The sequence below is a fragment of the Anomaloglossus baeobatrachus genome, chromosome 12, assembly GCF_048569485.1.
Source record: "Anomaloglossus baeobatrachus isolate aAnoBae1 chromosome 12, aAnoBae1.hap1, whole genome shotgun sequence".
NCBI lineage: Eukaryota > Metazoa > Chordata > Amphibia > Anura > Aromobatidae > Anomaloglossus > Anomaloglossus baeobatrachus.
Genome location: NC_134364.1, coordinates 53,800,560 through 53,906,050, shown reverse-complemented (window position 1 = coordinate 53,906,050; position 105,491 = coordinate 53,800,560). Strand labels below are relative to the sequence as shown.

Sequence of the window (105,491 nt, the reverse complement as noted above, 5' to 3'; positions counted from 1 at the left end):
CTTTTAACAGATGTTAACAACTATTCTTAATCGCCTTTATGCCTGCTTTACACGAGACGACCGATCGTGCAATTTCACGATCAATCGTACCCGCCCCCGTCGTTTGTGCGTCACGGGCAAATCGCTGCCCGTGTCGCACAAACTCGTTTAACCCCCGTCACACATACTTACCTTCTGGACGACCTGGCTGTGGGCGACGAACGTCCACTTCCTGGAGTGGGAGGGACGTTCTGCGTCACAGCGACGTCACACGGCAGCTGGCTAATAGAAGTGGGGGGGCGGAGATGAGCGGGATGTAAACATCCCGCCCACCTCCTTCCTTCCACATAGCCGGCGGGAGCCGCGAAACGCAGGTAAGCTGCTGTTCATCGTTCCCGTGGTGTCACACGGAGTAACGTGTGATGCCACGGAAACGATGAACAACCGGCGCCATTTTAATTAAACAATTTTATGAAACCTAGCGGCGAGTACACGACTCACGATTTGTGAGTGATACTGCGTCGCTAGGAGGTGTTACACGGGACGACATCGTGTATGATGCCGGATGTGCGTCATAAAAATCGTGACCCCGACGATGCACCGCACGATCAGTTGTCTCATGTAAAGCCCACATTAGTTCGATCTCGAGCTATGGCGACTTGATGGAAGAACACTGTGTAGGAAGATTGATCTTGTGCAGCCTAGATAAATCCACCAGGGTCTTCTCCTCCTAGATAGGTCCACCAGGGTCTTCTCTGCCTAGATAGGTCCACCAGGGTCCTCTTCTCCTTGATAGGTCCACCATGTTCTTCTCCTTTTAGATAGGTCCATCAGGGTTTTCTCCTTCTAGATAGGTCCACCAGGGTCTTCACCATTTTCTTTATATCAAGCCATTGGGTTGCTGGTCTTCATCTTCGCCTTGTCCCTTCTACTCTTTTGACCATGATTTCCTCCTCCTGTGAATGCTTTCATCATATGATGTGTCCAAAGTAGTCAAGTCGTAGCTTGATGATCCTTGCTTCAAGTGACATGTCTGGCTAGATGTTAAAAAATTGATTTCTTTGTTTTTCTTGCCATCCATGGTATTGATAACATCCTTCTCCAGCACCACATTTGATTCTTCTTCTGTCTTCTCCCTTTATCGCCCAGGCTTTGCATCCATGTGTTACTACAGAAAAGACCAGACTATGTACGAGCCGAGCCCAGACTATGTACAAGCCGTGTCTTTGTCACCAGTGAAATGTTCCTCGATTTGAGGACCTTATCCAGTGACTATTGTTGATTTGCCCACAGCTATTCTCATATTGACTTCCAGTGTCGTTGCTGCATCTGGAGTGGTCATTGATCCGAGTAGGTTGAAGTCCTTTACAACTTTCAGTTGGTCGCCATCTATTTCAAATGTGTCCCGGCGTACCTGGCAGTAGTCAATATCTTTGTCTTCTTTGTATTGAGTAGAAGTCCCATATTTGAGCTTTCCATCTCTAGAGATGAGCGAACTGGCCGTGGTTCGGCTCGAGTTCGGTTCGTCGAAAGGAAGTCTCGTTCGAGTTCAGTTCGGCGAACGTTCGACGAACCGAACTCGAACCAATAGGATATAATGGGAGGCAATCACAAACACATAAAAACGCATTATAAATGTACACATACAGTTAATAAACATTGCCATAACACTTACCGGTCCCCGCGATCCCTCCTGCACTCTGTCTCCTGCCGCTATTCCATCCGATGATCGCTGAATCCTCCCGGTGACCAGTACTGCCAGCAGTGATGCAGGACCTATCGTGACGTCAAAATAGCCATGTGACCAGTCACGTGGCTATTATCTCATTGGCCACAGACTGGTCACATGACTATGACGCGTCATGTAGGACCTGTCATTGCACTCTCCGGTACACGGTGCACATTTGTGTATCGCCGTGTACCGGCGACATGCTCTAGCACACGGTTGACTCCCCGTTCCGTTAGGGACCGGCTGACACAGCCGGTCATTAACGGAGATCACCGTTGCCATAGCAACGCAGTTAGCGGTGACGTCACCGCTAACCGCGGCTCCGAGAATCACATGATCGGAGCCCTGTTGCTATGGTAACGCATCTGTCACCACCAGCAGCACTGATCTCTCACGGAGTGAAGGCTGCACGCTGCTTCCCGTGGATTGGATCACCAGCCAAGGTAAAGCAGACAGCTGGGGTCTGATATTCTCAGACTAGGGATGTCCATGGTTATTGGACTCTCCCCAGCCTAAAAATACCAGGCCGCAGCCGCCCTAGAAGTGGCGCATCCATTAGATGCGCCAATCCTGGTGCTTCGCCCCAGCTCATCCCGTGCTCTGGTGCGGTGACAAACGGGGTAATATATGGGGTTAATACCAGATGTGTAATGTCACCTGGCACCAAGCCCTGGGGTTGGTGAGGTCAGGCGTCTATCAGATACCCATCACCAACCCAGTCAGTAATAAAAAAAAATAGACAACAAACACATTTTTATTTGAAAAAACACTCCCCAATACATTCCCTTTTTAACCAATTTATTAGAAAGAAAAACAAATCCAGGTCTGGTGTAATCCAAGGGGTTGCCATGACGATCCACACTGTCCCAGTCAATGAAGAGCAGGATGTTCCCCATTGGCTGGGAGAGCAGTGCAGTGACCTGAGCTAACATCAGTGGGTCAGCCCAGGTCACTGCAGGGGATGACAAGTGCTGCTGTCAGCGAGGTACATTACCTGCGCTGATCTCCTGCACTGCTGACAGCACCTGTCACTGAGTTCAATGACCGCCGCCTTCACAGCCAAGTATCGCGAGAGGCCCGTGACGTCACCGCTAGTCAGTCTCGGGTCGGAAGCGAGAGAAGGTGATGTGACAAGCGGCGGCCATGGAGGACAGTGACAGCGCTGAGGTCGCAGGTAAGCCGAGCGGGACCATGTGTGCAGAGTGCCAGGAGGACGTTAGTGTCGTGGACTGCATGGCTGGGGACGTGTGTGTGTGTGTGTGTGTGTGTGTGTGTGTGTGTGTATGCCGCGTGCAGGAGGGGGCAGAGTGAGCTGAGCGGGGAAGTGTGGGCTTCCTGCACGTAACTAGGATAAACATCGGGTTACTAACCAAAGCGCTTTGCTTGGATACCCGATGTTTATCTTGGTTACCAGCTTCTGGCAGGCTGCCAGCGATGGCTCCTGCACACTGTAGCTGTAAAAAGCCCTGCTTTTTGCTGCTAGAACCGTTCTCGAACGTATCTAGAACTATCGAGCTTTAGCAAAAAGCTCGAGTTCTAGTTCGATCTAGAACAGCCCCCAAAATCACTCGAGCCGCGAACCGGAGAACCTCGAACCGCGAACCGCGCTCAACTCTACTTGACACACCATAATAGGTCCTTCACACCATCTACGCTTGTTGCTATCAATGTTATGTTTTCTGCGTATTTGAGATTGTTGATGATTTGTCCAGCAAATTTAATGCCGCCTTCTTTGTCGGCAAGTCCAGCCTTCTTGAAAATAGCTTCTGCATATAAAATTGAAGAAAAATGGTTGTACACTTTCTCCTCAGCACAGAGAAACTCCATATGTCGTGGAAAACTACTGTTTTGGTGCATGGCAAGGCTCGGAAGGGAAGGAACACCATTTGACTTTTGGAACGCAAAATTGGCTGGAATCAATAGCGGACACTATATCACATTACAAAACCTGTGATTAGCGTAAAAAGTGGAGCTCCCCCACAAATGACCCAATTTTGGAAACTAGACTCCTCGAGGAAATGATCTAGATGTGTAGTGAGCACCTTGAACCCCTAGGTGCTTCAGAGAATTTTGTAACCCTTGAGCCATGAAACTAAAAATCCCATTCTTCCCACAAAAATGTTGTAGCCCAAAATTTGTCCATTTTGTGAAGGGTAACAAGAGAAACTGCACTGTGCAATTTGTTGTGCAATTTCTGTTGAGTTGCCAGTTCCCCATCTGTGGTGGAAAACTACTCTTTGGGTGCATGGCAGGGTTCTGAAGGGAAGGAGCACCATTTGACTTTTGGAACACAAAATTGGCTGGAATCAATAGCGGACGCTATATCACATTTACAAAGCCTGTGATTAGCGGAAACAGTGGAAACCCCCCCACAAATAACCCAATTTTGGAAACTAGACTCCTCAATTAAATTATCTAGATGTGTGTGCTGTTTGGGTGCATGGCAGGGCTCTGAAGGGAAGGAGCACCATTTGACTTTTGGAAAGCAAAAATTGGTGGTAGTCTATAGCAGACCCCATGTCGCATTTGGAGATCCCCTGAAGTGCCTAAACTGTGGAAACCCACCACAAGTATAGAGATACTCCGTATGTGGTGGAAAACTACTGTTTGGGTGCAATGTTGTATTTGCAGAACCTCTGATGACAATTTGTTGTGCACTTCCTCCTGAGTACAGAAATTCTCCATATGTGGTGGAAAACTACTGTTTGGGCACACTGCAGGAGTCGAAAGGGAAGGAGTGCCATTTGACTTTTGGAAAGTAAGTGGTTGGAATCAATAGCGAACACCATGTCACGTTTGTAGATCCCATGATTAGCCTAAAATGTGGAAACCCCCACAAGTGACCCAATTTTGGGAACTTGACCCCTCAAGGAACTTATATTGATGGTGAGCACCCTGAACCCCCAGGTGCTTCACAGAAATTTATAACATTGAGTCACGAAGATAAAAAAAAATCTCATTTTTCCCACAAAATTGTTTGTTTTAGTCCCAAATTTAGCATTTTCACAAGGGTAATGAGAAAATGCACTCTAAAATTTGTTGTGCTCTTTCTCCTCAGTGCAGAGATACTCCATATGTGATGTAAAATTACTGTTTGGGCATATGGCAGGACTTGGAATGAGAAATTACCATTGTTTTCCACTAAAATGTTGCTTTGGCCCCAAGTTTTTAATTTTTAAAGGGGTAATGGGAGAAAAACAATGATACAATTTGTTATGCAATTGCTCCGGAGTACGCATGAAACCTCATATGTGGTTGATAACTACTTAAATCAAGCAGACTCCCCTCACTATAGAAATTCCAAACATATGGATGCTAAATGTGGTTTAGTCACACTGTGGGACTGAGAATGGAGGGGGGCATTTGGATTTGTGAGTGCAGATTTTGCTGGATTTCTTTTGTGGGGGGCAGCTATAATGACTTTCCAGAGCCTTTGTGCTACCAGTAACATGGAAGCCCCCTATATTTCAGTTAACAGATGACTGACCTGAGTGGGGACTTGTGTTTTTGTGGGTTGAGTTGAAAGCTATTTTGTGGCAATTTGGGTACAGAAAATTTTGGATGAGTTCACATTTATCCTGTGCTCTATGCTGAGCACTTACATCAGGGTTTCCATCTACATCTCCAAAAGTACAGTTCAAAAAGTATGAGAAAGCAGGTTGAAATACCGCGCCATACCACAGAAGTCAAAAGGGTTGAAATTAAATCACTTTTTCTTTATTTTCACAGGTCTACGCGTTTCAGGGACATAACCGTCCCCTTCCTCAGGACAATGCACAGAAAATACTATGACAAGAGACAGGTTGTGAGCTCCCATATATACATCCGAAAAAAAGGTCACGCAATCATTCAGTGCGTCATGATGCTATGACTCATAGAAGCACGAGGTGAAGAATAAAGCTGTGAACATTGACACAAAGAAAAAAAGAGGAAGAAAAAAAGGAGAAAAAGGAGGAGAGAAAAAAAGGAGAGAAAAAAAAGGAGAAAAAAAGGGAGAAAAAGGAAAAAACGCTATGAATAAATTTTTAATATTAAATAAATACGAGAAAACATGAGTGATAACTTGGAAAAAAATGTAAATGGAATGTATATATTATACATGTATGCAAATTTTTCATAACTTTCAATAAGTATCACCAAATCCCCCTCCTTTTTATAGAGATTTTTGATAATAAATAGGCCCTTTAATTTTAAAAACCATTTTTCTATGGTCTCGTTCTCCTCCCCTCTTCCTTCTTTATTCTTGCGTCTCAGTTTTTGGTTCTCTTATCGCTCTGGACCTTAGTAATTACATTTAGTTCCATTGAGATTAGGCTCCCCACGCATATCTGCCCCCCTCATTTCCTAATTTAAGCTATATTTTTATATTTTTATATTTTCAATTTTACTCTGCCCATTTTTTGAGGGTTTGCAAAGGACGATCCCATTCATTCATTTCCACACCTAGCCTTTCATTTTTCCAGGGTACATCTTCTCGTTACTCATTGTCCAGCTGCGGTCAATGGTAACTTCCTTACGGCCCGGTTGTAGTATTCATCCTTGCACGCAGTCACATTTAGTTTTTTTCTTTATTCCCAACAATTACCATATCCTCTCTTGCACCACTTAAAAAGTTCTTTTCATTGCACCACTTTTTACTATCACATAGCCGTTGTCGCGGCTATTGTTCGTGCAGCTTGGATATAGTATCTTCCCTGCACTTTCTGCACATTAACATTGTTTCACGATATCAACCTTAGGTTACCCCTCGCGCAGGCGCCTTTTAATGTTCTTTCACCTCAGTTCACCTTCCGCGCAAGCGTGTTCGGTTTTTTTCCCACGCTGTCACCCTGCAATAACCTACTCTAAGGGTTCCTCTTGTTCCTGCTTAGTTTGTGATTATAATCCCAATGCTGGCATGATCATTCCCACAGGTGCACCTAAATGTCCAGACTGTGAATCTATCCACATTTGGTGTCATTTCCTTCCATTTTTAAATAAATATTCTTTTCATCTAAAGACAAAATTAATTATTTCCACAGTTCAGAATGGGACCATTTTTTCATTTTTATATTTATTTATATTTATATTTATTCATTATAGATTTTTTGCAACAGTTACATACATGTATAATATATACATTCCATTTACATTTTTTTCCAAGTTATCACTCATGTTTTCTCGTATTTATTTAATATTAAAAATTTATTCATAGCGTTTTTTCCTTTTTCTCCCTTTTTTTCTCCTTTTTTTTCTCTCCTTTTTTTCTCTCCTCCTTTTTCTCCTTTTTTTCTTCCTCTTTTTTTCTTTGTGTCAATGTTCACAGCTTTATTCTTCACCTCGTGCTTCTATGAGTCATAGCATCATGACGCACTGAATGATTGCGTGACCTTTTTTTCGGATGTATATATGGGAGCTCACAACCTGTCTCTTGTCATAGTATTTTCTGTGCATTGTCCTGAGGAAGGGGACGGTTATGTCCCTGAAACGCGTAGACCTGTGAAAATAAAGAAAAAGTGATTTAATTTCAACCCTTTTGACTTCTGTGGTATGGCGCGGTATTTCAACCTGCTTTCTCATACTTTTTGAACTGTCTCTTCACCGCGGGACCGCTGCCTTCTGCAACACCATATCGTGATCCATATGTTTTGAAAGGGGTTGTGACTGGCACAACCATTCCAGGTGAGTGTACCTGTCATTATTCACCTCCACGTGTTTACCGGGTAAGACCCTATTTGCGCCTTTTTTTTCCACAGTTATCTCATCTACATCTCCAAAATACGTGATTCAGGTGAAACCCCCGACGGATCCATTAATTATAATGAGGCAACAGTGTTACTCCAGACTCCGGCAATGTACGTCTTCACAAAGGTGCACAAAATTGTTGTTGACCGCGCTTTTGTGCACACCTAAAAAATGTGGGCAACTCCAAACTACAGGCCAGAAGGGGGTTCAAAGTGACCCCCTCTGCCTCATTACAGTGAATTTTCCATTGGGAATTTTGTCTGAATCACGTTTTTTAGAAATATACATGTCGCGGGCGGAGGGGCGCCGCTGCGCTCGCTAATGCTCGGGTCCGGCGCTGCTGCGGCTGCTGCTGCTCGGTGGCTCGAGCGGTGGGCCGGATCCGGGGACTCGAGCGGCGCTCCTCGCCCGTGAGTGAAAAGGGTGGTTGGTTTGTTTTGGGGATTTAGTCCGTGACGCCACCCACGGGTCGTGGTGAAGAAGGGCACCACCGCTGCTGGTGACGGGGATCCCGGGAGCGATGGTAGGGAGCAGCTGGGATGTTGTTTTCCCCCTCCGTGGATAGGGGTTGGTGATCCCGGGGCCCGGTGGTATGACGGGGAGGCAAGGTAGGTGAGGTGCAGGGTTGCAGGGACAGCGCGGCGCGGTGCCGGATGGCACGGGTGTACTCACTCAGCAAGAGATGCACAAAGTCCTCGGTAAACCAAACGGCTGGATGGACGGGTCCCGCAGCCGGCTGCAGTGGCTCTCCCCGGACAGGTGATGGCGGCTGTCTTTCCCTGCACCTTTGTGTACTGTCTTGACTACGATGGATCCCCAACGGTAGTCCACTCCCCGGTGTATGGATACCGGAGGAGCCCGTTTGCCCGCAGGCGCTTGGGTCTCTAGCCTTAGGCGGTAGCTGTATACCCTCACGGTGCGGACGGTTGCCTTCTAACGGGTCTTTGGCTGTTAGAAAACCCCTGGGGTTCCTGTCACACTCGGATTTGACTGTTGACGGTGACTCCAAGCCTAGTCGGGGTCCGATGGCCCTGCCTGTGTGTGCTGGCTTCACTTCGCTCCCCGGTCGGTACCGGCGGGCCACTGCCCGACCCCGGTCCTACGGTTCCGCGTCGATTCACCACTCCTGCAGACGCCCACCACCGTCTGCCAACCTTGTTGTCAGTGCCTTGGCCACAAACCCAGACACTCTCCACTTCAACCTCCTCCACTCAACTCCAACTTCTAACTGACACCTTTCCCGCCTCCAGGCCTGTGAACTCCTTGGTGGGTGGGGCCAACCACTTAGCTCCGCCCCACCTGGTGTGGACATCAGACCCTGGAGGGAGGCAACAAGGGTTTTGTGTTTGGCTAATGTTATTGTCTAATGGGGGTGGGGGGGTGTGTGTGTTACCTGTGATGACCTGGCTAGTCTAGGGCACCACATACATATAATCCCCAGTGTAAGCGCTCAGTGTAGAGCGCAGAATAAATGTGAGCAGAGCCCTACTGGGATCTTTAGGACACAGGATAAGCAAATCTACAGCGGTTGAAGAATTGGCTTTATTTAATTTTTATGTCGTTCACCTTGCGGTACAAGTGAGAGGGTGCCTTTATTTTTCAGTTCAGTACAATTACAGCAATGCCAGATTTATATATATATATATATATATATATATATATATATATATATATATATATATATATATATATATATATATATATATATATATAATGTGTGTATGTATGTGTCGCGGGCGGGGAGGAGGGTGTCAGCACTGCGCTCACCCCTCTGCTCGGGTCCGGCGACTGCTGCTCAGTGGTGGCTCGAGCGGTGTGCCGGATCCCGGGGGTTCTCGAGCGGCGCTCCTCGCCCGTGAGTGAAAAGGGGATTGGGTGTTGGGATATTGTCTATTGTCCGTGACGCCACCCACGGTTGTGGTGATTTCACCACCGCTGCTCTATATGGGGGTCCCAGGAGTGATGGTATATAGCAGCGAGTTGTTTTGTTGCCCCTCCGTGGGTAGGGGTTGGTGATCCCGGGGCCCGGTGATGAGATGTGAGATGCAGGGCCTGGTGGGCGCAGGGACGCGGGGGCAGCGCGGTGCCTTGCGGCACTGTGGTACTCACTCAGCCTGAGACGATGACACAGTTTCTCGGTAAACCACACGGCTGGGAAGACGGTTCCCACGGACGGCTGCACTTGCTTCCCCAGTAGGTGACGGTGATGTCCCTTTTCCTGCACCTAATGTCTTTGATGGTTTCGATGGGTCCCCACCGGTAACCCGCTCCCCGGCTTCAAGCTGGACCGGAGGAGCTCTACTCTTTGCCCGCAGGCGCTGGCCCTTAGAAACTGGTGCCTTGGCGGTGGCGGTGTCTCTACTGTAATGGTTGGGCTGTTGCCTTCAATCGGGACTTGGTTGTTGGGGGATCTGCGTCCCCTTCACTGACGGATTCGGCAACTTATGGCGACTCCTAGCCTTGCCGGGGTCCGAGAGGCCCCTGCCCTGGTGCTGACTGTCCTTTGTCCACTGCTCCAAACCGCCGGGTCACCACCCGTCCGCGGTCCTTCCAGGAACTTCCAAACGGTCACCCCTCCGGACAATCACCGCCGTTGCTGACCTTGCTGACCCTGTCCTGCACACAGCTGGACTCACTTCAGGCTTTCTTACTGTCACCGCTCTTACTTTCCTCCTTTACCACTTTGCTTCCTTAACTCATCTTAGCTGTTTACTCCTTCCACACTCAAGCTCTTCTCTGAGCTAACTCCACACTCTATCTGCCTGGTTCTTCCCGCCTCCAGGGCTGTGAACTCCTCGGTGGGTGGAGCCAACCGCCTGGCCCACCCCCTGGTGTGAACACCAGCTCCTGGAGGAAGGCAACAAGGATTTTTGGTTAGCTGTGATGTTCCTAACTGGGGTGTAGGGTGTGGTGGTGTAATGACCTGTGACCCCTGGCTTGCCCAGGGCGTCACATATGTATGTATGTATATGTATATGTATATATATATATATATATATATATATATATAATATATATATTTAGGTTTGTGCTCTATCACACTAAAAAAATGCTTTTTTTTTTTTACAAAATAAAGTTTTTTTGCATCATCAATTTTTTTTTTATTTTTTTCCTGCTGACCTAGTTCTGTGAGGGAGGTAGTGAGGGCAGTCAGAGAGTGGAACAAGCGACCACGGGAGGTAGTGAGGGCAGTCATAGATTGGAACAGGCTACCATGGGAGGTAGTGAGATAAGTCAGAGAGTGGAACAGGCAGCCACAGGAGGTGGTGAGGGCAGTCAGAGAGTGGAACAGGCTACCACGGGAGGTACTGAGGGCAGTCAGAGAGTGGAACAGGCTACCACGGGAGGTAGTGAGGGCAGTCAGACAGTGGAACAGGCGACCACAGGAGGTGGTGAGGGCAGTCAGAGAGTGGAACAGGCAGCCACAGGAGGTGGTGAGGGCAGTCAGAGAGTGGATCAGGCGACCACGGGAGGTAGTGAGGGCAGTCAGAGAGTGGAACAGGCGACCACGGGAGGTAGTGAGGGCAGTCAGGGAGTGGAACAGGCGACCACGGGATGTAGTGAGGGCAGTCAGAGAGTGGAACAGGCGACCACGGGAGGTAGTGAGGGCAGTCAGAGAGTGGAACAGGCGACCACGGGAGGTAGTGAGGGCAGTCATAGATTGGAACAGGCTACCATGGGAGGTAGTGAGATAAGTCAGAGAGTGGAACAGGCAGCCACAGGAGGTGGTGAGGGCAGTCAGAGAGTGGAACAGGCTACCACGGGAGGTACTGAGGGCAGTCAGAGAGTGGAACAGGCTACCACGGGAGGTAGTGAGGGCAGTCAGACAGTGGAACAGGCGACCACAGGAGGTGGTGAGGGCAGTCAGAGAGTGGAACAGGCAGCCACAGGAGGTGGTGAGGGCAGTCAGAGAGTGGATCAGGCGACCACGGGAGGTAGTGAGGGCAGTCAGAGAGTGGAACAGGCGACCACGGGAGGTAGTGAGGGCAGTCAGAGAGTGGAACAGGCGACCACGGGAGGTAGTGAGGGCAGTCAGGGAGTGGAACAGGCGACCACGGGATGTAGTGAGGGCAGTCAGAGAGTGGAACAGGCGACCACGGGAGGTAGTGAGGGCAGTCAGAGAGTGGAACAGGCGACCACGGGAGGTAGTGAGGGCAGTCAGACAGTGGAACAGGCGACTACGGGAGGTAGTGAGGGCAGTCAGGGAGTGGAACAGGCAGCCACAGGAGGTGGTGAGGGCAGTCAGAGAGTGGATCAGGCGACCACAATCCATCTTTAGATATTTGTTGGCCCAGTCTTATGTGTCTTGATCAGTGATGGTTGGGCGTACAAATTTTTTTTTCTTTTATCACAACCAAAGTGATCATTATTATTACTTATCATGCTTCTTGCAGGTCGCAGATAATTTTGATCATAAATCAAACATTTGGAAAGCTACTGGCTGTTTTGCAGTCAGGTTGCAGTGATCCTGAGTGGCCGCATGAGGCGGTGGAGAGCCGCTGTGGTGCAGTAGATACGAGCGCAGCACCTGACGTCATGATCCGGGGAGATGGAGGTGACTGGGCGGGGCCGGGGCGGTGTCGGGAGCCCGCAGGTGACGTGTCCGCGGCTGTGGGGCGGGCGGCTCACTGCTCGGGTGAATGAGGAAGTGTGAGCCCCAACCCACAGCAGCGCTCACCCACTGACACCTGCTGCAGCCGCCGCTGAGGAGGACGAGCCCCGGACATGTTCAGCTGGCTGGGGAAGGAGAGCGGCTCCGGCCGCTCCACTCAGGATGTCCTGCAGACGGTCACCGGCGGCCTGCAGTCCCTGTACACCGGGAAGCTGCTGCCGCTGGAGGAGCATTACCGCTTCCATGAATTCCACTCTCCGGCGCTGGAGGAAGCGGACTTCAAGAACCTGCCCATGGTCCTGCTGGTGGGACAGTACAGCACCGGCAAGACCACCTTCATCAGGTAGGAGGACGGGCAGGACGGCACCTGGGTGATGGTGTGACCCCTCCACGGGCAAGAGGACCGGTGTGACAACTCCACCAGGAGGGGGGACACCAGTGTTTCGTGGTGGTGTGCCACCTTCATAGGGCATGAGGGGACACCTGTGCTGTGTGGTGGTGTGCCACCTTCATAGGGCATGAGGGGGCACCTGTGCTGTGTGGTGGTGTGCCACCTTCATAGGGCATGAGGGGGACACCTGTGCTGTGTGGTGGTGTGCCACCTTCATAGGGCATGAGGGGGCACCTGTGCTGTGTGGTGGTGTGCCACCTTCATAGGGCATGAGGGGGCACCTGTGCTGTGTGGTGGTGTGCCACCTTCATAGGGCATGAGGGAGCACCTGTGCTGTGTGGGGGTGTGCCACCTTCATAGGGCATGAGGGGACACCTGTGCTGTGTGGTGGTGTGCCACCTTCATAGGGCATGAGGGGACACCTGTGCTGTGTGGTGGTGTGCCACCTTCATAGGGCATGAGGGGGCACCTGTGCTGTGTGGTGGTGTGCCACCTTCATAGGGCATGAGGGGGCACCTGTGCTGTGTGGTGGTGTGCCACCTTCATAGGGCATGAGGGAGCACCTGTGCTGTGTGGGGGTGTGCCACCTTCATAGGGCATGAGGGGGCACCTGTGCTGTGTGGCGGTGTGCCACCTTCATAGGGCATGAGGGGGCACCTGTGCTGTGTGGCGGTGTGCCTCCTTCATAGGGCATGAGGGGGAGACCAGTGTTTCGTGGCGGTGTGCCACCTTCATAGGGCATGAGGGGACACCTGTGCTGTGTGGTGGTGTGCCACCTTCATAGGGCATGAGGGGGCACCTGTGCTGTGTGGGGGTGTGCCACCTTCATAGGGCATGAGGGAGCACCTGTGCTGTGTGGTGGTGTGCCTCCTTCATAGGGCATGAGGGGGCACCTGTGCTGTGTGGTGGTGTGCCACCTTCATAGGGCATGAGGGGGCACCTGTGCTGTGTGGTGGTGTGCCACCTTCATAGGGCATGAGGGGGCACCTGTGCTGTGTGGTGGTGTGCCACCTTCATAGTGCATGAGGGGACACCTGTGCTGTGTGGCGGTGTGCCACCTTCATAGGGCATGAGGGGGCACCTGTGCTGTGTGGCGGTGTGCCACCTTCATAGGGCATGAGGGGGCACCTGTGCTGTGTGGCGGTGTGCCACCTTCATAGGGCATGAGGGGGCACCTGTGCTGTGTGGCGGTGTGTCACCTTCATAGGGCATGAGGGGGCACCTGTGCTGTGTGGCGGTGTGCCACCTTCATAGGGCATGAGGGGGCACCTGTGCTGTGTGGCGGTGTGCCACCTTCATAGGGCATGAGGGGACACCTGTGCTGTGTGGCGGTGCGCCTCCTTCATAGGGCATGAGGGGACACCTGTGCTGTGTGGCGGTGCGCCTCCTTCATAGGGCATGAGGGGACACCTGTGCTGTGTGGCGGTGCGCCACCTTCATAGGGCATGAGGGGACACCTGTGCTGTGTGGTGGTGTGCCACCTTCATAGGGCATGAGGAAGCACCTGTGCTGTGTGGCGGTGTGCCACCTTCATAGGGCATGAGGGGACACCTGTGCTGTGTGGTGGTGTGCCACCTTCATAGGGCATGAGGGGACACCTGTGCTGTGTGGTGGTGTGCCACCTTCATAGGGCATGAGGGAGCACCTGTGCTGTGTGGGGGTGTGCCACCTTCATAGGGCATGAGGGGACACCTGTGCTGTGTGGTGGTGCGCCACCTTCATAGGGCATGATGGGACACCTGTGCTGTGTGGCGGTGTGCCACCTTCATAGGGCATGAGGAGACACCTGTGCTGTGTGGTGGTGCGCCACCTTCATAGGGCATGAGGGGACACCTGTGCTGTGTGGGGTGGTGTGCCTCCTTCATAGGGCATGAGGGGACACCTGTGCTGTGTGGGGTGGTGTGCCTCCTTCATAGGGCATGAGGGGACACCTGTGCTGTGTGGGGGTGTGCCACCTTCATAGGGCATGAGGGGACACCTGTGCTGTGTGGGGCGGTGCGCCTCCTTCATAGGGCATGAGGAAACACCTGTGCTGTGTGGCGGTGCGCCTCCTTCATAGGGCATGAGGGGACACCTGTGCTGTGTGGCGGTGCGCCACCTTCATAGGGCATGAGGGGACACCTGTGCTGTGTGGGGTGGTGTGCCTCCTTCATAGGGCATGAGGGGACACCTGTGCTGTGTGGCGGTGCGCCTCCTTCATAGGGCATGAGGGGACACCTGTGCTGTGTGGCGGTGCGCCACCTTCATAGGGCATGAGGGGACACCTGTGCTGTGTGGGGTGGTGTGCCTCCTTCATAGGGCATGAGGGGACACCTGTGCTGTGTGGCGGTGCGCCTCCTTCATAGGGCATGAGGGGACACCTGTGCTGTGTGGCGGTGCGCCTCCTTCATAGGGCATGAGGGGACACCTGTGCTGTGTGGCGGTGCGCCTCCTTCATAGGGCATGAGGGGACACCTGTGCTGTGTGGTGGTGCACTTCTTTTATTGTGTAGGGGGCTGTTGGGTTTTGTGGTGGGTCGCTAATCGCTATTTCATTTTCTAATATTTTTCAAACTTTTTTTCCACATTTTGGAGATTTGAGCTTGTGATTGTGTCCGATCTCAGTTCATCTGTATTGCATTATATAACTAAAATGATAGACTTGTATGAAGCCCACCTGTGATCATGCCATGGGAGGGGGATGCCCCCACTATTGCATGCCACGGTCAGGGACATACTGAAAAGAATGAACAGAATAACTTCTTTGTTAAAAATAATAGAGATGAATATTAGGTTTCTTAGACATCATAGACATGGAATATACAGTATGTAGATAATAGGGAAATGTCCACTATCCCGTATAAACGGGTTCAGGGTCTGGTTGCTGCTGGTACCGGCGGATGCTGGCTGTGTAGTACAGCTGGTGTCTGTGAGCTCCTGAGACTGTTTCATACTCTCACACCTCATATTCATTTTAAATGAATGGTGGCTGTAGGGATGGGGTTAATCAGTTATAGGCTTATTTGGGGACTGCATACAGGCCAGTATAGAGTACAAGGACTGGGCAGGACTGGTTTGTCTACTTCACTATGGGAGATAAGGGACCTGTTATCCCTTGTGATTAGGATAGAAGAAACACGTTAAACAAACCTGAATCCTAAACCTTGGATTCCTCAGTGTGTCCCCTTGACAGATTTCTCCCCCTTGTCCTCTGTAAAGGCCATGTCTCACTAAGCGACATCGCTAGACACATCACTGCTGAGGCACGACTTTTGTGAAGTAGCAGCGATGTTGCTAGCGATGTTGGTGTGTGACATCCAGCAACAACCTGGCCCCTGCTGTGAGGTCGCTGGTTGTTGCTGAATGTCCTGGACTATTTTTGCTTGTTGCTCTCCCGCTGTGAAGCGTACACCGCTGTGTGTGACAGCGACAGAGCAACAACTGAATGTGCAGGGAGCCGGCTTCTGCGGACGCTGGTAACCAAGGTAAATATCGGGTAACCAAGAAGTCCTTTGCTTTGTTACCCGATCTTTACCTTAGTTACTAGCATCCGCCGCTCTCAGGCTGCCAGTGCCGTCTCCCTGCACACATAGCCAGAGTACACATCGGGTAAATAGGCGAAGCAGTTTGTTTATTAACCCGATGTGTACTCTGGCTAGGAGTACAGGGAGCCAGCGCTAAGCGGTGTGCGCTGGTAACCAAGGTAAATATCGGGTTGGTTACCCGATATTTACCTTAGTTACCAAGCGCAGCATCGCTTCCACGTGTGCTGCTGGCTGGGGGCTAGTCGCTGGTGAGATCTGCCTGTTTGACAGCTCACCAGCAACCCGTGTAGCGACACTCCAGCGATCCCTGCCAGGTCAGGTCGCTCGTGGGATCGCTGGAGCGTCGCTTAGTGTGACAGTACCTTAAGCGATATCGCTGCTGAATCACGGTTTTTGTGACGTAACAGCGATCTTGCTAGCGATGTCGCTGTGTGTGACATCCAGCAACGACCTGGCCCATGCTGTGAGGTCGCCGCTGAATGTCCTGTATCATTTTTTGGTCGTTGCTCTCCCGCTGTGAAGCACAGATCGCTGTGTGTGACAGCGAGAGAGCAACGATCTGAATGTGCAGGGAGCCAGCTTCTGCGGACGCTGCTAACCAAGGTACACATCGGGTAACCAAGCAAAGCGCTTTGCTTGGTTACCTGATATTTAGCTTGGTTACCAGCGTCCGCAGCTTCTAGAAGCCGGCTCCCTGCACACGTAGCCATGGTACACATTGGGTAACTATAAGCAAAGCGCTTTGCTTAGTAACCCGATGTGTACCATGGTTACCAAGCACAGCATCGTTACACGGGTTGCTGATGAGATTTCAGCATCGTTACACGGGTCGCTGATGAGATCTGCCTGATTGACAGCTCACTAGCGACCATGTAGCAGCGCTCCAGCGATCCCTGCCAGGTCAGATCGCTGGAGCGTCGATAAGTGTGACGGTACCTTAACGTCCATGAGATGAGCGATTAGTTGGGGTCTCAGGGCCCAAACCACTACTGATAAAGGGGCTTTAAAAAAAAGGGGGTTCCAGTCTATCAAGTCCTCCCCTGCTCTTTTAATTTTCCGCTCTTGTTTGTAATGTCTGTATCACCAGTTGATGTAATGAGGTGGAAACATTAGGGTTTTTTTTTTTTAATTTATTTTAATTTTTTTCCCGTTTCCTCCAAGTAATTAAACTGGGAAAGTCCTTCCTTACTTTTATTATTCTAAGGTTTTCCGATCCTTTTGATCCAAACTTTACCGACAAATCCGCCTGTGTTCTCAGCACTATTATTAACCTTGTCCTTCAGGCCAGGTAATTGTGAGTTTGTAGAATTTTCTGAACTTCCACGTTCCTCCAAACAGGAATAAACATGGTTTGTGTCTGCCATTAATTCAGGGCTTGTTTAGATGAATAGAATTAGTATTTATCGTGCAGCGGAAGGTGGCCGATCTCGTGTGTCGGAGTTCAGACTCGGGACATCTTAGCTCACAGGACTCTAAACTTTTGGAGGAAGCTGAACTGCTAAGATAAGTAGTTTTAGGACTGTGCCCTCATCACTTTTTGGTGGTCAAAGGTTACCATTATTTGACTTGGTGCAGAGATTTAACTTCTTTATTCAGATCTGTCTCACTTTGTTTTTGTGAGTGGATTATTAAGACCACTATTACGCCTCTTTTAGGGGTTCCCACTCAATTTTTCTTTATCCCATATGTGCCTAAACAAAACTAATGGAGTGCAATGAATTTCTCTTCCAAGTTACCTATTCTAAATGCTAACTGGTGTAAGAGTTTTTATAGCTGGGAGTAGTTGTCCTGTTTTTAAAAACCATTAAGTGCAAAACAAATAAAATTATTAAAAAAAAAAATGGTTAAAATCTGCCATTTTAAACAGAATTGGGCAAAGATTTTTCTTCTAAACTCTTCCCTTCATGGAAGATTCTTGGGGAAAGAGTAATGGGGCATGCTGGATTTTACAATGAGTGTTCCCTTCTCCTCATCGAAAAATAAGGCTAGGTTCACACTACTTGGAAAAACAGTATTCTGACAAACTTTTTTCTTTTTTTCTCAGACATGCGTCAAAAAAATGTGGCTCTTTCGGGAGTCTTTGGATTTTTGTTTTTTTTCAGTGATTGCAGCACCGTCTCACTAAACGACGTACCAGCAATTCGACCACGATATGACCTGGTCAGGATCGCTGGTGCATCGCTACATGGTCGCTGGTGAGCTGTCAATCAGGCAGATCTCACCAGTGACCAGCCCACAGCGACTCGTGGAAAAGATGCTGCGCTTGGTAACCAAGGTAACTAAGCAAAATGCTTTGCTTGGTTACCCGATATTTACCCTGGTTACCAGTGCACACCGCTTAGCGCTGGCTCCCTGCACTCGTAGCCAGGGTACACATCGGGTTACTAAGCAAAGCGCTTCGCTTAGTTACCCGATGTGTACTCCAGCTACGTGTGCAGAGAGCCAGCACTAGCAGCCTGAGAGCGGCGTACGCTAGTAACCAAGGTAAATGTTTGGTAACCAAGCAAAGCGCTTTGCTTGGTTACCCGATGTGTACCTTGATTACCAGCGTCCGCAGCTTTCAGACGCCGGCTCCCTGCACATTCAGATCGTTGCTCTCTCGCTGTCAAACACAGCGATGTGTGCTTCACAGCGGGAGAGCAACGAGCAAAAAATGAACCAGCACTGTGTGTAACGATCAGCGATTTCACAGCAGGGGCCAGGTCGCTGCTTAGTGTCACACACAGCGAGATTGCTGATGTGGTCACTGGTACGTCACAAAAACTGTGACTCAGCAGCAATCTCTCTGTGAGAAGTACCCCCTAAAACTGTAAGGCTTGCTGGAAGGCACTGTATGAGTGAGCCTACCCTAAAAAATGCATATTGGGGCTCATTCAGACGTATGAGCATGGACTGGCCACTGGTTTCCCAACCCAAATGTCACACGTCGTATTTCTCTGAGGCTGTGGTGCTCGAGTCAGGAGATTTATGGGCAGTCTGTGCTTTGCAGTCTGTGCTTTGCAGTCTGTGCTTTGCAGTCTGTGCTTTGCAGTCTGTGCTTTGCAGTCTGTGCTTTGCAGTCTGTGCTTTGCCCGACTTGCATGGATGTCCTAATGTGTTCTTACATATAATATATGGCAACATGTTTGAATGTTAGTTTAGATCTGCTTCCCTTTTCCAATACATTGCAAATCTGGAATAAATTCTGCATGTGTAAGGGCCGCCATAAACAATCAGCAGTCTGCCAAACTCTGGTTGATCTCTCCTGACCCTCCCCGACTTCCTTTACACACAGAAAAGCTTGGCTTGTCCTTCCAGAGTTTTCTGCGTGAGCCACTGCCAAACTCTTCTGGCATAGACTTGACTCCAGGAACAACAAACAGATCAACCGATAGAAATCCAACAGGATGAGTCCTCCTATATAACTTGTCAGGAGAGTTTGGTGACCCCCATAAACATTAGACATTTGTCTGACTCTAGTCTGTGTATGGGGGGGTCTTCGCAGACAGAAATGCAAATAGCCCCCATTTATCAAAGCAATTTGTCCAGAATCCTGGTGTAAATTGCTCTGAAAAGATGTAACATCTCTGAGTTGCGTATACGTTTTGCGACTTTTGCTGTTTTTCTCTTGTATTTCTGCACTATTGACCTCAGCTGGGAGGACCGCAGCGTATAAAACTACTTGTAAAGGCCCCTTTACACACTGAGACTTTCAGCGATCCCACCAGCGATCCCAACCTGGCCGGGATCGCTACAAGGTCTCTGGTGAGCTGTCAAACAGGCAAACCTGGCCAACGACGCAACAGCGATCCGGACCTGCAGAGCGACCTAGCTAGTCAAACACTGGAAACGAGTGATGTGTCACAATATCTGTCAATCACTATTTTCTGTCAGTCGGTCTCTCCCTCTCAGTCTCTATTCTCTGTCGGTCCGTCACTGTCTCTGTCCCTCTCACAGTCTGTCGGTCATTTTCCCCTCCTCTCTTACTCACCGATGCGCGGCGCTGCACGGCATTCACACTGCTGCGGCGGCTTTTACTATTTTGAAAAAGCCGGCCGCTCGTTAAACAATTTCGTATTCCCTACTTTCTCCGCCCACAGGCGCCTATGATTGATTGCAGTGAGACACGCCCCCACGCTGAGTGACAGGTGTCTCACTGCACCCAATCACAGCAGCCGGTGGGTGGGTCTATACTGTGCAGTGAAATAAATAATTAAATAATTTAAAAAACCGGCGTGCGGTCCCCCCCAATTTTAATACCAGCCAGATAAAGCCATACGGCTGAAGGCTGGTATTCTCAGGATGGGGAGCTCCACGTTATGGGGAGCCCCCCAGCCTAACAATCTCAGTCAGCAGCCGCCCAGAATTGCCGCATACATTATATGCGACAGTTCTGGGACTGTACCCGGCTCTTCACGATTTGCCCTGGTGCGTTGGCAAATCGGGGTAATAAGGAGTTATTGGCAGCCCATAGCTGACAATAAGTCCTAGATTAATCATGTCAGGCGTCTCCCCGAGATATCTTCCATGAGTAATCTGTAAATTACAGTAAATAAACACACACACTCTAAAAAATCATTTATTAGAAATAAAAAAACACAAACAAATTCCCTCATCACCAATTTAATCAGCCCCAAAAAGCCCTCCTTGTCCGGCGTAATCCACGGAGGTCCAGCGTCGCTTCCAGCTGTGCTGCATGGAGGTGACAGGAGCAGCAGAAGACACCGCCGCTCCTGTCACCTCCACGCAGCTAATGAAGACAGCCGCTCGATCGCCTGAGCTGTCACTGAGGTTACCCGCTGTCACTGGATCCAGCGGTGGATGCAGCGGTGGCCGCGGGTAACCTCAGTGATAGCTCAGCTGATCGCGCTACTCACCGCCGCTCCGGTCAGCTCCACGCAGCAACTGAGGTGAGTAGCGCGCTCAGCTGAGCTGTCACTGAGGTTACCCGCGGCCACCGCTGGATCCAGTGACAGCGGGAAAACCTCAGTGACAGCTCAGCCGATCGCGCGGCTGTCTTCATTAGCTGCGTGGAGGTGACAGGAGCGGCGGTGTCTTCTGCTGCTCCTGTCACCTCCATGCAGCACAGCTGGAAGCGACGCTGGAGGTCCGTGGATTACGCCAGACAAGGAGGGCTTTTTGGGGCTGATTAAATTGGTGATGAGGGAATGGGTTTGTGTTTTTTATTTCTAATATAGATTTTTTCGGGTGTGTGTTTATTTACTGTAATTTACAGATTAATCATGGAAGGTTTCTCGGGGAGACGCCCGACATGATTAATCTAGGACTTATTGGCAGCTATGGGATGCCATTAACTCCTTATTACCCCGATTTGCCAACGCACCAGGGCAAATCGGGAAGAGCCGGGTACAGTCCCAGAACTGTCGCATATAATGGATGTGGCAATTCTGGGCGGCTGCTGACTGATATTGTTAGGCTGGGGGGGCTCCCCATAACGTGGAGCTCCCCATCCTGAGAATACCAGCCTTCAGCCGTATGGCTTTATCTGGCTGGTATTAAAATTAAGGGGGACCGCACGCCGTTTTTTTTAATTATTTATTTCACTGCACAGTATAGACACGCCCACCGGCTGCTGTGATTGGGTGCAGTGAGACACCTGTCACTCAGCGTGGGGGCGTGTCTCACTGCAACCAATCATAGGCGCCTGTGGGCGGGGAAAGTAGGGAATACGAAATTGTTTAATGAGCGGCCGGCTTTTTCAAAATAGTAAAAGCCGCCGCAGCAGTGTGACCGCCGTGCAGCGCCGCGCGGGGGATCGGTGAGTATGAGAGAGGAGGGGAAAATGACCGACAGACTGTGAGAGAGGGACAGAGATAGTGACGGACTGACAGAGAGAGAATAGAGACCGAGAGGGAGAGACCGACTGACAGAGAATAGTGATTGACAGATATTGTGACACATCACTCGTTTCCAGTGTTTTAAGTCCCCGTTACACACTGAGACTTTGCTGCACAGCGGGAAACAAAGGACCAAAGAATGGTCCTGAACGATTTGTAGCGATCACAACTTCACAGCAGGGGCCAGGTCACTGATGTGTTTCACACACTGCAATGTCGCTGGGGAGGTCGCTGTAACGTCACAAAACCGGTGACATTACAGCGATGTCGTTTGCGATGTTGCAGTGTGTAAAGCCACCTTAAGAAAAACGAATGTCTTCCCCGTTACTTTATAACCCGCTATTTGATCCTTCTCCTCTACCTGACCCCTGCGTAACACCATGTATCAGTAGTTCTGTTATCACAGTTCTTGAATTGTTATTATTGCATAATAATAGTTTATTGTTCTCTCCCTGTTTACCAGATACCTGCTAGAACAAGATTTTCCGGGAATGCGAATAGGACCGGAGCCCACCACCGACTCATTCATTGCTGTAATGCATGGCGAGAAAGAAGGGAGTATACCCGGGAATGCATTGGTTGTTGACCCTAAAAAGCCATTCCGAAAATTGAACAGCTTTGGAAATGCCTTCTTGAACAGGTACAGTCCATAAAAGAAGACCTAGCAAATTTGAGTAAAATCCATGTAAAAAAAAACCCACACAGGATAAATTTAGGGTGTATCTGCACTGGATATACCCGCTTCTGAAAAGCTGCTTAATGGTGAATTCTGCAGTGAAAATTCACAACTTAAATTAACGGATTGTAGATCTGACATTCGTATCCCTCGCTTAAAGGGAACCTGTCATCAGGTTTTTCCCTTATGAGCTGTGGCCACCACCAGTGAGCCCCTATATACAGCATTTCAGAATACTGTATATAAGAGCCCAGGCCGCGCTGTATAACATAAAAAACACCTTTTATAAAACTGACCTAGGGAGCAGTCCGGTCTGATTGATGTTGCTACTCTCGGTCCATCGCCTCCTCAATCTTGTGGGTTCGCCATTCTCCTGCCCAGCCCCGTGTGCATGACTTGTCTTTTACAGAGAGGCCACTATTGCGCTCCTACCTATGTGCGATTTGATCTGCCCGGCTCAGGGCAGAGCGAAGTACTGTACTGCACAGGTGCGATAAAAGGTCATAGACTGCTCGCGCATGCGCACTACAGTACTTTGCACTGCCCTCAGCCGGGCACATCAAAGTGTACATACGCCGGAGCGCAATGGAGGGCTCTCTGTGAATGATACAGGATGCATGAGGCGCCGGACCGCGAGCAGCGACACCCATCGGACCGGGACCACCCCTTAGGTGAGTATTATAAAGGTGTTTTTTTTTGTTATACAGCCCGGCCTAGGCTCTTATACACCGTATTCTAGAATGCTGTATATAAGAGCTCACTGGTGGCTACAGCTCATACGGGGGAAAACCTGGTGACAGATTTTCTCCAGACTTTGTGGAAGAGTCTCTGTAAAATCCCATCCTAACTATTTCCTACAGGACTATGCAGCACATTTTCTATCTTTAAAATCCGGATAGAGATTCTGCCGCGTATCTGACCCATCTGCACATACACTTTAACCCCTTAACGACCCATGACGTACTAGATACGTCATGGATCGTGTTCCGGTAAGCCCCGCCCCCTGCCGCCGGCAGGCGGCGGCGAGACGCGCACATATCAGCTGTTATCAACAGCTGATATGTGTGCCTGCTAGCCGCGGGTGGAATCGCTTCCACCCGCGGCCATTAACCCCTTACATTTCGCTGCCAAAGTCTTGGCAGCGATATGTATATGGGCGCCGCCATGACAGTGATTTACCCCGCCCCCGCCGGAAGTCACGTGACATGATCACGTGACTTTCGGCGGTTGCCATGGTAGCACAGGGTCATGTGATGACGCCTGTAGCTAACATGAGTCACTTCCTCTCAATGCCGGTATACAGCCGGCATTGAAAGTGAAGCAGCAAATCTGCAGTTCTCAGCTCTGTAGCTGAGATCTGCAGATTGTGCAAAGCGATCGGACTGCTGATCGCAATAACCCCCTAGGGGGACTAGTAAAATAAAAAAAAAAAGTTTTAAAAAATTAAAAAAAAATAAAAAAACCTAAAAGTTCAAATCACCCCCCTTTCACCCCATTGAAAATTAAAGGGTTAAAAAAATAAAAAATACACACATATTTGGTATCGCCGCGTTCAGAAATGCCCGATCTATCAAAATATAAAATCAATGAATCTGATCAGTAAACGGCGTAGCGGCAAAAAAATTCCAAACGCCAAAATTACGTTTTTTGGTCGCCGCAAATTTTGCGCAAAATGCAATAACAGGCGATCAAAACGTAGCATCTGCGCAAAAATGGTACCGTTAAGAACGCCAGGTCAAGTCGCAAAAAATAAGCCATCACTGAGCCTCAGATCCTGAAAAATGAGAACGCTACGGGTTTTGGAAAATGGCGCAAAACGTGCGCCACTTTTTTCGGACACGCTTGTGAATTTTTTTTAACCCCTTAGATACAAGTAAACCTATACATGTTTGGTGTCTATAAACTCGCACCGACCTGAGGCATCATACCCACACATCAGTTTTACCATATAGTGAACACGGTGAATAAAATATCCCAAAAACTATTGTACAATCCCACTTTTTTTGCAATTTTTCCGCACTTGGAATTTTTTTTCCGTTTTCCAGTACACTATATGGTAAAACTTATAGCTTCATTTAAATGTACAACTCGTCCCGCAAAAAACAAGCCCTCATATGGCAAGATTGATGGAAAAATAAAAAAGTTACGCCTCTCGGAAGAAGGGGAGCAAAAAACAAAAACGCAAAAACGGAAAGTGACCGGGGGCTGAAGGGGTTAAAGGGATTTTTCCTGAAATCAGGGGAAAAAAACAGCCAAAAACTGAATACCCAGTGATGGGCATTACAAAAACATACCCATGCCATTCCCCCCCTTCTGACATAAAGGTTGTATGAAATCTGTAGCTCCATGGTGTCTCTACCATTTACTTGCCTGTGCTGCTTGTGTTGGGCACATCTATAGTTTTAGCCTCCTGCTCAAGCTGCACTTCCAGCATGCTTTGTCATCTGTACAGATTGGGGATCATGCGCCACCCTTTCTCTACAAGTGCTGCTCTTTATCACATGTATTGGGGACATGCTACTGTATACTGGGACCTCATAAGCACTTTATATTCACTGCTTAAAGGGGTTGCCTGGCCTTGGGGTACAAATCTGAAGTCAGTCTATGACTGCAAACTTGTCAATCTTCCCTGCATGCAGTGCACATGTGGCCAGGATTCGCCAGTGCTGGGAGCAGGAAGGCATGTGACCACAAGCATGCGATTTGCGTTCATGCAGTCATGTGCCGACTAGATGTGTGCAGCGTTACGCAATACATGTGAATTGAGTGAGTTCGTATAAGTCTAGTCAGACTGTGTCCGGGACTACTAGTTGATACTTGGGGGTCACATGACTGGCCGCTCTTGGCACTGGAGAATCCTGACAGTGAGCACACTGCGCACTGTGTGAATTCACAAGTCCGGAGTCAGTGACTGAAAACTTGTACGTCTAGGTCAGACAACCCTGTTTAAGCCCTAGCCGCATTGAAATATGGACTATTTGCGACTGCATATTGCAGACAGGGACTGGCTTTGTGTGATTGTCCACATTTCAGGCAGGTGCAGAAGCTGTCCCTTCATTTCATGCATTAATATGGTTTTTAAGGCAAGTGAGCGGAGGGTTGGAATTCATGCTGAAATTAAGCTGCGTCAAAACCTGAACAAACACTGATCTTGGGAGCATACCCCTCAATGGACCAAAATTGTGTTTATTATAATTTTTTTTGTTATGTATTTCTTTTCTTTTTTTTTTTCTCCTTTTATTCCTTTTATCTTCCCCCCCCCCCCCCCCCCCTTCCACATGCAGGCAATTAATTATGGTTGATTATTGATTATCTGCCTTACGCACTGAGGCACTGGCAATAATGTGTCTAAAGGCCCAGTCACACACAACGACTTACCAGCGATCCCGACAACGATACGACCTGATAGGGATCGCTGGTAAGTCGCTGGGAGGTCGCTGGTGAGATGTCACACAGTCACATGTTAACAACGATGCAGTAATGATCAGCGACCTGTGTAACTATGTCTGTGGGCGTTGGGACTGTGTTAGGAGGTCGTTGGTAGTCGTCAAAGACAGTGATGCTTCCTGCCCAGCAGGACATCGCCTTTAAAGAAAATGGTCCGGACCATTCGGTAACGACTAGAGATCTCACAGCAGGGGCCTGATCGCTGGTAGATGTCACACATAACGAGATCGCTGGCGAGATTGTTGCTGCGTCACAGAATCGGTGACTCTGCAACGATCTCATTAGCGATCTCGTTGTGTGTGACGGGGCCTTAAACCCTTTCCTAGATGAAAACATATATAATAGGAAGTTTCCAAAACCAAAGTATTTTTTAAAAAAAATTTGACACACCAAGAAGGTAAACCAATGATATACATGCATAGAAAAAAAAAGTACAGTGGGGGGAAAAAAAACCCACTTTGCTAATCTAGAATATCTGCACCACCAAACACACAATGTGGATACTTGGCCTTCTTGCCGTCTACCTTTTGCTAAAAAGAAAAAGTAATTGCAAACTAGAATTCCTGTGTTTTTTTTTTTTTTTGTGGAAATGTACATAAATATGAGTAAGATTAGCGAATGTTTCATCAGAGGCCGTTGGAAATCACATGAGCATCGGAAGAGAATACTGTAGATCTGCTGATGCAAGACCGAAAAAGTGACAGCGCCTTTTCATTCAGCGAGTATATGGTTTATGGCCGCCCACAGATACTACAGTTTGATAGTGTAATCTATAAAAGAGACTTGCTTGTCAGCAGGTTCTCTCCATAGAAAAGGCTAATTTGTAACTACAGCAATGCTGGCACTGGACCATGGGTTATCAGATGCCAGATGGTGGTATTGTAAGGCCATGTGCACACACTGAGTTTTTTGGCTTTTTTTTCACAAATCTGCATGTCTATCCTTATGTCAGCAAAGTCAGTGAGAATTTTGAAGCATTGGGCACACGTTGCTTCTTTTTTCTTTGCAGATTTGGTTGCAAAAAAAAAAAAAGTAGGGACTTGCGTTACGATGCATATAAGCTGGTGGCAGAAATAAAACTTGTATAAAAAAAATTCAATTTTAAACTAGCTACAATTCCTTTTTTTAAAAAAAAAAAAAAAAAAAGTTACTAATCTGCTAAATTGAACACTGTGCCATCCCCACAATTGGTCATTGTTTGCTTTTGCATTGTGTTGATGTCTGTCAGTGTGACCCCTGCAGTCAGTCACTAGATTCGGTTGTGATTAGCTGCAGAGGTTATGTCTGTTTCTCAGTGATCTTGTGCAGTAAATGGATGTTACATATGTTACATAGCTGGACAGGGTCAAAATATCCCCCCACTTGTGATATTGATGTGCTTTAATAGCTCTAAGGCCGGGGCCGCACGGGGGACTGCTGCGATCCTCGCATGAGACTCGGATCACGCTGGCAGCACGAAAGGAGCAGAGTGTCATGCTAGTGTCACTGCGACTGAGGTTTGATAATGCGATCGGACCACAGCTGAGGAGGGGCGGGCCGGCATTTATCTCCCTCTCTCCTCCGTTGCTGGCTATTGCCATTCTCGCCCTGCACTCGCATTACTCCGATGTACCATGAGTGCAGTGCAATTTCTCTCTCTCTGCATAGACTTGAATGGGTGTGAGAGAAACAAGGATCGCATTGCACCTGCAGCATGCTGCAACTGTTTTCTCAGTCCAATTAGGACTGAGAAAATAATTGCTCATGGGAGCTGACACACAGGCTAATATTGGTCCGAGTGGAATGCAAAGTTTTATCGCACTCCACTAGCTCCGATTTTCATGCTGTGTGTCTTAGGCCTAAGACAAACCATTTACCATCACACTACATATCTAGGTAGATTTACCAAGTGTGGGCTATATACGGGCCTGGTCTGCCTGGCGTGTGGGCTATATGCGGGCCTGGGCCGCCTGACGTGCGGGGCTATATATGGGCCTGGGCCGCCTGGCGTGTGGGCTATATGCGGGCCTGGGCCGCCTGGCGTGCGGGGCTGTATGCGGGCCTGGCGTGCGGGGCTGTATGCGGGCCTGGCGTGCGGGGCTGTATGCGGGCCTGGCGTGCGGGGCTGTATGCGGGCCTGGCGGTGCGGGGCTGTATGCGGGCCTGGCGTGCGGGGCTGTATGCGGGCCTGGCGTGCGGGGCTGTATGCGGGCCTGGCGTGCGGGGCTGTATGCGGGCCTGGCGTGCGGGGCTGTATGCGGGCCTGGCGTGCGGGGCTGTATGCGGGCCTGGCGTGCGGGGCTGTATGCGGGCCTGGCGTGCGGGGCTGTATGCGGGCCTGGCGTGCGGGGCTCTATGCGGGCCTGGCGTGCGGGGCTATATGCGGGCCTGTGGGCTATATGCGGGCCTGGGCCGCCTGGCGTGCGGGGCTATATGCGGGCCTGGCGTGCGGGGCTATATACGGGCCTGTGGGCTATATGCGGGCCTGGGCCGCCTGGCTTGTTTTATATTTGTTACTTTTTTTTAAAAAGTAACTAAATAAATTTCTTTACGTTTCATGCACCAGAATAATTATTTATTTTGGAGTCACCGTTCTGGTGAAGTCATGAAATGACAATGTCCTTCTATTGACAATGACTTCCGCACTCCGGTCAGGTGATTGCTGCTGGCGTCATTACACTGAAACATTACTCCGTACACAGTGACTATTTCCAGCGTCTGCTCACCTTTATGTATCAATTACCGGTGAGCTGTGTCAGCCTTAGTCACTTTATATGTCTGTTTGTTTTTTCAATGCTATTTATTGAAAAATTCCTCAGAATAAAGATTACAAACGTACAAATAACATAGAATGACTGCATGTGTTACAGGTGAGTTGCTATCCATTCAGCACATTGATACTGATGTTATATCAGGTTGTCAATGATTATTATATAGTAGGATGTTGTTTTATAACGTATTATATTCTTTAACAGTATAAAAATGTCCATATTAAAGGTCATACATTTATACTGATGGGAGGACCCAGACTGTCAAAGTCCGTATCCATTGAGGTTCACAAGTACTGGAGTGCCGAGCCTGGGCCTGGAGTTCTTGAGGAACTCCGGGTAACTATGTGGGTTCGGCAATTTGGGTAATAGGGAAGGAAAAATAGGATAAGCAAGCGCACTATACTTACCAAGTCTCCGGCGTGGCTGTACACTGCTTCTGAGTTGCTTGTTTTACTTCCAGGGCCGCTCATTAGTCTTCATGCATATGCACTGCTTTCCCTGCCAACCAGCAGTCCTGGCGCCCCTGATTAGTTGCAGTCAGACAGCGCCCCCTCCTTTGTGTGACAGCGTGTTTGACTGCTTGCAATCACAGATGCTGTCTGCAGGTCACTGTAGATTGAGGTAACAATACAATTGGTATAGAGTTCCCCCCCCCCCCCTCCCCATATTATACCCAGCACAGATAAAGCCATGGCTACAGGCTGCAGCCTCCAGCTGTGCTCTTATCTTGACTCTGTAGAAATTCCTATCCATAAAGCTGGGGTCACACTAAACGACAGCGACGTCGCTGTTACGTCACCATTTTCTGTGACGTAGCAGCGACCTTTGTAAGTCGCTGTTATGATCGCTGCTTAGCTGTCAAACACAGCAGCCGAAGCAACGATCATAACGACACGCGTCGCTGTGCTGCAACATGTGCAGAGAGCCGCGCACACTGAGCGCTGGCTCCTTGCTCTCCTAGCTACAGTACACATTGGGTTAATTAACCCGATGTGTACTGCAGCTACATGTCACAGTGCAGAGAGCAGGGAGCCGCGCACACTGCTTAGCGCTGGCTCCTTGCTCTCCTAGCTACAGTACACATCGGGTTAATTAACCTGATGTGTGCTGCAGCTACATGTGCAGAGAGCAGGGAGCCGCGCACACTGCTTAGCGCTGGCTCCTTGCTCTCCTAGCTACAGTACACATCGGGTTAATTACACGATGTGTACTGCAGCTACATGTGCAGAGAGCAGGAGCCGGCGCTGGCAGTGTGAGAGCGGCGGAGGCTGGTAACGAAGGTAAATATCGGGTAACCACCTTGGTTACCCGATATTTACCTTGGTTACTGCTTACCGCAGCTGCCAGATGCCGGCTCCTGCTCCCTGCTCGCTTCATTTCGTCGCTCTCTCGCTGTCACACACAGCGATCTGTGCGTCCCAGCGGGAGAGCGACGACCAAAAAATGAAGCTGGACATTCAGCAACGAGCGGCGACCTCACAGCAGGGGCCAGCTCGTTGCTGGATGTCACACACAGCGACAGCGACGGGACGTCGCTGCAACGTCACAGAAAATGGTGACGTAGCAGCGACGTCGTTGTCGCTGTGTGTGACACCACCTTAAGTCTGAAACCTGCAATACATCAGGATACATAGTGTGAGATTCAAGAGGTCATAGCGGTGGGTGATTAATGGTGTTTGGGGAGAATCACACCACTTCTCACAAATTCTGTGGCACTTCTGGGGACACTTATATTTTCATATGGAATTATATAATTTACTATTTTCTTCCATTGATTAATAGTAGGTGTCTTACTCATCATCCATCACCTGTAACTTTGTGCAAAAAATATTTTATCACAGGGTGGCCATTTTTCCTTGTCTATGATTCCCAAAATACAAATTTCTGGGGTGCACTCCACCAATGCCCCGATTTATGCACACCAGCGTGGACACATCACTCCAGTATTTCCTTATCTCAGAATTCCACATAAGATCCCAGAAGTCTGCACCTAAGACATCCATCAGATGTTAATCTACCAAATCTATATACTTTTAAGTGGGGTTAAGTAAGGCTGGTGTAAAATTAATATAATTATATATATTTTCTGCTGGCGATACCACCATATGGGCTTCTAGAGTGTCACTCCACTGCTCCCAGTCATTGAGGGTATTAATTATCGCTCTAGTCTAATGCCCGTCCCCGCACACATGACGTCACAAAGACACAGAATTGTGTATTCACTTAATTCTATGCAATTGACTTAATCTTTCTTTCCTTGTCGTATCTGGAGGCAGTTGTAAAGTCCATAGAAAGAATGCTGGCTTCCGGTGAACCCCTTCTTCTCGGTTGGCCAGTGGCGATCTTGGTGGTATCGGTGGGGAGGTTTCAGAAGGAGTTGCACAATGCGGATGGTGATAGACGCTTGCGAGGTGCCACATTCTAACACTATCAGATGGGAAACAAGTATTTGCACATTCCAAGGCCTGTAAAGGGGCTGACTTTCTGCTGACCTCAAAGAACAGTCTTTAGTGACTAGTCCTTGATTTTTGTCCTGCATTCTAGGAAATATTATATAAAAACAGATGCTGGGGCTGAGACTCTTTGGTCAGTCATTTGTTGGGTGTAACTTCCTCATATTTAGGGAAACTTTTTCAATGAGGTTTTGTCAGGAAGCCATGTATATGGTCAATGAGGTGTTGTTCATTTCGGAGAAGTGTATTGCTTCTGTCAAGATGTGGAAAACTTCTCTGCTGTTGCTTCAGTATTTAAAGGGCAACCATCCATTCATGTGAATGCAGCTCACCAATAAAGCAATGTAACAAACTCCCTATTTGTGTGCACAAATATCGCAGCAGATTTTTCTGAAACAAAAGTATTGATATGAAAAAATGCTGCATAAATTGTGCATTTTTTTTCTTTTTACATGCATTGGTTTTTTTTTCTCATTCGTTTGAATTCAGTGAAAATAAATCAAAAACCCCTGAAACAATTTGACACCTTGCGAATTTGGAAAACAAAAATTCTGTGGTTCAGAACCGCTAGCAAACATGTGCATAATGAATCTTATTCAGTTCCTCGGTGTTTAAAGTGCAGCGCACTTTAGCCTGGAAAAAAATGTCAAGTGTGAACAAGAACAAGCCCAAATAGTGCTTCATGCTGCTTGTCATCATGTGGCATAATGCTGCAGAGTTTCAGGATGTGCCACACAAGTATTCATACCTTATTAGACATATGTGCACAAATGTCCCCAGAAGCGTCTGCATTCTCTTCTCTCTGCATATTTTCGTCCATTGCCCGTCAGCCACGTAGAAAAGACCAATAATATATTAATTCATTTATATAGCGCTATTAATTCCACAGTGCTTTACATACAATAGCAACACTGTCCCCATTGGGGCTCATAATCTAGGTGTGTGAGTTGTATTTTTTTTGTAACTGTTGGAAAACAGTGGTGTGTGTGTGTGTGTGTGTGTGTGTATGTGTATGTAATAGATAATATATATATATATATATATATATACATATATATATATCTATAATATATATGTACGGTATAGATAATATATATACATATATTATATATTATATAAAAAAAAATTATAAACATTTCGAATGGTAGGGTTCTATATCATAGCAATGTTTGAGGGGGGAAATTCCACTGAATACGCTTGCAGGGAAGAGATGTATATGATGAAATATACATGCATATATACATACAGTGGCTGAGCTAATCACCAATTCTCTAATTAAATATATTTCTTAGGCTATGTGCGCACGTGTGCGTAATTCATGCAGTTACGCTGCGCTTTGTAGCGCAGCGGAACTGCATGCGTCCTGCGTCCCCTGCACAATCTATGGAGATTGTGCAGGGGCCGTGCGCACGTGGCGTCTTAGAGCGCAGCGCTTCGGCTGCTGCCCGAAGCGCGCATTCTAAGAAGTGACATGTCACTTCTTCCGTGCGCTTTGCCGGCAGCCCCTGCTCTGTCTGTGGCAGGAGCTGCATGCAGAGCGCACGTTCTCTGCCGGCACCATGCGCTTCAGAACGGAGCTTTTCAGCTGCGCTCTGAAGCGCACCTTTTAGGTGCAGTGCAGAGCGCACACGTGCGCACATAGCCTTAATGTGCTGTTGACATTTCTCACGAAATGTCAGTAAAAACCCATCAAATCATAGATGTCCATAAATTGAGTTGTGTAATAATAAAAAATTACACAGGAAAACGAATTGAACACTCTACAGAAAGAGGTGCAAAAAGCTAAGGAAAGTCATGACACCAGCTATCAGTAATTAGAAAGCAATCCCACCACTTAGTGAAAAATATTAGCTGTTTCAACTGATGGCCTATAAAAGGTGTCTCATTACCAAGGTGCAACACAAGAAACATTTCATGAGGAGTAAAATCAGGGAGCTGTCTCAAGATTTAAGTAACCTTATTGTTGCAAAACATACTGATGGCATTGGTTACAGAAGAATTTCTAAAGTATTGAAGGTTCCAGTGAGCACTAATGGGGCCATAATCCAGAAGTGGAAAGAACATAATTTCACCGTAAGCAGCCACGATCAGGTGCTCCCTGCAAGATTTCAGACAGAGGAGTGAAAGAATTATCAGAAGAGTTGTCCAGGAGCCAAGGACCATCTGTGGAGAGCTACAGAAAGACCTGAAATAATCAGGTACAATTGTTTCAAGGAAAACCGTAAGAAATGCACTAAACCTCCATGGCCCGTATGCACGCTCACCACGCGGAACTCCATTGCTGAACAAAAAGCAGGTTCAAGCTCATAGAAGGTTTGCTCAACAACATTTAGGCAAACCTGTGAAATACTGGGAGAATATAGACTGGTCAGATAAGACCAAAATTGAACTCTTTGCTGTATGTAATACACACCATGTTTGGAGACCAAAAGGCAAATTGTCCCAGAACACCAACAGTAAAGTTTGTAGCTGGGGAAATCATGGTGTGGGGTTGTTTTTCAGCATATGGCAACCTCATGTAATTTGAAGGAAGGATGAATGAAAAATGTTCAGAGACTGATAAATATCTGCTGCCATCTACCAGGAGGCTGATGAAACGAGGGTGAACATTTCAGCAAGACATTGATCCCGAACACACAGACACGGAAACTCTCAACGGGTTTCACAGAACATTAAAGCTACTAGAATGACCGAGCCGATCACCGGAGCCAAATCCAATAGAACATTTATGGAAGGAACTAAAGCTCAGAGTACATAGAAGGAGCCCACTGAGTCTTCAGAATGTGAAGAGTGTTTGTGTGGAAGAATGGGCCAAAATCACACGTAAGCAATGCAGGACACTGGTCTCTCCATACAGGAGGTGCTTCATTACCAACAAAGGCTTTTGCACAAAGTATTTAAATTTAATTTCAGCCAGCGTATTCAATAGTTTTTCCTGTAATTTCTCATTTTTTTCATGTTCCTGGTAGTTTGATCCTTTTCTTCTTTGTGATTTTATTCTTTGTCATTTTTTTCTTGTGAAATAAAGGAAAATAATAATAATTATTCCATTGTGTTGCTGTTTTTATTATTTTTTCCTCTCCCCTCTTTCTGACATGGAGGTTATATTTTTATCTGCGCACCGTTTGCTAGGTGACATGGACTGCTAGTAATTCAGGTAGGCGAGCTGAGAGAGTATCCATCCTGTCTGGGTTGTCGTGTCCTTACGCTGCATCCACCCATAACGGCAGCTCATTATTGGGGAAGAATCAATCTATATTACACCATGATACTGTAACAAGATATGGTCATTACGGTCTGAAAATAGAAGTGGCGCAGGAGTCCACGACAAATCTGTCTGCCAAAAGACCTCAAACCTCATTTCAGAAAATCGTCTTTATGATGAAATGTAATAATTATAGCTGAATTAATGAGCACTCCTCAAAATATACAGCATCCAGACCTGCCCTGTTATACCGGCTTGCGGTTCTTAAAATCTTAACCGTCCTGTGCTCATTATTACAATGACTCAATTATGCATTGTTCATAATCATTACTTCAGACTGTGCCATGTGAGGTTAATCACGCCCTTCTAGGATTTCCATTATTTGAATAATATGTTTACATTTTGCATTTTTTCTGTGCTGGTTTAGTGCAGAAAAAGACAATTTTAATTGCAATTTCAAAATACAGTTTTTTGGGTTTTTTTTTTCCCCCCTTTTCCCTCAATCTCATTCACATCTGCATTTATTTTTTTCCTTGTGCATGTGCGATAACAGATTTTAGATTGCTGCTCTCATTTTCTAAATTACCTTTTTAATAAAAAAAAAACAAAAAAAACTGATCCTGTTACTCAGATATGAGAACATTTTGGGTTTTCTGTCTTTAGAGCATTGTCTGATTTAGAACAAAATAATAGATGAGTGTTCTCTCACCTCAGGACCTTTCATTTGTAACACACATCATCTACAAAGGTTCTTTCCATCAGAAGGACCATACATGTTCTTACGTTACAGTAAATTGATCCATTTTGAACTGTGACATTCTTCATGTCCCCTGTGGAGGCACTGCAGTGGAACTGAACATTTGCTGCCATATTCATTTGTAGTGATGAGCGAGCACTAACATGCTCAGGTGCTCAGTACTGGTAACTAGTGATGAGCGGGCACTAACATGCTCAGGTGCTCAGTACTGGTAACTAGTGATGAGCGGGCACTACCGTGCTCAGGTGCTCAGTACTGGTAACTAGTGATGAGCGAGCACTACCATGCTCAGGTGCTCAGTACTGGTAACTAGTGATGAGCAAGCACTACCATGCTCAGGTGCTCAGTACTGGTAACTAGTGGTGAGCGAGCACTACCATGCTCAGGTGCTCAGTACTGGTAACTAGTGATGAGCGGGCACTACCATGCTTAGGTGCTCAGTACTGGTAACTAGTGATGAGCGGGCACTACCATGCTTAGGTGCTCAGTACTGGTAACTAGTGATGAGCGGGCACTACCATGCTCTGGTGCTCAGTACTGGTAACTAGTGATGAGCGGGCACTACCATGCTCTGGTGCTCAGTACTGGTAACTAGTGATGAGCGGGCACTACCATGCTCTGGTGCTCAGTACTGGTAACTAGTGATGAGCGGGCACTAACATGCTCAGGTGCTCAGTACTGGTAACTAGTGATGAGCGGGCACTACCATGCTCAGGTGCTCAGTACTGGTAACTAGTGATGAGCGGGCACTACCGTGCTCAGGTGCTCAGTACTGGTAACTAGTGATGAGCGGGCACTACCATGCTCAGGTGCTCAGTACTGGTAACTAGTGATGAGCGGGCACTACCGTGCTCAGGTGCTCAGTACTGGTAACTAGTGATGAGCGAGCACTACCATGCTCAGGTGCTCAGTACTGGTAACTAGTGATGAGCGGGCACTACCATGCTTAGGTGCTCAGTACTGGTAACTAGTGATGAGCGGGCACTACCATGCTTAGGTGCTCAGTACTGGTAACTAGTGATGAGCGGGCACTACCATGCTCTGGTGCTCAGTACTCGTAACTAGTGATGAGCGGGCACTACCATGCTCAGGTGCTCAGTACTCGTAACTAGTGATGAGCAAGCACTAACATGCTCAGGTGCTCAGTACTGGTAACTAGTGATAAGCGGGCACTACCATGCTTAGGTGCTCAGTACTGGTAACTAGTGATGAGCGGGCACTACCATGCTCTGGTGCTCAGTACTCGTAACTAGTGATGAGCGGGCACTACCATGCTCAGGTGCTCAGTACTCGTAACTAGTGATGAGCGGGCACTAACATGCTCAGGTGCTCAGTACTGGTAACTAGTGATGAGCGGGCACTACCGTGCTCAGGTGCTCAGTACTGGTAACTAGTGATGAGCGGGCACTACCGTGCTCAGTACTGGTAACTAGTGATGAGCGAGCACTACCGTGCTCAGTACTGGTAACTAGTGATGAGCGAGCACTACCGTGCTCAGGTGCTCAGTACTGGTAACTAGTGATGAGCGAGCACTACCATGCTCGGGTGCTCAGTACTCGTAACTAGTGATGAGCGGGCACTACCATGCTCAGGTGCTCTGTAATTGTAACTAGTGATGAGCGGGCACTACCATGCTCAGGTGCTCAGTACCCGTAACTAGTGATGAGCGGGCACTACCATGCTCAGGTGCTCTGTAATTGTAACTAGTGATGAGCGGGCACTACCATGCTCGGGAGCGCTGTACTTGTAACGAGCAGTTTGATACTCAGATGGGCGTGACTAGTGTACCCAGTTTAATGGAAGTCAATGGGGAACTCTAGCATTTTTCCGGGAACCAAAAAGAAATCTAAATTCCACATTTAGTGTGATCGTCTCTTTGCCTTCAAAATAGTATTAAAGGAGTTGTCCACTATTGACAACCCTTTTCCTAATTCATGTTTCCTCTCAGTAAAATAACACTTGTACTTCCCGCCAGTGTCGAATCCATTCCAGAACCACCTCTCCTGGGGATAGTGTGACATTGTCACCTGATCCCTTGAGAAAATCAGTGCTAGCTTCAGTCTTTCTTCCTTTAAACAAATCAAGACACCCAGAGGAAATGAGAGCTTTGGTTGTTCTCTCATTTCATCCGAATGTCTGATTTATGTTAGAAGGGGAGAGGGAAGTCTGTGTTATGTCACGCAATCCCTGCAGCTAATGTCACACTATCCCCAGGAGAGGCAGTGCTAACACAGCCCGAACTGCGCCACCACTGAAGGTGAGTATAGTGTGTTTATAATTTAATTTTTATATATATACATATATATATATTATTTATATATATAATATTATATTATTTATATAATCTATATATTATTTATATATATATATTATTAGTGTTATATTATATTTTTTAATTTTATTTTTCACACAGTACTGAATGTTTGTGTCTACAGCAATAAACCTTTATGGCCATCTTAAAAGTAGTTATTTTTTTGGCTGTTTTTCAGGTTTATGTGCTCACAACTGCCCAATCAGGTCCTGAAGAGCATCAGCATCATAGACTCCCCCGGCATCCTGTCTGGAGAGAAGCAGCGGATCAGTAGAGGTTGGTTACATTCATGGTCTGTACATGGAGGATGGCACAGCTGTCTCACATTCTGACTTGTCACTACTGGGAAGTCGCTGTCATGAATGAATGAACACATTGATATTTACATTCATTTCAGTAACTTCATGTGACAACTCCAGTGTTTGGTATTTTGTGTGAACTACTATATTTAAAAGTGCATTTTTTTTTGCATCATTTTAGGCTTTTTGTAATTGAAACCATTCTATTTAAAAAAAAAAAAAAAAGAAATTTGTATAATATACAAAAGCTTCTCAAATTAAAATATCAAAAAGTTAAATTTTAAGTTAGTCAATACAAAAAGGGAAACACATACAGTATATAGTCATTACACATAGTGATCTATATCAAGTGTTTATTTCTGTTAATGTTGATGGTTATGGCTTACAGCCAATGAAAACCCAAGTCATTATCTCGGAAAAATAGAATAATTACTACAAAACACTTGCAAAGGCTTCCTAAGTGTTTAAAATGATCCCTTAGTCTAACTCAGTAGGCTACACAATCTTGGGGAAGACTGCTGACCTGACAGATGTCCAGGAAGCAGTCATTCACACACTCCACAAGGAGGGTAAGCCACAAAAGGTCATTGCTAAAGAAGCTGCCTGTTCAGAGTGATGTATCCAAGCACATTAATGGAAAGTTGAGTGGAAGGAAAAAGTGTGGTAGAAAAAGGTGCACAAGCAACTGGAATAACCGCAGCCTTGATTGGATTAAGAAAAGACCATTCAAAAATTGAAGGCAGACCCAAAAGGAGTGGCCTGCTGCTGGAGTCAGAGCTTCAAGAGCCACCACACACAGATGTATCCACGACATGGGCTACAAGTGTCACATTCCTTGTGTCAAGCTACTCATGACCAATAGACAATGCCAGAAGCGTCTCACCTGGGCCAAGGAGAAAAACAACTGGACTGTTCTCAGTGTCCAAGGTGTTATTTTCAGGTGAAAGTAAATTTTGCATTTCATTAGGAAATCGCGGTCCCATAGTCTGGAGGAATAGTGGAGGCCACAATCCAAGCTGCCGAGGTCTAGTGTGAAGTCTCCACAATCAGTGATGGTTTGGGGAGCCATTTCATCTGCTGGTGTAGCTCCACTGTGTTTTATCAAGACCAAAGTCAGCGCAGCCGTCTACCAGGAAATTTTAGAACAGTTCATGCTTCCCTCTGCTGACAAAGCTATTTGGAGATGGAAATGTAATTTTCCAGCAAGACTTGGCACCTGTCCACACTGCCAAAAGTACCAATACCTGGTTTACTAATCACAGTATCACTGTGCTTGATTGGCCAGCAAACTCGCCTGACCTAAACCCCATAGAGAATCTGAGACACCAGAGCCAACAATGCAGACCAGCTGAAGGCGGCTATCAAATAATTTGGACTTCGATAACACCTCAGCAGTGCCACAGGGTGATCACCACCTCCATGACACGCTACATTGATGCAGAAATTCATGTAAAAGGAGCCCGGACCAAGTATTGAGGCATTTACTGTACAGACTTTTCAGTAGATGCCAACATTTCTGAGTGTAAAATCATTTTTTCCAGTTTGTCTTATATAATATTCTAATTTTCTGAGAACTTTTGGGTTTTCATTGGCTGTAAGCCATAATCGTCAACATTAACAGAAATAAACACGTGAAATAGATCCCTCCTGTGTGTAATGACTCTATATAATATATAGTAATAGATCCCTCTGTGTGTAATGACTCTATATAATATATAGGAATAGATCCCTCTGTGTGTAATTGTGTCGCCCACCTGCAGCGGTCACCTCAGGGACATCGCTCCACCCTCCGGGACGCCGCAGGGTCTTCACTTTGGTAGATCTGGCAACAGGTATGTCAGGTTATTTGTATCTGAGTCGTGACACCACTCACGGCTTGCGGTCAGGGATATGGGTGACCGCCACTGCAGTTTTAACGAGCGTCTGGGGCTGATGTAATCTGCAGTCAGATGGTTGGGCCTCCCGTGAGTGAGGCTGGCCCCAAGGGCTCGGGTGTGTAGAACAACAGGTTCCAGAATAACTCAGTCTCAGTCCAAAATGTCTTGCAACTGATCTTTACTCACTTTTTGATGTTTGATGAGGTACCCGGGCGATGCTGAGATGAACCAGGTGAAACCAAGAGCTCCTTCAGGCCGATCTGAGGGTAACTTAACTCGCCTTCCTAGCACTTCTTGTTTCTGATAACCCCTGGCTTGGAGTACCGTGGGATTCATCCAGGGAAGTCGCTACTGCCTTTTCTCCCCTTTTTGGTCTGTTTGCCGGCAGCGTGGAACTTGGTGAGATTGCTTCTGGCACTATCTCCTTATGGGTCCCCGCGTTGCTGCTGAGGCTCAGACTCTGTGTGTTTGGTGAGGTACCTCCAGTACCCTCACCGGCAGGTTTAGCAGCTAGTTAAAGTTAAGGCTACTCTAGGGACCTGTTCTCTGTGCGTGCCTGGTCACCAGCAGTCCCTGTACTCTACTACCTCTCTTCAGGTGTCTTTCAGACTGACTCTCAGGTAACAGTTCTCCACCGCCAACAGCTACTACATGTGCAGGGTCTGGCTCTTCAGCGCGTGCGAATCACTGTCTCCTAGCAACTCCTGCGCTTCACCAGCAGACTGGCTCACTACACCTTCACTTCCGTGATTGCCTCTGCAACCTAGCTTCCAGGCCCTCCCCTACACCCCTTGACAAGATGTGGAGGCAAGCCCCCTCTTGGGTCTGCCCAAGAGTCCCCTCTAAAGGTGTGGGAGACCTGGTCGCTATGTGTCTGTGCGTGCACACCCTATTCCAGCCTTTAGGATTACCTGAAAGTACTGACCCAGCATGGGTGCAGTACTCAGTGGTGCCTGACCAGGTCAGGGGCGCCACATAATGACTCTATATAATATATAGGAATAGATCCCTCTGTGTGTAATGACTCTATATAATATATAGGAATAGATCCCTCTGTGTGTAATGACTCTATATAATATATAGGAATAGATCCCTCTGTGTGTAATGACTCTATATAATATATAGGAATAGATCCCTCTGTGTGTAATGACTCTATATAATATATAGGAATAGATCCCTCTGTGTGTAATGACTCTCTATAATATATGCGTTTCACTTTTTGTATTGAATTACTCAAATTAACTTTTTGATATTCTAATTTATTGAGATGCACCTGTATACCGTATATATCATACATACACATGGAAGCCAAAACATTTTGCTGGATCATTCATGAAATCAAAATTAACGCCACAAAATTGAAATCATGTAGGTCCCAACAGTCTTATAGTGGCTTTTTGACAGTAGGCTTTGTAGACCATGCAAAAATAGACTCAAACTTACATGTACCCATAAACAGAAATGTGGATGTTAAGCCATACATTCTTCTTATTTTTCACCTAAGGTATGATTTTATTATTTCTGATTTGATATGGGGAATATTATGACATGAATGCTGTGCGCCCCCTCTTTGACGTTCACTAGTGATGAGTGAACGTGCTCGTTACTCGATCGAGCATCGGGATACTCATGGAGCTTCGCCAGGTATCGTGCGTGCTTGGCACTGCTTGTTACTTGATCGAGCATCGGGGTACTCATGGCGCTTCCCCAGGTATCGCGCGTGCTTGGCACTGCTTGTTACTTGATCGAGCATCGGGGTACTCATGGAGCTTCCCCAGGTATCGTGCGTGCTTGGCACTGCTTGTTACTTGATCGAGCATCGGGGTACTCATGGCGCTTCCCCAGGTATTGCGCGTGCTTGGCACTGCTTGTTACTTGATCGAGCATCGGGGTACTCATGGCGCTTCCCCAGGTATCGCGCGTGCTTGGCACTGCTTGTTACTTGATCGAGCATCGGGGTACTCATGGCGCTTCCCCAGGTATCGCGCGTGCTTGGCACTGCTTGTTACTTGATCGAGCATCGGGGTACTCATGGCGCTTCACCAGGTATCGCGCGTGCTTGGCACTGCTTGTTACTTGATCGAGCATCGGGGTACTCATGGAGCTTCGCCAGATATTGCACGTGCTTGAATATTTCGTCCATGAAACAATGATGACCACAGTGCACAGGCTTTTTTCATTGCATGATGTGTGCAGACACCCCAAGGAGAGCTAGTCAGTCTCTGAATGGCTCTCTGGCTCTCCCGGGGGTTAAAAAAAAAAAAAAAAAAAAGTGTTCTCGAATGTAGTGACCCTAAAAAATAAACACCCACCCTCCCTCGCGCCGGAAATGCTCTTATGGCTGTATGTGGTTGGAGACCCCAGGCCAATCATTGACTTTCCATAGTGCTCGTTCCTCATGTTGATATTGTCCAAGCGTCTGACCAGTTGAGTAACGAGCATTTGAGCACTTTAGTCCTCGCCCATCATTCGTGTGCACCTCTAAGCCCAGTTCTGTAGTTTCTCCACTTTAATATACACTTGCATGAGTTCTCTTGCTGTCTTGTTAAAGGAATTTTCCATGCTTGTAAGAAATGTTTTACCCGTGTGTTAAAATGATATATTCACCTTTTTAAATTCCTTGTTAATTGACGATCACCACTCCTGCAATGTGTCATTCTAATGTGATTCTCCCCTGACGTGTCATCACCTCACTGCAGCAGAAAAGACGGAAGTGAGTAGTCGGGTGATGGGGTGCGAGTGATATTCAGTTTTTATTGTTTTTTTTTTTTTTGTTAAAATCTATGTGTAATAAATGAGGCCCATAGTAGAAACTGATGTTCTAACACAAACACACTAGCTGTAGTACCCTGGATAGTAACTCTGTCTGTGTCTGTCTGTCTGTATCATTCTCTCTGTATCAGCCTCTGTATCAGTCTGTCTGTCTCGTTCCTCGTCTCTCCACCGACATCTTATTACCTCACACATAAGCTTCTTATACTAACAATTTATTTTGTTCCTAGAGTAACCACTCACCGCTCCTATTAATAACCTGTGGCTCGCAGCTCCATTGACTTTAATGGAGGCAGGTTTTTTGGAGTGTAGCTGTAAAGCGTGGGGTTTAATTTTCCCATCAAAACAGTCTGACGTTCCCTGAGTCACATGAGGCGTTTGTGCAAAATTTCGTGATTGTAAATGCAACGGTGCGGACACACACACACACACACACACATTATATATATTTATATATTAATTATATCTAATATATAAAGTTGAGTATGTATATAATAAAATTTGATGCAGGAATGTGGTCATGAGGCATTATGGGTAGAGGGATCTGTTGCTGACACTGTTATGGGGTTAATATCCACAAATTCTGTACCAATGTCTCCAATCCTTTTTTCTTTCAGGTATATACTGTATGATCCGCGTCCAAGTCCATATGCCCCCTGTTTTGCTGCACACCTTCCCTCCTCTCCTCCAGTGAGCAGTGTCCCTTATCTTATGCCAACAACTGATTTTGACATGTAATCGGGGCAGCACATGACGTTGCTACTATGCGATTCCAGTCACACGCCAATGTCAGCTACTGGCTAATCCAAAATAAATATTTACTTTTCCCCATGTTTGAGACCATGGGCATGGGAAGCAGTGGATATTTTCTTTAATAGTGGACACAAGATTTCCCCAGCCTCTGCAGGAAGCTGGTGACTGGGGTGAGCACGTGTGCCCGCTATTAAAGAAAATGAATATTCACTGCTTGCCACACCCATAGTGCTGCCCAACTCTCTCTGAATTGGCTTTACTGCATAAGGGTAGGTGGGATTATGGGCCTGGGGAACAGCAAATATTTATTCTCTACAATAGCGGGCACACATGTTAATCCCAACAGCCTGCCCCAGCCTCCTGTGACCACTGCTTCATCGCTGACATACCCTTCCCCCACTCCCAGCAACCAATTACATCTGGATTATGTCTGCATAACCCCATTTTTTTTTTTTTCCTTTACACCTTCGAGAAAAACGACCATAGTTGGACCAGAATAATTTGTTTTGCTCGTACATGGAAACATCAGTCGTGTGAATGATGAAGATGCCAAAAAAACTGAAATTCCAGGACCGCTTGAAAAAAAGGCACTTTTTTGCCCTTTCTATAAAAAGGATTTTTTTTTTTTTTTTTTTAGCTGAGGAAATGATGCAGATTATTCTGAGTTATTTGACAGTGATTCAGCTAATGTCTTCATATCAGAATTGTAGGCTGTAGACATGTAACCATAATTATTTATGGTTTTCCATTGTGTCCGTAAAAAATATTGTCTGTCCAGGATTTTCTGATAAACTGTCCAGAAAAATTAGTCAAGTTGCAACCCCAGTGAATGAGCTCTAAGAGGAAGTGGTTAGGAAAAATTAGAGACAAAACCCCCTACCCTGTCAGGGGTTAATATGTACCTGAACAGCGTTTCCCATGCCTCACAACATAATGTAGTTAATTCCGTTTTCTTCGTGATTCACCAATGCTCCTTAGAGGAAGTGAGATATCACAGACGTTATATTCTGAAGCAGTAACTCTCTACAATTATATTACAGTGAAGCAACTGGAAATGCCCTGAGTAAGGCTGAGCTGCATGGAAATGTGTGGGGATTTTTATTGAGGGGAAAAAAAAGGGGGTTGTACAAAAAGAATCAGAAAACCCTGGTCCAGTAGCCACTGGACCATAGCACTGTTCCTCCTCCCATCTGCGGCATCCTCCATGGCTGCTAATGGTAGGACATTTGGCTAGTAGTGATGAGCAGGCACTACCGTGCTCGGTACTCATAGGTAGTGATGAGCGGGCACTACCATGCTCGGGTGCTTAGTACTTGTAACTAGTGATGAGCGGGCACTACCATGCTCGGGTGCTTAGTACTTGTAACTAGTGATGAGCGGGCACTACCATGCTCGGGTACTCAGTACTAGTAACTAGTGATGAGCGGGCACTACCATGCTCAGGTACTCAGAGCTAGTGATGAGCGGGCACTACCATGCTTGGATGCTCGGTACTCATAGCTAGTGATGAGCGGGCACTACCATGCTTGGGTGCTCGGTACTCATAGCTAGTGATGAGCGGGCACTACCATACTCATGTGCTCTGTACTCGTAACTAGTGATGAGCGGGCACTACCATGCTCGGGTGCTCGGTACTTGTAACTAGTGATGAGCGGGCACTACCATGCTCGGGTGCTCGGTACTTGTAACTAGTGATGAGCGGGCACTACCATGCTCGGGTGCTCGGTACTTGTAACTAGTGATGAGCGGGCACTACCATGCTCGGGTGCTCGGTACTTGTAACTAGTGATGAGCGGGCACTACTATGCTCGAGTGCTTTATACTCGTATCTAGTGATGAGCGAGCACTACCATGCTCGGTACTTGTAACTAGTGATGAGCGATCACTGAGCACCCAAGCATGTAGGACTAGTCACTAGTGAGGGGTGAGCACTATTGGCGGCCTTCATTGAATAACACTGTACTTCGCAAGGGAAACTAGTGTCTGTGCAGTGTGAGGCTATGTGCGCACGTTGCGTAAATTCATGCAGTTACGCTGCGCTTTGTAGCGCAGTGTAACTGCATGCGTCCTGCGTCCCCTGCACAGTCTATGGAGATTGTGCAGGGGCCGTGCGCACGTGGCGTTTTAGAGCGCAGCGTTTCGGCTACTGCCGAAGCGCTGCGTTCTAAGAAGTGACATGCCACTTCTTCCGTGCGCTTTGCCGGTAGCCCCTGCTCTGTCTATGGCAGGAGCTGCAGGCAGAGCGCATGAAATCGGCTTTTTTTTTTCACTACGGACATTTCTGCAGCGATTTAAAGCGCACGTGTGCTCTTCAGATCGCTGCAGTGACTGTACGCAACGTGCGCACAGCCTAACAATAGAGACCGCTGATGGACCGGTTTTGTCCAAGCCCTACATAGCAGAATCTAAGTATGTGATGACTTCCTAATGCATTATGTAATCTTAGGTGGAGGTGTTTGGCTATTTAAATGCTTAATAATCTATATCACCTTCTTAAACCATCTATATGGTAATGCAGGTCCAAGAAGACTGAATAAAATGATACATTGAGATCTGTCATCCAATGTCTTATTCCAGACAAATGTACATTTTTCCTTAATATGTAAATGAGCTGGTAAGATCTATTGAAAGGACATAGATCTCCCGGAGAATCTCCCTCCAGAGCTCTTTTTATTAGATAGGTGATGTTGCAGTGTGAGACATGTAGATCAGGAGAGCAGGCTGTTAGTTATTACATGTCCCGCACTGTTAACGCCTCCTTTCATTTATAATAAGCTCTCGAGGCAGATTCTTGGGGAGATCTATGCTCGGCCCATAGATTTTACATAAGAAAAAATGTGGATTTCTCTGGAATAAGACATTGGATTGCAGATATCAAGGTATAATTTTATTCATCGTTTTATGACCTACGTGCCCATTATTGAGGCGTAGAAGTGTTGACCCTACTGACAGACTCCCATTAATGAATTAGGCGCCTCCTAATAAGTTTGACGCATCGCCCCCAATTCTTTTTGTTGGTCTGTGTGTGGCTGATATTTTCTTAGCTTGGATGCAGCTTTCCCTCGGCCTTTCGGTGCCGGTGTTACCAGTGTTCTACACTATTCAGCGTTTCCCTGTTTAGTGTTGGATTTCCTGCCTATGACTTGAGTTGGTGGAAAGTAATTTTGAGATTTTGTTTTCAGGAAATAGTTTAATGCAGCTGCGATTAATTTTACTTACAAGCTACTGGCTGGAACAGATTGTTGGCACAATGCAAAGTCTGTTGTTTTTTTCTCTATGGATGAACTTCTGTATAAGCCTTCGCTGTTATTTCTGCAGGGTAAAATGGAGAGTTTGAGGGTTTTTTTTTTTTTCTATCCTGGTGTATTCAGCTTTGTTATGGTAGGATATGATCCACACTATAGCTATTCTATTGTTGCCCTTAATTGGGTGCGATATTAGGTGTGTGGCGAGTTGGAACTCCCAACTCGCCACAGACCCCAATTAAGATTAGTGCGTATGACGGATATTCATCTAATATAAAAAGCAACTTGTGTAGTCTGACACCTGAAAATAGTGTTTTTCCAAAAATAGACACCCCCCCCCCCACCCAAATAAGCCCTAGCATAATTTTTCAGCTTTCTCGGCGCAAGGCTTAAATATAAACCCTACCCCGAAAATAAGTTTTAGTTGCGGTTCAATAATGAAGTGTCCATGCAGCTAAAAGAAAAACCTTAAAAAATACTGAAGTACCACTTCATTGTAGAAAGCAGACACCCCTAAAAAAAAAAAAGACAGAAGACCCTGCAATCATATGCACCAGACGGGAGGAACTGCAACGGAACACACACACACACACACACACCCCACTTCCAGCGATACTGATTGCTTCTGGTCGGCAGAGAATACTGGGACGCAGTGCGGTGGAACGAATCGATGCATTCTACTGCTCAGTCTTCCAGGTGTTTCACTGCGCTGCGTCCCTCCTTACCTTGCTGGCCGGTAACAATGCGTATCGCTGTGTTTGAGTGTGTTAGCCAGAAGACGGGGAGGACCACGTGGAGCATACCTGCTGGAAGCAGATCGCAGAAGGACCTGGGAGCCACACGGACATCTGGAGAGTACCCAGTCATAACGGCCCTATCCGGTTTCTGGTATTAAAACCTTACCATGTGTCAGCCGACCTCAATATAGATAAGGTCAGAGCAGGACTGGGGCCAGACTGTGGAGACACCTGCCCGTTAGACGATAAGAATAGAAGTCTGGCTCAAAAAGGGGGACCATGCCCCTGTTTGTTTGAAGTACAAGAAACGACAGCAGAGCCAAAGAAATGCTAGAGATGTTTAACATCTGAACCCTAACTCATGGGGATGGACAAACCAGGGGACATGTAACACCAGAAATCCACAGGTCCTAGCACGGGCTAGTACTTGCCCTAGACCTGACTCTGATTTATCCCTGCTGGACAGCGAAGGTTGGCACCTAAGAATATGTAATTTCGCCCCTACTCGTCGACACCTTTCCCTGTGAGTCCTTAACTGTACCCTAAGATATATAAAACAAGTGTAACACAAACAATAAACATAAATGAAGTGCATAGAGGGTGAGACACAGGGCTAGGAACGTGCAGTCATACAAGAATGATGGAATACAAGAAACCAAAAAGAATAATAGAATAACTGGAAACCCTCCCAAACCTACCCGAAATAAAATAGGAGATAACTGGAAAGAGTCGTACAAAGAAACTGCAGGGAATAGCAATATGAGTGTCTCTGTAACAAAACCTTAACTGAGGAGCTGGGACTCCAGACAACCATCCATCCAGAAATATATCCAGCACTGAGGCATGTGAGTAGTAATTATTAATAGCCCCTCCAAAAATGTGATTGGGCAAACCAAATGCGAAAGAGCATACATCTGAATAGAAGTGAAACGGGAAGGCAGAGAAGAAAGGGAGATGAGATCTTTCAGCAGTTGGGCCCACACAAAACAAACTGTGTCCCAACCAAGAGGGAGACCGACCAACGACCGGAGATCATCAGTTTGAGCCTCGGAATGGAGTCATGACATGAGCATAACTTTATATACGTGCAGTGAGCATGTTGACACTATGGACATTTTACATACAAAACCCAAGGAAAAAAGCAAAATGAGCATACAGTGGAACCTTGGTTAACGAGAACAATCCGTTCTGGGACTGTGCTTGTTAACCAAGTTACTCGTTGAGCAAAGCAAGATTTCCCATAGGAAATTATTGCAATGCAGACAATTTGTTCCACAACTTGTTAAATGTCCCATTCAGGTCCCCTATTGTGCCATTCCACACATGCACAAACACACACAAACACGTACAAACACACACAAGCACACATGCACATAACCTTACCTTCCGTTCCATCGCCGGTCTCCTGGGACTTGCTGTTCATCAGTACGGGCTGTGTATCGGGTTACCATAACGACGAGGGAGGAACTTCCGCGGCCAGAGCGCTGACGTCAAAGACAGGAGCCGCTTGCCTCTGATTGGTCAGCGCGCTGCCTTTGAGTAGCGTCTGACAGGGGAACTTCCTGCTTCGTCGCTATGGTTGCCGATGCACAGCTTGGAGTGCAGCGGCGAACTACAGGACCCAGTAGGCCGGCGATGGAACTGAAGGTACACATATTAGGCTCACCTCACCTTCTGTTCCATCGCCGGCCTCCTGGGTCTTGTAGTTCGCCGCGAGGACGTCACAATGAGCCGGCTGACTACAAGAACCATGAGACCGGCGATGGAACGGAAGGTAAGGTGAGCATAATACTGTGTGTGCGTGCGTGTGTGTGTGTTTGTTTGTGTTTGTGCATGCTTGTGTGTGTTTGTGTGGAATGCAAGTGCAGGTCAGAGTGCGGTGGATGTACGGAACCGGAAGTGTGTGCGGTGAGAATTTTGCTCGTACAGCAAAGCTTTCTTGTAAACAGAGTTACAAATTTACAGAAAGCTTTACTAGTTAAGCGAAATTCTCGTTAAGTGGGTTACTCGTTAAGCGAGGTTCCACTGTATACACTGTAGTAAGTAAATAGTAATAGCATATGTAAATAACAAAGGGTTAACATTTTGATCACAAAAAGCATAAAAGCCATCCCACCGGGACCCAATGTACCCAAATGGGATGATCCTATCCTGTGTCCAGTATTTAAATCCTTCCCTCAGTATAGATAAAGGGAGAGCCGGACCCGGGGCCCGATTGTTCATATACTTGCCCACTGGAAGCTACAGTGCCTACAAGTAGTATTCAACCCCCTGCAGATTTAGCAGGTTTGATAAGATGCAAATAAGTTAGAGCCTGCAAACTTCAAACAAGAGCAGGATTTATTAACAGATGCATAAATCTTACAAACCAACAAGTTATGTTGCTCAGTTAAATTTTAATAAATTTTCCACATAAAAGTGTGGGTCAATTATTATTCAACCCCTAGGTTTAATATTTTGTGGAATAACCCTTGTTTGCAATTACAGCTAATAATCGTCTTTTATAAGACCTGATCAGGCCGGCACAGGTCTCTGGAGTTATCTTGGCCCACTCCTCCATGCAGATCTTCTCCAAGTTATCTAGGTTCTTTGGGTGTCTCATGTGGACTTTAATCTTGAGCTCCTTCCACAAGTTTTCAATTGGGTTAAGGTCAGGAGACTGACTAGGCCACTGCAACACCTTGATTTTTTCCCTCTTGAACCAGGCCTTGGTTTTCTTGGCTGTGTGCTTTGGGTCGTTGTCTTGTTGGAAGATGAAATGACGACCCATCTTAAGATCCTTGATGGAGGAGCGGAGGTTCTTGGCCAAAATCTCCAGGTAGGCCGTGCTATCCATCTTCCCATGGATGCAGACCAGATGGCCAGGCCCCTTGGCTGAGAAACAGCCCCACAGCATGATGCTGCCACCACCATGCTTGACTGCAGGGATGGTATTCTTGGGGTCGTATGCAGTGCCATCCAGTCTCCAAATGTCACGTGTGTGGTTGGCACCAAAGATCTCGATCTTGGTCTCATCAGACCAGAGAACCTTGAACCAGTCTGTCTCAGAGTCCTCCAAGTGATCATGAGCAAACTGTAGACGAGCCTTGACATGACGCTTTGAAAGTAAAGGTACCTTACGGACTCGTCTGGAACGGAGACCATTGCGGTGGAGTACGTTACTTATGGTATTGACTGAAACCAATGTCCCCACTGCCATGAGATCTTCCCGGAGCTCCTTCCTTGTTGTCCTTGGGTTAGCCTTGACTCTTCGGACAAGCCTGGCCTCGGCACGGGTGGAAACTTTCAAAGGCTGTCCAGGCCGTGGAAGGCTAACAGTAGTTCCATAAGCCTTCCACTTCCGGATGATGCTCCCAACAGTGGAGACAGGTAGGCCCAACTCCTTGGAAAGGGTTTTGTACCCCTTGCCAGCCTTGTGACCCTCCACGATCTTGTCTCTGATGGCCTTGGAATGCTCCTTTGTCTTTCCCATGTTGACCAAGTATGAGTGCAGTTCACAAGTTTGGGGAGGGTCTTAATTAGTCAGAAAAGGCTGGAAAAAGAGATAATTAATCCAAACATGTGAAGCTCATTGTTCTTTGTGCCTGAAATACTTCTTAATACTTTAGGGGAACCAAACAGAGTTCTGGTGGATTGAGGGGTTGAATAATAAATGACCCTCTGAATAAACTTTTCACAATTTAAAAAAAAAAAAAGAAATAACATTCTTTTTTGCTGCATTTCACACTTCCAGGCTGATCTACAGTCCAAATGTCACAATGCCAAGTTAATTCCGAATGTGTAAACCTGCTAAATCTGCAGGGGGTTGAATACTACTTGTAGGCACTGTATATAGATGAAGTGCTTGGCTCAAAAACGAGGCTACTTCGGTATTGCCGAACTAGGCATTTAATTTAGAAAGCTTCCCAGGGGCAGGTGTCTATACAGTGTTCAGAAGCTCTAAATGACTGAGCATATGCACATTAAGTAGTTTTGATATTGCTAATTCACTTTTTAGCTTTTTTTTTTTTTTGGTTACATTTATTTAAATAAAACTGTCCATAGCAGTAAGAAAAGATGCTGAAGTGTTTCACCTTTTTCACGGGCTTTTTCAGGCAAGTTCCTGAGTGGATCCTCCTGAAAAAGCCGAAAAGCACATGTGGTGCGTAAAGTGTCTACCTATTCCCCAATTTTCAAATTCTGTGATATTATAACAAGTAATTATTAATAATAGACGCTAAATCCATTCACTGTCTTATTAATCCAACTCCACCCGGTACCTCTCATGGTATCTTTAACACAGTGTCACTGTCAGAAGACTAAACTGTGACCTAACTTCTTAGAACTAACTCTGCAGACTAATAGGTGCCTTTTTTGCTGGGGTGGGATGTATTAGAAAAAAAAAAGTCCTGTATTTTCCCTGACAAGCATGTTCTGCAGAGATAAGGGAGTTTTTACTTTCTGTAAGGAAAAAGGAAGTTTATGCAGAAGTACAGCGACATTTATTTCTTAAGAATCCTTCTCTGCTTCTTTTCACTTTTTATTTAAACTGAAGTTATAAAAAGCGCCGTGTAAATATTTTTTTTCCCCAAAGATTATCTTATTATCAACAATTGTAAGTGCTGACCCGGTTTTTGTTTTTATGATGGATTTTCCACTCTGAACAATGCTTTACACAGTGGGGATGATTTAGCCATCAGATACTTGGCACTCATGTGGTTGGTGTGCCTCGCACCACATTTATTATGCATTTTAGGCAAATTTTGTAGCTTGACAACTTGGTGTGCCTGAGCAGAAAGAGGGGGCTGCTAAAGATGCCTACATTTTGACACCTAATGGCAATAAAGTAAGCTAAATAAGGCTATGTGCGCCCTTTTTTTCTGACCACAAAGATGCAGCGTTTTTGGCCCCCAAAAAAAGCACCTGCGGCGAAAACACAAAAAAACCCCCGCATGCGTTTTTATGCGGTTTTTTTTTTTTTTTTTTCATTTTGCTGCGGGTTTTTTTGTTGTGTTTTTTCCAGTACATTCAATGGGTGAATAACGCAGAGAAAAACGAAGAAATAATTGACATGCGGCATCTTTGTGGTCAACACAAAAATGCAGCTAAAAAAAAAAGCACTGTACGGACAGCAAAAATGAAAACTCATAGACTTTGCTGGGGAAGTAAAGTCATGCACCACAAAAAAGCGCAAAAATGTTGCAAAAAACGCACACACAGCCTAATGGGTGGCAGTAGCCTAGGGAAGATATCCAGCATGAGCGCATGTTATAAATTTGTTGCATTTTAGACTGTCTAGTCTGTGTATCTAAATGTTTCTGCACTATACCAATACAAGGAACGTAATTGCTATTGAGCCACAGTCACACGTAGTGGTTTTTTTTTTTTTTTTGTACTGGGGGGGGGGGTGGTTAGGTTAGATTTACCAGGTTAAAGTGAAACTTGTCCGCAGGATTTCACTATGTGCATGAAGTGCTTTAAAGAACAAGTTCAGGAATACCTTTTACATGGTCAGTCCGTTCGTCCATTACTGAAAAATTAGGGTTTGATTCGATATTCTAATGAGGCTGTAGACCTGAAGCCTCCGTCACTCCAGCTTTATTCCCCTCCAGCACTGCCTCCACTTGCTTGAGTAACAACAGATCTGAAGCCTCCGTCACTCCAGCTTTATTCCCCCCCAGCACTGCCTCCACTTGCTTGAGTGACAACAGATCTGAATCCTCTGTCACTCCAGCTTTATCCCCCCCAACACTGCCTCCACTTGCTTGACTGACAACAGATCTGAAGCCTCTGTCACTCCAGCTTTATCCCCCCCAACACTGCCTCCACTTGCTTGACTGACAACAGATCTGAAGCCTCTGTCACTCCAGCTTTATCCCCCTCAGCACTGCCTCCATGTGCTTGATTGAGAGCAGATCTGAAGCCTGTCACTCCTGCTTTATTCCTCCTTCCAGCACTGCCTCCACTTGCTTGAGTGACGGCAGATCTTGTCACTCCAGCTTTATCCCCCCCCAGCACTGCCTCCATGTGCTTGATTGAGAGCAGATCTGAAGGCTGTCACTCCAGCTTTATTCCCCCTTCCAGCACTGCCTCCACTTGCTTGACTGACAGCCTCTATGTGACTTTTTCAAGCAAAGACACAATCAGTCAAGCAGGAGGAGGTGGGTAATAGAGTTGGAGTGACGGAGGCTTCAAATGTACTGTATACATTTTAAGATCAATTCAAATGCTGATTTCTCAGTATCTGAGGAACAGACTGGTCATGTAAAGGTATTTTGTCTCTGACAGAGCTACATGCGCATATAAATAGCTTTTTGGTGTGAAATTTTGCTGACCGATTCGCTTAAACCTGTGTATTTCACTTCCGCATCAGGACTGACCTGGCATTTGTTAGCTGCTTCCCAAGAGTCAATGAGTAGTGTGCACGTGTCCAAGTCAAATTATGACTGGCACACAATAGCGGTCAGCCAGGCATGAGACCTGACTTGCAACTATGTCAGTAGTGCCCCTCACCACGTGGTGCCAAGTGAGAGGGGCATTGTGGTGCCTGCAGCGCCCACTAGGAATAATCTAGGAGCTTAGTGCTTACATAGAATTAGAGACTCATTTTTAATGTGACATTAAGGGGGTGATTCGTTAAAGGGAACCTGTCGCCAGTTTTATGGCCCTATAAGCTGCGGCCACTACCAGTGGGCTCTTATATATTGCAGTCTAACATGCTGTATATAAGAGCCCAGGCCGCTGTGAGAACATAAAAACACTTTATAATACTTACCTAAACCGGTCGCTGCGGTGCTGGTTGGCCCGGTGGGTGGCGCTGTTCTATGGGACCAGCGCCTCCTCTCGGCCATCTTGCTCCGCCGTCTTCTGAAGCCTGTGTGCATGACGCGTCCACGTCATACACACTCGCCGGCACTGAGGTCCTGTGCAGGCGCACTTTGATCTGCCCCCCACAAAGTATTGTAGTGCGCCTGTGCAGGACTGGTAAGTGTGTATGACGTGGACGCGTCATGCACACAGGCTTCAGAAGACGGAGGAGCAAGATGGCCGAAAGAGGAGGCGCCGGTCCCGGAGAAAAGCGCCGCCCACCGGGCCAACCAGCACCGCAGCGACCGGTTTAGGTGAGTATTATAAAGTGTGTTTTTATGTTCTCACAGCGGCCTGGGCTCTTATATACAGCATGTTAGAATGCTGTATATTAGAGCCCACTGGTGGTGGCCGCAGCTTATAGGCCATAAAACTGGTGACAGGTTCCCTTTTAAGAATGGCATAGCTCTTGACATCGTGGGAAGTGCTCACTGGAGTACCCTGACGTGATTTAAGCAGCATGCACTACTTAATGAATCGGGCGCATCTGATTCCCAGCGTGCTCTGTCTCCAAAAACGTACACCAGCTAATGGCGTAGCTGGTTGGGACTGACCAGTAAACTCCAAATGTTGCATTATTTTTCTGCAATTGATGAATTGTGCAAAAAAAAAAAAAATTACAACTTGAGGTTTTACGCTAAATTTCTTTAGTTTGTGTCGTGGTAAATCTCCCCCTACGTTTTCACTTTCCTAGCTGCATTTTTTATTATAGTCAGGCTCTTTTGTGTTTTTAGGAAACAAAACCAGAAAAGGCAACTTGCATCTTCTGATTTTGTGAAACCTCCATTTCTCTGTTGCTTGCCATTGAGCTTTCCCTTTTGGGTAGGATTTGAGTTTGAACTTGTTCCTAATCTTTGACTACATTCTAATATTGTATCATTTGTTTACATTTTTCTGTTTCCATTTCGCAGGCTATGATTTCTGCCAGGTCCTGCAGTGGTTTGCTGAACGTGTTGACCGAATCATCCTCCTCTTTGATGCTCACAAACTGGACATCTCCGATGAGTTCTCGGAGGCTATCAGAGCTTTTCGAGGTCAGGATGACAAAATCCGAGTGGTGCTTAATAAGGCTGACCAGGTGGACACCCAGCAGCTGATGAGGGTCTATGGTGCTCTCATGTGGTCTTTAGGAAAGGTGATTAACACCCCCGAGGTGGTGCGAGTCTACATAGGCTCTTTTTGGGCCAAGCCTTTGCAAAACACGGAGAATCGTAAACTGTTTGAAATGGAAGCGCAAGATCTATTCCGAGACATTCAAAGCCTTCCAAGAAACGCTGCACTACGGAAACTGAACGACCTTATAAAAAGAGCTCGCCTGGCAAAGGTAAGGTAAACCTATACGCTGTGCATATATTACACCTATATACCTTTGCAGCTAAATGTTATCAGGCCTGTGCATCAATAACAATTGCTTTTATAGATTGGGACTATTTTTTTTAATTATTATGTAAAATTCAAGCAACACTGGAAAAAAACTTTTTGCAAACAAAAAAAAACAATTTTTCTGTAACAAGTTGCTTTTATTCCATACTAGCTGTAGTACCTGGCATTGCACGGGATAGTAACCAACTCTCTCCCACCCTGCCTCTGTCCCTCCCCGCCCCCCCACTCTGCCTCTGTCTGCCCTGCCCCCCCCACTCTGCCTCTGTCTGCCCTGCCCCCCCCACTCTGCCTCTGTCTGCCCCGCCCCCCCCCACTCTGCCTCTGTCTGCCCCACCCCCCCCCACTCTGCCTCTGTCTGCCCCGCCCCCCCCCACTCTGCCTCTGTCTGCCCCGCCCCCCTCACTCTGCCTCTGTCTGCCCCGCCCACCCCTCACTCTGCCTCTGTCTGCCCCGCCCACCCTGCCTCTGTCCGTCCTCCTTTTCCCCCCACCCTGCCTCTGGGAGGTGGGTGGATGCAATGGGACCTGATGATCACTCAGAAAGCAACCTATTTTAATGCCACTGCCAGAGATTGACAGCAGCATGTAAATGGTTAACAGCAGTGATCGGATGCTTACATCCGCTCGCAGCCTGGTTCCTATTTGCCTGTTCTGTGCAGTGTTGCAAGGTATTGTAGCATTGTTCCATGCGTTTTCTCTATATGAAAAGTGCCGCACAGGCAAGTACGAATAATCAAACTGGAAGCCGTGGACCTTTTAAAAAGGTGCATTATTACAGTGCTGAGCATTGTGTCTCAACCAATGTACTTATAGGCCATGAGCTTTAAAAAGCCGGATAACCACTTTAGTTGTATTATTAACAAAATAAGGAAACTGTCACTGTAAAATACATATTTACACCCTCTTGTGAATAGTGACAAATGTTGATGGCACTTTGTGATGGCAGTACTTGACCTTAGTGGTCTGGGATCAGGATGTATGATATAGATCACTTCCCGGGGCTGTAGTGCTGGCCAGGCCAGTGGTGGGATGGCTGTGTCTTGCGATGTCTTGCTATGCTATTATTAATGCACTTGGCTGGTCACGGTGCGGTCACTGTTGTGTGTCTTGCCTTTTCTAAGTAAGGAAGGCAAACCTTTTCCTGTTGTAGAGCTTGTCCTGACTGGTCTTGTAATCCTGGATAACCTGTCTGGCTTGTGTACTCCATTAATCTTTCCAGACGGAAAAAACGAAGACGCCCTTTAACTTCCACAATCTAGAGCTAGAAATACTCCGGCGTGTGATAGTTACAATTGGGCGCATGGGAAGGGCAAAGGTGTCTCTTCCGGTTGTGATGTGCAGTGCGTGGATACATAGTTACCTACTGAGCGGTGCAAAAATTACCAACATCTGGGATGTTACAATGTAACTGTAGAACCTCAGAGTTTAATCCTATTCACACAATTCCATTATTATTTTTATCTGGTTTTCAACCACTTGTTAATATTTTTTGTTTTCTTTGGCGCTCCATTGGGAGACCCAGACAATTGGGTGTATAGCTATGCCTCCGGAGGCCACACAAAGTATTACACTAAAAGTGTAAAGCCCCTCCCCTTCAGCCTATACACCCCCCGTGCTGCCACGGGCTCCTCAGTTTTTATGCTTTGTGCGAAGGAGGCAGACATCCACGCATAGCTCCACAGCTTAGTCAGCAGCAGCTGCTGACTATGTCGGATGGAAGAAAAGAGGGCCCATAACAGGGCCCCCAGCATGCTCCCTTCTCACCCCACTCTTGTCGGCGGTGTTGTTAAGGTTGAGGTATCCATTGCGGGTACGGAGGCTGGAGCCCACATGCTGTTTTCCTTCCCCATCCCCCTTAGGGCTCTGGGTGAAGTGGGATCCTTTCGGTCTCCAGGCACATGAGACCGTGCTCCATCCACAGCTCCTGAGGACTCTGCTGGATAGGAGCCGAGTATCGTTCAGGGACATGGCCCTGCTACTTTGAGGTACTCTGTGTCCCCGTGGGGACCGCGCACAGCAACACTCCAGCATTGCTGGGTGTGCTAGTGCACCGGGGACCGCGGCGCTGACTGCGTTTGTGCCTTTACACACTGCAGCGTCGCTGAGTGTGTTAGTGTATGGGGACTGCCGCGCTGACCGCCGCTGCCATTGTTATCACTGCGGCGCGGCTGGGACTGTTAGTGCGCCGGGGACTTCCGCGCCGACCGCGCTTATACGGCGGCCGCGCTTATAACTTTAGTCCCCGGCTTTTGCGGCCTAGTCTCATTCTTTTCCCGCCCCCAGGCCTGCCAGTCAGGGGAAGGGCGGGACGCTGTAAAGGACGTCAGCAACTGAGGCTGGAGCATGCTTTGCATACTCCACCCCCCTCACTGTGCACAGTGGGGCACCAGATTCCCGCACTTTCTAGGGCACGCCCACGGCCCCCTCCTCTCCTCAGGACGCCGGCAGCCATTCCTGTCAGCTCTGCTAACGCTGGAGAAGAGAGACAAGCTCAGGGAGACCTAGGCAGGAATTCTGGTGACCACACAACCGCATTGCGCGGGCGGTAAGCAGCACCTAGGTGCTGGCCCCACTGGTGCAGAAGTGTACTTATAGATTATATGATTATAGGCTATACTTTACACTGTATGGTGCACGGTTGTTTTTGGCTATATACCCTCCTGTATTGCTCAGAGGAGACAACAGCATGTCGTCCACAAATAGCAAGGGTGCCAAAGCACAGACTTACTATGCTGCCTGTGCAGCATGTACGGCTATACTGCCGGCAGGTTCCACTGACCCTCATTGTGTGCAATGCTCGGCCCCTGTGGCACTTACTCAGCCGGAGCCTCTGCTAAGGGTGGCCCAGGGAGAACCACCTGTTAACACTGTCCAGGTGACAGGGACAGAGTTTGCAGTTTTTACTGAAAGACTTTCTGAGACTATGGCTAAGATATTAGAAGCCTTGCAGTCCAGGCCGGCATCTCAAGCCATGGGCACTGTGGAATCATTGCCCCCTGGTTCCCCTCAGTTGGAACAACAATGTTCTCCCGGGGTGTCTCATAGATCCCAGGGTGAGGTCTCTGACACGGACCGCAGTCCCAGACCGACTAAGCGAGCTCGCTATGAAATCCCCTCGACATCATCACATTGTTCAGGGTCTCAGCGAGAGGACTCTCTGTATGATGAAGCGGAGCTAGCTGATCAGGATTCTGATCCTGAAGCCGCTCTCAACCTTGATACTCCTGATGGGGACGCCATAGTGAATGATCTTATTGCGTCCATCAATCAAATGTTGGATATTTCTCCCTCAGCTCCTCCAGTGGAGGAGTCAGCTTCTCAGCAGGAGAAATTCCGTTTCAGGTTTCCTAAGCGTACAATGAGTATGTTTCTGGACCACTCTGACTTCAGAGAGGCAGTCCAGAAACACCGAGCTTGTCCAGATAAGCGTTTTTCCAAGCGCCTTAAGGATACACGTTATCCCTTCCCCCCTGACGTGGTCAAGGGCTGGACTCAGTGTCCCAAGGTGGATCCTCCAATCTCCAGACTGGCGGCTAGATCCATAGTTGCAGTGGAAGATGGAGCTTCACTCAAGGATGCCACTGACAGACAGATGGAGCTCTGGTTGAAATCCATCTATGAAGCTATCGGCGCGTCTTTTGCTCCAGCATTCGCAGCCGTATGGGCACTCCAAGCTATCTCAGCTGGTCAGGCGCAAATTGACGCACTCACACGTACGTCTGCGCCGCAGGTGGCGTCCATAACCTCTCAAACGTCGGCATTTGCGTCCTGGACTCTGCGAGCCGTACGGCGGTTGCAGCCGACAATTCGGTGGCAATACGCAGGGCCTTGTGGCTACGGGAATGGAAGGCAGATTCTGCTTCCAAAAAGTGCTTAACTGGTTTGCCATTTTCTGGCGACCGCTTGTTTGGTGAGAGATTGGATGAAATCATCAAACAATCCAAGGGAAAGGAAACATCCTTACCCCAGGCCAAACCAAAAACACCACAACAGAGGAGGGGACAGTCGAGGTTTCGGTCCTTTCGGGGGGCGGGCAGGTCCCAATTCTCCTCGTCCAAAAGGCCTCAGAAGGATCAGAGGAACTCCGACGCATGGCGGTCCAAATCACGCCCTAAAAAGACCGCCGGAGGTGCCGCTACCAAGGCGGCTTCCTCATGACTTACGGCCTCCTCACACCGCATCCTCGGTCGGTGGCAGGCTCTCCCGCTTTTGCGACACCTGGCTGCCACAAGTAAAAGACCGTTGGGTGAGAGACATTTTGTCTCACGGTTACAGGATAGAGTTCAGCTCTCGTCCTCCGACTCGATTCTTCAGAACATCTCCGCCTCCCGAGCGAGCCGAGGCTCTTCTGCAGGCGGTGGGCATTCTGAAGGCAGAAGGAGTGGTGGTCCCGGTTCCTCTTCAGCAACAGGGTCACGGTTTCTACTCCAACCTGTTTGTGGTTCCAAAGAAGGACGGGTCTTTCCGTCCTGTTTTGGATCTAAAACTGCTCAACAAACACGTAATGACCAGGCGGTTCCGGATGGAATCCCTCCGCTCCGTCATCGCCTCAATGTCCCAAGGAGATTTCCTAGCATCGATCGATATCAAAGATGCTTATCTCCACGTACCGATTGCTCCAGAGCATCAGCGCTTCCTGCGCTTCGCCATAGGAGACGAACACCTTCAGTTCGCGGCACTGCCGTTCGGCCTGGTGACAGCCCCAAGGGTTTTCACCAAGGTCATGGCTACAGTAGTTGCGGTCCTCCACTCTCAGGGTCACTCGGTGATACCTTACTTAGACGATCTGCTGGTCAAGGCACCCTCTCAAGAGGCATGCCAACACAGCCTCAACGTTACTCTGGAGACTCTCCAGAGTTTCGGGTGGATCATCAATTTTCCAAAGTCAAATCTGACACCGGTCCAATCGCTGACATATCTTGGCATGGAGTTTCATACTCTTCCAGCGATAGTGAAGCTTCCGCTGGACAAACAGCGTTCACTACAGACAGGGGTGCAATCTCTCCTTCAAGGTCGGTCACACCCCTTGAGGCGCCTCATGCACTTCTTGGGGGAGATGGTGGCAGCAATGGAGGCAGTTCCTTTCGCGCAGTTTCACCTGTGTCCTCTTCAATGGGACATCCTACGCAAATGGGACAGGATGCCGACGTCCCTAGACAGGAACGTCTCCCTCTCTCAGGCAACCAAAGCTTCCCTTCGGTGGTGGCTTCTTCCCACCTCATTATCGAAGGGGAAATCCTTCCTACCCCCATCCTGGGCGGTGGTCACGACGGACGCGAGTCTGTCAGGGTGGGGAGCAGTTTTTCTCCACCACAGGGCTCAGGGTACGTGGACTCAGCAAGAGTCCTCACTTCAGATCAATGTTCTGGAGATCAGGGCAGTGTATCTTGCCCTAAAAGCGTTCCAGCAGTGGCTGGAAGGCAAGCAGATCCGAATTCAGTCGGACAACTCCACAGCGGTGGCTTACATCAACCACCAAGGTGTAACACGTAGTCGGCAAGCCTTCCAAGAAGTCCGGCGGATTTTGATGTGGGTGGAAGCCACGGCCTCCACCATCTCCGCAGTTCACATCCCGGGCGTAGAAAACTGGGAAGCAGACTTTCTCAGTCGCCAGGGCATGGACGCAGGGGAATGGTCCCTTCACCCGGACGTGTTTCAGGAGATCTGTTGCCGCTGGGGGATGCCGGACGTCGACCTAATGGCGTCACGGCACAACAACAAGGTCCCAACATTCATGGCTCGATCTCAAGATCACAGAGCTCTGGCGGCAGACGCCTTAGTTCAGGATTGGTCGCAGTTTCAGCTTCCTTATGTGTTTTCCCCCTCTGGCACTGTTGCCCAGAGTGTTACGCAAGATCAGGGCCGACTGCCGCCGCGCCATCCTCGTCGCTCCAGACTGGCCGAGGAGGTCGTGGTACCCGGATCTGTGGCATCTCACGGTCGGCCAACTGTGGGCACTGCCAGACCGACCAGACTTGCTTTCTCAAGGGCCGTTTTTCCATCTGAATTCTGCGGCCCTCAACCTGACTGTGTGGCCATTGAGTCCTGGATCTTAGCGTCTTCAGGATGATCTCAAGAGGTCATTGCCACCATGAGACAGGCTAGGAAACCAACGTCCGCCAAGATCTACCACAGGACGTGGAAAATATTCCTGTCGTGGTGCTCTGCTCAGGGTTTCTCTCCCTGGCCATTTGCCTTGCCCACTTTTCTGTCCTTTCTTCAATCCGGATTGGAAAAGGGTTTGTCGCTAGGCTCCCTTAAGGGACAAGTCTCTGCGCTCTCTGTGTTTTTTCAGAAGCGCCTGGCCAGACTCCCACAGGTACGCACGTTCCTGCAAGGGGTTTGTCACATTGTCCCTCCTTACAAGCGTCCGTTAGAACCCTGGGATCTGAACAGGGTGCTAATGGTTCTTCAGAAACCACCGTTCGAGCCAATGAGGGATATTTCGCTCGCACGCCTTTCGCAGAAAGTTGTTTTTCTGTTAGCAGTCACTTTACTTCGGAGAGTGTCTGAGCTAGCAGCGTTGTCATGCAAAGCTCCTTTCCTGGTGTTTCACCAGGACAAGGTGGTTCTGCGTCCGGTTCCGGAATTCCTCCCTAAGGTGGTATCCCCCTTTCATCTCAATCAGGATATCTCCTTACCTTCTTTTTGCCCTCATCCAGTTCACCAGTGTGAAAAGGATTTGCACTTGTTAGATCTGGTGAGAGCACTCAGACTCTACATTTCTCGTACGGCGCCCCTGCGCCGCTCGGATGCACTCTTTGTCCTTGTCGCTGGCGAGCGTAAAGGGACACAAGCTTCCAAATCAACCCTGGCTCGGTGGATCAAGGAACCAATTCTCGAAGCTTATCGTTCCTCGGGGCTTCCGGTTCCCTCAGGGCTGAAGGCCCATTCTACCAGGGCCGTGGGAGCGTCCTGGGCCTTGCGACACCAGGCTACGGCTCAGCAGGTGTGTCAGGCAGCTACCTGGTCGAGCCTGCACACTTTCACGAAACACTATCAGGTGCATACCTATGCTTCGGCAGATGCCAGCCTAGGTAGGCAAGTCCTTCAGGCGGCGGTTGCCCACCTGTAGGACGGAGCCGTTACGGCTCTATTATGAGGTATTATTTACCCACCCAGGGACTGCTTTTGGACGTCCCAATTGTCTGGGTCTCCCAATGGAGCGCCAAAGAAGAAGGGAATTTTGTTTACTTACCGTAAATTCCTTTTCTTCTAGCTCCAATTGGGAGACCCAGCACCCGCCCCTGTTTTTGTGTACACATGTTGTTCACGTTGAATGGTTTCAGTTCTCCGATATTCCTTCGGATTGATTTTACTTTAAACCAGTTTATAATTTTTTCCTCCTTCTTGCTTTTGCACCAAAACTGAGGAGCCCGTGGCAGCACGGGGGGTGTATAGGCTGAAGGGGAGGGGCTTTACACTTTTAGTGTAATACTTTGTGTGGCCTCCGGAGGCATAGCTATACACCCAATTGTCTGGGTCTCCCAATTGGAGCTAGAAGAAAAGGAATTTACGGTAAGTAAACAAAATTCCCTTCTTTCACATACAGTACAGACCAAAGGTTTGGACACACCTTCTCATTCAAAGAGTTTTCTTTATTTTCATTACTCTGAAAATTGTAGATTCACGTTGAAGGCATCAAAACTATGAATTAACACATGTGGAATGAAATACTTAACAAAAAAGTGTGACATAATTGAAAATATGTCTTATATTCTAGGTTCTTCAAAGTATCCACCTTTTGCTTTGATTACCGCTTTGCAGACTCTTGGCATTCTCTTGATGAGCTTCAAGAGGTAGTCACCGGAAATGGTTTTCACTTCACAGGTGTGCCTTGTCAGGTTTAATACGTGGGATTTCTTGCCTTATAAATGGGGTTGGGACCATCAGTTGTGTTGTGCAGAAGTTTGGTGGATAAACAGCTGATAGTCCTACTGAATAGACTGTTAGCTGCTTTTTTCTTGCTATAATACAAATTCTAAGTAAAGAAAAACGAGTGTCCATCATTACTTTAAGAAATGAAGGTCAGTCAGTCCGAAAAATTGGGAAAACTTTCAAAGTGTCCCCAAGTGCAGTGGCAAAAACCATCAAATGCTACAAAGAAACTGGCTCACATGAGGACCGCCCCAGGAAAGGAAGACCAAGAGTCACCTCTGCTGCGGAGGATAAGTTTATCCGAGTCACCAGCCTCAGAAATTGCAGGTTAAGAGTAGCTCAGATTAGAGACCAGGTGAATGCCACACAGAGTTCTAGCAGCAGACACATCTCTAGAACAACTGTTAAGAGGAGACTTTGTGCAGCAGCCTTCATGGTAAAATAGCTGCTAGGAAACCACCGCTAAGGACCGGCAACAAGCAGAAGAGACTTGTTTGGGCTAAAGAACACAAGGAATGGACATTAGACCAGTGGAAATCTGTGCTTTGGTCTGATGAGTCCAAATTTGAGATCTTTGGATCCAACCACCGTGTCTTTGTAGAAAAGGTGAACGGATAGACTCTACATGCCTGGTTCCCACCGTGAAGCATGGAGGAGGGGGTGTGACGGTGTGGGGATGCTTTGCTGGTGACACTGTTGGGGATTTATTCAAAATTGAAGGCATACTGAACCAGCATGGCTACCACAGTATCTTGCAGCGGCGTGCTATTCCATCCGGTTTGCGTTTAGTTGGACCACCGTTTATTTTTCAACAGGACAATGACCTCAAACACACCTCCAGGCTGTGCGACGGCTATCTAACTAAGAAGTAAAGTGATGGGGTGCTACGCCAGATGACCTGGCCTCCACAGTCACCAGACCTGAACCCAATCGAGATGGTTTGTAGTGAGCTGGACCGCAGAGTGAAGGCAAAAGGGTCAACAAGTGCTAAGCATCTCTGGGAACTCCTTCAAGACTGTTGGAAAACCATTTCTGGTTACTACCTCTTGAAGCTCATCAAGAGAATACCAAGAGTGTGCAAAGCAGTAATCAAAGCAAAAGGTGGCTACTTTGAAGAACCTAGAATATAAGACATATTTTCAGTTGTTTCACACTTTTTTGTTAAGTATTTCATTCCACATGTGTTAATTCATAGTTTTGATGCCTTCAATGTGAATCTACAATTTTCAGAGTCATGGAAATAAAGAAAACTCTTTGAATGAGGAGGTGTGTCCAAACATTTGGTCTGTACTGTATGTTAAAAGAAATGTAGAGGCTCAAGAGATGGGTTCCCAAGTGTCTCCTTCTAGAAAAGGTCATTAGAAAGCTGATAGCATTTATTAGAATCAGTGTTTGGTCCACATATTGGACCAAAGTAGGACCTGACCCTGTTCTTTTACGAGAACGTATGTATGTATGCTCGTATGTGGACCATCTTCAAAGATTAAAACAAAAAACAAAAATGTTAATAGCCCCACAGAATGTAATGTATCTGTGTGCTGTCTGTGGAAACCAACAATGTCAGACATCACAAAGTAACACATGATTCAATATGGGAATCTGTCAGCAGGATTACACCCCTAAACTATTTTTGTATGTGTGTGTGTGTGTGTGTGTAACCCTTTCAGAGATATGTCCAGCAATACGTTTACTTTAATGAGCAGTCCGTTCCTCCGTTACTGTAAAATCAGCCTTTGAATTGATATGCAAATGAGGCTTAAAACCTATGGTAGATCTGAAGCCTCCGTCACTCCAGCTCTATTCCCCACCCAGCACTGCCACTTTCTACTTGCTTTACAGATTTATTTCTTTTTGATGACTTTCAAGGAGAAGGCAGCACTGTGTGGGGAATAGAGCTGGAGTAGCGGAGGCTTCAGATCTACCATAGCTTGTCACTGTGTGAAATAGAGCTGGAGTGGTGGAGGCTTCAGATCTCCCATAGCTTTTTACACTGTGTGTAGAATAGAGCTGGTGTAGCGGAGGCTTCAGATCTACTATAGCTATTATAGCTAATTTGTATATCAATTCAAACTCTGATTTCTCATTAGCTAAGGAATGCACTGGAGCTGTAAAGTTATTGCTGGACTCGTCTTTGAAAGAGCACCATACACATAAAATAGTATAGCGGTTGAGAGATTCCCATTAAATGATGCCTTGAAAGGTAAAAATGTGCATGTTATATACTCTAGCAATCATCATTGTAAGAGTATACATGTAAAACTGCATGAAGCAGTCACCAGCTAATATCTGTGCATGCCCAGATGCAAAGAGCTACTAATTGCATAGAGAGTGGTGAAATAAACAGAGGATAGAAAACATCCAGACTGAAGCCGGTGTCACATTTGCGAATGACTCGCGCCGCATTACCGGGAACGGCCGTACACTCTTCGGACACGAGCGTCTCAGCTGCATAGAAATACATGCAGCCGACCTGCTCCTGTCGACAGTGTGCGGCCATGTCGGGTGGTGTGATGTCAGGCTCGCGTTAGTCCCTCACAAGTGTGACTCTGGCCTAAGGAATGGAGAACCTAGAACCGTTAGATTAGTGAGTTGATCTTTTTTAAGGCACTCCTATAACAGTGGATTCTGGAAATTAACTGCGTTGTCTGAGGTAGTGCATTCCAGAAAATTGATGCAGCACAAGAGAAGTCTTGGAGATTGGTGTGAGTTTTTCATATTATTGAGGATAGAATAAGAATGTGGATTTGATTGGGTCCTCATCAATTAGCAAAACAAAAAGGATTAACTACATGTGTGTGATTCAGATGCTGTAGAAGCCTTTAGTGCTGAATGGAGATACTGTATCTCCAAATATAGCAAGTGTGAATAGGTGTGAACTGCTAAGACTAGATGAAACGCAAACAAAAGGATATAGCAGCACTCTGTAAGCAGCAAGACATATGCAAACATAAAATTATATGAAATTTACATGGTTTGGTCACTATTCAGTATTAGCGGCAAAATCGATGTAAAAATTTCATAGGGGAAACTCCGCCCACAGCCCAGTCACTCAGGAAGACTGGGGCTGCCTCGGTGATGTTGGGTCAACTGGAAGTTGACGTGACTTCACAGGATCTTAGAGGTCACGGAGCCCGAGGGGGGGGGCGGGGGAGTTGCCCGATGGGGATGAGCGGACCGCAATAGCACCGCTCAGTCAGAATTTACTACACAAGGTGTTTAAGAAAAGCCTTATGGGATTTACATCGATGTGGCCGCTAATTCTGAATAATTAATCACCCCTTTAAACTGCGTAATGCTGTGTAAAATTATAGTTAGCAAAATGAAGGTTCCTAGTGCAAGAATTGGCCAATTCATATGAGCCCACCAACCATAGCAAGGTGACTTTGATGGGACCCTATCCTAGTGTCAGTGAATGGAGATTCACCATACATTATAATGCATTAGTGATCAATGATGGTAGGTAGAATCTGCTTGAATTCTACAGCTCTTGTAACGACCTTTTATGACCTTACCATCCAACGTGTCATTTACAAGAACCCGTTTTTCTGTGACTGGTAGCATGAATACGTAGAACAAGTTGCTATGGCGCAATGTGTCGGCTATAAGACGTGTGGATAACGTCTTGTGAGCACCGCGTAACTTCATAGGACTATAATAGGATTCCTAAAAGCCTTAGGTTTGACACTGACGTTGAGGTGCCCCCTGAAATGCAGATATGGTGAGTCCTACTGATTAGGGCTGCAGTTGTTTCCGTGTATCCATGGTTCTGGAGAAACACTATGTAAGGAACGCGGTGAAATATGTGCCCCTATCTAGGATGCCTTTCACACTGTCTTGTTGTTCTATAGGAACATGGTACGGGAAAGAATACATTTTTTTCAAAAAGATTTAACTATTTATAGCCCATTCGGGAACGTTGGCTGTTTAAATTCCTTTAGAGGTTTGGGATGTAGACAACGTCCATGCACATAAAGTCAAATACTATTCAGAACTTCAGGGCAGATTTCAGGCTTAAAGAGAACCTGTCAGGTGCAATATGCACCCAGGACCATGAGCAGTTCTGGGTGCATATTGCTAATCCCTGCCTAACTGTGCCTGTATCTAGTGGTATAGATAAAGAGATCTTTAGACAGTGTTTCTAAAGATCTTTTACCGTATGCTAATGAGCACAGGACTCTGGGTGTTAGTTTCCCTGGCTAGTTGGCTCCATTAGCATGTTAGTACGTACCTGTGGGCGTGCTAACATTAACATGCTAATGAATGCGCAGCATCAGAGGATGATCTCGCTCACCTCTCCACTGCTATTGCCTCGAACGCTGGATTTCGGCTCAGTGCGCATGATCCTGGAGTTTGTCATGTGCACTACTTCAGTTTGAAGCCTGGACACATACACCCGGCTTCATAGTGCGCATGACCGAAACTCCGGGGTCATGTGTACTGAACTAAAATCTAGCATCGGACGCGATGGCAGCAGAGAGGTGAGAGAGATCATCCTGTGACTCTGCACATTCATTAGCATGTTAGCCCCACAGGGGTGTACTAACATGATAATGGAGCCGACTAACAAGGGGAGCGAACGCCCTTAGGACTAGCCCCCTCACTCATTAGCATACGATAAAGGATCTGTAGAAATACTTTTTCTATAGATCTCTTTATCTATGTTAGTGTATACAGGGACGGTTAGGCAGGGAATAGCAATATATACCCAGAACTGCTCATGGTTCTGGCTGCATATTGGACCTGACCAGTTCCCTTTTAAAGCAGTGTTTCTCAACTCCAGTCCTCAAGACCCACCAACAGATCAGGTTGTCCTCAATCAGTTTTCAGGATTTCCTTAATGTTGCACAGGTGATGGAATTATACCCTGTCTAATATTGAGGAAAACCTGAAAACATCATCTGTTGTTGGGTCTTGAGGACTGGAGTTGAGAAACACTGATTTAAAGGGACTCTGTCAGCACCTTTTGGTGTGGCCAGACATTAAGTGACCCTTCAAACTGACTTGTTTTCCATCTGTTTCCACCCTTCTTTGGCTCTATTATGCCAAAGCTGTCAAAGGTAGGGGTTTGAGAAGGAGGAAAAACAAGTAGATGGGAAGGTGCACCCTTATTAAATTTGATTGCTTCTAAAAATCTTTACTGGCCCAAAGGGGTTCTCTCTACCCCTCTACAACTAATGATGACTGCCCTCTCCTGGTTCCAACGCTTCCCTTACCCACACTGGCTCCACATAGGCTGATCATTTCCGAAATAGGCTCAAAAGTAATTGCATGTGATGACTTGACCCCAGTCTTCTCTCTTGGCAGAAAGGTCTTCCTCGGAAGAGCTAGATCCCTTGTCCATCACTTTTTGCATCAGCAGAGGAAAGAGTTGCCCTTCCCAGCCACCATAGTCTTGGCCTATCTTCTCGTCAGACCAACAATATCCAGTCTAGTACCTCGTGGTAACTTGTAGACATTGCCCATACTACTGTGCTTGGCACAGGTTTGGAGGTGCAGTGTAGTGGCACGCTCTGCTCCCCCTGGTGCTACCACGCTCTTTCTAGACTCTGTTTAGTAATATGACGTACCTTTTTTAAACATTCTTGTATGTTCTAGGCTTATGTCTGTACAAAGTGTTGGTCCCCGTGCATGAGATTTTGCTAACCTGACCTGCCTCACCTCTGTAGGCCTCAGACCTGTGGAAGATTATTGCTTCCTTCACTTCCCCATAATAGGGATATTCAGGGGCTGATTTACTGTCAAGTTTAGCACTCCTCTTCATACATGTGCTAAGATCTGAAAAGAAACATTCCACTGTGACTCTCCATTGTTTATATTTGGTTGGATGGAGCTATGATTTAATTTAGATTGAGGTCCTCGCCCGCTGAGGCTTTCCTGCTCAGTGGTGGCGTTTTCCAGTGTTACATAATTGCTTTCGCAGTCGCATTAAAATAAAACCAAAACCACAGGAGGAGAGCAGGAGCGACAGAACTGCATTGTCACACCCATGTGTGTATACATAGAACACATGAGACTTTAATGTTTTTAATAAAATTGATGTCACAAATTTTTGTTTTACTCATTTTACCAATTTACTTCCAGTCTTATTCAGTGGGGGTCCGGGAAGCGGAGATCTTTGGTACTGTTCTACAGGATCTTCTCATTGGAAAATTGCTATAGTCTCCTTTTTCTGATAGGGAAAGTAGACGATAACATTTTTATTTTTAACAGCTGATAACTTGCTTGCTACTTATGTCACAAAGATGGTTACAATGTAATAGATCGGTCAGTAAGGATACTTTCACACATCAGTTTTTTGGCATCAGGCACAATCCGGCGTGTGCCTGATGCAATGGATCCGGCGCAGAATATGCAAAAACTGACGTGCCTGATCCTTTTTTTTTTGACTGTTCCAATGTACCTGATCCGTCAAAAAACTGATCCGGCGCATCCATTTTTGCATCCTTTTTGTCCATTTTTTTTTTTTTTTGCTGGATCTGCTTTTTCAATACATTATGGCATGCTCAGTGTACAAAAACGGATCCGGCGGCCGCATCCGTTTTTTACCGCATTATGCCGGATCCGGCGTCCATAGGCTTCCATTGTAAAACACGCCGTATCGCGATGCGTTTTTTTTCCCGGACAAAAAAACGATACAAGATACGTTCCCTCCGGCCACCGCTTTAGGCAATTATGACGGATCCGGCAAAAGCCAGATGCAACGCAAGGCCATCCGGCACAATCCGGCGCTAATACAAATCAATGGGGATAAAACTGATCCGGCGCCGGATCCGTTTTACCCGTTTTTTTCCGGATTGTGCCTGATGGGAAAAAAAACTGATGTGTGAAATTAGCCTAAGAGCCATACATGAAATTTCACAGAAAATACTGAGGCCTGGTGGTGCTAATGCTCTGATTCAATGATGCACCGTACAGCTATGTTCACACGCTGCGTTTTGATGGGACCTCAGGGTCTCCTAATATGTAATGAAATAAAAAAAAAATGTATTATAATAAATAAATAAATATATAATACAATATAAATATCCCGAATGTGAGATGGAGAATATATATATATATATATATATATATATATATATATATATATATATATATATATATATATATATATATATATATATATATATATATATATATATATATATATATATATATATATATATATATATATATATATATATATATATATATATATATATTGTATATATATATATATATATATATATATATATATATATGTATATATATATATATATTGTATATATATATATATATATATATATATATTGTATATATATATTTTCTTATATTATTATTTTTTTCCACCCATTCCACTTTTATTAGTCTGACTGACAGACATGTTAATCTTTCTGTAAAATTTTTCTCCACCACCCTGATGTGAACTTCGACCAAAAAATCACCCCTAGCTGGTTAAAACCGCTTAATCACCAGGTATAGGAGGATAATTACACAGTTGTTGCATAGTAAATATAATAAAGGATTGGGCTTAGTAATTCCGCATCAGTGGAGACTTGAGGACCCCCCAGATATTTACTGGAGAATGAACAGTTACTTGCAGCTTCTGACACATACTCTTGTATGCAGATAGTAGTTTTTACATTTTAAGTAGAAATTTTCTATTTTTTGTACAATAGTTATAATTGGAAGAAGTCCGTCTCTGACCACTGACTTTAGGGTGAGCAGAGAGCCACTGAGATGGAAATCCCATAGAAATGCATGATCTTTACAAACCAGTGTCTCTCGGCCGCCTCTTTTCCCCCTCCAGTGGTCAGAGCTGGACGGACTAATTCCCGACTGAGATGAGGATAACCCTTTAAATGTTGGTAAATACATGTAGCATTTTGTATATCGTATGCTCGGCAGATGGAAGTAAAAAGCTCCCCTTACTGTACACATGACACGACAACTTCTGCAGACTTGTTTTTGTAAGTCGGGCCGTCCTGTGCTCCTGCGATGTATCCCTGCCATTCATCATGCTTGTAAATAAACACGTCCTGCAGTGACCTGCCATCATGAGTCTGCTGCTTGTTATGTTATAATCATTCACCTTGTTCCGGGTGCCCTCCCAAATGCCACTTTAACGCTAATAGAGCTCCTTAAAAGTGCCATCTATCCACAATCATGTAAATTTGTAGTAAAATGACATCTGTGAGGTTTTTTTTTCCCTGTTAGCTGCTACAAGGGTGATTGCTCTGTCATGGAGAGAGAACCACAAGTGTCAGTTTCTTGGTGACCGTGCGCCATCTAGTGGCCGGCAGGAACTTTTACATCAGAGCACAAGCTTTTCTGGTCTGAAGGTCCCATTATCCGACTGAGACAATCCCAAAGGATGCAATAAAGTGTAATCTGTTATTACCATCTGAGACATTTTTGGCATATTGAAAAAGTATGTACCCTAAATGTCTACGGTGGCGATTTCACTGTTAGGAGTCCAACCAATCACAATGGTGGTCGTCTTCCCTGTTCGCATTGCTGAAAGGAAAAATTAATGCATAGTGCTCCCATCAATGTAATGTAAATGCACTGCAAAAAGCAGACTACTCCATTAAAACTATAATGGCAGAAGCTGCAGAAATCCATGGCCACCTCCCCATCTCCTCTATTCTTCACAGTAGATGACCATTGTGACATTTCGGGTTCCTATCATTACCACACAGTGCACCATCGGTACATATCCGTATCTACTTCCCTGCAACTCTATTTTTAACATGGAAACTGTAAGGCTACTTTCACACATCCGGTTTTTGCTCTGCAGCACAATACGGCGCTCTGCGGCACAATACGGCGCTCTGCAGAAAAACCGCAACCGTTTTTTTTGCCGCTGGTTGCGGGTTATTTTGCATAGACTTACATTAGTGCCGTATTGTGCCGCATGGGCTTGCGTTCGGTCCGGTTTTTGCCGCTTGCGGCAGATTTAGCCGATGCCGCGGCCGGATGGAACATTGCCTGCAACGTTTTTTGCTCCGGCAAAAAAAATGCATCGCGCTGCATCCGGCAGCTGCGGCGCATTTTTCATGCATGCCTATCGACGCCGGAAGCGGCGCGATGCGGAAAAAACGCATCCGGCGGCCACATGCGGTTTCTTCCACTGCGCATGCTCAGTAGCATGCCGCAACTGGAAAAATACAGACCGGCCGCATGTAAAAACTTATGCAAAGGATGCGGTGTTTTCGCCGCATCCGTTGCATAGGTTTCACAGCCGGATTGAGCCGCACTGCTCAAACCGGATGTGTGAAAGTAGCCTAAGCCGACACAGTCTGATTACCATATGTTTTTGGACCATAATATGTACCTAAGTTTTAGAGGAGGAAATGGGGTCAAAAGAATTGAAGCAAAATATGTGGTCAAGTTGTACTGTTATGGGGGAATCTGCTGCTGACACCATTATGGGGCAATGTCCCCTAACTCTGTACGGATGTCCCCTATCTTAGGCAATTTCCAGGAATATACTGTTTGTCCCCCATCTGGTGTGTGTGTATATGTCCCCCATCATGGGCCCATTGTGATGTGTATATCCCCCATCATGCACCCAGCCTAGGATACATGTCCCCATCCAGGTATATATGAATCTTGTTTTGATGCACACACAAAAAAATAAGTTTTATACTCTCCATCCCTCCATTACCCCCGATGCGCAGCATCCTCTTCTCATGTCAGCAACTTCAACCTGCCAGCGCGTCAGCCTGTGACCTAATGACAAGCCGACGTCAGCTGCGTGTTAATCCATAATTAATATTCACTGCTCCCTATGCCCAGTTTTATGGGCTTGGACAGCAGTGAATATTAATTTTCTTTAATAGTGGACACACAATCACTCCAGCTGCTGCAGGAAGCTGGCACTGGGGAGAACAAGTATGTCCATTATTAAAGAAAATGAATATTCACTTCTCCCATGCCCATAAGCCTGCCCACCTTTTGGCACTGGCATCCAGACCAAGAGGTGGGTGCTATTATGGGCATGGCGAGCAGTGAATATTCATTCTCTTTAATAGCAGGCACATGTGTTCGCCCCAGCTGCTGCTGCAGCTTGCTCCTGCCTCCTGTGACCCCTCTCAACCACTGCCCCCCCCCCACCAGCAAGCTAGGTACATCCAGACTAGAAGATGCACTCCCTACTTCTCCCCCAAATTTTGGAAGATGAAGTGTCTTAGTCTACAAAATACATTATATGGCTTGGTCCACACAGAACGACCTCATGGACCGTATGTGGCCCCTGAGCAGCAGGTTGTGCACACTTGCTTTAAATGGCCAAATGTAATGGGACTTCCCACCCATATGTAACTGCGTTTTTATTTTCAATCTTGCAGGTACATGCCTACATCATAAGTCACCTGAAAAAAGAGATGCCTGCAATGTTTGGGAAAGATACCAAGAAGAAGGAGTTAATAAGCAAGTTGCCTGAAATCTTCTTGCAGATCCAGAGAGAACATCAGATTTCACCTGGGGACTTTCCAGAGGTCAAGAAAATGCAGGTACTGAATCCTCTATAAGGCCGCGGCTACAAAGGGAGTTTGGTCTCCTGACAGCGGTCACTGCCACAGTCGCCCTGTAACCCTTGCTGAGGGGTATGGGACGCCAGCATTGTTTCTTAGGTTTTGCTATAGGAAGACACTGCAGGAAAACGCAGGCAGTGTTTCTCGTGAAGCTTCTTGTTTGTGATCCTTTTAATTGCCCTTTCCCTCTCCCACTTTCCCCATACACATTAGACTAAAGTTGGATGAACCTGCTAATTATTGGCCAGTTCGGATGAAGGTCTAATGTGTATGCGGGGGCTTTAACACTAGAAGTCCCAGGAATTTAGAGCTCCATAGGGTTCCAATGGTAGAAATGTTAAATGACCCCTCTCTGGGACTTTTAGTGTTAATCAGTGGGTTTATAGGAAAAAATCTCCTAACTCTCCGTCTATAATTACTATACATTTGCTGAGTAAAATTTTTGAACTTGTATTGTTCTGGGAACATCAAAGAATAAAATACATTATCATCAAGTATATGAAAATATCCAGATATTTAATATGTTGACTTTCTATGTATCCTCAGCAACAACTGGAGATTTACGACTTCTCGAAATTCCACGCACTGAAGCCTAAACTAATTGAGAGCGTAGACAACATGCTGGCAAATAAAATCGCCCCTCTTATGAGTATGATTCGAGAAGAGGAGAGCACCATGCCACCACAGATGGTCCACGGTGGAGCGTTTGAAGGCACCATGGAAGGCCCCTTTGGCCAAGGCTATGGAGAAGGAGCCGGCGAGGGCGTTGGTGAAGACGAGTGGGTGGTAGCCAAGGATAAACCAATTTACGATGAGCTGTTTTATACATTGTCTCCAATCAATGGCAAGATTTCTGGAGTCAACGCTAAGAAAGAGATGGTGAACTCGAAACTGCCGAATAGCGTTTTAGGCAAAATCTGGAAACTGGCAGATTATGATAAGGATGGCATGTTGGATGAGGAAGAATTTGCTCTGGCAAAGCATCTTATCAAGATTAAGCTTGAAGGCTATGAGTTGCCCAATGATCTACCTCCCCACCTTGTGCCACCTTCTCAGAGGAAGCCAATCCAGGACTCCGAGTGAAGAGCCTCTCCCTACAGATAGGACGTTTGCCGAGACTGTCAAATGACCCACGCATAGAAAGACTCAGGGTATTAAGGTTTAACATAGTCTCAGCATTTTAAATGTACAGATTGGGTATTTTTATTTACTAAAATCTATACCTAGAGAAAGATTCTATATGTATCCTTTAAGTTTACATACTTGCTATACACGATCTATGTTGTGGGATCTTTGACTTTCACCAGGTTTGTTCAAGAATCCTCTTAGGTGTAATTTGCTTAGTTTTTGCCATTGCCTTGCAGTTTATTTTTGAGCTTTTTTTTCAACCGTGCCCAACATGGAGGCAACAAATTCTGGCTGGGGGAGTCAATATGTATGCCAGGTCTTCTACCTATCCTAGAGGGTCCATACTGGATGATCGTTCTCCTTCTATGAAGACTCCTTCAAGAAAAGCTTCCTATCACTCCATTTTATCAGGACAAGAAGAAATAAGATGGTCTGATTTTCAGATTTAAAATAATGAGTCAAATATAAACTCTAGCCATCCATTCCACATCCAAGCCTGCAGACAGGTTAGTATGGGAGACCAGACAGATCTGCCTTATATATGGTGGGTTCAATAAGATTGGCACATTACAGCTGCAGGGCAGTACACCTGGTGGCCAAAGCAAAAAAGTTGTACTGTTCGTCATCAAGGAAGTTTGAAATATTACACCGGATGCATTGTATATGATTCCAACCCAAGACCCCCCCCCCCATCCCCCAAAACCACCTTTTGGAGTATGAGTTACACTTTCCATTGAGTTCACTGTAGTCTGTTCTGTTCACATTTTCACTAGTATTTTAATATTTAGGAACAGAGAATATGAAAATGACTACTGTACTTACATCCCAGATACCAGCTGTTCCCAATTGCCTATAATGATGGTGGTGGGGTTCTATTTGAGTTTCCATCATGGTGACCATCGGTTTTTGGAACAAATAGTGCTGCAGTTAGTTTTGGCACACATGAGATTTTTTTTTTTTTTTTTTTGATAGGCTCAAAACGCTGATGTGACTGATCAGCCTTAAATAGAATCAGTCGGCAGATTTTTAATATGTAAGCTGAAGACCTCATGCTGCAAGTGTTAAAACTTATAATTCATGACTGTCTTTTCAGTCTGATCTGTTATTTATTTGTTCTGTTTGTTTAAGCAGCAGGGCCCTTATCATTGTTTGGACTACAAGATCATGCACACAGTAGTCCGCCATGCCCTCTGCTGTGATTGACACCTCACTGTCCATGTACAATCCCGATGTACAGCCTGGTGTGGGAGGAGGCAGCTCGCTCAGCTCTAGTACATGACTAAAGCTTAAAATTCTGATTGTGTCAGAATAGCTGCAGCCAGTAATCTAAGTGATACATCATTGGATTCAGGATCTCTTTGCCTACATTATGCTGCTCTCAGATGAGGTAGCAAAAACCTGCTGACAGATTCCCTTTAAGTCTAATGATTGTGTCTTCTATTTGTGTCAGGTTTACATATCTTCTCTATAAATGATTGTAGATTTATAGAAGGGCTTATTGTGTTATTTCTGCCTTATACAGTAGAATGGTTTCCCCTAAAACATGAGAATATTATAGAAAACCGAAAGATGTTGTATTTTTTTTTTTTATTATAATATATTGAGACTAAATTTTAAAGGGTATTGTTTTTGTAAAGGTGACAGCTGTTTCAGAAACTAGAGTTTGGCTCTGTTCACACCAGAAAAAGGATATTTCTCAAGAAATTTCTTGAGAATCTGAAAGATTAGCGCACTTGCGGTCAAAAAACGCACCAATAACGCACCGAAAACTGCATGCGTTTTTTGGTGCATTTTTGGTGCGTGTTTTCCGCAGGTTGGTCCCTGCGTTTTTACTATTATCTATGGTAAAAAAACGCAGGTGCCTGCAGAAAAGAAGTGACATGCTTTTTGTAAAGAAATTCTGCAGAAAGAATGTTCTTAAGAAAAAAACGCAGTGTGCGCACAGCTATTTTTTTTTTTTCCCATAGATTTTGCTGGGGAATGTCTGCAGAAAGATTACAAACATTTTCTCAAATTTCTGCAGCAAAAAATGCAGTGTGTGAACAAGGCCTTTAACTGGAATTTCCTGACTAGAACTGGAATTGGCTTTCTATGTTTTACTTTAATAAAGTTTGTGCACCCCCACAGCAGACATGGCACTGTGCTTTATAAAATGTGATATTTTACTTCTAAATCTGTATAGATGTTTGTGCCATTTCCATACCTAAAATGCCTTATTTAGTATCCTATTTTTTTGTTTTCCATTTTGTATTGCTGATTTACTGTTTTTCTAGGTGAAGCTCTTTACAGCGCTTGCCTCTTACACTGCTATAGAGTGGCATTGTAGTGCCGCACCACGCTATTGCTACAGGAGCCTAAAGATGGAGGGGTGAAAAGTTTTCAAAACTTTTTACAACCAACTAGAGGGAATACAGCGTCCTAGCAATGTAACCTATATTATATGAAATGACTGTTTTTATTTTTTTAGGCAGAGAATATTTTGCAGTTTGGAAATATTATGTGCACTTCCTGAAACACTCCATAGACTAAATATAGGCGCGTGTATATTACTTATCCGGGATCTCAAGTGCAAATGACTGGTGCTTCTTACACTTTGAACTTGGCATTCAGCTCTGACACTAGATCAGGTTATAAATGTAGCAGCTTTTTTTCCTTTTTTTTTTCTTTTTTTTTTTTCTTTCCTTTTTTCTTTTCTTTTTCTAGTAAATAATAGTTTAAATGGTGTTTAAGAAATGTGAGTGATTGTATATGCAGATTATATATCAAGTACTACATTGAATCCTAGACTACACAATGAAACCCCGCTGCTGGGAGGAAATTAACTTTAATCCTCCCAGCAGCATTCGGGTTTCAGTCAGAGGGGTGGCGCCGGCGCGTGTCCAGTCACCACTCTGTTTATGGAGAGCGGCAGCTGTAACTGCTCCCTGCACTAACTGACAGTTTCCTCTAATGCGGGGCGGCTGTCGGTCAGTGCAGGGGGACGGTTACAATCGCCGCTCCCTACAAACAAAGTCATCGTGACTGAAACCGGAATGCTGCCAGGAGGAAAAAAGTTGATTTCCTCCGACAGTTAGGTTTAATGTGCAGGCGCCGGGCAGATTCACCCCATATCTCCAGGTTAAAGGTAAGGGTCACATTTTTTCCTATTTTTATATTAATAGTGATTATGAAATTAAAGTTTTTTGTTTTTTTTTAATACAAAATTAAACTCACTGTTTATTTAGTTTTTATTTAGTTCTAGTTTTACTGAAGCACTGGGGGCTGCCATCTTGGATTTGCTGTGTGTAACGACAGTTACTCACCTCAAATACAGTAGCGCCTTGGGCATTGGGTCTGATCGTCATGCTCCAACCCCTAGACGTAACACTGAGAGCTCCCTGCTGTGACCTGGACACGCCTCCTGGGCTGTCCAAATCACATCAGAGGGAGGAGATTGCACCATCTTTGTGGAGCTCACTGCGTCTGCTGTGTACTGTACTTTCCCCATCACCCGTTCGGGATGTGTGAGTACCGGCGCTGGGCCACCACTAAAGCCCTTCCTCATCCACATGTGCTACGCTCTCCACCCCCGCTCTCCCCCTTGCTGCCACCACTTTCGGCAGAGCATTGCTGGTACGGGGCATGCAGCGCGCTATTTGGGGAGCACTATACAGCTGTCCTTGGTGACACTTTAGACATTAGGATCACTTTGTGGTCACCAACAAAATGGCGCCGCACTGTGTCCTTAAACTTCATCTTTTCTTATCCTTTTGGAAACACCCAGATTGGAGGGGGGGGGTGACTTCACACACAGGAGAGCAGATTCCACCCACTTTTACTACAGCTGTAATGTGAGCTAGTTCTACGGTAGCTCTACAGCAGGATTTCAGCAGCTGCTCCCCCTACAAGAGTGTAAAATATCAAAGTTTTTTTTTATATTTTGCTAAAATAGAAACAAATAATATTTAAACATAACATTGAAAAAATGTAAAGTATTAATGTTTTAGTTTTTTGGTTTTTTTTTGGACGACACCTTGCGTTGTTATAGCATTTTTAAACATGACATGTTCCATTTAAAGTATCCAATGAAGATTTGTTATGACCTTATTGACCCCTGGGACCCTGACAGATCGTCAGAGCAGGTAACTTTTTTTTTTTGTTTTTACCCCTGTTGGAAGTGTGTGCAAGCCTGACCGCTGCCCCCAATTTTTTTATTTTTTTTTTCTTCTCTATGCTGAGGGGCAGAACTAGCTTGGCACTGCATAGCCCTATAGAGAATGAATGGAGCGGGGGTTGACCAATGTGCCCTGCTGCTCCAGTCTAATGGGGATGAAACTTACCCATTCTGCCATTCGGTGCAGGTCCCAGTGCTCAGACCCTCCGATCAGTAGCTTATCACCTATACTGTTGAAAAGTGATAAATTGTTTTTATCCTTTTAACTGGTATTCATGCTTCATGAAAAGTAGCTTTTCATAGTCTTCTGAATTGAGTTATGTTCACTTTTTTCAATCTTTTAAGTCATTTTTTGATGATCAGAATCTTTAAGCATGCAGTGGTATTCTCTGTAATAATTTGACTTGCTCCCTTTTATAAGATACTGTTCACACTAACAATAATGAGGTCTGTGGGTTTCTTCTGTTTGTAATGTATTGTACGCAAACTGTATATTGTACACAAATGTTATTTATACACAGTGTATATATATTAGTCCTCTACTTCAGCAAATAGGTGCTCTCTGCTGAAGTCGATTGAATCCCACCTTGGCCACCAGGGCTCATGGTTTCCTTCTGTGCTCTGTAAACACATGGTGAAAACAAATCTTCCTTAACCCAAATTTGATTTTCAGTGCGACTTACTATATCAGATTTTAGAAGAGCCGTGTAATAAGAACTAAAAAATATTTTAAATGTTTATGAAAGATCAGGAAAACTATTATTTGCTTTGTATACATTTTAAGTTTCACATATTAATATATTAACTGTTGAATTTTTAACAGTAACCATCATGTCACCTGCTATATTTACTAAATAAAAGATTTCCTGGCTGTTTTATTTTTGCTTGTCCCAAGGACTCATTATTGACCAATTTATGGTGACTTATTTCTGTGAACAGGAATATAAGAAGTCTAATCTACCGACAGGAATAGTCCAGCCTGTGCCAGTGCGGTTCAATGATATGTAACTTGTTATATTAAATTTTATATTGCATTTTTAATTATTTTTATATTGTTATTTTATTTATATATATTTTATGATATATCTCAAATGATAAAATAGTATGAGATTATTATCATATTATTATTTGGATATTATTATTGAAAGATTGAGATTATTAGGAGATTATTATTATTATTAGGAGATTATTATTATATTAGATTTTTTTTTACTATTAGGATATTATTATTATTAGATTATTATGATATATTATTATTTTTTATTATGATTAGGAGATTTTTATTTTTTAATTAGGATATTATTTTTTATTAGATTATTATTTTTAGGAGATTATTCTTCTCATTATGAGATTATTATTATTTTTTATTAGTATATTTATTTTATTATTGGTATTTATTGATTATTATTTTTTATTAGGATATTAATATTAGGAGTATTATTATTTTATTTTAGGTGATGATTTTTGAGATTATTAGATTTTTTATTAGTTTATTATTATTTATTTTTAGGTGATTATTTTTTTATTAGGATATTAATAATAATAATAATAATAATAATAATAATAATATTATATTATGATTTTTCTTCTTTGACTAATTTGCATTGCTGTTTTTGATCAAAATCTGACATGACTACTAACAGTGCTGGGAAACGCCAGCAGGGGGTGCTGCTGATTCAGTCTGGTCTCAGTCCATGGTCCCGGCTACTGTTTGGTTAACATGAATCAAGTGACTCTTCCTTTTAAAGAAAACTTTGCGGCTTTGTAAATACATCCATAGACCTTTTTCATGTGCTGATTTGTCTGTCTAGGGATTGACGCGCCCGGGTTTGTTTTTTTTTAATTTGCCACTAGTTGTTTAATGATGTGGATTTCAACCTTGAGGGTATATTTACACCTTGCTTACTTTCTGTGGATTTTTAATATCTTGTTGCCTGTGAAAAATTCATGACATAAATACATTCCAAATGTTGCATTTGTTTACTGTTCGGGTCCAAGGAGGCATCAATGCAAGTAAAGGAGGTACGGTAAATCGTGGAGATGGTAGAAACTTTAGGAGGAATCCGATAATTCCCTGCTAAGGACCGCAACACCAAAAGCCAGGGAAGAGCAAGGAACATAGCGAAGTCTGTTAGTTGAGAATAATAAACTGGTTTTGTAATTCGCTTCTGTGGCTAGATGAGACTAAGATGAACTTGTACTAGAATTATGGGGCGAGAATAGTATGTAGAAGTGACAAGGACTCCTCGTACACATCATGTGTTGGGTGCGGCTGAGGCAATGACAATGATCTGGTATATGCAAATATGCCACTGGATCAGGGTTACTGGTCATTCTTGATGTCACTGTGCAGAGAAGTAGCAGAATGAATTGTGATGTATATAGAGCTGTAGATCCTGCCAAAGGCTGGAGTCAGACGTGCGAGTGACTCTCCTGACATCAACCGCCACAGTCGTGCACTCTCCAGACACAAGTGTCTCTGCTCCATATATATGCAGAAATGCATGTGTAGGGGCCCAGGAACAGAGGACCTTAATTGTTTGATATGTCACGGTTGCTGTTCTCAATAACGAATAACGTTTGGAACACCATTCTAAGTCTGAACTGGGTGAAAAAAACTAAAAAAACATCACTATGGGGAGATAAGGTATGCACACCAGTGACTATGTAAGGGGAATACATGAAATAGCAGAAACTGCTGTGTGAATACTGACATGAAAAATCCAATAGCTTTATGTAAGAGTGAAAATGTGAAAAATGGATTCTGCATTACTGCCATGAACATATGAATCAAGAGAAATTTAGCTACTGAATTGATCAATGCAATAGAGCCCCAACACTATGCCAAAGTATTTCTCTACGTTGGGGTCCCTAGCTTGTGTGTGTCCTCTCATGCAGTTAAAAAACTTACCGTGTATGGGAAGCTGAGACCCAGGCTATTTATGCGTATTGTATGGATTGGCAATAGGTGTGGTTGGGGAGGGTTCACAAACGAAAAACAACTAACAAATAGGAATAACGTTTGGAACACCATTCTAAGTCTGAACTGGGTGCAAAAACCTAAAAAAAATCACTATGGGGAGATAAGGTATGCACACCAGTGACTATGCAAGGGGAATACATGAAATAGCAGAAACTGCTGTGTGAATACTGACATGAAAAATTCAATAGCTATATGTAAGAATGAAATGTGAAAAATGGAATCTGCATTACTGCCATGAATATATGAATAAAGAGAAATTTAGCTACTGAATTGATCAATGCAATAGAGCCCCAACACTACGCCAAAGTATTTCTCTACGTTGGGGTCCCTAGCTTGTGTGTGTCCTCTCATGCAGTTAAAAAAAAAAAAACTTACCGTGTATGGGAAGCTGAGACCCAGGCTATATATACGATGTGGATTGGCAATAGGTGTGTGTGGGGAGGGTTTCCAAACGAAAAACAACTAACAAATAAGAAATAACGTCTGGAACTCCATTCTATGTCTGAACTGGGTGCAAAAACCTTGGGGCTCTATTGCATTGATCAATTCAGTAGCTAAATTTCTCTTTATTCATATATTCATGGCAGTAATGCAGGTTCCATTTTTCACATTTCATCCTTACATATAGCTATTGAATTTTTCATGTCAGTATTCACACAGCAGTTTCTGCTATTACATGTATTCCCCTTGCATAGTCACTGGTGTGCATACCTTATCTCCCCATAGTGATGTTTTTTAGGTTTTTGCACCCAGTTCAGACATAGAATGGAGTTCCAAACGTTATTTCTTATTTGTTAGTTGTTTTTCGTTTGGGAACCCTCCCCACACACACCTATTGCCAATCCACATGATGCGTATATATAGCCTGGGTCTCAGCTTCCCATACACGGTAAGTTTTTTTTTTTTTTAACTGCATGAGAGGACACACACAAGCTAGGGACCCCAACGTAGAGAAATACTTTGGCGTAGTGTTGGGGCTCTATTGCATTGATCAATTCAGTAGCTAAATTTCTCTTTATTCATATGTTCATGGCAGTAATGCAGGTTCCATTTTTCACATTTCATCCTTACATATAGCTATTGGATTTTTCATGTCAGTATTCACACAGCAGTTTCTGCTATTACATGTATTCCCCTTGCATAGTCACTGGTGTGCATACCTTATCTCCCCATAGGCTTATTTTTGGCGTCTTGAGCTGACGTTTTTAACAGTACCATTTTTGCGCAGATGCTACGTTTTGATCTCTTGTTATTGCATTTTGCGTACAACATGCGGCGACCAAAAAACGTAATTTTGGCGTTTGGAATTTTTTTGCTACTATGCCGTTTACCAATCAGATTCATTGATTTTATATTTGGTTGATCGGGCATTTCTGAATGTGGCGATACCAAATATGTGTATATTTATTTATTTTTTTAACCCTTTAATTTTCAATGGAGTGAAAGGGGGGTGATTTGAACTTTTAGGTTTTGTTTTTTTTTAAATTTATTTTACTAGTCCCCCTAGGGGGCTATAGCGATTAGCAATCCGATCGCTCTTATCTATCTGCTGATCACAGCTATACAGCTGTAAACAGCAGATACAGTCACTTCCTGTTTCATTTGGCTCCAGGCCGGGACTTCCGGTGGGGGCGGTGGTAAGTAAAAAACATGGCCGCGTGCATATAGATCTTGCTACCAGACTTTGGCATCGAGATTTAAGGGGTTAAATGTTGCGAGTGGAAGCGATTCCACTCGCAACATGCAGGCACACATGTCAGCTGTTGAAAACAGCTGATATGTGCCGACCGCCTCCTGCCTGTGGCAGGGGCCGGGGCTTAACGGGACACGCTCTATGACGGATAGATCCGTCCAAGCTCGTGAAGGGGTTAAAGCTGATAGTATAAACTAGATGCACAACACCACCTATTGGCTTCGTTTCACAGCTACTTTACTATTGTGCTGTCAAAATTACAAAAATTCTGTCCAGTTTTTTAAAATATTTCTATAAAGTAATGTCATTAACAGTTATTACTCTTTAAAATAAGTAGAATCCGTTTGTCTATTAAAATCAATGAAAAGTTTTAAAAAAAATTAAAAAAACCTAAAAATTCAAATCTCCCCCCCTTTTTTGCTTCATTTAAAATAAAACAAACCACATACAGTATTTGGTATCGCTATGTTCAAAATACCCGATTTATCAGAATATAAAATAAATTTAACTGATTGCTAAAGGGCATAACAACAAAAAAAAAATCAAAACTTCAGATATTTTTGTTTTTGGGTTGTTAAATATTGCATTAAATGCAATAATAGGCGATTAAAACATCGTATCTACACCAAAATGGTATAAATAAAAACATCAACTCAAGAAGCAGAAAAATAAGTCGTCACACAGCCCCAGATCACAAAAAACTAGAAAGCTATGGGTCTCGGAAAATGCACAATTTTTTTTATTTTGACAAAATTCTGATTTTATTTATTTGTATCAATTTAAATAAAACTATAAATGTTTGCTATCCATGGACTTTGTACTGACCAATTGTGGAATTGCACCCTTTTTGTAAGTTCACCACACTTGGAATGTTTTTCCCCATTTTCCAGTACACTATGTGGCAGAATGAATGTTGTCATTCAAAAGTACAACTCGTCCTGCAAAGAACAAGCCCTCATATGGCTATATTGAAGGAAAAAATAAAAGTTTTAGCTCTTGGAAGAAAGTGAGTAAAGAATGAAAAACGCTAAGTGGTGAAGGGGTTAAAATAACCTCTGGGGACATATCCTCAGGAAGATCAGTGTCCAGCCCATAGATCTAACAAATCATTTACATATTAAGAAAAATTGTAAACCAAGACAACAGAAGAACAATGGCACAGAAATGATTGTAAGAAAATAGATTTTATTAAATTTTAGTAAAGAATATTTTTCATATCAACGCAAAATTTATATTTATACAACAAATATTATAAAGAGAAAAGAGGTCAAAGTGGTGTGAGTGGACTGGTAATTGAATATCAAGAGGAACACACTTTGAATGACAAGAAACCTTGCCACCACTCACATAACCCTGCCAACGTAAGGCTATGTGCGCACAGTGCGTTTTTCGCGGCGTTTTTGCGCGTTTTTCGGGTGCGTTTTTGGCCTCAAAACTGCAGGACTTTGCTTCCCCAGCAAAGTCTGAGTTTTCATTTTTGCTGTCCGCACACATCTGGTTTTTTTCAGCTGCGTTTTTGTGGTGCCACAAAAACGCAGCATGTCAATTATTCCCGCGTTTTTCAGTTTTTCACTGCGCTTTTCATCCATTGAGTGCAATGGGATGTTGAAAGACGCAATGAGAAACGCAAATTGCAAATATAGCTGCGTTTTGGTGCGTTTCTAAGACCAAAAACGCAGCTATAAACGCAGGAGGTGGGTAGTAAAGTGACGTGTACAGGAAGAGGATTCCTTCTGTCAGTAAACACAGAAGCGTGAATCCTCCCGGTACCGTCACCGCCGCGTCCACCTCCCGTCCTGTGCATGTATGCTGCCGTGCGGCGCCATGTCTGGGCGGGAGGTGGAAGCGGCAATCAAAAGTGAACAGTAGAAAAAAAAAAAAAAGTTATACTCACCTGTCTGCAGACTCCCGGTGCCATGTCCGCTCCCAGATTCTGTCACGGTATCGCCGCTCCGGCAGTGTGCAGTCTCCCCGGGTACGTATGCCTGCAGGATGCAGGACCTGGCGATGGATCACCTGATGCAGTCACCTGACGCATCAGGTGATCGTAAGTATCGCAGTGACGCGGGCGCCCGGCCGGTATCAGCTGATCCTGCTGTCAGGAGACTTCATCCCTGATTACCGGCAGCTGCTGCAGCGATCGGACAGGATCAGACTCCCGCCCCATCGCTGCAGGAGCTGCCGGTAATCAGCACATAAGTGAGTTGTTTTTTTTTGTTTTTTTTTTGCACCGATGCTTCAGCTGATTGTATAAACGGCTTTTATACAATCAGCTGATGTGTGATGGGATTCAGCCCCTAGAACCTGACACATCATCTGATCGCTTTGCCTTCCAGCAAACCGATCAGATGATATTGGATCCAGATTGGACGGCGCGGGACCCTGACCCAGGATTACTGCAGAGGGGGGTGCTTTATTTCAATAAAGATGGAGTCACTAATTGTGTTGTGTTTTATTTCTAATAAAAATATTTTTCTGTGTGTTGTTGTTTTTTTTTTTATTTTTACTAGAAATTCATGGTGGCCATGTCTAATATTGGCGTGACACCATGAATTTCGGGCTTAGGGCCAGCTATACAGCTAGCCCTAACCCCATTATTACCTAGCTAGCCACCTGGCATCAGGGCAGCTGGAAGAGTTGGATACAGCGCCAGAAGATGGCGCTTCTATGAAAGCGCCATTTTCTGGGGTGGCTGCGGGACTGCAATTCACAGCGGGGGGGGGGGGGGTGCCCAGAAAGCATGGGCACCCTGCACTGTTGATTCCAATCCCCAGCTGCCTAGTTGTACCCGGCTGGACTCAAAAATTAAGCGAAGCTCACGTCTTTTTTTTTTTTTTTTTAATTATTTCATGAAATTCATGAAATAATTAAAAAAAAGGGCTTCTCTATATTTTTGGTTCCCAGCCAGGTACAAATAGGCAGCTGGGGGTTGGGGGCAGCCCGTACCTGCCTGCTGTACCCGGCTAGCATACAAAAAATATGGCGAAGCCCACGTCATTTTTTTTGGGGGGGGGGGCAAAGAAATCCTGCATACAGTCCTGGAAGGAGGATGCTGAGCCTTGTAGTTCGACAGCTGCTGTCTGCTCTCCTGCATACACTATTGGATGGAGGATGCTGAGCCTTGCAGTTCTGCAGCTGCTGTCTGCTCTCCTGCATACACTATTAGATGGAGGATGCTAAGCCTTGTAGGTCTGCTCCCCCTGACTCTCCCTCAAGCATACAGTCCTGGATGGAGCATGCTGAGCCTTGTAATTCTGCAGCTGCTGTCTGCTCTCCTGCATGCACTATTGGATGGAGTATGCTGAGACTTGTAGTTCTGCAGCTGTCTGCTCTCCTGCATACATTAGTGGAGAATGAAGAACATATTGAAGAAGGAAATGACATCAGACCTTTTTTTTTTTTTGTTCACTGATAAAAAACGCATAAAGACGCAGTGAGCAAAAACGCAGCAAAAAACGCACCAAATCGCGGCAAAACGCGCGCGTTTTTTGCCGCGTTTTTTGACGCGGGTGCGTTTTTGTGCGTTTTTTGCCGCAAAAAACGCACAAACGCAGCGTCAAAAAAACGCAGTGTGTGAACCTAGCCTAATGAAAAATGTATAAACCAGGTAAGTGGTCCCAAAATGTAAAACCCATGTAAAATGTAGGTCTGAGATCGTAGAGTGTGCCAAAGAGGTCACCACGATGGGCCCATATGACTGTGGTAAGTGTGGAAGTACCGAAGGGAACCTCTGAATCAATAAATAATTAGACCAATGGAGATAACATGTAAAATCAACAGAGGTCCCTTATAGTCGTGTGGACGTAGTCAAATAGAAAGATGGATGCACCAATGAAAATTAAGAGAGAACGCCCAGATACAGAAGCCTGTTTAAACAGGGAATGCCAAAGGGGAGATGAAGTAAGAGGAAAAAATTATATATATATATATATAATAAACACTGGTGCATCTATGATTCTACCAGTGCCTGGTGGGGGCAACTAGTCGTGGGTCATAAAGGTGAGGCACAAAGAATGTAAAGGCCACGTATGTGGGTAAAAAAGACCCTGCAAGAGGGGAGGGGAGTTCCGCATAAAAGTTATCTTATGGAGTCCTAGTGGGGGGAGAGATGCACCAGTGAAGATCATAAAGTAAAAGGTAAGCCCAGATACATAGACCTGTTTAGAACAGGGAATGTCAAAGGGTAGATGATAAGTAAGAATTTAGATGATGATCACTGGTGTGTCTGCTACCCATCGGTAGGGGAATCTAGGGATCTATTCCTACATTTTCAACAGTCTCATTACACACAGAGGGATCTATTCCTTTGATAGCTGCCTTCAGATCGTCTGCATTGTTGGCTCTGGTGTCTCATAGATTCTCTATGGGGTTTAGGTCAGGCAAGTGTTCTGGCCAATCAAGCACAGCGATACTGGGGTTATTAAATCAGGTATTTGTACTTTTGGCAGTGTGGACAGATGCTGCTGGAAAATGACATTCCCATCTCCATAAAGCTTGTCGGCAGAGGGAAGCATGAACTGCTCTAAAATTTCCTGGTAGACGGCTGCGCTGACTTTGGTCTTGATAAAACACAGTGGACCTACACCAGCAGATGACATGGCTCCCCAAACCATCACTGATTGTGGAGACTTCAGACTAGACCTCAAGCAGCTTGGATTGTGTCCTCTCCACTCTTCCTCCAGACTCTGGGACCGCAATTTCCAAATGAAATGCAAAATTTACTTTCAACTGAAAACATCACCTTGGACACTGAGAACAGTCCAGTTCTTTTCCTCCTTGGCCCGGGTAAGATGCTTCTGGTGTTGTCTATTGGTCATGAGTGGCTTCACAAAAGGAATGTGACACTTGTAGCCCATGTCTTGGATTGTCTGTGTGTGGTGGCTCTTGAAGCGCTGACTCCAGCAGCAGTCCACTCTTAGTGAATCTCTCGCCAAATGTTTGGCCTTTTCTTAAGAATCCTGTCAAGGCTGCGGTTATCCCGGTTGCTTGTGCACTTTTTTCTACCACACTTTTTCCTTCCACTCAATTTTCCATTAATATGCTTGGATACAGCGCTCTGTGAACAGCCAGCTTCTTTAGCAATAACCTTTTGTGACTTGCTCTCCTTGTGTCTGTCTTCTGGACATCTGTCAAGTCAGCAGTCTTCCCCATGAGTGTGTAGCCTACTGAACCAGACTAAGGGGCCATTTTAAACGCTTAATGCTAAAATGGCTCCAGAGGTGACCAAGCCCAGGAAAAGCAATAAACCTGGTAATCAGCTTACCCAGCAGGAGGGAGGGGGTGAGCAGGAGATAAGCACTGCAGGTCTCTGCATTTCTTACAAGTCCCTAGCTGATGAGGTGGTAAAGATCTTAACCCCAAAAGCTTCAGGAAATGCTGGAGCAGACAGTGTCTGATGCCCTGAAGCAAATGCAGGAAGCCATCTCACAGCAATCAGAAAGACTGCCTACAGTGGAGAATAGACTCAGCACTGCAGAGGATGAGTTGGGAGAGGTGCAGGCCGAGCTGCAAAGAGTCACCAGGCTGAACCAGCAACTTGCAGATAAAATTGATGATCTCGAGAATCGCTCCAGACGAAACAACTTAAGAATCATCGGGCTCCCAGAAACTATCACCCCTCACCAGCTAATGGGGATATGCATGGAGGACATACCACACGCCCTGGGGATTGCTGATACACTCAAGGCTGAAAGGGCACACAGAGTGGGACCCCCAGCCCAGCACACAAGTGCAAACACACCTCCAAGACCCAGACCAGTGATTGTCAGATATTTGAACTTTGTGGATAAAACTAACATCTTACAAGCATTTCGGAAGAAGACATTCCCCACGGTGGTAAGGGGACATAAGATTCTGATATTCAGTGATTATTCGGCGGAGGTCACAAAGAAAAGAAGAGCCTTCAGTGATGTCTGCACAGAGCTTTTCAGAAAGAAGATAAAATTTGCTTTGCAATTCCCGGCCATCCTTAAAATCTTTGCCCCAGGAGGAGGTACAGAGACATTCATGGCCCCTGATCAGGCAAGACGCTATGTGGACAAGACTTTTGCAAAATTATCGCCCCTGGCAAAGAGTGGGGATGCTACTCCCCAGAGGGGGTGAGGACATAAAATAGCCCTTACAGGGGCAAAATTGCTAATGTTTAATGTGGAGCATTGATGCTGTTTGTAAAGGAGCGATGGGGGAGGGGGATTTGTATGGGGGTCTGGAGTTCATGATGTGGGCCTGAAAGCGTTAACTCTACCATAACCCAGACACCCACAGTCCCTCTCCATGCCCCCGCTTTTCCTTTTTTTTTTTTCTCTTTTTCTTTCTTCCTCTGTCCTCCTTCTTTCCCTGTCTTGCCCAACCCCATTATTATCCCATCACCCAAACGCACCCCCCTCCAACACATAACTGCCTCCCTCTACCCCCATACCCACACTCCCCTCCCACTCCCTCCAACTACACTCCCCCACCCACAAACTACTTTCCACCCCCTCCCACCCACACCCCCTTTGCCACCCACAAACAAACCTTCTCCTGCTCCCCCCGACTACACACTTTCTCCCACCCACAAACTACCTCCCACCCCATCCGTCCCAATCATCTCCCCCATCCCATTCACACCTCTCCCCATTTACGACCCTCCTCATTCCCATAACCATCCTCTGGACCCCTCCTCCATTCTTCCCTCCTTTCTTCCTCTTGTTTCCTTTTTCTTTTCTTTTCCTTCATCTCTCCTGGGAATGAGCCTCTATATACTGGGTCGAGGTTCAACCTACTTTCAGTCCTCAGGGCTTGGGGATACTTGTATATATTTCTGAAGCTATGTTTAGCACGCCTTTAAGTGAAGTGTGGAAGCTCAAGAAAGCGAACATATTTTGAGGAGCGAAAGAGGGATCAGTAGGAGTCCCTACATACATGCGGGAAAAAAGTGAAGTCCGCAACTGTGTTTTCCTACAAAGGATATAGGATAGCGGTGTTATTTTCTTGGTTTAATTGACTTTTTTTTTTTTGCACCACCAGAGAGAGACGCGGAGGACAGGTTTTAAGAAGGTTTTAGTTAAGATAGGATAAAAAGTAAGATTTCAAGTAATATATAAGGATGCGAATTGTGTCATGGAACGTTAAAGGCCTGCAGTCGCCACACAAAAGACGAATGATATTGAAGCACTTAAAGAAGCTTAAAGTAGACATTGCCCTACTTCAGGAGACCCATTTGAAAAATCAGGATTTCACCAGAATGTGCAAAATGTGGGTGGGAGAAGTGATGGGATCCTCAGCCCAAAATAATAAAGCAGGTGTGTTACAACTACTCCATAAGCAGGCAAATTGTAAGGTAATAACACAGGAAAATGATGGAGATGGGAGAATACAAAAAGCTTTGCTTGATACCCCATGTGGACGACTCAAAATCTATAATGTATATGCACCAAATGAGAGTAATAAGATTTTCTTCCAGGAGTTGGAGAGGCAGGTTTTGGAGGACCCTGAGAGGAACATAATAATAGGAGGGGATCTTAATACGGTAATGAACGTCAGAGAAGATAGGTCGGGCACAGGACACAAACGCATGGTAGCCAGGACACATGACAGGGTGCTGAATCCATTCACAGAACATACTAGCGTAATAGATGCTTGGCGAAACTCACACCCGGCAGACCGAGAGTACACTCATTTCTCCCACGTCCATAACACATGGTCTAGAATAGACTATTTTCTACTAACACAGGGTCTACTCAACAAAATGAGGAGGATCGACATACAAGATCTGGTGATATCAGATCACGCCCCATTACTCCTAGACCTAGAAGAAACCTACCCCAAGGGAAGAGACATACTGTGGAGATTCCCTTCACACTTAGCCCAAGACGAGAACTTCCAAAAACTGGTGAAAATGTGGTGGCAGGAATATACATGGGATAATAAGGCGCATGAGGAGAACTCCCATTTATACTGGGACGCAGCTAAGGCAGTACTAAGGGGAAGAATAATGGGATATGTGAAAGCATTGCGAAACAAAACAACTAAAGCATACACTGAAGCCAGCAGAAGGACCAGAGAAGCATACACAAACTACATTAATAATCCATCTATTGCTAATAGGAACAAGTGGATAAAAGAGAAAGCAGAATTTGACTTGTGGGTGGACAGGGCAGAGAGGATGAGGGGCCAGAGAATTGCATCACATTATTTTAGATTCGGGAACAAGGCAGGTTCGCTTCTGGCACGAATGGCAAAGGGAATAACTCCTTTAACATCCATAACTCATTTGAGGGACCCATCTGGGGCTAGCCACAATGACCCAAAGAAAGTCAATGACATATTTGGAGAATTCTACAAAAAACTGTATGAACAAGGGCCATCAAATGACACAGAAGGAGGCATCTTCCTAAACAATCTGTCATTACCCACAATTACGGAATCGGACAGGCAAATGTTAAATGCCCCAATAAAAGAGGAGAAAGTGAGAACAGTTGTGAAAAACCTTAAAAATAACAAGGCCCCAGGCCCCGATGGAATGACGGGGGAATTTTATAAAATACTACAGGAAAATGTTATGCCCACTTTGGTAAAAGTTTTCAACTACACTCTCCAAAATAAAATTCTACTACAGTCTGGCCATATGGCGTATATAAAGGTAATACACAAACAAGGAAAAGACCCCTCGGACCCTTCATCATACAGGCCCGTATCGCTGATAAATCAAGACATTAAAATAATCTCTAAAATCCTGGCAGACCGGCTAGCATTGATCCTCCCATCGATAGTAGGACCACAGCAAGTGGGGTTCGTTAAAAATAGGTCAGCAGTATTCAACATTCGCACAGTGTTGGCGGTACTAGATGGAACAAAAAGACCGGGCCTGATAAAGGGGAACCCTGCGTTATTGGCCTTAGACATGGAAAAGGCCTTTGACAATGTAAATTGGCATTGGTTAGGGCTAGTATTAGATAAATTTGGCATAATGGGTACTTTTCGGAACTATATGGAGGCACTTTACGCTACACCTGAAGCTAGAATTTCCACAATGGGCTTTCTGTCAAAATCTTTTCAGCTACAGAAGGGGACCAGGCAGGGGTGCCCCCTGTCCCCTCTTCTGTTTGACTTGGCACTTGAACCACTAGCCCAATACTTAGTAAAATCAGAAGATTTCTCAGGAATCAAGGTGGGGAATAGTGAGATAAAACTAACCTGCTTTGCAGACGATATGCTTTTATTTATGTCAGACCCAGACAACCATCTGAAGAAGGTAATAGACAAACTGACGTACTTTGGCTCCTTTTCAGGCTACAGGATAAATATCAGTAAAAGTCAGATTCTATATTTGACACCCCTGGGAAATAGGCAAGGTGAGGGAATAGAAGTATCCATAGCCCCACACTACATCACTTATTTAGGAATTAAAATAGGCAGAGACTCAATGTCATTATATAGACTTAACTATCCACACCTAATTGAAAAAATAATTAAAGAGCTAGACAGGTGGAAAAATCTTTCCCTGTCCCTGTTTGGCAGAGCACATCTGATAAAGATGATCAGCTTCTCCCGCTTGCTCTATCCTCTACAAACTATTCCCTTACTGCTGAAACACACCGATATCAACAAGTTGCAAAAAGCGTTTGTGAAATTTTTATGGCAGGGAAAGAGACCAAGAGTATCCTACTCAAAGCTGTGTATACAGAAAAAAGACAGAGGGGTACAAATGCCCATGATTAGATTGTACAACTTAGCGGCACTTGCCAGACATATAAAAGACTGGATCAATGGGACAACCTTCTTTTCTAACGTTCAGCTGGAGAGGGAGCTAACAAGCCCTTTTAACTTGGTAGCGGTATTACATATGAAGCTAGATAAAATACCAACGTATGTGAAACAGAGCTGTTTAATAAAGGACACGGTGGGGGCCTGGAGAGCACTGAGAAAACTGTATAGACTCCCTTATTGTCTTTCAAAATTTACCCCGTTGTGGGAGGATCCAAATTTTATTCAAGGGTCTCAAAACAAATTATTTCAAGGATGGAAGCAGAGGGGGATACGGAGGTTGGGTGACTTACTGCAAACGGAGGAGGGGAGAGTTCTGAGCTGGGCGGAGGTATCGGAAAAATTTAACATGGAAAATCACCATTACCTACAATATTTACAAATAACAACACATTACACATCAGTGGTAAAAGAGGTTGGGAAGCCTGAGAAGAAGGGGAGTTTTGATGTATTGATTGGTCAGGGAGCGGGACATGAATCCCTTTCGATCATATACCAACGATTGAGAGATCAAGTACAGGGCCCCTGGAAAGAGCAAATATTTAAAACCTGGGAAACGGCTCTGGGCGATCCGGACATCTATGATAAAATTCTAAGGGGGTTGGAATCTGTTAAGAAAGTAATGATAAATGAACAATGGAGGGAGATGCAATTTAAGCTAGTACACAACGCAACATATGCCTTTAATATACCACATAGCAGCTCACCAGTGCATTTCTTGGACCATTGCCCTAAATGTGGACTACATAAAGCAAAACTGTTTCACTGCACATGGGAATGCCCACAGGTGAGGGGGGTATGGGAGGAAGCGGGGGCGTACATATTGAGGATTTGGAAAGTAGTTATACCCGTCACCCCTCAGGCCTGTTTGTTTCACTGTATAGAAGCCCCTACGGAAACTGACAGAGCAAGTGCTCACATTCCAGGTGTAATACACGTAGTATTGCTTGTAGTCAAGAAATGCCTACTTAGAAATTGGCTGATAAGACAGACTCCGAGAAATACAGAAATAGTTGATACCCTAAAAACAATAATGATGTACGACAAACTGGATTCGGAGAAACATAAGGAGAAGTCCACTAAAAGATTCTTCAAAAAATGGAGAACATTTATTGAGCAAAGCTTCACACAGACGGAAATCACCCAATTAATTAAAGCATTTGAACACACGTCTTGGTATTGTGTGGAAGACATTGCAGGGACACTGAAGGTAGGGAGCATCCAAAGGACCAACTGAACTGAACAAATAGGTTAGGTTGTTAAGTTAGAGTAAATTATTGTTAAGATAATTCTATGGAGATGAAATTGTTGTGACAATGAAAAAGAAAATGATGTAACAGAAGCATTGTACGATCCGGAGACATTTTATGGAATGTAACAACATGTTCTCTTGTTGATGATATGTGCTTGCTGACATCAAATAAAATATGTAAAAAAAAAAACAAAAACTGGACAGTTGACATTTAAATGCTTTGGAAATGTGCTCTCTCTCCTAGGTATAGGGCTCCATTGAATTTTGACGCTCACCAGGTCACATACACTGACCTTTATATATTAGATGTATGTGTATGTATGTATGTATGTATGTCCGCTAAAGGAATTTGCACCGTCGCATTTACAATCACGAAATTTTGCCCAGACGCCTCATGTGACCCAGGGAACGTCATAGACTATGTTTTGACGGGAAAAAATAACCCCGCGCTTTACAGTTACTCTCCAAAATCCTGCCTCCATTATACTGAATGGAGGTGGGAGCTACTGGCTATTAATAGCAACTGTGATTGGTTGCTATAGCAACAAAATAAACTGTTAGTATAGGAAGCTTATGTGTGAGGTAATATGATGTCAGTGGAGAGACAGATAAAAGAGACAGAGACACAGACAGAGACAGACGGGCAAAGAAACAGATGGGCAAAGAGAAAGACCTGGAAACAGAAAGACGGGGAAAGAGACAGCCCAGGAAAGAGACAGATGAGGAAAGAGACAGATGGGGAAAGAGACAGATGGGGAAAGAGACAGCCCAGGAAAGAGACAGATGGGGAAAGAGACAGCCCTGGAAAGAGACAGCCCTGGGAAAGAGACAGCCAGGCAAATGGAGAGCCCTGGAAAGAGACAGCCCTGGGAAAGAGACAGCCGGGCAAAGAGAGCCCTGGAAAGAGACAGCCCTGGGAAAGAGACAGCCGGGCAAATGGAGAGCCCTGGAAAGAGACAGATGGGCAAAGAGACAGATGGGGAAAGAGAGAGACAGAGAGAGAGAGACAGACAAAGAGATGGAGACAGACTGATACAAATGCAGACAGAGAGCTAGAAATAGACAGAGACAAGGAAAGAGACAGTCAGACAGACAGCGACTAGGAGAGAGACCGAGAGACAGTTACTATCCTGGGCAACGCCAGGTACTACAGCGAGTAAATCATATGGACCAGTTTTTTTCTAGATGAGGCTTAAATGGCAACATGTAAAACTATATATTACTGTACTCTATTTTTGCATGTATAATAATTGAAGTAACTATGTTTCTCTGGTTAACCTTTTGTTTTATTTTATTTTGTTATTTAAAGGCTGAAGATGTCATGAAAATTACACTAGGTGGGGCTAGATCATATACAGTACATCCGTTTTCACAAAAGGTGTGTTCCTATTTCATCTTTATAGATACATAATTTCTTTAATTATTATTGATCTAATTTTTAGGCTAAAAAACGTTTTCAATTTTTGTGCAACGTTTTGTTTTTGGTTTTTTTTTTGGGCGTGGGGTGGCAGTTACTGTTTAAAATGTTCGGCTGTCAATAATTAAGCATGTAGCACTGTCACACATCCTTGTATAATTTTTTTTCACGTATACACCACGTACCCATTATAATCCATGGTGCTATTCACATGTCCATGTAAAGTTCAAGGAGACATTGTTTTATTTCCAGTGTCACAGATCAAAAGTTCCAATACAAGTCTATGGGTGGCATCTGTGTGCTGTCTGTATTTAACATTGCAAACAATAGGCGTACCTTTGCCATTTATTTATCCATGCGTGAAAAACGCTGATGGTAAAAAAAAAGTCCTTCTGACCCTCTGATCTAAAACAGGAATGACACCATTACCATTTGTTCACCTACAACTTTATACACGTATGCGTGAATGAGGCCAAATTGTCTGAACTCAGTCTACCTGTGCCCCTGTTCCTGAGTCAATTGGGGCTGTTTTGAATTCTTGGATACCTGGACTTGGACTCGATGGAGTCAGTGACTTCAACTGGGCAAAAGAAGTCCAAAACATTTGAAACTCAAATTCACCTTTTTTTGCTAGACTCTGCTGTTGTGCCTATCAGATTATTATTGTGTCCAGTTATAAAGCAGGATACTATAGACAAAAATGCTGTGGATTTTGTTTGCCTCTGTAACGTTAGTGGCTCTGTCGGGGGCACATCTGTATCCCAACATATGGCATACGTGAAGATATTTGAAATGTTTATAGGGCTTCATTACCTATAACTGAGTCAGCGGTCTTTTGCCATTCATTAGTCTGGAATTTTTATATCCTTTCTTCGCAACTGAATAGGAAAGCACAACAGACCGCATTGTTCTAGACAGATGGACGCTACAAAAAAAGAAAAAAACAAATATTTTATATATATATATATATATATATATATATATATATATATATATATATATAAAATCATGTATATATAATGTGTATAATATATACACTTTCAAAGTGTCCCCAAGTGCAGTGGCAAAAACCATCAAACGTTACAAAGAAACTCTCACATGAGGACCGTCCCAGGAAAGGAAGACCAAGAGTCACCTCTGCTGCAGAGGATAAGTTTATCCAAGTGACCAGTCTCAGAAGTCATAGGTTAACAGCAGCTCAGATTAGAGAACAGGTCCATGCCACACAGAGTTCTAGCAGCAGACACATCTCTAGAACAACTGTTAAAAGGAGACTTTGTGCAGCAGGCCTTCATGGTAAAATATCTGCTAGGAAACCACTGCTAAGGACAGGCAACAAGTAGAAGAGACTTGTTTGGGCTAAAGAACACAAGGAATGGACATTAGAGCAGTGGAAATCTGTGCTTTGGTCTAATGAGTCCAAATTTGAGATCTTTGGATCCAACCGCCGTGTTTTTGTGCGACGCAGAAAAGGTGAACGGATGGACTCTACATGCCTGGTTCCCACTGTGAAGCATGGAGGAGGAGGTGTGATGGTGTGGGGGTGCTTTGCTGGTGACACTGCATACCTACCACAGCATCTTGCAGCGGCATGCTATTCCATCCGCTTTGCGTTTAGTTGGATCATCATTTGTTTTTCAACAGGACAGTGACCCCAAACATTAAGGAATAACGTTTGGAACTCCATTCTATGTCTGAACTGGGTGCAAAAAACCTAAAAAACATCACTATGGGGAGATAAGGTATGCACACCAGTGACTATGGAAGGGGAATACATGCAATAGCAGAAACTGCTGTGTAAATACTGACATGAAAAATTCAATAGCTATGTGTAAGAATGAAATGTGAAAAATGGAACCTGCATTACTGCCATGAATATATGAATAAAGAGAAATTTAGCTACTGAATTGATCAATGCAATAGAGCCCCAACACTACGCCAAAGTATTTCTCTACGTTGGGGTCCCTAGCTTGTGTGTGTCCTCTCATGCAGTTAAAAAACTTACCGTGTATGGGAAGCTGAGACCCAGGCTATATATACGATGTGGATTGGCAATAGGTGTGTATGGGGAGGGTTCACAAACGAAAAACTACTAACATTAAGGAATAACGTTTGGAACTCCATTCTATGTCTGAACTGGGTGCAAAAAACCTAAAAAACATCACTATGGGGAGATAAGGTATGCACACCAGTGACTATGGAAGGGGAATACATGCAATAGCAGAAACTGCTGTGTGAATACTGACATGAAAAATTCAATAGCTATGTGTAAGAATGAAATGTGAAAAATGGAACCTGCATTACTGCCATGAATATATGAATAAAGAGAAATTTAGCTACTGAATTGATCAATGCAATAGAGCCCCAACACTACGCCAAAGTATTTCTCTACGTTGGGGTCCCTAGCTTGTGTGTGTCCTCTCATGCAGCTAAAAAACTTACCGTGTATGGGAAGCTGAGACCCAGGCTATATATACGATGTGGATTGGCAATAGGTGTGTATGGGGAGGGTTCACAAACGAAAAACTTTTTTTTGCACCCAGTTCAGACATAGAATGGAGTTCCAAACGTTATTCCTTAATGTTAGTAGTTTTTCGTTTGTGAACCCTCCCCATACACACCTATTGCCAATCCACATCGTATATATAGCCTGGGTCTCAGCTTCCCATACACGGTAAGTTTTTTAACTGCATGAGAGGACACACACAAGCTAGGGACCCCAACGTAGAGAAATACTTTGGCGTAGTGTTGGGGCTCTATTGCATTGATCAATTCAGTAGCTAAATTTCTCTTTATTCATATATTCATGGCAGTAATGCAGGTTCCATTTTTCACATTTCATTCTTACACATAGCTATTGAATTTTTCATGTCAGTATTCACACAGCAGTTTCTGCTATTGCATGTATTCCCCTTCCATAGTCACTGGTGTGCATACCTTATCTCCCCATAGTGATGTTTTTTAGGTTTTTTGCACCCAGTTCAGACATAGAATGGAGTTCCAAACGTTATTCCTTAATGTTAGTAGTTTTTCGTTTGTGAACCCTCCCCATACACACCTATTGCCAATCCACATCGTATATATAGCCTGGGTCTCAGCTTCCCATACACGGTAAGTTTTTTAACTGCATGAGAGGACACACACAAGCTAGGGACCCCAACGTAGAGAAATACTTTGGCGTAGTGTTGGGGCTCTATTGCATTGATCAATTCAGTAGCTAAATTTCTCTTTATTCATATATTCATGGCAGTAATGCAGGTTCCATTTTTCACATTTCATTCTTACACATAGCTATTGAATTTTTCATGTCAGTATTCACACAGCAGTTTCTGCTATTACATGTATTCCCCTTCCATAGTCACTGGTGTGCATACCTTATCTCCCCATAGTGACCCCAAACACACCTCCAGGCTGTGTAAGGGCTATTTGACTAAGAAGGAGAGTGATGGTGCTACGCCAGATGACCTGGCCTCCACAGTCACCAGACCTGAACCCAATCGAGATGGTTTGGGGTGAGGTGGACCGCAGAGTGAAGGCAAAAAGGCCAACAAGTGCTAAGCATCTCTGGGAAGTCCTTCAAGACTGTTGTAAGACCATTTTCGGTGACTACCTCTTGAAGCTCATCAAGAGAATGCCAAGAGTGTGCAAAGCAGTAATCAAAGCAAAAGGTGGCTACTTTGAAGAACCTAGAATATAAGACATATTTTCAGTTGTTTCACACTTTTTTGTTACGTATTTCATTCCACATGTGTTAATTCATAGTTTTGATGCCTTCAATGGGAATCTACAATTTTCAGAGTCATGAAAATAAAGAAAACTCTTTGAATGAGAAGGTGTGTCCAAACTTTTGGTCTGTACTGTATGTTAAAAGAAATGTAGAGGCTCAAGAGATTAGTTCTCAAGTGTCTCCTTCTAGGATAGGTCATTAGAAAGCTGATAGCATTTATTAGAATCAAAGTGTTTGGTCCACAAATTGGACCAAAGTAGGACCTGTCCCTGTTCTTTTATGTGGACCATCTTCAAGGATTAAAACAAAAATGTTAATAGCCCCACAGATTGTAATGTATCTGTGTGCTGTCTGTGGAAACCAACAATGTCAGACATAGCAAAGTAACACATGATTCAATACGGGAATCTGTCAGCAGGATTACACCCCTAAACTATTTGTGTGAGTAACCCTTTCAGAGACAAGTCCAGCAATATGTTTACTTTAATGAGCAGTCCGTTCCTTCGTTACTGTAAAATCAGCCTTTGAATTGATATGCAAATGAGGCTTAAGGCCTATGGTAGATCTGAAGCCACCGTCACTTCAGCTCTATTCCCCACCCAGCGCTGCCACTTTCTGCTTGCTTTACAGATTTATTTATTTTTTTCGCTGTCTTTCAAGTAAGAGAAGGCAGCACTGTGTGTGGAATGGAGCTGGAGTGGCAGAGGCTTAATATCTACCATACCTTTTCACACTTTTGTGTGTGGAATAGAGCTGGAGTGGCGGAGGCTTCAGATCTACCATAGCTTTTCACACTGTGTGTGGAATAGAGCTGGAGTGGCGGAGGCTTCAGATCTACCATAGCTTTTCACACAGTGTGTGGAATAGAGCTGGAATGGCGGAGGCTTCAGATCTACCATAGCTTTTCACACTGTGTGTGGAATAGAGCTGGAGTGGCGGAGGCACTCCACAGCATCAGTTCAGTTTCCTGTTCCAAGATGGGAGACCCAGTGCCGGCTGTGTTCTCGGCTGGTGAAGATGAAGAAGGGATCTACAAGCGGTGTTTCCCCCCTAGTCTTGAATTTATCATAATCTCTCTGGTGGTGCTGTCATGGGGGAAGGGAAAATCAAAATTACTTACCGGTAATGTTTTTTTTCCAGAGCCCATGACAGCACCATTGCTTTCCTCCCTATTACCTTCATTGTATATACACAAGGTGCTAGTCATATTTTTTCCTGTGTTGGTTTATTTAATATTGTTCATGTGTTGGTGTTCCTCTCTTGCTCTGTAACCTATTATTATTATTATTATTGTTATTATTAAAATATATATATGTGTATATATATATATATATATATACAGTGTGTATATATATATATATATATATATATATATATATATATATATATATAATATACATTTTTTTTTTTTTTATTATTCTTAAACACTGCAACGTTTCAGTAACCCCGCCAATCCTTCAGATACTCATTGGCTGTTTTAATACTCTTTCTGCCCCAAACTTTCCCATAACTGCATCTCTGCTCGCTATAAAGTGGGTGGGCCTTCAGTGCTGACCGTGTGACTCCCGTTAACTACATTTCCCACAACCCCCTGCTTCTTCTGGGTGTGGCTGACATTAGTTGCTCCTTCAATCTAACAGGAGGAGACATTGGAATAACAATAGTTATTAATAAATAATAAAGTGCACTAATATTTATCACTAAATATATCAATACATTATTTTCTTTTTTCCATATTCTCATTTCAAATTAAAAAAAAAAAATGTAATCTTGCAATTTTCACACTGGCCGCTTTGGCTTGTTGACGTCTTGTCCTTTCAAGAAGAGTTTTAAGCAGGCTCCTTATCATCAGAGGCAGGATTACAGTGACGGCTAACACCTCTATGCACAACTGATAACACAAGATCCACCAATCACAATGGATGTCAGATCAGATCCTCCTTCCCCTTTTTACACAATGATCCTTGCACACATCTACCGTATTACACACTTAAGTATAAAAGCTAGGGTCAGTGCCTGACCATTGTGCCTATGTACATATGTTGTTTCCTGAAACATGAAGTTAAGAGTCTAAAATAACTAACGGCCAAGGTGATGTCTGCAAATGCTTAATTTATCTTTTTTTTTTTTATATACAGATTGTTGTGATATATAAAGAAAAAAGTAGAAAAATAATAGAACTTGCAAAATTGTTTAATTTTTTTTTTTTAAAAGTTCTATCTATATATATATATATATATATATATATATATATATATATATATATATATATATATATATATATATATATATATATATTGTGTGTGTGTGTATATATATATCTACATATATATGGTGTGTGTGTGTGTGTATGTATGTGTATATATATATATATATGTATATGTATATATAATATATGTATATATATATATATGTATACACACCATATATATATATATACATATATACACACCATATATTTATACACACCATATATATATATATATATATATGTATATATATATATAATATGTGTATATATATATATATATATATATATATATATATATATATATATATACACCATATATATATTATATATACACACACACCATATATATATATATATATATATATATATATATATATATATATATATATATATATATATATATATATATATATATATATATATATATAAATCTATATACAGTTAGGTCCAGAAATATTTGGACAGTGACACAAGTTTTGTTATTTTAGCTGTTTACAAAAACATGTTCAGAAATACAATTATATATATAATATGGGCTAAAAGTGCACACTCCCAGCTGCAATATGAGAGTTTTCACATCCAAATCGGAGAAAGGGTTTAGGAATCATAGCTCTGTAATGCATAGCCTCCTCTTTTTCAAGGGACCAAAAGTAATTGGACAAGGGACTCTAAGGGCTGCAATTAACTCTGAAGGCGTCTCCCTCGTTAACCTGTAATCAATGAAGCAGTTAAAAGGTCTGGGGTTGATTACAGGTGTGTGGTTTTGCATTTGGAAGTTTTTGCTGTGACCAGACAACATGCGGTCTAAGGAACTCTCAATTGAGGTGAAGCAGAACATCCTGAGGCTGAAAAAAAAGAAAAAATCCATCAGAGAGATAGCAGACATGCTTGGAGTAGCAAAATCAACACTCGGGTACATTCTGAGAAAAAGGAATTGACTGGTGAGCTTGGGAACTCAAAAAGGCCTGGGTGTCCACGGATGACAACAGTGGTGGATGATCGCTGCATACTTTCTTTGGTGAAGAAGAACTCGTTCACAACATCAACTGAAGTCCAGAACACTCTCAGTGAAGTAGGTGTATCTGTCTCTAAGTCAACAGTAAAGAGAAGACTCCATGAAAGTAAATACAAAGGGTTCACATATAGATGCAAACCATTCATCAATTCCAAAAATAGACAGGCCAGAGTTAAATTTGCTGAAAAACACCTCATGAAGCCAGCTCAGTTCTGGAAAAGTATTCTATGGACAGATGAGACAAAGATCAACCTGTACCAGAATGATGGGAAGAAAAAAATTTGGAGAAGAAAGGGAACGGCACATGATCCAAGGCACACCACATCCTCTGTAAAACATGGTGGAGGCAACGTGATGGCATGGGCATGCATGGCTTTCAATGGCACTGGGTCACTTGTGTTTATTGATGACATAACAGCAGACAAGAGTAGCCGGATGAATTCTGAAGTGTACCGGGATATACATTCAGCCCAGATTCAGCCAAATGCCGCAAAGTTGATCGGACGGCGTTTCATAGTACAGATGGACAATGACCCCAAGCATACAGCCAAAGGTACCCAGGAGTTCATGAGTGCAAAAAAGTGGAACCTTCTGCAATGGCCAAGTCAATCACCAGATCTTAACCCAATTGAGCATGCATTTCACTTGCTCAAATCCAGACTTAAGACGGAAAGACCCACAAACAAGCAAGACCTGAAGGCTGCGGCTGTAAAGGCCTGGCAAAGCATTAAGAAGGAGGAAACCCAGCGTTTGGTGATGTCCATGGGTTCCAGACTTAAGGCAGTGATTGCCTCCAAAGGATTCACAACAAAATATTGAAAATAAAAATATTTTGTTTGGGTTTAGTTTATTTGTCCAATTACTTTTGACCTCCTAAAATGTGGACTGTTTGTAAAGAAATGTGTACAATTCCTACAATTTCTATCAGATATTTTTGTTCAAACCTTCAAATTAAACGTTACAATCTGCACTTGAATTCTGTTGTAGAGATTTCATTTCAAATCCAATGTGGTGGCATGCAGAGCCCAACTCGCGAAAATTGTGTCACTGTCCAAATATTTCTGGACCTAACTGTATGGTGTGTGTGTGTGTGTATATATATATATATATATATAATCGAAGTATAAGAAATCCTGGTGCATCGCTTGCTCCACGTGTTGCTGTACTGCCGCGATCAATCTCCAATGTGCATGGATTAGATCCGGGTGCAGACTTGGTGAAAATATCACGAATAAATCCAAAGGAAGAAAGTCGCACTCCGTAAGGATCTCAATGTTGTTCCATCTTTATTTCACATCAACGTGCAAGTACAAGCGGTAGGGGAGGTGAGGCTACAAGCGGTAGGGGAGGTGAGGCGTGCCATACAACGCCGGACGACGGCGTGCCGTTTCACCAATGTTTAGCTTCCACGGGTCCAGTTGTATGGCACGCCTCACCTTCCCTACCGCTTGTACTTGCATGTTGATGTGAAATAAAGATGGAACAACATTGAGATCCTTACGGAGTGCGACCTTCTTTCTTCCTTTGGATATATATATATATATATATATAATGTGTATATATATATATATGTATATATGTATATATATATATATATATATAATATATATATATATATATATATATATATATATATATATATATAATTATATATATATATATATATATATATATATATATATATATATATATATATATATATATATAATTATATATATGGTGTGAGGTAGCACGGTCGGCTGCGCAGCAGAAGACACGGGATCCAGGCATTAAGGTTCACAGCACACGGTTTAATGTCCAAACAAAAGTCCACAACAATATACATGTGCCTCTCCAGCAGAGAACTCAGGGAGTTCTGTTCACTCCCTCACACCCGGCACACCTGCCCTTGTTCCTGTTTCCATTTAACCCTTCCTTCAGCCTGCAGGGAAACAGCATTAACCCTGGAGTGGAGTTACTTTCTATCATGGAGTGAGCACAACCGGGGCGAGACATACCGGCCGTCATAGATAACCCCGGTCACAGTCTCACATACCCCCCCCCTCAGTTCAAGCGTGCAGGGTTGAACTCCCGCCATCAAACACGGGCCGCGGCACAAGGCATCGGCGTTGCCCTGCAACCCACCGGCCCTATGTTCAGCTGTAAACCAGAAGTTCTGCAGAGAAAGGAACCACCGGGTAACCCGGGCATTCCGTTTCTTGGCGGACCTCATCCAGACCAGTGGAGAGTGATCCGTCACCAAGCGAAACTGCCGTCCCAGCAGGTAATAGCGTAGGGACTCCAAGGCCCACTTGATCGCCAGGCACTCCTTCTCCACTACGCTATAATTCCGCTCGGGAGGGGTGAGCTTCCTACTTAAGAAGGTGACGGGGTGTTCCTCCCCCTGAACCACCTGAGACAGCACTGCCCCCAGGACGACCTCTGAGGC

The 105,491-nt window shown here is 45.0% G+C and overlaps 1 protein-coding gene across 1 annotated transcript; it reads left to right on the top strand.

The window, feature by feature from the left end:
- The first annotated feature begins 12,010 nt into the window (after positions 1-12,010).
- On the top strand, positions 12,011-79,856 carry EHD4 (EH domain containing 4). The gene is made up of 6 exons (XM_075330813.1): positions 12,011-12,387; positions 22,259-22,435; positions 37,573-37,670; positions 54,835-55,247; positions 73,512-73,676; positions 74,244-79,856. The coding sequence occupies exons 1-6, from the start codon at positions 12,158-12,160 to the stop codon at positions 74,778-74,780; spliced, it is 1,620 nt and encodes a 539-aa protein (XP_075186928.1). The 5' UTR covers positions 12,011-12,157; the 3' UTR covers positions 74,781-79,856.
- The last annotated feature ends 25,635 nt before the right edge of the window (positions 79,857-105,491 follow it).

What these genes read in the sequence shown, in the direction of transcription:
- EHD4 (XM_075330813.1), top strand. Translation starts at nt 12,158, where the DNA reads ATGTTCAGCTGGCTGGGGAAGGAGAGCGGCTCCGGCCGCTCCACTCAG. An exon ending in GGAAATGCCTTCTTGAACAG is followed by an intron (nt 22,436 to 37,572) that starts GTACAGTCCATA and finishes GCTGTTTTTCAG; the next exon opens with GTTTATGTGCTCACAACTGC. An exon ending in AAAGAGCTCGCCTGGCAAAG is followed by an intron (nt 55,248 to 73,511) that starts GTAAGGTAAACC and finishes TCAATCTTGCAG; the next exon opens with GTACATGCCTACATCATAAG.